Source organism: Aplidium turbinatum, chromosome 11 (assembly GCF_918807975.1).
Source record: "Aplidium turbinatum chromosome 11, kaAplTurb1.1, whole genome shotgun sequence".
Lineage (NCBI taxonomy): Eukaryota > Metazoa > Chordata > Ascidiacea > Aplousobranchia > Polyclinidae > Aplidium > Aplidium turbinatum.
The window spans coordinates 11,069,877-11,186,952 of NC_137482.1; the positions used below are offsets into that span (position 1 = coordinate 11,069,877).

General features: G+C 37.6%; 7 protein-coding genes and 1 pseudogene across 13 annotated transcripts; 5 read left to right on the plus strand and 3 right to left on the minus strand.

The window, feature by feature from the left end:
* The first annotated feature begins 6,445 nt into the window (after positions 1-6,445).
* On the plus strand, positions 6,446-40,570 carry LOC145779305 (calcium uptake protein 3, mitochondrial-like). 7 transcript variants are annotated; one of them, XM_082590855.1, is made up of 14 exons: positions 6,446-6,734; positions 15,190-15,331; positions 28,603-28,761; positions 28,913-28,995; positions 29,248-29,301; positions 32,184-32,240; positions 33,101-33,201; positions 33,992-34,031; positions 34,348-34,479; positions 35,153-35,261; positions 35,494-35,651; positions 36,614-36,628; positions 38,913-38,974; positions 40,391-40,570. In XM_082590855.1, exons 1-14 carry the CDS (start codon positions 6,513-6,515, stop codon positions 40,401-40,403), a joined length of 1,347 nt encoding a protein of 448 aa, XP_082446981.1. In that variant the 5' UTR covers positions 6,446-6,512; the 3' UTR covers positions 40,404-40,570. The 7 variants fall into 7 exon arrangements, with proteins under 7 accessions (XP_082446981.1, XP_082446983.1, XP_082446982.1 ...); XM_082590857.1 differs by lacking the exon at positions 36,614-36,628; XM_082590856.1 differs by lacking the exons at positions 36,614-36,628; positions 38,913-38,974.
* A 3,170-nt stretch (positions 40,571-43,740) lies between these two features.
* On the minus strand, positions 43,741-53,060 carry LOC145780199 (cyclic nucleotide-gated channel alpha-3-like). Its single transcript, XM_082591905.1, has 13 exons — positions 52,894-53,060; positions 52,679-52,786; positions 51,407-51,541; positions 50,772-50,998; positions 50,381-50,528; positions 49,951-50,115; positions 49,209-49,365; positions 47,054-47,185; positions 46,459-46,635; positions 46,114-46,234; positions 45,205-45,346; positions 44,347-44,485; positions 43,741-43,968 (listed from the first exon to the last, which is right to left on the minus strand). The coding sequence occupies exons 1-13, from the start codon at positions 53,058-53,060 to the stop codon at positions 43,741-43,743; spliced, it is 2,046 nt and encodes a 681-aa protein (XP_082448031.1).
* A 10,320-nt stretch (positions 53,061-63,380) lies between these two features.
* LOC145779913 (protein SYS1 homolog) lies at positions 63,381-64,929 on the plus strand. Its single transcript, XM_082591586.1, has one exon. The coding sequence runs from the start codon at positions 63,450-63,452 to the stop codon at positions 64,032-64,034; it is 585 nt and encodes a 194-aa protein (XP_082447712.1). The 5' UTR covers positions 63,381-63,449; the 3' UTR covers positions 64,035-64,929.
* Positions 64,930-65,100: 171 nt separating this feature from the next.
* Positions 65,101-75,118, plus strand: LOC145779447 (DNA excision repair protein ERCC-5-like). Its single transcript, XM_082591041.1, has 13 exons — positions 65,101-65,249; positions 65,673-65,766; positions 67,152-67,358; positions 67,538-67,593; positions 70,562-70,713; positions 70,900-71,074; positions 71,480-71,673; positions 71,845-72,476; positions 72,725-72,929; positions 73,077-73,305; positions 73,469-73,581; positions 73,704-73,903; positions 74,388-75,118. The coding sequence occupies exons 1-13, from the start codon at positions 65,162-65,164 to the stop codon at positions 74,695-74,697; spliced, it is 2,655 nt and encodes an 884-aa protein (XP_082447167.1). The 5' UTR covers positions 65,101-65,161; the 3' UTR covers positions 74,698-75,118.
* A 238-nt stretch (positions 75,119-75,356) lies between these two features.
* On the minus strand, positions 75,357-82,195 carry LOC145779449 (alternative oxidase, mitochondrial-like). Its single transcript, XM_082591042.1, has 6 exons — positions 82,001-82,195; positions 79,487-79,834; positions 78,850-79,003; positions 78,212-78,385; positions 77,591-77,781; positions 75,357-77,517 (listed from the first exon to the last, which is right to left on the minus strand). The coding sequence occupies exons 1-6, from the start codon at positions 82,106-82,108 to the stop codon at positions 77,392-77,394; spliced, it is 1,101 nt and encodes a 366-aa protein (XP_082447168.1). The 5' UTR covers positions 82,109-82,195; the 3' UTR covers positions 75,357-77,391.
* A 6,118-nt stretch (positions 82,196-88,313) lies between these two features.
* On the plus strand, positions 88,314-89,889 carry LOC145780096 (THAP domain-containing protein 2-like). The gene is made up of 2 exons (XM_082591811.1): positions 88,314-88,566; positions 88,855-89,889. The coding sequence occupies exons 1-2, from the start codon at positions 88,439-88,441 to the stop codon at positions 89,060-89,062; spliced, it is 336 nt and encodes a 111-aa protein (XP_082447937.1). The 5' UTR covers positions 88,314-88,438; the 3' UTR covers positions 89,063-89,889.
* A 5,392-nt stretch (positions 89,890-95,281) lies between these two features.
* On the minus strand, positions 95,282-109,742 carry LOC145779537 (uncharacterized). The gene is made up of 17 exons (XM_082591143.1): positions 109,569-109,742; positions 109,014-109,300; positions 108,245-108,361; positions 107,940-108,016; positions 106,714-106,862; positions 106,357-106,415; positions 106,027-106,116; positions 105,380-105,463; positions 104,422-104,616; positions 103,807-103,997; positions 103,275-103,413; positions 102,760-102,944; positions 101,501-101,603; positions 100,202-101,177; positions 96,730-99,501; positions 96,245-96,395; positions 95,282-95,761 (listed from the first exon to the last, which is right to left on the minus strand). Exons 1-17 carry the CDS (start codon positions 109,693-109,695, stop codon positions 95,584-95,586), a joined length of 5,880 nt encoding a protein of 1,959 aa, XP_082447269.1. The 5' UTR covers positions 109,696-109,742; the 3' UTR covers positions 95,282-95,583.
* Positions 109,743-110,790: 1,048 nt separating this feature from the next.
* LOC145780201 (general transcription factor II-I repeat domain-containing protein 2 pseudogene) lies at positions 110,791-112,581 on the plus strand (annotated as a pseudogene).
* Positions 112,582-117,076: the final 4,495 nt, after the last annotated feature.

Genomic DNA, 117,076 nt, shown 5'->3' on the forward strand with positions numbered 1-117,076 from the left:
AAATTAAGTTTGTAACAAACAAGCCGTAGTGTTTTTCTGTCTTTTTGTTTTGCAATGTGTGCTATAACCTTGGCTAATTAATTCAATTTAATTTAATCGGTTTGTGATGGCTATTAGCCTACTTTCCTTAGGTTAGCCTATGTAGCCTACTACTAGGAGGGGGAGAGGTTAATTTAAATTTCTACTTTAGCCATTTTAGGATACAACTGGAGTACTGGACATTCTAAGACCTCTGGGAATTTTTTTAAAAACCCCCCCTACCGTGAAAAACTTTTTGCGTCAAATTGCCATGTTGTGCATTGACGTCAATTTGTGTTTATGGCATTTAAAGTTGAAATACTATTTTCTACTGTACTAAAACACGTTAATAATTGTTGTAAAACAGCCGCAAACAGTTTTTCCGGTTTTGGTTTTATCTTAAAACACGAAAAAATGGTCATTTCAATTTGTGCGCATGACTACGCACATGCGCAAAAGCGTACCGAAAAAAACAAATATTCTGTATTGAAGAAATAGAGAATAGGCTACCACATTAAATTGATCTAATTCCAAGGGTATTGTAGGCTTGTAGCCTATAGCTTTTGCCACACAAGTATGATTTCTTACTAAGTAGCCTACACCTACCATTCTTGCAAAAACAAAACTTTAAATCTGCTTTGATAAGATAGGCTAGTCATTAACGAAGCCACACTTGTGTGGCGAAAGCTTCGCAATGCACTTGAATTTATCTATTTAGTGCTATTGTAAGTATAAGTTCGATATGTAAATTAAATTGCCACCAGCAATGATTTCAGCCAGTGGTGCCGAAGTAGGGGGGGATGGGGGGGATATATCCCCCCCCAATATTTTGGCAGCATCCCCCCCAATAATTCAGAAAAAAATTAGTTGCCATGAAGTTCTACTTCGATTTAGTTGTTTGCAAGCATCTCGAATTGCTGTTGTTTTTCTTTTATTGATGTTTGATCACAGTTCTAAATTGTCTTGGATTTGACGCTAGACAATTGGACCAGGCCACTAGCCACGGCACTGCAGTAATGAAGAAACTGCAGAAATGTATTTGGGACTTGTGCTGATTTTGAAGCCTTTGGCACTTATAGAGCAATTTAGTATCACGTTGCAAGGAGAAAAGCTTGACATTGACTCTTGTGAAGAGCTGTTTCAGACCCTGAAAATCACTCGAGAGAAAGATCGTGATTTGGAGTTTGAGAACAATTACAAAAATACAGTTTCACTTCCGGAAAAAATTGCTGCTAATTTTATCACGCCCTTGCAAGCACCACTGGCAAAGAAAAGTCCCTGAAATATTGGGTGGAGGCTCGATGGCAGCTACTGCAGACACTCAACTGCATTAAGTTATAAAACACTTTACAATCAGTTCATGGACAGAGTTATGTCTGAACTGACCGAACGGTTTGAAAGTAGTCTGAGTTCCGATTCGGCAAAGTATAAAGAACTTGCACGAATTTTCAAGACCGGCCTAGTTCCTGAAATGGTCAAAAATTATCCAGAGCTGAATAGACAATCGATGAGTTATCAAATTGATTCATTGAGAAAGGCAACAGGTGCAAAATCTCTGTACGATGCTAAAAGAACTTACCAGGCATTGTCCGAGTTGGAAAAACCTCTCTATTCTCAAATAGGCTACTATAGCTGATTAAGATCCTCTTTTTGCCCGGAAAGCTCTGTTGCTTGTGAGAGGTCGTTTTCCAATCTTCGTAGATTGAAAACCTGGCTGAGAAATACTTTGAGACAGGAAAGGTTAAATGCTAGTATTATTTGCAACATTCACCAAAATATTCTCAACGACATCAGCATAAATGACAGTGCTAATGTATTTTCAATGCGCACTACCGTAAGAGGCAATTCGGTTGTAACAAGTTCTTGTGATGTGTTTGAAAGTTATAATTTTTGTCATAAATTTGCAGATGTTCTTCTGTAGCTTCGATTGTTTTCAGTCTCCTGACTAGTGACTTTGTCCTATAGCGCAGGGTTTCCCAAACTGTGGTCCGCGGACCATTGGTGGTCCGCGACGACTGCACAAGTGGTCCGTGACGATATGACAAGAAATTAAAAAGTTACACATATACGTTGTACAGTACGTACCCTGTCAAAGATAATTGCCGCAGTTCTTAATTAATACAGAGTTGATTTTCTCTGACGTTACACAACATTTGGAATTGCTTTCTGCACATTTCAAGAAGTAGCCTACTTTTTAAAAGAGACATATGAGAATTTTGACTGGATTTTAAACCCTTTTGTTGTTACAAAGACTGATCTGTCAGGACGCGAAGAAGAAGAATTAGCCGAATTATCATCTGATCGAACTTTAATACTTAGTTTCAATCAAACAGCTATTGCATCTTTCTGGTTGAGTGTTGTGGAGGAATACCCATTGCTATCGCAAAAGGCAACTAACATTTTATTGCTTTTTGCCACGACCTACATGTGTGAGACAGCATTTTTAGGTCTTACCAACATGAAGACAAAATACAGGTCCAGACTTTCCGTGGACCCTGACTTACGAGTTTGCCTTTCACAAATAACTCTGTGAATTGATGACTTATGCAATAAGAAGCAATCCCATCCGTCCCATTGATGTTGTCAGTTTTTTAAATAAACAAAATTCGGTTTTATTCATTTTTACCTTTGTATTGGGGGTCCGCGAATAAACAGATTCACAAATAGTGGTCCGTAGCCCAAAAAAGTTTGGGAAACCCTGCTATAGCGCAGTAAGTGTAGTGATTCTAGTGAAGGAGAGGGCAAGAAGAAAAGTATAACTTCTGTTGTTTTTGGAAAAACTAAGTATTCATTGAAAGGTCATAGGTTCGAATCCCGCTGGAGGTACCAATTTTTCTTTGCTTGTTTTTTAATCTTGCAGCAGTCATTCACAAGAGCACTTGTAGCGCTTTTATCTCCACGATTTCTTGTCTGTATATTATGCTGTTAGCAGCTAATTTACCGAGGTCCGGTGATTGTTAAACTTAATACCAGAACCACTAAAATTGTGTATAAAAGTATATATCCCCCCCAATGTTCAAAATCGTCTAAAATTTGATAAAATTTTGATTTATCCCCCCAATCCTCAACTAACTTCGGCACCACTGATTCCAGCATATTATCACAAATACTTCAACATTAGCCTAAACATCATTAGCCTATGTTTTGATGACTTCAAAAAACTGTTACGACGAAAAATTGCTTCAACTTAATTTTGAAATAATTTTCAATAAGCAAGGCTTGGAGCACCACTGCTGCAAAACACCACGTTTTCTAAAAAGTTTGAACAGCATCTGGAAGCATTATAATAAATAGGCTACATCCTGTTCTTGGCTTTTAAGTGGACATTCCACACTTTTAAAAATCCCTGTGTTGTTGCATTACCATACAAGCAATGGACTGAATTTTGGCACTTGTTCTGAAAATTCACACTGGCAACAGAGAATGACTTGCTTTTTTAAACGTAGATTTAGGAGTTTTGCAGTGATTTAAGGTTCAGTGATCAAAGTTTAGCAATTTGGATTCTCAAAACTATCAGTTTAAAGGGATATAAAGTAAACTTAGGTTAGATTTCAAAATCGAAATTATATCGGCTTTCAGTCAGTCTTCCAGTTCGCATTTGGGTCATACTCATACCAGTTCGCATGGGATAACTCAGTAGGCTACCGGTAGCCTAAGTTGTTCAACTCAGAAAGTAGCTCACAGTCACAGAGCGAACAATTTTAAGAAAGCGTGTCTCAACAGCTGATGATACTTATGGTGGTCGGTGGAAACAGCAGTTGGACCAGGGGAGTTGAACAAGAACTTTGATTCGTTTTATTGTATTGGTGACTACTGCTTGCACTACACAAAACATGAAATAAATACAAAACACAAGCACTAGCCTACTTTGCTAGTAACGTTGCTTTGACACCAATCAGTCTGAAGGAGAACTAAAAAAATGATGTTTGCCTTCTGGTCAGCATTGAAAGTGATTTGCAGCCAATAGGCTTAGATTACAAATCAACTCATGGACAGAATGCGTGTGGGCAGATGGCAGCTCACATAGGCTACGTAAGTTAGTTGGTTACATGTGGGCAGCTCATATTTGGTACTCAAGAATAAGTGTAGGCAGCCCACACTAGTTTTATGCAAGTTTATGGGAAGAATGTGAGCAGCCCTCATACAAGCTGAATGTGATGTCCGCGGACAGAATGCACTGCCAGGGGCGCCGGAAGCGGGGGGCAGGGGGGGGCGGATGCCCCCCTTCCCTCAATTTTTCTGTGGATGAGTGGGCAGGGGGGCAATGGTGCCCTTTTAAGGTCATGTAAGCTACTGCACATTTTGCAATGCGGTATAACAATTTCAGCTATTAGCTTTTAGCCTAATTTATAATCTTTCATTTCTACCTCAAAATAATATTCACGACACAAAATTCTGTATCACATTAGGTTATTAACCTGCATCATCATAACATAGCATGATGCCCACCCGTGCCATTGTTCTTTATGTACCGGACACTTGTATCATTACTCGATAGTCGATATAATGAGCTGATGGATGAGCATTATTTTTATATCTTATCTTAAAACTTAAAAAAAAATTGGCCTTTCAGCAACAAAAGTGCCCTTTTTTCATAATCCTGCTCCCCCAGTCAAAAACCGTTCCGGCGCCCCTGTGTACTGCATGGGGCTCGTATGGATAGCTCACATGGGGGCCCGTATATCAGCCTATAGCCTATGTCATGTCCATATGGACTCGCCAGCTGGAAAGTCAGCAATTGAGACTTGCTTGCTGACTTCTGACTTGCTTGGTCATGCCAGGTGGCCATGGTCATGCCAAGCTTCGGCTTGCTCAGTTTCATTATTTGCCTGCTTCAACCACTTGCTACAATATTGCTAAGTCAGTTATTGTAACTTGCTCAATTGCCACTTACGCAGTTCTCAACTGCTGACTTGAAGAAGACTCGTAATGCAGACACAGTGAAGGAATTTGCATGCATGTGATTCGTCTGTTGTTGTGTTGAAGGAAATGAATAGGAAAATTCTGTTCTGAGTAAAATGAATCTAATAAGCGTTGACTGTTTGCTTGTGTTAACTGTGGTTGTATTACGTGATAACGTTCAAATAGGCTACATTTCCAAGGTAAATGTGTTAAGCTACTAACCAATCATGTCACAAGGCACATAGGGCCATCTGATGGTGGATATAGGCTACATTGCGTCAAAATTACAAAACATGAAAACACAAAACATCAGTGGCGTAGCCAGGAATTTATTTTGAAAGGGGGGGGGGGGTATTGACCGCGGGCGGGCGAAGCCCGACAGCGTGTTCGCCTAAGACGACGCCAGGCGGTGGGGGGTCTGGGGGGCCTCCCTTAGCAAATTTTGAAAAGTTACTTTGAATTTGGTGTATTAATTCTGAGAACATTTTCAACAAAAATGTGGGTATGAATATTCCTGTAAAATGGTGCTGTCCGGTGGCATAGCAAAAGGATAAGATCATGTTTTCATCGGCATTTTTCGGAAATAAAGCTAAGTCTCTAAGTTTTCTTGTTGCTAATTCCTGGCTGAGATATTTGAATGTTTGGTATTGGCAAAACTCGCTCTTATAATGCAGTTTCGTTTAAAATTAGGAAAACTTTGTTTTAGAAACATAAAGAGACTGAAAGCATTATTCTCATTATCGTGACGTCACACACGTGCCAAAGGGAGTTGAAACCATCAACCCCCGTTGGCTACGCCACTGCAAAACATTGATACTAAGTGGTTACGTGCTTGACGCAAGATCAAGCGGCGCTGGTTCTGCTCTCGGGGTGTGCGTTTAAGCAAAGCATGCAAGGACTGCTCTCCATTCAGCGACACCTGGTGGATGAAACAATTCTTTGGCCACAACACTTTAACAATCGGAAACTCCACTCTGTCAAACTAGGTGACCGGCATGCGTCAGTGGTTTAAAGGCTCTGCAAATATGTGAAACTGCCAGGATTAAGCTCTAAAAGAAACTTTTCCACTCCGAGGATAAGGATCAAATCAATCAGTCATAATACTTTACAACAATATATTCTAAACTAAAGTCAACAGCCAAACTTCAGGCCTCTATTAAAAAAATGTTCCGATTGACTGCGGAAGGTTTACTTATATTGTAGTAACTAGTAAATATCTGTCTCATCTGAAATTGTACCAACCCAAACCCAAGGCACTTTTGAAAAGTATGGGGTAAAGGAGTAAAGCACTTTATAAAAAGAGGCAAAGCTTTATTAGAGATCACCTTGAAAAGCCTTCAAGAACAAAAAGCTCTGGTGTAATGGAGTTGTTACTGAGGAATTTTTGAAGTGGTTGTGTAAAAATTAATTTGGGCAGCATTTGGCAACGCTAGTGTTGAAAATTTTGAATTTGGAACCGAGATAATGCATTGAATTTTCTGAAATGTTTGTTTTTGTTGTATTTGCTTGGAAAGTGGAACCTGGCAACTGATTGACTGAGTCAAAGAACTTCTTATCTTGTTGCATTGCTGAATTGCAAGAAAATAATCAAAATGGCCGGGACTGGACGTTGGAGAATGTTTTCTAAGTTTGTTCGTCATTATACAAACGAGATGAAAACCCAAAAAGTCTTTGTTTCTAGCCTTTGTGTTGCCTGTGGTTCAGGCTTGGCTATTTATAGTTTCAGAAGAAACTTTATGCAACCTCAAATGCAGTTTTCTTATCCCAAAATAAATTCAGTACTTGCAGCAGAATCACTATCACAAAAGCCCTTGGTAAGTAGAGCATAAACCTTAATTACATTTCACTCACTGTTACTGTGACAGTAGGCAAGGCAGTTAGGCTAGACCCATGTTTTACAATTTCTTCAAGAACTTAAGTTTTTCTAATTTCAAAACTGTAATGTTTGTTTTTTCTGTTTAAATCGGTGTTTCTCAAACTGGGGTCCTTAAAGCCGTTTATAGGGGTGTGCAAATGAAAATTTCATACTTTTCGATTGACAGTGAGTAGTCAAATTATCTTATAGCCCAACACAACCTACTATAATGTTCACACTTTTGTAATTTATGATTTTCAACAAACAATGTTCAACCAATACTAATCAACAATCTGAGCACCCTCAAGTTGTATAAGTTACTTTTAAGAGAGAATTACATTCAAGAATTGATTTTTTAATGGTGGCGGTGTAAAAAATTGCTATAAAATGTGCAGCAGTAACTTCTGGATAGAAATACTATGAAACTCCAGATCTTACGTTAATAATTATGGTATATAAGCCCATATTTTTAACAATCTACGAGTATAAGATACTTTTTACACCCAGCACATTAAAACACAAGTTCGAAAACAGACTGGAAATGATATCTTACGTCAGGTTTGTTAAATGTTCAAGTTTGTTTCTTGACTGTTGCGCATTGGAAATGTTAGGAGTTTAATGTAAAGAGGGACTATGCCACACAACATACTAGCACATTTAATAAGCTGTTAGAGCAGTGGTTCCCAACCTAGGGTTCGCGGACCCCTTGGGGGTCCGTGAGAAAGCATTTGGGGGTCCGTGATTACCTTGATGAAAACGAAAAGCGATCTTTTTACTTTCATTTCTCTCTTTAAATGCAAATGTGTCAAGCTCAAGCCCGCAAGAATAAATTGTACGGGTAAGCTATGCATTAAAATAAAGCTATGCTGCTGCCTACAGTGTGTACATTGACCTTAAACTACATCTACCACAATACATCTACTACCGTACATCTTACCTTTGCGAGGCAGGATTCTCAGCTCTTGTTACAATAAAAACTAAACATCGAAATCGCCTGGACGTTGAAGATGACATGCGTGTTGCATTGTCAAAAACTCAACCACAGTTCAGTCGTTTAGTTCAGGAAAGGCAACATCAGCCCCCTCATTAAATTTGCTTACGTTGAAAAAGTTTGTTTGTTTTTTGTATCTTTATCCTGCATTGTGTTGTGGGAAAGCGGACTTGAGCGCCATGCATCGGTGTACGCCTTCCGACGTAGGCTACACCTTACCCACGCTGCAGCCGACGGCAATGTCTGTTTCCGGTTGTCTATTCTTATGATGATTGACTATGACTTAAATTTGGTACTACCCATTACTCGAAATCGATCACTGGGTAGAGGCAATTATCGTAAAGTTTCTTGCCCAGAGAAACAACAGCAAGTGCGGGGGGCTGGAGTCGAACATGCAGGCTCTCGACTGCGAGCCCAACGCGCTAACCACTCGGCCACTGCATGACACTTTAGATCTCCTTAATATTCAAATACTGCTGACATGTCTTGAACAATTCATTCATTTTCTTATTTGAGCAACTGTTTAATCTTATATTTGCCGCAGGAGTCATAGCGGCAATGCAATATGACACAGTACAGTAGTTGAGTAGCATAATTATTAAAATAGTCAATAGTATGTTAATTGAGTTTCAGGCAAAATTTAGGTAGGGGCCCGCAGAATTAATAATTTGTCTAAAGGGGTCCGTGACAACAAAAAGGTTGGGAACCACTGTGTTAGAGCATAATACAGAGCAGAGTTAGGGTTTGCAGGAGTAAAACCGGTACCTGGGGTAATAATACTGTTTTAATGATTGCATCATTTGTTGTTATTAAAATGCAGAGCTGCTTTCAGTGATAGTTATTTATACCAACAGCTATAATTTAGTACAACAACAAAAAGTGAGAAGTGTTTAATTACGGTAATCTATTTATTGATTTCAAAGTGTTTTTTGTGCAAGACGCTTATTTGGGTATTGTTCCAAACTTTTATGCTGCTTGGAAAGTTGATATTTGATGTTAAATAACTTGTTACTGTATTATTTTGTATGCTTGTGTTTATGGTTCTTTTTCCATGGTCTAATACAATGATAAAACAGGTAATACTGAGTATTATACATGATATTCCCATTTTACCCCGAGGCCTGGGTGAAATGAGTACCAAAATGCAGGTTCAAAATGATAGGTCTACAAGATATATAAGTAAATATTTTTGAATATCTTAAATATGACATATTTTACACATATCAAAATTTTACGTTGTAAATTTTTTTTAAATATTACTTCATCTGTTAAGATTTTACAAGATTTTTAAATAAAAATTAACCAAAATCCTACACATATTACCCCAGTAGACCCTATATAACTGTGCAGAAAAAGTGAAGCTTCTGAGGACAGCATAGCTACCTAACAGTTGTGCTTTGAGCGAGCCCATGAGCCAAATAAAAGTATCACTAAAACTAGCTATATTGTGGCTATGCTGAATGCTAAACACAGTAGCCTAAACCATTTTCAGAAAGTAAATTTCTAAAACAATGATGCATAAAAGTGGAGTACAATTAGTGACATATATATAGAATTATATATATTAATTAACCTACATCTATTATTGTTTGATTTGGTTGGCATTTCCAAATTTGGTCCATTAATAAAAAAAAGTTAAGACACCCCTGTCTTACATGATATGAGAGTAATGTTATTTAAACCGTATCTCACATTAGATGAATTGATTATAACATAGTCCATGTCAACGTCTCAGTATTTCTGTTCTTTCTTCCACTGCATTATGAGTTTTTTTGGTTGGGGTTATTTGAATAGCATAGGCTACGATTTTCTTTTTTTTGTTCCTTACTTTTGATGATGAATATTCACATTGCTTACCCTGGTCATTCAAGATACTTTTCACGGCACACACATTTGAACATACAAAAAGTAACACAAAGACCTAAATTACAATTTTTATGCTGTGCCTATATGTAGTTGAGTTCATTGCATAAGTAGGCTAGTTGGCTGATATGATTCGTACAAAAAAATTGTGAAGGGTTTTGTCATGGAACGTTTTTTGAGAAGTTGTATAGGTAGCCACTGATGTAAACAAGCACTGTGTTCATATGCTACCAAAATATACTTCCAAAGGGGCTATTTAATTTTAAATTGTTTATTTACTTCTCAAAAGCATTGTCACAAAATGACAGATAAAAGGGAATTATTTGTCTTTTCATTTGAGATTCAGTAAGCATACTTTTGCAATTGGGTTTCTCAAAATAATCATTTCCAAAAGATGTAAGGCACATTTAGTATGGACTATAAGCCTATAGCTTCGCACATTGGCAAAGCCTGTGTAGGCCTAGAATACATCGCTATGATGTGTAACTCGAGACCTATTATCAAAACTGATATAAGATAAAAGAAACCAAGAAAGATCAGCACAAATTTCATGTGAAGGGTTTGATCCCTCACAAAGCACAGCCCAGAAGAACTGTGGCAGTTGGCTGAAAATTGCCCATTATGGAGACTAATAATAATTGATGCTATTTTGCTCTCAACTGGTGTGAAATAAATTATTAATATGATCCGTAGCAGTGTTTTTCAACCAACATTACAGTCGCACTCGAAAGCTTAAAGCCACTTGTCAAAATTTAGGATTTTTACAATGCCGGTATGTTTGAAAAATTATTCCAAATGCTACGTATGTCATATATTATTTTATGGTGTAGGCCTAACTATACTATTATTTAACACATGATTCTTTCCAAATGATTATAAATGAGCTATCTCTGTTGGAAACCAAACAATTTATTTATTTTTTAATTTGTTGCCTAAATAACCGATATCTTATGGGGGTCTGCCATTAACCGAGGTCTTATGGGGGTCTCAAAACCCTATCAGGCTGAAATGGCCCTTTGTTACCTCTATGTTTGGAATGGCACCACAACTCCCAAATTCAAGTTGGCAGAAGAAAAGTTTCCAAACATTACAAATAATTAAGTTTTAGAGAAATATTTTGATTGGTTTGGGTGGTAGAAGCATTTGAAAATTGAAAAAAACACTTATACGAGGGGAAAACAGGATTTTGATGACCCACCTAACACTTATGCATCAAAAGATTTTTTCTATTGAATTGTGTAGTATAGTTTATAATGAACTAGCACAGCAATTTTTAGTCTTCTACCACAATTACAATAAAAGTTATGGGGCTCTTAAGATGACTGAAGTTGCCATTCGCTAGTCGCTACCCCCCCCCCCCCCCCCAAGACAAAAACAAGTGTAGTACCCGAAATTCAAATGGCCGCCATGGGAATACTGTTTGAGATATTGATCTAAAACTTAGGATTCTTTCGTTTGGGAGCCTAAGGCATAGTATGACAACTTTTCAGCAAAATCTGAGAGGTACCACATACACGATATCTTCATATTGGCTGTTTTGATAAGGAATAACCCAATTATGAGAACATAAAAACACTGTGAGAGGTCACTAAATGTTGGTGGGTTCACCCAAATTTTGCCAGGAAGGTTTTTTCAGGCAAATGCAAAGATTAAAGGGATGTGAACAGGTAAAAAAAAATTTCGAAAAATTAAACGGTCTACTGTACATCATGAACACTTTTTGTCTTTTTGTAATGACAAATTTTGTGAAACAATAATTTCAGTTAGCGACATGTAGTGTTTACTGGTTTTCTGTTTGTTTTTTGGATTAATACCTAGGTACAATTTGGTTTACTGGAGGCTACAGTTCAAATTGTATTTGTCTATAATCGCGTTGAGGCTGGGTTTCAACAGAATAATCGCACTTAAAGCAACAAACATGCAAACTTCTTGTTGGAGTTTCAGGGATGTGGAGTTTGTTTCAAAAATTAATTATTGATCTTATTTTCTGTATTATACTGTTGATTTCCTGTGCAATTAGCTTCACCTTGTTTAAAAGTTAGTTTTATTTTTTTCTAAAATTTGTACAGGCATTTCATTAAAAGCTTTGCTTAAAAATTGTACAGTCATAGTGAGTTCATTGTTACCTGTACAATATTTCAATAAACATGTTAAATTCTGCTCATAATTTTATTTACTGCATAATGTCAATGTGACTGCTATTGCCAGCTTGAGCTACCAGTAACTGTACACTTATAGGCTTATTATTTTATAAGAGTTAAACTGACTGGTAAAGCGGTGGTCGAATAAATTTGTGGCTAGAATACGGTGCGATACTGATGAGCCCAGCCTCATGGGCGAAACACGTGTCTATCGCTGTCAATTCTTGCTACAAATCGGCTGCCGAGAAACAATTGTCTGAAATGTTTACATAATATTTTTCACTTTTGGCGATTGAAACCTCATTGAATCTTCTGAACGTGCTTGGTGTGTGTCATCAATTTGTCCCATTTTTTTACCATTGTATGGCATGATCTAAATCGTTTGTCAACAACATGACTTTTATCACTTTTGGGATGACTTTTAATATTATTATGGCTGCAAGATTGTATGTGTGTAGCGTATATCTTATGACTTATCACCATCTGGCTCATTCCTCTCTTCAGGGTTGTGGAGGCAATGAAGCGTCAAATGTTTTTGTTGTGAGATTCTTCAATTTCAGTTTTTTTGTCAAATTCTGTCCAGTTTTTAATATCACCAGTCCTAATCCTTTGTTGGTCTGTCCCTATTTTGTTTTCCATTTAGTTTTCCTTCTAGTAGTCGACTTTGAATAGAATTATTGCGAATCATGTAGTCAGAATAATTAAGTTGTCGTGTTTTAATTGTTTGTAGAATTCGGCTAGATAGGTAATGACTACAAAACTACTATTTCACAACAATATCTACGAATCCAATAAGGAATCAAAATTAATTTGTTTCTGAAAGTATAAAAGTGACCGTTCTTATGCTAACAGAAATGTATAAAAGTATACTGTAAATTAGTTTGCTTCATGTTTCTTTATTTCTTGTTTACTGTTGATGTGCATTTCAAAATTTTTCGAAATTTGCTCTGAGGTTTCTGGTGGCTCTGGTTTAGTTTGGTTTGGCCACCACCCGCCAATGGTAAAAGTCGCTTCAGCTGATTTCTCGCTTTGCATTTCTGAAAAAAAAAACAAGAAAACTATCGCAAAAATATAGATAATCTCTTCGTTTGTTGCACAGTGCTCGGTTGCTTGTTTTCGTTTTCAGATGTTGTAGCAATCGACTTATCATGTGTCTAAGCTTTAATTAAGATGTGCATATAGAACGTCTGCCGGTCTGCCCCAACCCACTTAACCCATTATACACATTAACAAGGTCGCTATTTAGAAAGAAATATGTGTTGTAAACTTGAGTAGCGTAAGTCGATGTTTGACCGTGTGAGTATATGACCACACCCTTTTAGTTAACCCTTATGCTGCGCAACACCAAACGCCATTTGTCCAGAGAATCAACACTTCAAAGCATGTACTTGATGTTTGAGACGATTTGATATGAAACTTCGTGTAATGTTATGCTGGTGTCATGGCATGGGCATTCAATTATCGAAACGTCGTTGCAGATTTCTCTAATATGTCGGGCGAAAGCTCAGGTGTAGATTACCAATATTGTCTATTTGACGTCAATTCAGTGTTTTAATGCGTACGAACAACGTAAAAATTATAAGGTTTCTCTTTTGACATTTGACTTAGAAATATTGTACGATTTTGCCGCCAACATTCTGAGCTTAAAGAGTTTATCTTGCTCATGTGTTATTTTTAGTTAAAATGTTTGGGTGATGTCTTATGTGTCGGCTGTAAAGTAAACCAGGGTTTATAAAGTTTGATTTCCCCACCCAGATAATCTTGTTTCCGCAATGAAACTGCTTTGTTCTTTTGTTTTGTGTTTCCCTTGTACAATACAATTGATACGAAGCTAGTGTTATGCCAACGTGCGTACCGGTATTGATTTCATAACTATTGCATTATTAGATTCATGGACAGTACAGTTATGCCTTCTTTATTCAAATACGTACTGCACTTCTACTTTTTTCCTTTTTCTTTTCGCAACCTGTGAAAAAAACATCTATTGCTATGATCGCGATGCCAATTATTTCATAAACTCGGGTAATTTGCGGTTTTCAATAGATATCACGTTGGCGAACTACGATCTTATCTCCTTTGCTTCTGTGTATGACCGCGTTTTCGAAACTGATGATCGTATCTAAATAAACTGGTTATTAAGCAGAAAATATCAATACAAAGATAGCTCTCACTGAAAGCCTTTTTCTTATTGAAAACCCGACAAATAGAATGTAGATATAACATCAAATTAGAATAAAATTTGCTTGCAACGTACTCAGAAAGTGCCGAATCTGTGCAGTTTGTTTCACCTTGAAGAATGCCACTAATGCTAAAATCACTTAGTATATAAACACACTTTGGTCATTCATCTTATGCTTACGACAAGATAACTATTTGTTTACTTTCAATAAGTTTTGGGATATATTGCTCTTTACAACTATTTGTACGCCGTCGTCACCAATTTGATAGATTGGTGAGAAAAGACGACGACGCTTCCAATAGCTGCTGCATCGTATGGACCGCCACTTGTTTGTTTCTGTTATCATGATTCTGTCTTTTTTATTATAACATTTGGCACCACTGGTGAACTGCAGTTATTTTTTCGTGAACAGTTTTATGTTGGAAGGTCGCAGTTTGTGGATACTGAATAAGGACCAACATCATTTCCAGACATAGTTGATGAGATTTTCTTAAATTATTTTAATTGAGTTTAATTAGCTGTCTGAATACCGCAAAATAGACGTCGTATATCCAGGTGTGATGTACAACATCTTAGTCAACTGGTGTATTAATTCAGCATTAATAGAAGTTATAATATTTTCATGATTACAGGTTGAAATTTGATGATAGGGTATACTCCGTCTGGAGCAGGTTCCATGAAGTGGAAAACATTAAATAAACACAACACTAACTTGTTATACGGAAAAATACAGACAATTTTGGCCGCACTGCACTTCATGTTCTGATGAGGTGCAGTCACTTGTAGCAATATTTGCATAATTATTTTTTCAGCTGGTCATTAGCGCATGCCATGCTTGTCGGCATGTTAAACAGCTTGTTAGCGTTTGTTGTGGTTAAGCCACCAAGCGGAGGTGCATTTTCTTGCGCGTGACCGCCTGCGGGTAAAAGTTTATTGGAGACAGAACTTGCAGCCCCTTGAGAAAGGCACTGCGCAAGGACGTTTTGACATCTTGTTCATGTTGCTTTTATTTCCACCAGGGGCTCTATCCACTTTTAGAATTCGAGGGGGGGGGGGTGATTTTTAGACAGTGGGCTAAAATCGTCTTAGTCATTCCAAACCACTCCAATAAGTGGGGGGTGACCACCCCCCCCCCCCCCCTTGGATACAGCTATAGAAGTCAAATAATTCTTAACGTTAGGCATTGTTTCTACTAATAATCTCATCCACTTTTTATCATGGGAAATTACGTTTTTTGTAGGATGAACAGACATCTCAAAGTGATACTCAGCTCAACACACGGGAAAAGCGATTTCACGATTTCGCATCTGTTGAAATTAACGGCGATCACTTTATGACCCCACAAGACTTTCTTGAGTCTGTCACTGAAGAAATACCAAGACGTAAGTAACCAATAGAAAACAGTTGCGGTAGTTTAGAGTAGCTAATTTATTTGAATTTGTCCCAACGTAGCCTAAAAAGGTTAAATTGATTCGATTAATTTTGACTTTATGGTGCAAACACATCAATAGCTAAACAAGAAGGTGCAATTCTTAAATTGGAAAGGAAAGTTATCAAAATCAACTTTATAACTTGTGGTATGCAAAACTATTAAAAGTCTTTGGTGTATCATCTCATTCCACGATGGTATTCTTCATCAGTGGAAGAGTCGGTCGAAAGTTTTGGGTGCTATGTTGTAAAGAGTAATTAAGAAAAGGTTGCATTGGACTTTTCTTGGCCTCTACGTACTACTAGCAGCTACAGTAGTTTGTCAGGCGAATGGCATCAAGTAGAAACAAGATATACTACGCATACACTTGTACAGTACAGTATTTCTGGTTTATGTGCTTTGCTAAACCAACTGACTCTTGGAACTACAGCATTTCTTGTTATGATAAAAGTAACAAGAATACGTTGTGTTACTGCCACCCCAGGTTTAAAATACAATTCTCTGAACTTCGAGTGATAAGAACCACAGGCGTTTTTGGGAGAACAAAACTTAGTTTGTGCGATAATCACGTCAAAACTAGTGGAGTATGATTTCTTGAAGCTATGTTTGCAATTTAAGGGTAAGAATTGCAATGATTATAGTGACAATCTGGTCAGAACTAAAATCATTCAACTAAAATGCACTTAAACTTTTTTTATCTCATTAATTTTACGTCAGGATATGTTTCACTATATCTCATTCAACGAAATTGCCATACTATATGTTGCGTGAACGAATCGAATGATAATTGCTGCCATTCCTAGCCACTCCCACTCCCTGGTTGAGTTTCATCAAGGACCAATGCAGATCTTATCGCGCCTAAACGCCATGTTTCAGAACAAGTTCCTTTGCTCACACTTTGAACTATGGTTGCATGCTCTTGTTGCGTTAGTCTATGAGTTCTCATTCTTCTCAGTGATATCCTTGCGTACCGGTAACATTATCGAAATGTTGGTAATCGTTGTGAGAATAATAAATCACATAAAACTTTTGGCTGCTTTACCCAGCAAGGTTTTAGGCTAAATCCGAAAGTCCGATCCATTGGAAAATCTTTTTGGTGTCATCAACACGTTTATCACCAATATTGTTCTCAACTGCTTATTCTCCATAAAAATATTTGAAAGAAGATATTTTCTTTCAAATGTTAAGCTGATTTTCTCATTCCTTCATCAACCTCTTCAATCTTGTGGTTTCATGTAACCTTTAATGTTAATTTTTATCTTCCCTTGTAATCTTGATAAGTCACAAGCTGTTTTGCGGTGAGTCGTTTACATACCTTACTCCACAAATTATATTTATTTAACAGTTAGCCATATCATTTGGTTGTCAAAAATGTGTGAAATTTTTTTGCAATGTCACAGTATGTTTGCGGTATGTACTGCTGTGATTTTCACTGCTGGCCTTTGTGTTCCACCATTTTTGGTCCAGATTTGGCGCAATAATTTGCATTAGTACACAGTAATACTGACTTATGCTAATTCGACTATATTGTTAGGCACTGATCAGTATAGTTTACTTTGTAGTTTGGTCATTGTAAGAAGTTACCATTAGTGAAGAAATGTGACATGCTGTGTAACTGCTTCAGTCGGTTTCACACTTAAGTCTAGTTTTACAAATTCGTATTGAGTGAACGTAAAGCGAGCTTTCCTCTTTACTAACAAACATCTCTTGAGGCGGCTGTTACTACAGTCTTGTGTTCCCGGAAGGATTTGAACAGACATTGTCTGGAATCAGGATTTTGAAAAACGATTTTTTTTCTACACATTTGTCTTTTTGAGTTAATTTTTTGTCCGAAAACGCTTTTTACATTGAGGTAATTTTATACCGGTGGCGTCTTGTCATTTGGTGGTTGTCATTTGGTTGTCATTTGGACCCTTGCACGCGAGATGGATATCACTTATGCTCTGGTTTGTGCCAGTGTGACATATCGATACAGCTTAACCATTCGTGCGAGCTAATAATCAACAACTATCTTTGAAAAGAAATTGAACACGGTATTTTGCACAACATGCCGCTTAACGTGCCTACATCTGCTCATATCAAGTTTCATTTTATTTTGTCGCGTGCAATGACTTGCTGCTCAATCTGCTGAGCTATAACAATTTTCGCCGTTAAAATGTTCGCGCATTGCCTTGCAACGAGAATATGCCATTTTATACTAAAATGCTCTTTTACGAAAACACATTACTGCACTTTTTTTTCGTTCTGGTATGTCTTTTGTTTGTTCTACTGCACGGTTCCTTTCTCTTGCTACTCTTCCAAAGATGCAGAGAAGTCATACCACTTTTAGGAATCAGGCTCTCTGTGTGCTTTGTGGATTATTTCATGCTAAACTCGCATGCGATTTTCTTCTACATAAAATCTTTTAGCGTCAATCACAACTTTTTTATTGCGATGATCATTTTTTTTTATTAAACTCTTAAACATTTCCAATTTCCTCCGGTAGTTTCTCTTTACTACCGGGAACGTTTATAGCTTAATTTGTTGAGGCCGATTGCTATTGACGTTACTTTTCATATCACTAATGCTATAGAAGAATCTCACTTATAAATGCACAAGCTGACAGAACAAAATCGATTGTTTCACATGCTTTTATTGCCAAATAATCTGCTCCATGCGAATATAAGTAAAACAATTTGCGATTTGTTGAACGTGGTTACGATTTATTAAGTGATGCCAAGGCGTGGTGAGAGCACTGTCAGGTTTCCTCGGCGGTAAGACTGAGGTTACTGGCAGTGGAGGTGTCGTTGACCGCCGCAGGTCTATGCCTGGAAGGTGACAGATGTTACTAAGTCTTCACCACCAATTTAGTTCTTTGCCGAGTTACGTCTCACTATAGAGCTTAATTACTTTAATTATTATTAATCCTCAATTGGGAAAAAACACTACCCACAATCATCCTTACATGTGCAAATTGCTGCTGATCAGACGAGATATTTTGAAATTTACAGGTCACATCCCGACCACAATCAAGGCTAATTACTACCCTTGTGATGGCTTTTACGCATAAGGTTTTGCAATTAACAATGACTTTCAAACATGCATGAGTTTCAAACTGATTTTTGTTGGGAACTAAGGTTTGTCATCCCGATTATAATTAGATGATATTGATGTTTAATAAACGGTTTGAGACGGGACTATAGGCCAACTTAAAAATTGCTTTACGTTGTCATAACTGTCGAGTAAATATTTTTTTGAATTCAAATAATAAGTGGTGATTAATATGAAAATTATGATATTAGGTGTTTCAGAAAGGCTATATGTCAAATACAACAATTATTCGACTTGTATGTCTTGTACTCTTAGTGGTCTCGATTTTGTACTTTAAAAATCTAAATAATTACGTGTCGGGAGATTTTATGTTGCTACACTGAAGAGGCCATCGCCGTTGTTGTAGACTGCATCTTAGAGCGAATTGAAAAGAACAAGCGTATTTCTATTTTTCAATCAACGCTACTTTCTAGCTAAGAAAAAATGGACAACTTTTGTTTACTGGTTATTTCTTTGTGTCAGCGGTTGCAAAAGATTCAAATTTTGATGCTCGTGAAAAAAGGGAAAATTAATTGTTAATTTCCCATGTTTTTCTTATTTGTCAGCGCGCAAATAAATCTGCCAAGCTCAAAGTTTAATTTCCTATACAGTCTTTCTAATTGACAACAAAAATATCCAGAGGTTTGCGACGATTAGTTTGTGTCGCTTTGTGGTAGAAAGGCTACGCCCCCATTTTTAAACATGATCTAAACAAGATTGTAACCTTTTGTATGAAATGAAAATCTGCCGTATCAAACTGTTTTCTGTTTCTACTTCGATTTCCGCGACAAATGTTATTTCGAAACTGTTGTGTGTCGAATTTTGCAAACATAAAATGCACATTATCACTGTAAACTTATTCAACATTAAAATTACCGCATAAGTCGTTTTTGACTTCAATCTACTGTTAATGACAAAAGGTCACTTGTACAAAAGTTGTGATGTAATTTGCTGAAGCAAGGGGAACATATCGCTTTATTACTCTTTCACTCTCTGACCTGTGGCTGGTGATGCTCCCGTTCTGAAACTTTCTAGATGGGCTGTGACCATGGCAGCCCACTTGCATGTGATTTTATGTTCGGTTTTAGTCTCAAGCAACACGATCCAATTTTGTTGTGAAGGTTTTCTGATCATTTTCTCTTCGATATTAGTTCTTCATTTTCGTGAAGCCGCTGTCACGGCTTGTCGTTGGAGCGTGCTTACAATTTACAGATCATAGGTTAACTGTATCTTGTGAGCCATAAATGCGTTTTCTTTTCTCGGTTTGTACTATTTTTAGCTTCGTTATATTTCTTCTACTTCCAAGTTATTTTTACAAGGCATTTTAGAAAGCTGATACGTCAAATAAATCCGGATTTTTAACTGATCGTGTACTTGAGCTTTTAAATCATCGAAATCCGGTTCTAACATCCGAAATTTGACTTCCGAAAGGGTAGTGTGTCGCTCGCCTGAATTGAATTCCTAATGAAATGGATCGTTACCACTCAATCGTGGTTGTCCTTTTTTCACAAAACACCAAAATCCTCAAGGGAAACTTTGTCAATAGATCACACAAAGCATTTTAATAGAGCCATTACTAAACGTTTTTCGTATCGGATGCCTGGTATTGTGTGGCAATCGTTGAGCGATGGGCTTCTTAGATAAATCTAACTTAATATATATTTGTCCACATCAGCAAGCATTTTGCCTCTCTTACATTGTCTTCGTCCCAGTTTCGGACGGATTTACCGTTTATGGTTTTGTCAAAAGTGTTTGATTACCGCTGGTGGAATGAGTCATTTTGTTATCAAAGATATACCGTTAATCTTTTTGTTTACGCAAGTTTGAAAACACACTTTTGGCTCATTGACATCAGTAAAAACACTAAATTGAAAGAGCGGGGTGCAAACGCTGAAAATCTTAGCAATGCATACGGCAATGCTATGCGATTGTTTCGACATGCACTTGTGTTGCCTTAATCCGTTACTTCACTGAATTCCCCTTGTTAGTCGCTGTTTTGAAGTTAGGTTTCCCAATTACTTCGAATTGTCGCTGATCATAAATTATAATTTACTTCAATTATATTGACTGGTTGCGGTCTAGTGCAGCACACACGTGATTTAAGAATAACGCCTCACCGCAGCGACATGATATTTACCATTGTCGAATGTCGAGTTATAATTACAGATAGAGTTTCTGATCCTTCTCGATCTTTCAAAGAATTGCGTTGATTTTAGTCTGGCAAAAGTGTAAACGAAATTATTTGTGTTGACGTGTTGCCAAGTACGTTTGCATTGCCGAGTAAGTTACAAAATTTACGAGGTATACTAGCCGCGTTCTTTTTCGTTTTCTTTTGGCGATCAGTTTCAATTTGCAAATGAGGTTTGAGATTTTTCAAAATCTTTTAACACACTATCAGTCTAAACAACAGCCAATGCTTTAAAACAGTTCTATTGGTACTTACTTATATGTTTACTATTTGTATTTGTGATTTATATCATCAAAACTTTCAATTAATGAACGAAAATAAGGCGAGACTTTCAGACAACAAATCCTGCCAATCCCGACTCTTCTCCCTGTAATCTTATTTTGACGCGAGCTTTTTCGTTGTTTGTTTTAATTTTAAATCAAGCCCAATTCAATAGCGCGGTATATTCTGTGTTTTTTCGTATTCTGATTGATGGTAATATATTGCGGAATGCGCTGTTGTTTTATTTTTATAAGCCTTGAACTTGTATGTCAGTTTTGCCCGTTGTACATACGTTAACAATATCAATTCTTAATCAGAGTGAATGAGTTAAACTTTGCACGCTTTAGTGGCGTATTAAAATTTCATCTTGTCAAACAATGCTTTGAAGAGTTGGATTCCATCACATTTACAAAGCATGCCAAAGCGTGTTTTATTTGCCCACAAACATATTTCTTTTTTCATCACATAAACATTTTGGTGTTCTCGGGTCACGTTTGTCTTCATTAGCTAAAGAAAAACAGCATAAACGATTAAAACTTCTCGTAAGTGTTCATCACCTTTGAAAACATCTTTAGCGTTATAGTAACTTTGGCTATTGTGTTGAACTACCAAGTCCTTGACCTTGATGGAACAAATGCTTTTTATGCACATGTGGCTATTTTTAGAATGGGAAACCGATGCAATAGTCGTTTTTAATCACAACTACCGTTGACTGACAATGGTCTTCAAACCTGGCTTAGTAGTGCAGCTTTGCCAAGGATACGTGAAACCGTTACTGATTTTTATGTCTTGTTTTTCCATCCACACGAAAGAATCGGAGCAAAACTGGTGTCTTAATTTACATCGCTTCATCTTTTTTAAATGTTGAATCAATCCCAGTAGGGCTTCGCTTAGGTATTTAAATAGATTAGCAGCTTCTCTGTCATCTAATACCGAACACATTTCAACTTGTTCGTTGAGTGCCAATTCCAAACCCGTCCATGCCAGCACAGGTGCTCAGTCTTTCATGCTTATGTCGCGTTAAGTAAGATGAAGGACATCACCTTCTGTTTAGACAGCAGGAATGTCCTTTCCGCGCCTTAGCTCACAACAAGATAGTGTTCAATTTTTCTCTAAGGTTTTAGTGTTAATTTCCGTTGTTTACCAACACTTCGGTCACAAAGTTCGGATGCAGCGAGCATTCCGGTTTCCCACGATCATGTACCGTCCGTCTTTGTTTAGTTTTTGCTTTAGATTCTTGTGACATTCATTTGAATAAACTAAATTGCGTCTAGAAATAATGGAATGCAGAAATCAATACTTTGTTTTAGCATTTGCTCGGCCGTGGCTGAGCCTACTTATAGTGAGATAATATTCTTGCATTTGGAGTCCAATTTTTTATTTAACACTTCTAATGTCAGTGTTCAGGTGCAGATAAAATGGCGATATGCCCCATTTGTTGCTGTGTTAAAAGTCTCGGTTAGCGTTCGCTGTCTCGTATTATGTTATTGAAGTAGTTACATCTCTGAAGCTCAATTGTGCCACCTCGAGACAGACTTATAGAAATATTACCGTTTTGCTTTTATTGTTGGCTGAGACTCCCAGCCAACTACACAGGCCTTTTTTACATTGATTCAGCATCTGCGAATGTTGTTAAAAATGTTGGGTTGTTTTTTATCTGGGCTTTTTATTTCTTTAAACGTTTGCAATGTTGGTTGTCAAGGTTGATGCATAAAGAAGGACAACATTCCTCTTTGTAATTTGTTTTAGAATGCAGTCGATCAAGTCAACTTTTCAGTAAACTTGCCAAACTGTTTATGGTCATCGTGATTGTGGAAATATGTTTTTTTCTAACTTTTTATCATTGTCATCGTATTGGTTTTGTCACATGCCTTGAAGTCTGTGAATTACAGTCATTTAAAGGGCGGGGAAACCCAAATTAACTTTGCGAGTTTTTTGTTTCAGCGTGATGTCATTGTGTACAACATGCGTTTTAGCAAAAAAAAAATCCAAATTTTGTTGCCCTCGTCTCGCTAAGGCCGCTTTTGTTTGATACCCGTTTGCGAGGTCTCGTTGCGCATCAAGCTGTGATGCTGTTCGCTGTGACGTCACAAGGTACATATTATAGTTGTGGCCAAAAGTTTAAGACCAGACTTGATTTATGACCATTTTTGCATTACTTCAAAATACTGCATCATATATTGTTTCAGTTGCATCATCTTTATGCATCATCTTATATCTGATGCAGTATTTTGAAGTAATGCAAAAATGGTCATAAATCAAGTCTGGTCTTAAACTTTTGGCCACAACTATAATATGTACCTTGTGACGTCACAGCGAACAGCATCACAGCTTGATGCGCAACGAGACCTCGCAAACGGGTATCAAACAAAAGCGGCCTTAGCGAGACAAGGGCAACAAAATTTGGATTTTTTTTCGCTAAAACGCATGTTGTACACAATGACAATATCACGCTGAAACAAAAAACTCGCAAAAAGTTAATTTGGGTTTCCCCGCCCTTTAAAAAAAAAAATGGATGGTATTACCTATCAGACTTTAATATCACCCAGTATGATGCTGATGCGTATTGGAAAAATGTGTCTGACACTTCACCGATATCTTGTTTTGTTGACATATTCCAATGTTAGTAAATTGAAGACTCTCGTTTATAGGAAATTGTATTTATAGCACTTTTGTTTAGAAATGCTGGCATTGTTTGTAAATAAGAAATCAGTTACATTGCATTTCAATAGAAAAACGTGCAAAATGAGAAGAACTGTACATAAGCTAAAATAACTTGCGACCCTAACTCAGAAACACTGATTTGATTGTCACAAAAAATTTAAAATTGGGCGTGCCGCGTCATGGGTTGACGAAAACATGGAAGCTTGTTTTAGACATGATGAAATGAAAGAATCAGTTTCAATCAAACACTGTTTTACTTATTTACCTTCGTGCTAAGTTATTTCAAGATCTTTCAACTGGTCTGTTGGCATCTTTTGAAGCGCTCATGGATTTGTCGCGTATCATTTATTAACGCGCAATTTCCTTCATTCTATTGGAAAAAATTTAGTATTCTTTGAAGAGCGGCGAGATTAAAAGAATTGTTTAAGGCTAACTTCATGCTATACGGGCTGATAAAAATCAATACGACTTGGAGCTTAGTTTTGGAGAATTTTTCTTTTTTCAATGGTAATTAGTATGTATTGAGTGATGTAATATGTAACAAGGAGCCTTGTTTTTCGTGTCGTGTCACGCAACGGAAACTGGGATGTTGCCTGACAAATGTTATTGCTGTTGGACAAATAGTGAGTATTTGAGACACGACTGATTTAAAGTTGTTTGCTTTTGACCAATTAAATTAGCAATTCTTAGACATTTAAATTTTTTGCGGCTACAGTGTAATTAATTTACGACGGTGATGAGTTCCTATTTTTTGGCTGAATCTCAATATTTTTTTTTGTAAATTTACTTGAAATCTCGATTATTACAAGACTTGATGTGATCATTTTGCTCAGTTTTCAGCCAAAATGCTTTGTGCTTCTGTGTGATTTATTGATCGTTTTAACAAACATTGGTCCGAAGCAAGTTCGACAAATGTTGGACTGGGAAGCCTTGACGTGTGATTCTATTGCAACATTTCCCGTTAGTTTAAGCACTCGAAGCGGCGACGGATATCACCGAGTGACCGTTAATTTCCTAATTTTAAAGCACTCAGTTACACGTTCCCAACTGACAAAATCCGTCTTTTTTACATTGATTCATTGCAGACGTTGAATCAACGCTAAAAGGACGGATTTTGCAAACTGGGTTGCCAGTGACTCCTGTTTTGGTACGTTTACGGTTCCTGGTAATTTTGTTTGCCCTCAACTCATTATGTCGCTATTAAGTGTTATGGAGGCAGTAGACGTGTTATCACGCAACGAGGATTGCCTCGCACGGTACTGCCAAATAAAGATGCATACAAAATGGAACACTTGTTTTGCATTCCATCGAACCGAATCACACTGCTTTTAGTAACAATTGAAAGTTTCTTATGTTATGGTCTTGATATGACACTGTTTTCCATTCCGTGGGTACACCACACCTCATAATGTTATTCTGTTTTTTTTTTGTTTTTTTTCATATCTTCACCCTGCATTGCGGGAAACCGGACTTGAGCGCTATGCATCGGTGTACGCCTTCCGACGTACACCTGACCCACGCTGCTGCCGACGCCAATGTCTGTTTCCGGTTATCTACTCTACTTATGACTTAAATTTGGTACTACCCATTACTCGAAATCGATCACTGGGTAGAGGCAATTATCGTAAAGTTTCTTGCCCAGAGAAACAACAGCAAGTGCGGGTGGCTGGAGTCGAACATGCAGGCTCTCGACTGCGAGCCCAACGCGCTAACCACTCGGCCAGTTATTCACTTATTTTTTTTCTAGCAATGCCATTGGTATATGAAATGTTGCACGAGTTATAGTGAAGTCTCGTGCAGTTATGAGCAAATAACCCCCTCCCCTCTTCTACTGGTTAAAAATGCCAGCACAGTTAGCACGACTCGCTTTAGTGCTTCAGTAGATTTTGCAAAAAGTTTCTCAAACCAATTGCATCTCTGTCCTATATAATACTTTTTGTTTACATGTTTATCTTTTCATCACTCTCTCAATGTAATTTCGCTTTTATGGGAGAGAATAGCATGGAAAGGAAATGGTTTTGTGCCCTCATAATGAGCGCCCACTCCACTCGGAACTGCTCCAATTCAATTCTTTGTTCACTTCTTGAACGCCGTGCTTCTCGTGCGCACTCTGGCGGTGAGATTGCTTCAAACATTACAATCAAACAAACAATCAAAGCTTGATTATGTCATGTTCTAATTAAACTTGCTCATGTAATCGTGTTTTTCGTGTAACATCAAGCTCGCTATCTTATATCAATGACCTTGTTTCCTTTGAGCATAGAAGTGGATACGTTCCGTCAAACATTAGGTGGTCTGCTTTGAAAACGCTTCATGCCAAACATGACCGTGTGAAGCTTGTCTCATGATTTTGTTTAGCTTTTTCCGCATTGTTGATTTTTCGATGAATCTTTTAAATCGAAGCTTCTCACTCACTGATATTTCTATCTACCAAAGTAACTTGTTGAATCACTGAATCTGTTTCCAGCCGTTTGATTTTCATTGTCAACCACAATATCATCCATAACATACTGTATACAGTTATACACGCATCTTTTGTTACACAGCGAAAAGTTGCCCATTTTGATCGCTAGACACTGAAACGATGTAAAAACGAAAAGTATAAACTTTTGCTGTATCGGTTTGTATTTTGGTTGTAGTATTTTCTTATTTTGAGTTATTTCATGTTAGCGCCTGCAAAGTTGAGAGACGTAGAATCAATGTTTAGATGATACGTTTGTCAAGCTAAATTAACTAACCAACCATTCATGAGTGAGAGGCCAGGTGCTAATAGTCCCATGTTTCAAAGAGAGGTTTGTTAAAGGTTAACTTGTTTCCTTAATTAAGCGAGCGCTATAATCACCCTCAGCGACATGTTTAGAACTGTATATTTAATATTTTGTTGACTGTGTTGCATGACACACTTACTAGGCATAGAGATCCTCTCTTGTATGCTTTGAACTTCCAATGTTTCTAAAATCGTAGTTGCAGCATGTGAATAACTTCTTGTGGTACGGTACTAAGGTAGCCCCCCATTTAATTCAACGTCAACGTTTTGTCAACGCCATTTGTGTACATTAATTTACATACAACTTTAGGAAAACAGACTCATCCTTAGCAAAGTGGCAATGATTTAAACTTGATTTCTCACAGCAACTGATTGGGAGAACGTGGAGCGAACAATAGGCCTACAGATGCAAAGTCAAAAGCTATGAAACGTACACAGAAGCAATGTCTCGGCTGAAAAATCTGTTTTTTTTACTTCGATTCAACGTCGGATGATGTTGAATCAATGTAAGAAGGACGAATTTCATCAACTGCGTTATTTGTTATTGATCTGGAGTTGCCTCAGCCAGTGCGTCACACTCGCTTCCCGCAGACAGACACATGACAAATCTATTCGCTTGCAACGTTGGAATCATATTTCACGATTAATTAATATAATGATTCAAAAACAATCTTTTGTTACCCTTCTTCAATGACGCATTGGGTAAATTTCAGCTCAATCGACTGATAGTAGAATGCTCCCAATAGTTCAAAAGAAGATGGTCTTCATAGACAGCGGTTAGCTATTTTTGTTTACTGAAATCACACTATTCATGTTTGCTTTTTATTGGTAATAATCGACGATGAAATGCTTGAAAATTTAGTAATGATTGATAAGCTATGGAGAATTGCTTCTGCTTCTAGTCACGTGAGTGCTTTAATCTCCCGTGAAGCAAATCTAAAACGTATACGTAACCGGCAAATTGTTTCTTACGAATAATTTCCAACTCGGTTACTATTTGTTTTGGGGGTTAATGGTGTACGTGCTAGTACCGCGATAGTAAAGCCTAGCCAGAAAAATCAGTCCTTCTTTTTCACATGGATTTGATCAGACGTCTATTGAGGTTCAGTCATTGTAAATCGCTGATATGCTGACTGGGAGTACATAGTGCCTTGTTTCCTCCGACAGCATAAAATTTTCGCAAATCATAATGTCTCGATTAGAAAATGTTCCTTATGAAAAAAGCTGACGGAGAAGAAAATAAAGCGACGTCTAGTTTAATGGAGACTTAGCTGGCTACAATCTTGAGCCTTTGGTTTAAGAAATTATGAAATCTTTATCCAAATAACTGTGATTAAAGGCCTAGGACGCGCCATTATCACTATCGTTGTTTGACAAACATGCTACTACAAGTAAAACCTATTAGCATTGTTTGACCGAGGGAAGCACTTGATATAAAATCAACATAATAAGATATGTGGACATACCCCTTGTTTTTCAACCATATTTATTTCTAAATTTTACCGAGAACTTACCAACTAGCTTGAAAAATTGACTTTTAATGAAGGATGACAAGTCGGTTTGTAGACGGAGGATTTTGCTTCTTTTTGTTTTTAATGTTTCAACTGCAACCCGAAAGACTTTTTTAACTTAATGAATATAACAAAGTTTTTCAAGAATAACTTTCGTGGGTATGTCAAAATATTTCTTTAATCATCAAAGGACGGGTAAATCACGCTTTGGTGAGTCTGTTTCATCACACTCCCAACACTGGCGCGTCAAATGACGTAAGTGCCATCTCGAAAGGTGACGCCGAATGTTTTTTACCATGTCGCGGTAAATTTTTTCTCGACCAAACTGTATCTTTTAACTTTGTATTTTGAAACTTAAAAACACTTTACGATTGGCTGGCTTTGTTGTGACGACAAAATGGTGGGTTGATGACCTCGACGGTTGTCACGCTTCTGGGGTCAGTTGTTGTCTCCAACATTGCAGCTATTCGTGTCATGTGTCAGAATTTTTATAGACAGCGACCCTAGACTTTTATATTTTCGTTTATTCATTGCACTTCACTTTTCACTCAAACGTCGAAAGAAGATTTATTGAAAGTTATTTGTTGTAACTTATAAACCCCCAGCCGGAATTTATTGGCAGAAATTTTGATCTTACCCCTTCATCAATGCACCCCGTTTCAAATCAAAGTTTGATTGTGGCGCCTAATGAGGTTTTTTGTCACCCCCAACTTGTTAGACAGACCTTATCTGGCAATTCCAAACAACAGACTTATCTTTTGCAGCTCGAATGGGTCGCTTGAGGTTGACCGAAAGTGAGGTGAAATCAATTCTGATGAAGACCCCGGACAGAAAGAAAAGTTCGTCTCGTTTCTTCCGATCTCTGCACAACAAGGGACTGATCTCGTACACAGAATATCTCTTCTTTCTCTGCATTCTAACAAGTACATTTACCATTTCTCAATTACTTTTAATGCGAGAAAGTATTGATGTTTTATTTCTAGGTTACTGCATGGTATTATTAATAATTAATCATTCATCATTGTCAAGTGTCGCCTGTAAACTAATAAAATTATTTTTTTTTTTACTTTTTAGAACCAAAATCCGGCTTCAACATCGCATTCAACATGTTTGATGCTGACGGGAACCAAAGAGTCGATAAGAAAGAGTTTATGGTGGTGAGCTTGTTTCCTTGTGGTCAACTAAATGCGACTAAACTGGTCGCGACGCTTTTATGTTTGAGTTGCTCTTTTGCGCCGTTTAGCGGTTTTATAATCATGGAAAACTCATTTTATAAAATGTTTTCATCAAACATTGTGTGATGCAGAGCTTTTAATTTCTTTACAACGGCACAGTAATTATGAGGTCTGCCTGACAAATAGTTTATTTTGCACTTGTTCGCCATTGTCTTTAACGAGATTTTGTTGCAGCTCGGCGAAATTTTTCGCAAGCGAACAGAAAGCGCCTTGCGTCGAGATGCCGCGGTAAGTCCTGACGAGGTTAAATGTGCTAGTAAAATTTAATTGCGCTTGGGTGGTCAAACTATATCTTACTTTGCTTCGACTTCATACGGCCTAAACGATAACATTTGTTTGGCAATGTAATAATTTTTATAGGCATCGTACTTTAACTAGATCAAGGGCTTTGTTGTTGTACAAACATATCAAACTCAGCAAATCTATGGAGTTTGCTCAAGTATTACAGTGCATTGTGAGCTAAGTCTTTGATAGTGACCCAACTAGCGAATCGGACCTTTTTCACATTGATTCAACGTCTGCAGACGTTTGAACCAATGTAAAAAGAAGATGGTTTGCTTGAGCTGGGTACTTTCTGTGGTGTTTTAATATGTTTGTGATATTATTATTGACAACTGACGTTGACAATCAATGCAACGTTCCAAACCCAAGTCACGTCTTTGCAAACCACAGCTTAGTTCTTATTCTCTACGGTGTCTAACATACTGTATGTGCTATAGCGAAACTACGAATACCATTGTAATCATCATCATCTTTGTTTCAAGTTCTGATCAGCTGGAGTATGGTTGTGTAACTTTTAGTTTATTGAGTGATTATTTGAGCTTATGGGCTTTACTATTCTGGTTAAGTGTGTTGCTGTGTTTTATGTTTGGTGACGTTTGTTATTATGGTGCTTTGTTGGATATTAATGTATAACAAGCTCCACTGCCGGAGTTATCCTAGTTAAGTGTTTCTTCAAATTGCTTTTAACAGTTGGGATTTTTTTAAAGATTCCAAGCAGTGGTGAGAAAAAAATCCAGGTTTCTACAACAGCTGAAAGTTTACTTTTCTCCACTTGGTATCTTTACGACTCACGGGAATGTTATTTCTAGAAAAGGCTGTTTGTTGTTGTTACAAACCGCCACCAGCGACATTGAAATAATATAAATAAGGCAACTTTTTGCGACCGGGATGTATTGCAATAACTTGACTTAGGTTGAAAATGGCGTGAAAATAATTTAGTGTCTGAGCATTTTTAAGTTTTATCTCCTAAAATAGTGTTTTCATATTTGTATTGAATTTTTCAACTACCACAACAGTTTGTCTACCAGCTATAGCGCAAATGTGGAAAACATTCTCATAAAAACTTTATCTGCACCATCTGGTATTTTTTACCGCGATTCCCCAATACCATGCAATTTCTCGTAAAAACTGAACTCACATCACATTGTTACCACATGGGAAGCTAGAAGTGGTGTTCGTTGGTGTGCCCGATAGTTGGTAAAAGGTAGCTCAATTTTATTCCCGTTTCGATTGCATCGGCTTTACTATACCTTCCTCAAGTGTATGCTCACACCTCACAGTTTATTAAGACAGACTTTCGGTTGGTTATTACGTTGAAAACATCATTCCCAAGTGCTTTCAGTACTAACTTTGTACTGTAACAAACTGTATAACGACGTGAATGCAATTTTAATGGAAGTTTTACCCTATGCGATATTTCTCTTCAAGAGCTTTATTTATTACCCTATGGCCTATGCCTATGCCAAATATTAGAAATATCGCGAACTTCTGTCTAACCACTTAGCATCATTTGTGATAGAAGATGTGGGGTAGTTGGTAGTAGATGTAATTTTGTCTTTCTATTAGGCATGATTTGTATCCTGGTGCTAGCCATTGATTAATTGTGTAGAAAATACGAGCATGGCAAATCCAAGAAAGCATTAACTCACTTTGTAATAGACAAATAAAACCTAACAACCAGACGGCATTTAACATAATAACATCAGAAATGAGAAAAAATAATAACATGACACTTTGTGATAGTTTATCATATAAAAAAAGAAGTTTTATGTTAATCTCGATTTAATGGTAGGCTATTTACTTTACAAGCATGGGCTTACTGTTGCGGGTATGGCTGATACAATGCATGAACCTTTTGTGTGCAGAACTATAAGTCTAGTCTAGTTGAAAGAAAACCGACGTCTAACAACAGGATTGTGGTATGGGGACTGAAGAATGATATCAATTAATCAAATAAATCAGTTATTTATTGGAACACATCTACGGGTTGTGCATCTATACCTATCTGGTTTATTTTTTAAACAGAATGCCTTCTAATTATCACTTGTGTGAACAAACCTCAACCACTGCATGGCATGTTTGTTTTTGATCTTTGAGTTGGTTTGAAAATAATCGAATATTGACTCAACACGGGAATGCCCCATCTTCAGCAATAAATCGTAGACGATTAGCTTAACCAAAGCGACCAAGGATCTACCGCAGTTGCCACAGCAACCAATACTGATTAGTCTTTCTTATCCAACAATCGTTGGTCCGTATTGCTTAGATCAGCTGGTGAAAACCTATCTTTTTAGGCTTTTTTCTGAAACTCATGTAGACCATCTTAGCCAAGCCGTCATTTGACGACCGAGACCACCAGGCACCAGTCTATGATATTTAAACCGTGGCAGTGAAATCTTACTTTGGACAGTGTGGAATTGTTTTCGGATTTTTAGTTAGCAATTAGCATGAAAAAGGAGTAAGGTACGAAAGTTTTCAATATAGTTTTAGCCAGCAAATCACTCCGTTTTGTTTTGATTAAACGTCTGCAAACGTTTACCTGCTGGTGTAAAAGAGATCTGGTTTGCTGGCTGGGATGCTGTTTTGCTGTTTTTCTACTTAGCAAGTTTCGAATTCAGTTAGGCCTAGGTGTAGTTCAATATTTTGAACGAGAGCTTCAGTATCAAGTGTTGTTTGAAGTTTCAAGTGAAAGTTAGTTTTCAGATAGGCGGTGAGGTTCATTGATTTTGCTTTGAAACTAATCCTGCACTAACGACTAGCGCTCACACAACCTTGCTTTAGTGGTTCATTTATCATGTCACAAATTATCGTATTTTGATGAAATTCAGTTGCCAAGATCTAGCTCCACGGAAAAACACGACCAGACACTTCCCCAGCTGAGAAGGGTAAATTTTTTAAAAATTAAATAGGAATAAGTTAAAATTTGAGTAAAAATGTATGGATGCAGTATAAGCATAAGTTGATGTAAGTCTTGGTACACACGCTAAGAAGAAGATCAGTAATTTTCAGTGCATCACAGTTTCAACATTTTGCTTTGTTTGTGGACCTTTGTTTTTGAATTGTCTTGTACGATTATCACTGGAGTTGCTATTTGTCTCAGAAAGCGAATTCTTTTTTTCACATTGCTTAATTGCAGCAACATTCCAATTTGTTTGTACATTTTGCGTTTGTTAGAGGCATGTTGCTTATCCGGGCAGCAAACTTTTTTTTTCGTATTCTTCAGATGTTAATTTCAAAATTGAAGATATTTTTTCGGATGATGGCAATTAACCAAATTTATAGTTGCATGTGAGATGCATTGAATTGAAGATGCTTGTAGGTATGAAGAAAAAGCAAAACATAAATTTAATTATTCATCAAATATCTCATAATGAAATAGTGAAGACTTTCTTTTGGAAAAGATGATCGAAGTGATTGGTAACATACAGTTTGCAATTAGTTTAGGTTTGAACAACTGTGTATCTGCCTGTATCTTTGAACTTATTGAGAGCAGATCAACACCTACAGTAATTGCTCGAAACGAAACCAAAACAATGCAATTTTGTAATGAAACAAAACAGTTAAAAATTTCAAATTGTTTTTATTTCGAACATATATACTTGCTTTTTGCATGCTCTTTCTATTGTGATGTTATGTGTGTGCCCCCTCTCTGAGTAGAATGCTGTAAAAGATCGAGTCGTAATTTGTTTGAAATGCCACGCTCGCCGCGATACTCTGTTTTTTTTAAAAACCTTCATAAACACAGGCCATCCAGGAGTCCGATGGTAAGCTCCAAGACACTACCCTGCTCATACATTTGTTTGGGAAGAAAGGAAACAACGACTTGCAATACGAAGATTTCCACAGGTAAACTACATGTCTGATCAGCGGTGTAAACCCGTCTTGTATTTCAGGTCCAAGTCTGGTTCAAACTGAAAAATGCGGATCCGAACCTGAAAGTTTATTTGAAGTCCAAAATAGGCGCAATCATTAAATTTTATAAAAAAACAAAATAAGCACATGCAAGCTGGCCTATGTAAAGATCTAAGAAACATAAGCTGTCGATTCCTAATTCTGCAGAGGGTGGCATTTTAGCGCGGACACGTAGCCTAGACGCATGTCAAGTAAGCGCCCACTTTAACACCATGCAATTTAAGTACTGGCTCACTGTGATGGCGCAGCGCATAAGGTGCTCACTTTCCAATCATACAATCCTGGTTCGACTCCCGGCTTAAACTGGTTGTTAAAAAGCACCGTTCACCTCTGGGTTAATAAAATATACCTTGCTGTCCGTAACGCATCACCGAGCACCCAATAAAATACAATTTACTAGGAATAGCGCCTAAACCGCTTGGCGTCACAATGAGGGTGCCTACGTGTCCACGCCTAAATGTTGTGGATCCCATTTCTGGCCCGATTTTTAATCACGAGAATCCCTGTTTAACATCAACTCTTCATTTGATTTCAAGAGATGCATTTCGTATGCATGAAAAGAGTGGGTTAAGCTTGCATTTCTTTACGGTGCAAAATGTTTTTCTTCGTGATTTTGGTCTGACGGTTGCGTGCTCCGCTAACTGCTTGGTATTAAATGAGAGCAGAGAGACGACAATTTCACAGGATTAGTGATAACTTCAATTAAGTTTGTTTTTTCTTCCAGTTTCATGGATAACTTGCAAACAGAAGTCTTGGAAATCGAGATATCTTTTACTAATATTCATGTTCTTATGGAAATCTTTATTTGTTGCTTTTATCCCTTGAAGACACATCTCAACTTGACAATTTCGAATTTTCACCAGTGATTTAACTTGTTCTAGTATTTCTTTCCCTGGTCTTTTTATTTGATAAATTTTTGCTTTTTAGTGCCTTTGGTGACAACGTAACAACTAAATATTGTGATCTTGTTTACTACTTTTGACTGACTCATGCTTTTTGAAAACACTTTTCATTAGGCCAAACATAATTTTTGTTGACATCTTCATTTTGAGTTGAATTTCCTTGACTCTCGCGTATCACTTCTTGACATATAGCCATGGCTTGGTTACTATATCTGAGGAAGACTTTGCTCGCATGCTGCTCAAATACACAGATATAGCAGATACCGAAGAAAGCATAAAGACACTGATGAAACGAATTCCCGAGGAAAAAGTATGATTAAAATCAGCTCAGAGTTTGCTTTTTTAATTTAATTTTTTGTTAATTGTACATTTAAATTTTGCCACAACTAATCTTATTTTAACAATTTCATTAAGTCACATTAATACTGTTGTATTTCTACATTTAGAGTTATATTGTAGCAATTAAAAGTATTTTTTGAGCGTTTATGCAGTGTGTATAAATATGTAAATGCACGTAGTAAAATTCTAGTATCTCTATACTGTGTTTGGTGCAAGACAATGGACTAATCTTGTTCATAGTTCATTGGCTGCACAGTGTACAACCCAGTGAGAGACTGACCCTGTGACGACACTCCGTAGCACGTTAGTTTGAACGTAACGAAAACGTTATCATCTGGTGTCGAACTTACATCTACTGAGACGAACCTTTTCATTGGCCAGGTTTTCAGCGTCTATACGGGAGACTAATTACTTTATATCGAACAAATAGGTGTCGACGTTTGTATTAATGTTTTACACCACCTGCCTTGAAATCTAACACACGTTTTTTGTGTGGACGTGATGTGGTTTTTCAAGTCACAACAAACCTATTTCACGTTTTATCGTCGCCTCCAAGATACTTCGTATAAATTGCAACCACCTTTGCTGGGCGACACCACAGCAAATTTGTTTTAGTATTTGATAAGGTGAACTTTTGTTTTTAGGGGATCAGCTTCGAAGAATTTCGCTCCTTTTTTCAGTTTCTCAACAATCTAGAAGATTTCGCCATTGCCATGCAAATGTACACGCTTGCCGGCCGTTCTATTGGCCAAGGTTAATTAAATATGTAGCTTCTTTTTATTATGATTTATAAAGGTAATACTCACCAACTGTACATTTTGGTTGAACGGTTGTTCCCTTGTTTCGTGGTAAAAAATTGTTTTTTAAACTGCTTCAAGTTTGAGCTTGGCGAAACATTTTACAACGGTGTAGTTTGAATTAACATAAAAACTTAATGTGGTTCATACGTAATCAAAATGTAACCGTCACATCCTTACACAACCAGCCGAATTCAAAAGAGCCGTTCAAATTTCCACTGGCCACGAGTTGTCAGAGCATCTTGTCAACACGCTCTTCCAACTCTTCGACAAAGATGGCGACAACCGACTAAGCCAAATCGAGTTCATCGGGGTTATGAAAGACAGAATCCACCGAGGTTTTCGGGTAAGTTTTCAAACGCTATGTTCCTGATATTATAGTACACAAACACGATAAAAATTTCTGTAAATTAATAAGTTCAAGTTTTTTTTATATATTTCTTAGTGTCTTTTGATATAGTAAACTGGAAAAACTACTTAGGTACTTAATGTTGATTGTAAACTAGCCTTCAGTGGCAATGGATTCAGAATGCTGTTTCGTTGCATTAACATGGCTTGTTTTGAGTTTATTAATTTTAACGTTATCGAGAATCAGTTGATGTTTGCTAAGTGGATTGTCAATGTAAGTGAAATAATTTGCACAACAATTAACAAATGGCAACAACACTATTCGGCTTACACGTTGATCATTATACAGCAGGGTCAGCGTTGTATTAGTTCAGTGTAAAAGAGGCATCAAGCCATTTTGACTTCTGTAGAAGCCTCATTTCCACGATCCAAACATGCAGCGTAAATTACAATAGAAAATATGTGTGTGAATGTATTTCCTTGTAGTATTGTTGCGCTGGTCAGTTTTAAAAACAATTAAAGCACTGTAGCCTACTCCAGTATCGCCACCATTTACAGCAACCAGCGTGGTTCCAAATATTTTTTAATCTACAAAACGCGCAAAAGATTACAACGTGACGACCCCCCCTAACACGACCCTTTGCTTATGGTCCCGTGGATGGTCGGGTTAGCGGGGTTCCACTGGGTTGGTTATTTCTTGTACAGTTGCGACAGATAATTCCAGTTGCGAAAATTTATGTTTCTTGTTTAAACAATGCTGAAGTCATATGACGTGTGTTGATTTGCCACGTTGTGGTGTACAGTAGGCTGCAATAAATAATTCGACCACCACTTCATTATTTGTATATATGTATAGACTAAGTATAGTTTTATTACACAAAGCTTTTTGAATATTGCTGTGCGTTGATAGCATAAGTGAACAGAAATGTAAACCGTTCTTATAATTCACGCTAACACCAGTTTGGACACGTCAAGGTAAGAAAGTTGACTCGGACATGTTAGTTTTGGCGTCGAGATGTAGTTGCTTGATCTGTTGTGATTTTGTGTTATGTGCGCAGGCAGGAAACACAAATCTGTAGTCAGTGACCGCGTGCACGTTGACATAATTTGCAAAATAGAAAAAGAAATGTTTTCTAGCTATAGAGTAATCAGTCTTCACACCAGCCAATGTTTTGCAAAACAATTATCGTGTCACGTGACCATGACAAGTCACGTGACACAATAATTGTCACATTGCAAACAATCACTTGATTGTTTGCAATGTGACAAATTCGTCGTGTAATGGCCACCGGTTTGTGATCAGCCGGACAATTTCACCTTTCGCGTTCTTCTCAAAGATTTTGTGTTTACGCAGCAGACTTCAACAGCAGCTTTTATTTAAGGATGGCAATTATTTTACATGATAGCTAAATGGGAGGCCGCTTGCAAGTATGCGATCACTCACTCTCGATTACCCTGTAACATTCCGTTTATCTGCGTCGAAAGCTTTTCTAGGTTATCTTTCTGTAAGGTTTTTCTGAGCCAACGTAAATTGGAAACGCTATAAGGGAACACATTTTTGCGTTTGTAGCTTAACGTTTGTAGCTTAACTATAACTTGTCTCTTCTTTACAACTTCTATAAAACTGTACTTGTCACCAAAGGAACAATTCAAAGCAATGTTCCACGTCGACTCTATTGACTCTGTTTCTGTTTGGTACGTCGTAATCTAATACATATACTGTTTGATCAAGCTATTAAAAGTTTTAAAACCCACATTATTATTCTGGTACGAATTCATTGATTCTTGTCGAACGGAATATTTCTTTGAGCTGTCTCAGCTTGCGAAGTGGCCCTTTTAAAAATTGATTCAGCGTTTGTAGACAGTGAATCAACGTAAAAATACCACTTCAGCTGACAGGCATGTCTGTGAAGTCTGTTTTACTTTAGAAAGAGGTTTCACTATTGAGTGACAATCTTCACATGTGACACAATACTTTCAGCACCTCAAAATGAGCTATCTTAAAATATCATTTTAAGATAACACCTAGCTGTCTAAGCTCTTGTTAGTACTGTACAATTGTACATGTGTACTTGTGTAATTGTGTAGCCTTCCAATCGGTTTAAGCGTTTTCCTTTTTTTATAACAAAGTGAAGACTTGCAAATGCATTTGGCTTACCTTTCTTCGATCTTTCAGCGACATGGGAACTTACGCGAATACACGGGTTTCAATGGATACTCAAAATGTGTCTCCCGCGAACTGCATCTCTACGTTCGCGATCTTGCTGCTCATTCACGCTCTAACAAGTTCTTCCTTTAGCTTTTACAACTATGACTTTTCATCCAAACTTTTTCAATCAAAACGCCATTACGTTGAACCTCAGTTCCTCTTGTGTAGAAAATTGCATTGTTGTCTCGCCAAAGTGCAAACAATGCAACTTTCTGACAAAAAATTATCCAAATCATATACGTCAGTCTATTTCAACCCTTGAATCGGTTTCTTTCATTGTAATCTTGAAAGCACTTTGCCGTGCTTAAATGTCGAATCAATGTCTTTATGTTGTCCGTACATTGCATGGTCAAATTATAACTTTGTACGAGCGCATGAAAGATAGAAATGGGCAAATGTAAATTATAAGCTTAACTTTCTCTTCTGAAATGTAAATTTATCAAATGAGTCGACTAACTGGCTTTTCAACACTTTTTATTCTGTTTAATACGTAGGCCTATTGAAATTGAGGACGCAACTGTATATTATAGCTCTGCGCTTGCAGTGACTGACAAACCGTTTCTGGTCCAAAGCAAAAATAAAAAGTATTTATTTGGATTGGAGACCTAAATTTGGACGAAGGATTTTTTCAAATTTAAGTCTGTTTCCTACTGGAAAAACCTGCCCTAGTTTTTATCTTTGTGGTGCTTTATAGCGTTATGTTTTGTTATTTATGTTGCACTGACTGAACCAGCAAACAGATACTGTAGTGCCAAGTTTGCAGTAACTTTTATGCATGCATATTTGTTTCTAGTTTTTTTGTTTGTTCGCTTTTATTTGAACGATAATTTACTCTCAATAGCCGAAGTGATTATTCTTTGCTTGGAGATTTTTAGTTCATAAACCCTATCCTTTTTTGAGAGTGTCTGCTGACGCAATAATACAAAATAACTGTAATAAACGAGTCCATTGTTACGGTTAGTCAGAGCGTTTTTATAAAGTACACTATACAAATGTCATCATTTTAATTAAAATGCTTTATCTATTACCTCTCTGTCGTCTACTCATCAGACATCATCCGTACCTGGTTACCTCAACAGATGGGAAGGATTCAAGCACTGCATCAAGCATAGGTTTATATATTGACTAAATGTTTCAGTTGAATTTGTGTTAGATCATCTAACACTGGTAGAAGGTGTGTTTGTGATTGTCTTAGCTTGATGAAGCCAGTTTGCGGTTCCTTTGCATTGAGTCAACGGCATTCAACGTTGAAATGATGCATCTCTCACTAGTAAGGAATTCGCTCACTGGGAACACTTGTGTGAGCAAAGTGATCTTTCTATCACTTACTAACGGAAATTTTTACTCTAACAAATTAAAGTCCCGCTTTTGTGTTTCTTATAATCGATTTGCTTTTTTAACTTGATTTCAAACAACTGTTATTAACTTTTTTGAAAAATGTTAGAAGTTTTCGTGATGTATGGAATCCATTTGTGTTCAACTTATAGAAAATCAAAGAACGAAATAATTGCGACTTAGTGATTTAGCAGGCCAATTTAGATCCTCTCCATAATGTTACATTGAAAGACAATATTTTGCCAAATCAGACCTCCAAAACTTGAGAGCAATCTGGGATTTCTTTTTACCTTGTCAATCAAATAAAAGTTTTTTCAGTTTTGTGTATTTTATTGTGAAGCTGTCAATCGGCAATGATTTGGCCGTCTATACGTCTTGAGTATACGCGGTCATGCTTGCAAGCATTGATCTGAACCAAGGGACGTAGATTAACAAGCTGATGATTTCCTTTAATCGTTTTCTCCGTAAATTTTAAGATTTCAATAAAATATCTATGATGCTGATAATTTTTGTAAATAATAATTTGACTTCGCGCACCATCTGACTGTAGCGTATTATAGTGATTCTACTTTTTGCACTGCAATTTGTTTGTAACGCCTTCAATAGTTTTCTTTGTTTTTGCAATCAGTCACTTAAGCAGTAGGGTTGTGTTTTGATAAACATGTTACTCAGATTTACTCGAAAAATTTCCTGTATGTTTTGTCATTGAAAAAATGCACCTTTATTTGCACGAGACGCTTGGTTTCTGTCGAGTTGCATTGTCAAAACAAATCCACGCCAAAGGACCTGGTGATTTAGCGCATGACTGCATAATTTCGTTGTTTTACTCCCGGTTTATTCATTTTTGTGTGTTTTTGTTAATTATTCTTGCATGAAGATCATTATAATTTTGCATGTTTTGTTCAACAGTATACAGTTTGTTGAGACTTTTTTTTTACAACCATTTGGTGATTTCTCTAAGCAGTCTTGCAACGTCTTCACGGTTTGCATGATTCAAAGTTTTCACCCACGAGCTATGTTTAATCTACAAGTCAAGTTTCCCATAGATGTTGACATTTATTGGAGTGATGCTTACATCTAGGTTTGGATTACCAATGTGCAACTTGTGTGACCTAATTATAACTTGATAATGTACAGCCAATTCATGGCATGGCTTACGTAGTATGAATGTTAATTGATGTATTTTTGTGTAGTCTCGATTCATGAAGCATGGATATGGATGGGCTGGATTTAAGAAGTGTGTGAGAAACTACATCAACAGCTCAAAGTCATCCTCTTAGCACAACAGAGTGTTTTGCACTGTGCATGTTTTTGATTTATTAAAGTCAGATTTAATTGTTGTGTGACTTCGTAATATGAACACCATCATTGCACATGTTTTCGCATTGATTCATCCTTGCTGGGGCTGAATGGTGTAGTTTGCCAAATTGTTCAATCACCAGCCAGTTTTTTAATATTTGTTCACCTAGTTTTAAACCGTCAAAACATTTAATTTCCTGCCACACTCCCCCTCGCCCGTTCCTTCAAGTGCTAGCTGCTGTAAGCAGTGGTTTAACCAGATTAATTTTACAGGGAGGGCGAATTTTCTATGAGGGGCAACATTTTCAGTGACGTCATTAACGAAGCCAATATAAATTGTTTTAAACTTGACGGTAACGTTAAATTTTAATTGACGATAAGAGCTCTGTTACAGCCTAATTGCAATTATAACAATCAAAAGCTCCAGGCCTACATAGCGTAGCTTGCAAAATGGAGGTTAAAGTTAGAACCCCATTCAAACGTGTGCATTGTGCAACGTCGTGATAACTGGGTTTAACAAGATCAGCCATTGAAATCCACTGCTTGATACTACGATGACTTGCGCTTTTGAAGCAACACTCCCATTGTTGCAACTTTGCTTTTCACTTTCAAGCCTATAGGCTAATGTTACTCTGCTGCCAGCTTATTCAAACTTTTTTTAATGTTTTGAAGCAAACCGCTAAAGAAATGCTTAAAAATGTTTAGACTTTATATTAAACTCATTCAAAACACGCACACACAATGACGGCTGCTTATAATTTTCCTTAAATTTGACAATTTCATTTGTTAAACCCAGTTATCACGACGTTGCACACGTTTGAATGGGGTTATAACTTTAATCTCCATTTTGCAAGCTTCGCTATGTAGGCCTGGAGCTATTGATAGTTGTAATTGAAATTAGGCTGTAATTAACAGAGTTTATGTATTTGAGATATGTATTACACTTGACAGTATAATAAAGTAGATGATTTTGTTGCTATATAGCTTATGTATGTTTGCTACGTAGCCTTGAGGCCTATTGTATTTTATAGCCAGGTAGGTAATCTAAAATCCAAAGATGTACGTATACGCCGCAAATTCTACGCCGCATACTTGCGGTGTAGACTTTTTGTTTACGCTAACGTTTGCGGCCACATGTTTTTGGATAGTTTGCGCTTGAGGCTACGCCGTAAAGTTTTCGCGGTTTTTTAGCGCAAAGCGTCAACGCATACTTTTTAATGTATTTTTTTCGTGGGCAAAGACATATTGGAACCAAAACACAGCAAAATGTCAGATGAACACTTTCAGATGCTTGCGTATCTTCGTGGAAATTCAAAATAAAACTTGTTTGTTTCGAGTGGTTTATACTGTGTGAATGTTTGGCACCTAGCAAACAAAATGAGTTTACGCTAGTGTATGCGCTGACGCCGCCAACTTTTTTACAAGTTACGTTGACGCATACGGCGTATGGTTTTTCGAACGTTTGCGTTTACGCTGACGGCGTCAATATTTTTTTGTATGCGCGTACATCACTGCTAAAATCTAAACGCCATATTTGGCCTGGTTATATGACTACAAAGTGCGACAAATGCATGCAGTGTAAGAACGTGGTTTGCTGGAAGTCTACAGCATCTGGCCGATGCGATAGACCTATGCACAATAGCCTACCACAAATAGGTCTATGAGTATTAAGAATTTTGGAAAAACTAAACAATTTTATTAGTCCGACAAAAATTTAATTTCGTTTTATATCGAATAAATGTCAATTTTCGATCCGCCTTTTGAAAAGGAATGAATTCGTACTGGTAGCCTACAGCTTTGGTAGTCGCCAGAACGAGACTGTTACTCCCATTGCTTAGATAGCCTAGTTAGTAAATTGTCAGTCTAGTTTCTTAGATTCGATGAAGTGGAGTCTAGTTCAGGGGTCACCAAACTATAGCTCGCCGCAAAAGATAACTCTGCGTGGAGTGTTAATTTCCCGTCTTAACATTTTATTGGAAATAGCTGTTTCTGATAAAGTATGTGTGACTTCGGGAGTATGTGATAAAGTAATGAGGTTTTTTTCCAACCCATTCACCCGCAGTGACCGAACGTGTTAATTTTTGAATACTAAATCATATCCGCTCTGTTGAATCCTCACCATAAGTTGCAGACTGTAGGCTACTGAACAAAATGATTATCCGGCCATTGAGCATCTCTCGTCACCTGGCCGTTTCTCAATAAAGTTTGATGGCACAAGACGATTGTGGTCGTTCTTATGCCAAAAGTGTTTACATGTTTTGGTAGCCTTGAGAAGATTCTTGTAGCTCTTGCGAAGATTTTTACAGCTGTAGTTGAAAGATTGTCAAACCAACGGCCCAACCTAGATGTGTTTTGTAAAGGGGAAAGAAACCGACAGATGTTGAAATTAGGGAACAGGATCGATCCTATAAAATAATATTAATATAGGTTACAAGATGCTTTATTCACGCCATCTTGAGCTACGCTAAGGCTTATATCCCTGTAAGTGTAATTGACAATACGCCATCAAACAAGTAGCTAAGGCTCAGTTGGAGAGTCTGACTCCATGAACGAAGAAAAATCGAGCGACTCTCGGCCTTAAGCAGTTGGTTAGCGCGTTACTTCGTAAACGAAGAAGCCTCAAAATCAAGCGGCGCTGGTTTGACTCTCGGGATGTGTGCTTGAGCAATGATTTTCAGGACTGATCTCCATTCAGCGGCACCTAATGGACGGAATAATTCCCCGCCAACAACACTTCAACAATCGGAAATTTCACTCTGTTAATCTCGGTGACCGGCCTGTGTCAGTGGTTCAAAGCCTCTACAAGCATGCAAAACTGCCACGATTAAGTTCACAAAGAAGTTTTTCCAGTCCGGGGATAAATATTCAATCAACGCGTTCCAAGGACTGATCTCCATTCAGCGGCATCTTGTAGATAGAATAATTCATAGACCTGAACAGTAAGTGGAAACTTCACTTTGTCAATCTCCATGACTAGGCTTGCCTCAGTGGTTCAAATGTTTTCAAGTATGTAAAACTGCTAAGATTAAGCTCTCAAAGAAGCTTTCTCACTCCGAGGAAAAAGATTCGATTAATCCACCTGTCAAACAAATTAGCTGCTGGGAAGGCTGCGGGATATCGTTTTCATGATTAAAATTGGCTATAGAAAAATACCAATCACTTTTCACGACAAAGCAAGGTCGTACCGTATCTAAAATAAAAACACCTGAAATGACAAAAGTGTTCACATTTTTTCTTGGCCATTTTACTCTTTAGTTGCTTCAGTGGTTTTTTCCGGAGAAGGAACAGAAGTGGCATCCAAACTGCGATTGAACTGTCTAACTTCTAAGTCATGAATTCTTTCTTTTAATCGCTGTTCGGACACCGAATATTCTGCTAAAAGACGGCAAAATCGTTTTTGAATTCTACTTATTTTCTTTTCCAAATTTTCTAATTTTTCTTTTGTTTCCGCTTCGTTCAGTGAGCTTCCGTCCTGAGTTATACCAACAAAAATATTATACGACCACTCGTTGTGAATTTTTAGCTATGAAACTTATAGCCTAAATATTTAACTCGATTGCAATGAAATCAAAAATCATTTGATTACTCTGTCAAGATTTTTTACACTAAAAAGTAAAAATAAATAGATTTTTGTAAATTGTTCTAAAGCCCTAAGCTGGTTGGTCGCCTACAGGCCTAACGAACAATTTGAATCTACGATACTTCCGTGATCGATGTTTTATTTCCATACGTTTCTTGGTGTTTATTGGCTACAAGTTATGAATTTATGTTGCAAAAAAGCCTGTTGAGTTGCCATACTCAAGAAAGTCTAGATAGTCTATAATGATTGACCGGTTGCAAACCCCTTTACCTCTTCCTCAGGACGCTCTACAAGACCGTCTTTCATTAACATCTTTTTGCCTTTTTCTTCAAGTATAGTTTTCGCTGCGGGATATTCCGAAAGCACCTCCAAAAGATCGTCTTTGGAAAGGCAGAACAAGTCAGAGTATCTGCACAATGCAATTTAATGCGTTAAACCTTTTCTCAGCTTCAGTATTATTGAGTAATGAGCATGTTGAAGTTATCATCGCAGATATAAACTTTCAAAGCTCCGAGAAAGTTAATTTTTTTACTGGGGTGTAAAAAGTTCAAGGCTGAGTGTTACGCGATTACGGTAAAACAAGCTGCCACGTTCACATACAGTCAATGGATCAATTTGCTTAGCAAGCTAAAATAGCTCTTTCTCTTTTTAGTCACAGTGCTATACACTCATGGGTATACACTCTAGGGCTAGGCTACTACATGCAAATGCACGTAGTCAGTAGGTTGACAGGGAGGTTCAAAGGGTACTTTTGGACCCGGCCCGCGATAATTTTAGGGGACTTGAAGCTTTTTAAGGAGCCCTTAAATTTGAACAAACCACCCCATATTATTTGAAAATAGTGCATTGTTCCAAGGTTTGTCTTGATTTTGGGCCCAAAGATCTCATTGTACCGGGCCAAAAATATCTTCTTTAACGGCCTTTCACGTAGTAGCTTGGGGAACCCAGCAAGTTGGCTGAAGGAAGAGGCGATTTTAATAAAACACAATGAAGTGTGCGTCTAAATTAATCCGACCTTGCACATAGGCTACACCATGAGAAAAGTTACTTTTTTGTATTTTAGAAAGGCGATTTTCCCAATTGCCCTCTTTCCCTGGATCCGCCATTGCTTAGTACCTAAAATCATACCCAATACTTCTGATGTTTGCAGTTCTTCTGTTGCCAGACTTTGTTCCAGAAATATTGAGAATACTAATTTCACCAAAGTACGCTCCATCTGCCAGCACAGCAAACTGAGTCACTCCATCATCAGCAACAACAGCAAGTTTTCCTGGAATAACATGACGAAGTAGGCTACATTTCAAGAAATTGATTGTAAAGCAAGCACTGAGCTATTGGCATTTGGCTGGATGATAAAGAGAACAATGACAGCTTGCAAATCAAACATAAAGATAAACTTTATTTGTCAGTAGGTGTTTTTAATTATTATTAAGCTGCGATGTCTTGTCCAAGTTGTCCTAGCCTTCATAAATGGATAAACACTTTCGCAACACGACGCTTTTGGTTGGTTTAGAATCTTTGTCTTCGGACTGACAAAGCCTCTGATAGGCTATTAAAGATAGTTTTGCATACTTGTAGAAGTTTTTAACGCAGAGCCAGTTACCGAGATTGACAGAGTAAAGTTTCCGATTGTTGAAATGTTGTTGTCGGAGAGCAGTCTTAAAATGCGTTACTCAAGCGCACACCCCGAGAGTAGAACCAGCGCCGTGTGACCTTGAGCCGGCGATTAACCACTGAGCTAACGAGGCGGATTCCATGGGCGCGATTGAAGTAAGCGTTGTTCTAGGTTTAAAGGACGTTGGTTCAACGTTCATATAAAACATGCAATTTGGTCTTGGTAAAAATTTTGACAAAATTAGGCTAACTTAAAGGTGAGATCGACTGTTGTCTTCCTTTCTCGTCTGCTGTGTAAACTCGGATATAAGAAAAGCAGTTCAGTCTGGAGCAGAGTCGCCAAAGATCATAGTGTTACTCCATCAGGTAAAACGACTTGATAACCGTATATCAAAGTGCAATTTAAATTGTTGGTAAACCCACCTTCTTTTACAATGTACATTTCTTTGCCAACATCACCCTTTCTGCAAATGTAATCACCGGGGCTGAATACTTGTGGACGCAGTTTTAGTACTAGTTCACTTAAAAACCCGGGTTCACAATCCTAGACAAAAAACGACTGGTGAAAAATTGAAGATTGAGGAAAAATTGAAGATATTTGATATGATTACTAGGCATTTATCCAAAAGTTAGAAGGCATGTCCTTTGATAAACTCCGGTTTTCTAAGACCGCTATAACAAAAAACGTTCGATAGTTTCAACTATTTAGCCTAATTCTTTGTCAAAATTGTGAGTTCTATTACTTTCAAAAAATATTTTGTTTCTTACTTGGAAAATGCTGACTCTTTTGATTGTTTCGAGATGAACACTAATGGCAATTTCAGCTCGTATCGTGTCCGGCAATAGACTCAAAACAGCCTGTTCATCTGTTGATTTCTTATTTGTCCAAAGATAATCAAACCACTTGATGACTCGCTTTTGTAACGTCTTGCTTACTGCTCGAAACTGTAATATTGCAATTAGGTTCATTATTTTTCACTCGTTACAATACAACATTGCAATCTAAAAAAGCCAATGCATTTTAGGACTGCTCTCCATTCAGCGGCACCTAGTGGATGGATTAATTTACACACAACACTTCAACAACAAGAGGAAGCTTCATTCTATCAATCTGTGTAACCGGTCCTGTGTCAGAATATTTCAAACCCTCTACAAGTATGCGAAACTACCAAAAATAACCTATCAGAGGCTTTGTCAGTCTCAGGATAAACATTTCAAACAAACCAACCAACGATCATAACGAAAGAAAAATCAGCCGAAAACTCACGAAATCTTGAAAGAAATCATCATGTAAGTAGACTCAACCACATTATACTCACTCGCAAAACATTAACAAAGCTTGTTTGCAATCACTTATACTCACTTGCATGTACTGCTTAATGGCGTCTATTTTGCTTTGAAATTCTGATCTTGCAGCATTCATGTTGCTGATCATTGAACCAACGTTTCCGACAATAGTGGCAAAAATCAACACACCCACCAAGAAGTCAAAAACCTACAAAGCCACAAGACATTAAACTTACTCCTGGGTGAGTTTTATTATGACAGGATGTTGCTATCACAAACTACACAAGCAGTATTATTATTGAATACCTTATACCAGTGGTTCCCAACTCATGGGTCGCGACCCAAAGTTGGGTCGCCTGATAATTTTTTTGGGTCGCTTATTTTTCAGGCATATTGTATCTTGGGCGAAAAAAATAACAATAAAAAAAAATTTAAAACGTGATGAGATCGATCACAAAACTGGAAAAAATAAACACAAGTCATGAAGCGTTTCATGTCGAGACATCGGAAAGCTTTGTAGCATGATCGTAGTGCAAGAAGTTTTAACAATTTTCGCTTTTATTATATTATTATTAAATGTAAACCCAACAAAAATTTCAGTCTCAAACATACATTAACTTGACAAAGTTACGGGATATATATTGTAACGTGCACTATTGTTATGTCACAAATGCCATGTCGGACAAACTATGACAAAGTTTTCCACACGTTGGACCACGCATAGTCTGGTGTGGTAAAACCCATCAAAGACAAAGCCCCAAGTGCTGTATGGACTTATTGCTTTTTCCACAGAGAGGCCTTTGCTGCAAAAAAGCTGTCTCAAGAGCTGCACGAAGTGTTGAATGATGTGAAGTATGTAAACTGTGTAATCAAAGCAAGTCCACTAAATCGGCATTTGTTTTCGTCTTTGTGGATTCTGATTATTATCAAGCATTACTGTTGCACACAGAAGTGCGATAGTTGTCACGAGGTCGCGTCCTGAAGCGAGTTTGTAATTTGCGAGAGGAGATTGCTATCTTCCTGAGGCAACAGAACTGCGTGAGATTAGCCGAGAAGTTTTTGCAAGAACATTTCAAGGCCAATGTTGCTTACCTTGCCGATATATTTGACTCTCTGAATTCTCTAAATTTATATACGGTATGCAAGGCAACGGTTTTACGGTGATTGATCACGTCGCAAAAGTTTCTGCTTACCACAAAAAACTCATATTCTGGAAAAGTTATGTCACCAGAGATGAGTACGATATATTTCCTCAGCTAACGCAATATTTGTGGCAATGAAGTTGATATTAAGCAAACGAATTAGACACCTGGAACAGTTTGCCAAAAAGTTTGTGCACTACTATGGAAAATCTCTAACACTTAATAACCAAAATGATTGGATAATTGATCCATTTGTTGGAAAAGATCTGCCTCAACTTTCCATCCATGTTCCAGAACAGTTATGGACATAACGACAGAAGTAGCAAACCGTATTTCTTTTGCGTCATTCAAAGACAAATACCCCAAAGATTCTGCAAACATCCACTTTTGGGCTTCCATGTACAAAGTGTATCCCACAGTTTCACAATTAGGGATTCAAAAACAGATTCCATTTGCAACAACTTGGCTTTGTAAGATTGGATTTAGCGCCATGTGTGCATTGAAAACTGACAGCAAGCCAGCACAGCTACCTCATTAGTGATTTGATAAACATATTATTTTCCGAAAAAGTTACTGCTTTTGTAGTGCTGTTTGTTTGCAACACAATCTTGTATGGCTTTTAAAATATTACGACAATTTGCTTGGGTCGCAAGATTTTACCGAACTGAATTTTTTTTTTAAATGGGTCGCCTTAAAAACGAGTTGGGAACCACTGCCTTATACTGTCTGCTGTGTGGAAAAAATGTTTTTGGTGTTCTCTTGATGTGAAACGTAGGCAGAGAATTTTTCAGTAGGCTAGTATATCTGTTGTAAAATTCTTAAGTCTCATCATTTCCACGAAGTGGTATTTTATGTTTTAAGTTTAGCCAGGTGTTGGTTAATTCAAATTGCATGGTGACGGCAAGAAAGTTTATGGCTACGGTATTATAAAAGTTTCTCCAAACAATGGCGCAAAGCCACAAACTAGCCCTGATCAGAGATCTTCACTCTTGAAATAACTTTCAGTGCACTGAACTTCCAGTCGCTTTTAACATTTCCAAACCAAAAACGAGCTTAAAAATTCACACGGTGTATAATGAAGCTTCTTACTTGAAACAAATATTCAATGTCATTTTCTGGCATTGGAGTTTCTCCGATTGTTGTCAACGTCAATGTCGACCAGTACAAGCTGTATACATATTTTCTCGAAAGTGTGTCAAATGGCGGCTCTGAAGTATTTGGGTAAACCCATTCATCTGAACCAAATCTAGAGGTAGAAATAAGTAGGCTAGTTTGTTTTTAACTTGGGCTAATTTGTACTCTTTGCTGTCCATCTTTTAAAGTGCCAGTCAACGAGTAGCGTTTTGGCCTAGCTTTTGGCAAGTTTTTTTTTTATCAGGGTGTGGGCTTAATTGGAAAAGTCAAACCTGCATTCCGATGATTTTGAAGATCTTAAATAAAGAAGTGGGTCTTTGAGGATATGATTCATTCAGAAAATTGAACTTTTCAATCCTAACCAAGACTTTTATTAAGCATGCGATCTTTGGTCGGTTTTGCGCTTGCATTGTTGGGTTTGATTTGAAATTGGGTCAAAATTACAGAGGTAGGTTCAGCCTAGTTAGGGCTTAAAGTAATAAAACCGTTGTTAGTTAAGACAAAGCGGTGTTGCAGGCTAAGTAGCCTAAGTGTTCGAAAATAAAGTTGAATCTTCTTAACGTTACAGAATCCGCTTATGAATATTATTTCTGATCCCAATGCTAGGTCATTGCAAGAAATAAACTTTCGAACTCGACTGTAAATTTGTGTGCGATGATTTGGTGAACTTAAACAACTTGTAGATTAAAAAACTCACCCAATTACTGACGATAGAGCATAGTAGATGCAAGCATTCCAGTGGATAGTGATGATGATGTAAAAAACAAGAATTGAAATGCGGAATAAGTTTGGGTAAGTTGTTCTAGTTTCGACCCTATCAAAGCATTCAAACATTCGAGGGAATCTCAATACTCGATTGAACCTGAACACATTTGTGCGTTAAGTCAACTTAACTCTCAACAACCATATCCCAGCAGGCATGCTATGGGCACATAAAAACCTACCGGAAGGTGGGCACGAAGATAGGCTTCCTTGCTTTCCGTTCACTTAATCTAAATTTGCAGCTACCGGGCGTAGCTAAGCAAAGATACGACAAAAAATCTTGATCAAAATCTCAAATCACTAGCTATAGGCACATGCCCAAATTGCCCATATATGACAAAAATAGTCGTATGAAGATGAACTACCTCAGTTCCAGTCGGTTCAGTCCAAAATAAAAGTATCCAAAGTCTGTTGGCAAAACAGAAATTGCATCTACAACGAATTGGTTGCTTGATACGTATGCTTTTCGCAATCGAGCTGGGTCTTTGACCAACAGCCCTTGCTCCAAAAATCCTAAATCAAATTAAAAATAAAACAGCAGTATGTCAGAGCATTGTGTTTCCCAGATAAAGTTTATTTTATAAATAGGCTACATCAATGAAATTAATATAGCAATCATTCTGCTACATTTGCTATAGCTTACTTGAATGCCAACCTCGTGTTTAAAATGGGCTAAATGTAGCTAGCCCATGAGCAAGTAATTATAATTCATACTTTATACACGATTATATACTTTCATAAAACGATGCATATTACCTGTTTTTTGTCGAACAATCATATCTAAAACGTATATGAGGTCACAAAAATAATCAAATGGCAACCACATGTAGGGGTTGTGATTTTGCAAAGAGGGAAAACAAGATCTCGCAATCACAAAGCATAAGTTGTAAAAGACAGCGCAGGTGATTATCATGAGCCACCAAAAGTAGAATCCTTCGGCTGGATCAATCACCCAATGCTTTTTTTTAGCCTTTTGTTTTGAGCTGATAAAATATTTGAAAAAAGAACGTCAGATATTTTTATAACATATACACCCGTCAAATCATGTAGCCTACAGTATTGTAAAGCGTGTTGCTATTTGAAAGCAGGAGAGCAGAGTGGGCTACTATAATATTTATGCGTCAAACATGTAGACCTACAACAACAAAATTATTACAATATTCTTAAACAGGCTACAAATTTTTATGCATTTTTGTAAATACATTCACTACATTCAGATACATTTTTTTCATTCTGCTACCGCAGTGACCTATTGTAAGAGTATATTTAGCAGCCTATCAACATTATAGTTTATGGGAAGATAAATGCCAAACATAACAAGTTTCCTTAAATAAAAACAAAGTAAGTTGGCTGTAATTAGTAAAATCATTCAAACTTGTTTGTTACCGTACCCTTTGTTTGCTGATTCTTTATCATTTTTCAAAACTGGCGATTGTAGAGCTTTCAACTCTGGTCCTTGAATCTTTGAAATAATTTCGTCAACTCTCTCCTCCTTTTTACCGGCTATTTTCAACCATTTTCTAATTCTATATATTGTGTTTTCATGATTTAATTGGTTGATTTGGCATTAGAAAATTAAAAATACAATAAATACAAAACACTAAGCTACAGGTAGGCAATAAATTAACATAAGCTCATCCATACTCTACCTACACTAATTTTCTCTAGAAAACGAAGCTGCAACTCCAGTCATGTGATGCACAAAACAAAAGTGACAAAAAACGTTAGCAAGAAGTTACATCAAGCAACTGTTGGTAAGGACGTGAAAACATATAAAACATTAAATCTGTTAGAGAGAAGTGAAAAAATCCGTTAGAAAATTGTTAACAATTATAATTATGCAAATTCACAAATCCCAAATATTACATGGCGCTTGAAAAAAAAGCATTAGGTTACCAGTGCTTGCTTAAATTTTTGCCTTGAGTGGTAAATGAACAGAAAGGTTTTTTACCACAACGAAAATATAGCGTAGTCCATATCTTACAAAATACTATGTATTTGGATATTAGAATTTCAATAATCTGGTTTGCAAAACTTGTAAAACGTTTGATTTTACGTGGATAACTCAATCGAGAAACACGCATCGTTGTGAGAAAATGTGGAAACTGCTACCAGTTATAGATCAACTCTCGGTGTGTACAACTGCGCAAATCCCATTGGGGTCTTAGTCATCAAAGTTAAATACTCTCCTCCAACTCAACAGCTCTTAAGAGCCACTCTGAATTCAAAAACACCAAAATCTTTTCTACTTTAAATCCAACTCTACCACTCTGTCTGTGAGAGTTCTGCTGTGAAAGCTCTTCTGTTTAACTGCATTTGGTAAATTAAACAATCTTGGCTAGGTTACGTGTAGGCAGGGTCGTTAAAAAGATACCTTGGGTCCGGTACCAATGAAATCCTCGGGCCCCAAATAAAAAAAAACATCCAAGAAAATAGGCCAATATCCATTGAGTACGCTAGCAAGGTTAATGGGCCCTTAAAATTACCCCTGGATCAAAAGTACCCCTGTCTGTAAACTCTATTACGTGCAGGTGCAGGCCGGCCGAAGGCAGCAACACTTAAGCTATTTACAGTATACCAAACAAAAAGTTAAATGTGGCCAAACCTGCATAAGTAGCCGAGCTTAACGCGTCTACAAGTTCGAAAAAGACCTATGACTTTACCGTATTATGGTAGTCAAAAATATCCCTATCACGGTTGTAGGTGTTGGTGTTGCAGTTGCATTTTCTGACAATGCTTCTGGATCAATTTGGCTGGAGGTACCGGCTGACCTGTAAAAAAATGAGATACAAAGCAAAAACATACCGACCACCCGAACCAATTTATGTCATTCAGATTGCCTTCCAAGCTACTGTAATATGTCAAACTGCTAACCAACCTGTTTTTGATTGGCGAGCTTACTGTACTTCTTCCTTTCGACGGTGGAGATACCTTGTGTTGGGAAGAGCTTGTCTTAGAAGAATACGATGTCTCTGTTGCTTTGTTAGCACTTGATATTTTATTGGCCCCAGTCCCAGAATTCATTGGTCGAATTTTGTTAGGCATGTTATTTGCTTTTGCTGATATGCTACACACTGCACATTTAAGCATCAGTGATTGGTCTACATTCTACAATACCACAGACAGATAACAGACAACAAATTAATGAAATTGAATATTAATATATGAATTCAAACGTTTTTGACAAAACTCTAAGCTCTCATCAGAAAAATAATTCAATATACCGCATCTAAACAAAAAACAAAGATCACTGTAAAAGTGTAAATAATATAAAAGTATGTCTGGTTATTGAAAATACTAAATATCAAATAGTGGTAGGCCTATTTGTTTGTGTATATGTAATATTTTTTTTTAATACTAAATCCGGGTTTTTTGTTATGTCTTGCCTGTCTATGGTAGTCCACACAAAAGCAAATTCTCTCGTAATTACATTTTAAATTTCATGAATAAAAGCAGGGTAGTTTGTAATACCATTTAACCATCAAAACTCACACTCCTTCAACCAGGCGCGAATCTAAGAGCTTTTTTCGGGGGGGGCCAGAAAATTTGAAAATCAATTAAAAAGAAAGAAAAAGCTAAACAGATATGAACAATGATACTACGACATATACGATATGCTAGAAAATAGACATTAAAACAACCATTTTCATCAATTGTGATGCCGAGGGACTAATATCAGCTGTTTAGAAGCATATCAAACCATTTCATGCGGAAACATACAATTTTGCACAAAATTTCGGGGGGGGGCCGGGCCCCCTGGGCCCCCCCATAAATCCGCGCCTGCCTTCAACATTAGAAACTGTGTTTCAGAATCAGCTTACAATCGTTAAAATAAGATTTTGTACCGTGAGAAGTAGGCTAGCTAATTGGGTAGGCTTATTAGACTTTGAAATAAAGAAAAACTGGCCTAACAATTAAGCTGCACTAGGCCTACACCAATGGGTCTTCGAAACGTGATTATTTCTGCAATAGGCTACCCATTGTTTCAAACTTTTCTATGAATGTTTTTATGCAAATGGTAACCGACTGATAAAACAGGTACGTTGAATAACGTGAAGGACTGCATAGGTCGATAGAGCTCACCAAATCAATAAATATGATGGTGAACATTCACTGCTGAGCCGGTCTCTGACAGTGGTGTTGCTTAATCTCAAGCAACGTAATCTTATTGGAATTGTTTTCATATTACAATCGAACAACATTGCTAAAACGTAATTAGAGAGTAAAAAATATGGAATTGCAAACAAAACAGCTGACGTAATGCTTTGACATAATGCTGTGATGTAAGACAATATAGGCTACAGTCAGAAATTTCTTTCACAGACCAACCACAATATTTTAAACTAGGGGTCACCAACTGGCGGCCCGCGGAAGGTATCAGCGCACAAGTATAACCAAAACTACTTTTCTTGAGGAGTTAAACAACATGAAAGCAAAAAATACTTTCGGGTAAGCATATTTTCACTTTGCATGCGATTCCACCGACCGACCAATCAGATTGTAGTTCTAGATAGGGGTTGTTTATAGTTATTCCATTGCGATGTCGAGCCACACTGTCCCAGTGGTTGATTAAAACGTCTGTTTTTGAATTTCGAAAATGTCTGTGAGCATAGGGTTGCTTATTTTAAGTTTGTAAATGTCCTGTAAACACTAGTGTGCGTTTCACCGTTATTGGGTTTAACGAGCAATGTTCCTTTATGCAAGTTTTTGTTGGTAAAATAGGTCGGTGTGCCAACTCAATTTATAATAAATTGGAAAAATATTATATATAAATTTAAAGACTTTTTCTGGTATTATCAAAATATTTAGCTTAGTACTGCAAAATGTTGTTAATCAACAATTCTTGCCATGCTAATAAGTACCCATAGGTGGGCAAAGTTACTTTCAAAAGTAACTGAGTTACAGTTACAGTTACTTGGCCAAAATAGTAACTGAGTTACCGTTACAGTTACCGATTTTAAAAAGTAACTAGTTACCGTTACTAGTTACTTTCAGTTACTCACAAATCTGAACACAAAATTCTGCACCTGGCCAGCTCTGCATGCACGTCCAGTTTAACCGCAATGTTCGATATATAGTGTTAGAGCCATCCATGCTAACATAACAGCACAAGTACAAAACCAACAAGGTTTTATTTAAAAAAAATACTCAGTGGCTTCTATGTTTAATTGTTTATTTCCTTTGAGAAATACGAGCATTTCAAAGTGCTCGTCACTCAGGCCTGCCCTTTGGGCTTTAAAATGTCCTTGCCCAATCGTCGTCGTCGTGTGAGCCTCTGGGGCCGAGAGTCTATTCTTTTACCGCCCCAGATTCACGATGTTCCCGGACTACACTGGAAGGCTACTAGAGAGCAGCCAGTCTTTGGTTTCATCATTCATGACACGCAGACCTTCCACTCCGTTAGGTGGCTTGAAGATGTTACAGTCATTGATGATGTCCGCCCCGATAGTTCAATTGGTTAGCGCGTCACTTCTGGAACGAAGAAGCTTCAAGATCAAGCGGCACTGGTTTGACTCTCAGGGCATGCGCTTGAGCAACGCATGTTAAGGACTGCTCTCCATTCAGCGGCATCTAATAGATGGAATAATTTCCCGGCAACGAGACTTCAACAATCGTAAACTTCACTGTCAATCTCGGTGACCGAGCTTGCGTCAATGATTTAAAGCCTTTAGTCTACAAGTATGCGAAACTGCCAGGATTAAGTTCTGCAAGAAGCTTTCCCAGTCCGAGGATAAAGATTTAATCAATCAATCAATCAATGATGTGGTCTGCGGTCTGTTCCTCGGCACCACATTCACAGGAGGAGGAGGCCATTTCCCATTGGTGCATGGTTGAGCGGAAAAGCCCGACGCCCACATGGAGACGGTTGAGGCGCATCCATGCCTGTCTTGGTAGTGTCAGGTCGATGGAGCGTGTGTCGGCGTCGGGGATGAACGAATGAAGTCTGGTGATGAACAAGTGATGCAATGAAAACAATATTTCTACTGCAGCACTTGACGGAATGGGAGTGTTATGTTTTTAAAACAGTTTTTTTATCGGTCCAGTTGTGAATTTGGATCCGCTTAACTTGTCCTCAGGGTCCGCTTCCAAATACTCCTGTAACAGATTCAACGCGCATTGCTTTCTTTTCTTAGTTTTTGCGTAAAGTGGTGCAAAACGTCCTCCGTGGCTCTACCTACCACCATCCACTTCAGTGTCGCTGCTACTCCCCTCTTCAGCAGAGCAGTTTGCTTCTTCAATTGCTTGAAGCATGTTCTGTTTTATTTTGGTCTTCAATTCAGCAGTGTCGCTTAATGATCAGGCATTAAACACAGATAAGTCTAAATTGTGGGTGGAATGCAGTCGCAAGCTGAAAGTCGCTGTCCTCGAACCAATGACCAAATCTGGTTTGTATTGCTTCCACAAGAACGTCCACCAACGGCAAGCAAACAGCAATGCTGTTGCTGGTTTTAATGTCAGACAATCTTTTTAGAGGCATTGCAAGCGTTACACTAAATTCAATAAACTTCAACTTCTTGAACGTAACTAACTAAATGACTATAAGCATCAACAAATTGCTTTTAATCGCTGTGTTTCTTGATGCTTATGGTCAGTTAGTTAGTTACCTTCAAGAAGTTGAAATTTACTGCATTTTTATAAATATTTTCAGGTTCCTGATGAGGGCTTAAGTTAAACCGAAAACGTTTGACTGTTAAACTCATTTGTAAATATGTAAAATATATTATTATAATGTTCAGCCCTGTTGTATTGTTGTGTCTTGCCTGTCTTCGGTACATATTGATTAATCGCCAAAAACAATTAATTTAGCCAAATCAGTTATCAAAAATCGCCAAAAAAGAGCCAAATCATAAATATGAAGCTAAACGTCTTAAAATATCGCCAGATTTCTGGACTTTGGCGATAAATTCCCTTCAACCCTTCTCTACCAGACCACAAAACAAAAGTAGAACCGCGCATGCGCAGTGCTGCACCGATACATCTGCGAGAAAAATGCATTATTGCGCAAAACGCAGCAAACACGCACTAAGCAAGACACAAACACGTGCAGAGAAATAAACGGCAATTAAAAACTGAAATTTCAATACAAAAGTGACTTGTAACTGTAACTGTTGAAAAAGTGCTTAAATAGGAACTAGTTAGGCTACCGCGTTTCGTTACTTTTGGAAAATAGTAACGAAGTTGCCGTTACAGTTACTCAAAAAGTAACTAGTTACTTTTGTAACTAGTTACTGCCCACCTCTGTAAGTACCGCAAGTGACAGTTTGTCTAATCTAATCAAGGAAAAACGGTTTTATAGACTCTCACAAAAAGGATGAGAAACCAACTCATTGCTTTTTTAGAGGGAACACTGTTTATGAGCTACGATAAAAACGTTTTTTTGGTGATTTCCACAAGGATTTGTTTCATGGAGCCTGGTTTCTTTCTCCCTGTTATTGGAGCCTATTTTTCGCTGATATGTTTGCAGGTCACTTATGTTGCCTGTATTGCGATGTGTCATACATTTCCATGTTTACTAAAACTGTCAATGGCAAGATATCTTTTGTGAAGCGAAGTGACAACACCACTCTTGCTTGGCGATTAATTAGCATTCATAGAAGTTAGCATTCATCAGAATGATGTAGACCAGTACCAGAGCAGTTCAAAGGAAAGTTCAAGTTTTTCTTCAATTTGCGGATTTGGTTCTGAAGATTGTAAAAAGATATAAAAATCGCAAGCAAAAAAAGAAGAAAAAAAATATTTCGTCTGTTGTAAGAATAATAGCATATCTTAAGGTATAAATTACAATCAATACAAAAAAACTAGCGCCATAAAAGAACCACTTAATTTTGCAACAGACAGGAAGCAACGTATCAGTCATCGAACACGAGAAGTAGGCTCATTGCCAATTGCAGATTTTGGAAGAATTTGTGACAGAGCGGCGAAAATTTCACCACCACTATCAGTGGGTAATTTACAGGAGCGCCAGAAGTAGGGGTGCCCAAGGGACTGCAGCCACCCCTAGAGCTAATTCAGCCCCCCTGGAATTTTCGATAATTGCTTCAGCCCCACCCTAGAAATTCCTGACAATTTAAGGTACACAACACAGATGTTGTTCAGAGTGTTGCAGTTGTAATCCGTAAATCGTCTAAACGTAAATCTTTATTCATGTCGTTTTTTGGTTTCTATAAAGTTGCCTGCAATTTTTTGGGTTTGTATCCTACTCGTTGGTGCGTTCATGCTTCTGCCCTCGCTCGCCCATGCTTCTGCCTACTCTGTTGCAATGCCTGACCGACATGACAGGAGAAAGTGCAATGAGAGGAGACGCACATGCAAAGATATTCGGCTTGTAAAACAAGCACGCACGATGCAGCTTTATTTTGCGATTAGCCTACCTGCAGCGGTGGAGTTTTTCAGCCTGCAGAAGCCGTCACAAGGCAGCTCCAAAACAAGATCTCTGCTTCTTCAGCTTTGGAATCCATCACCATTTTCCGTGAACAGATTAAAAATCTCAGAAAAGATGAATAAGTTTCCAAGCTTAGGCTATGGAAGCAGCGAACGTCTTTGCGTCTGCCAATAACCTAAAGACGCCAAAGGATCCCCGAATGAGCAAAACTCCAGAAAGATTTCGAAACACAGAGGAATCGGATGCCTTGTCGTCTGCGGGAGAAGGAGCGTGGAAACAGCAATAGGCCTACATCGAAGCCCTTAATTTGGTTCAAGCTGCATGAGAAGCTTGGGTCAAGCTTGATCGAAAATTCGACCAGGCTGATCTGCTTACAGCAGCCAACAGAGAGAAGGCCCTTATGAGCTGGGCAAACGGTAAGGAAAGATCTGATATTTAGATCAGCTTACCAGATGCCATCAGAAAAGATTGCCTAGAAACGGAACTTACCTTCCTCAGCGATGTTGTAGCCTAGCCTAGTGGAAAAACCGAAAACTCCGTTTAAAACGTTGCTGAGATAGGCTACTATCGCAACTAAACCCTTAAACATTAGTTCTTTTCAAAGAAACGCAAAAAGTCGTGGAGCTTTGCCTTCCGGTTTCCACTGTATCATCAGAACGTTTTTTTTTCTGCTCTAAGACGCCTGGGTCCGGTTTCCACTGTATCATCAGAACGTTTTTTTTTCTGCTCTAAGGCGCCTGAAAATGTGGTTGAGAAGCTCAATGACACAAAAAAGATTTACTCATCTTGCATGTCTACCAAAACATTTTGGACACTTTCGATGTCAAATTCATGATACAGTTCATTGAGAAAGCACCTGAGCAAAAAGCAATCTTCGGAAGCGTGTGAGAACTCATTTCCACATAGGCTACTGTCGTTTTCATGTCACTTTCTAATTTGCTTGTTTTCATTTTAATTTCCTGAACAGCTGCTTTGTTGTTGCCGTACTTTATTTGTTACAATTTGCAATGTGTGTGTCTTGGCGTTGTGTTTTTTTACACAGGAGAGGACCGTATGCCAACTACCAGTTTTAAATATTCTCCCACAAAAAGGGGGTCTGGGGGCTTCCCCCCCCCCGCAGAAGCTGACAACACTACGGCAGCTTCAGCCCCTCTTTCCCCTAGAGAAAAATAGTTCCCGCGCCACTGGTAATTTACGATATTTTTTCATCAAAAATAAAATTAAAACACTACCATCAACTCAAAAATTTCAGAACAGTCGCAAATTAAAAAGTTGTAATGTCATGATGATGATTTCTTGTTTCTGAAGAGCAAATGAATAACCTGGCAACTCTTTTCTTGATGGCAATGACGTCAAAAGTATCTTCATGTTCATGAAATTCACAAATTACAACAAGGTGGTGTAAGACTAAGCATCCCTGCAAGAAAAATAACATTTTAGAAAGTCAAGAAAATCAGAGAAAAGTGCAATATAGACAATGGCTTTACAAAAAGCCTATTTTCTTGGTCCTATTGATTTGTAAAAAATGCCTCAGGGCGCTTCTCAATAAACTCCTGGTGTTGAAAATGGCTCAGGCCAGGAATATCTAAAGAAGGGGATACAAAAGCGTTTATTACATCTGACAATAGAAGGGCCTATTTTTATCTTTAATAATCTATGTTCATTATAAATTGATGACAATTGGCACTGATAGTAATTTAATGTTGAGTTTTGTGGCCATGCTAACTACGGTACTGTACAGAGTATAGACATAGATATAGCCTACTACATGATTTACTATTCAGGCACGTTTTAAATGTTTCAAGGTTTTGGCACCTTTACCCGTTCATGTGCTGGTAGGCCTACATTGACTATTGTAGTTAGTAGTATCTTTTTCGTCCCGGACGTGTTAATGACAAAAAATAAATGAATGAATGAATACATCTTGTTACCATGATACCATGATACCGTAACCTGCATTGCACTACTAGCATCAAGCCTGGATATTCACTGCATGCTCATAGTTACTTGTTCAACTACCCGTATACTTTCTTTACATCTAGCCTACTGCAAAGGCTTTGTTAGGAAAAACAGGTTACTGGTAACTTATAACTGTCTTTCCAAACAAGTAGCCTATTCTTTAAATAAGCTCTACATAACATTTGTTAACTGTCTTTTGCAGCTGACTGTATCAGCTGCACTACAAGCCTTTCTGAAGTTTTAAAAAGAAAAGTGCATGTTTAACCTGCTAGAAACTACTGCCCAGGTAGTGTTGTGAGAATAAGGCAATCTCTGCGAGGTTTCATATCCTCCTTTTTAGATATCCTTGGACCCAAGCACTAAAAAGGTCAAGAATCACTGGTCAATTTTATTTTATCTTTTAGATATTATGTATATATGTAAGATAAGATATAATTTACAGGTCCTACCAGAAGTGACTGGATTGTTAATAGGCCTATGCACTGTAAATTTAGTATAGAACTTTAAAATCATAGGTAGGCCAGTGAAACTTGTGAACGGTAAAGCGACACAGAACTAGTATTGTGGCTGCTAAATTGTTTGCAATTGGCTATTATTGCCATGTGTGGTTGACATAGTCGTGAAGGCTATGATCCCTTAGTCCTGGGCTACTCAACTAATGTTAGCAAAGGTCTATTTTGACAAGTTGAATGTTTTTGCGGTCCGGTGAATATTTCATATGCAACCACGAAAATTAAACAACCAGTAGCCTACGAGCAGTGCGATTGCGATTACATAGGACCTTGGTTTGCTACGGCTCGAAAGCACTTTTTGTTTTTGGCAAATTTGAGTCAAATGTAAAGCAGCTCATTTGATAATACAGACGAAATCGGTTAATAATATACTGCTTAAACGTATCAATCGTTTATTTGAATCAAAACCTGAAATCCCAAACCAAATCCAATCTAATGTTAAGTAAAAATATCGGTTAAGCGTATACCGCTTAAACGAATAAGTCGGATAAAAGCATCAGGATTTGCTTCACATTTGCATACTTCATTCATTTAATCGTATAATTGTACCCGCATGCAAAAAGAGAATGTCTCTTTTTGTCTGCAATTTTCAAAGGCGAAATGAAGCAAAGGTGTGACAGACGCAAGTGATCAAAACAAAGACAAGTGTCTGTAATCCCAGGCCATAATCTTATGTGCTGGACATCGCACTGCAAACAACCAATTTTCGCACAGCTGGGTTTCATTAAAACAGAAGAGCAGACAAAAGGAATAATCACACTTCCTAATAAAGAAGTTTAAATGCTTTTGATGTCATCCGTCGGCGACTGGCCTTCCAAGGAATGGACGCCGACGAATTATTTCGGCTTGAGAGGGAAACATGTCCAAAAGTTTAAACCAGAAAACTTTGGAGAATTTTTTTAAAATTGCTGAATAAAAGTAGCCTACTGTTGTGAAATGCAGTGCGTAATTTCATTAGTGCAGTTTCGTTCAGTTGAAGAACACTGCAAATTAATTATTTTACCAGACAGCGCAAAAAACTTGAAAAAAAAATCTTTGTGATTTCAAAACAAACAATAAGTGTGAGCTGTGTTTTTCTACAATACCCCTATTTTTCTAGGCCACATTCCGTTCTCAAAACTACACAGCTGGTAGGCTAAAAATAGCACGCTTGAATCAAAAACTTCAACGGCCAAACTTCGCATTGTGACGTCACAGAGATCGGTGAGATGAAAACAAGTCCGATTGCCGCAGTTTGCAGAAAAATGCTTTGATCGCACAAGCTCTTCCCAGTCAGCAAAGCTGGTCTTTTTTACATTGATTCAACGTCTGCAGACAATAAATCAATGTAAAAAGAACCGGTTTTGCTGGCTGGAACATACCGCATAGTGTTATGTAACAGATAACTAGTAAACTCTTTAAAGTTTAACCAGAATTGTAAACAGTTGTAGCAAGTATCAGTTTGTAATGTGCGTTGCAGCCTAGTCAGCATAGACGTCTTCTCAACAATTACGCCATTCACCACGAACCTTTTTTTTTTAGCAAATTGGTTAAACGAATCAATCGTATAATCGTATCAAAACGTCTGGCAAATAGATGATACGATTAACCGATTTCGTCTGTAGTTTGTTTTTATATTGTGCTTTATGTACACAAGTTATTAGGCGATGAGCACCAAATAAAGTTATTATTATTTCATTTCTACATTTGGTAAGTGAATTATTTTTTTTATCTTTTTTCAATTGCGTTGGAAATTGAAAATTCTTTTAGTTGAATTTTTGTTTGCCACAAGGAAAAGTGACTGTGTTTGCCGAACAATATTGTATGCGTCTTTGTTATATATTATAAATCTTCACTCTAGTTACGATAATTCAGTCAAATTCTGTTTAATAGTGTTTTTATTTATTACCCTACTTTGGTGAAATGACTGATCATATGCACTACATTTTACTGTTAATGATGTATATATATATCTGTTCAAATTCAATGTATTAATTTATAAAATAAAATTCATCCATGTATATTTATAGCTTTTATGTTTACATATTAGGGTAATATTTACCTTATAAGGTCCGCTCCGATAGCTCAATTGGTTAGCGCTTGACATGTGGAACGAAGAACCTTCAAGATCAAACGGCGCTGGCTTGACTCTCGGGGTGTGCGTTTGAGCAACGCACGTCTTAGACTGCTCTCCATCAGCTGGCATCTAATGGATGGAATAATTTCCCGGCAACAAGACTTCTACAATCAGAATTTTTACTCTGTCAATCTTAGTGACCAGGCCTGCTTCATCAGTGGTTCAAAGCCTCTGCGAAACTGCCAGGATTAAGCTCTCAAAGAAGCTTTCCCAGTCTGATGATTAAGATTCAATCAGTCAATCAATCACATTTCACAAAAAATATGCTTGAATCATTGACTGACATATAGTGACCATAGGACTCTAAGGTCATAACTAAAACCTCTAGGCTACTTAAATTGTTAGATCTATTGGAATAAATAGAATGGTGTTACTACTTGCAGATAATTTCACAATAGTTTTTTGTTAAACTGAGTACTATATCTTATCTGATTGTTTAAAGAGCAGTTACCTTGCTAGCCTATATGGACCATATGGGCCTTTTTCAAAGAATTTGGTCGTCAGTTAATGGGATTATCACTAGAACTTTTCCTTCATTATTGCAATATCAAAAGCTAAAGACAAGTGCACCATCAGCCAGCATGAGCGGACGATTTAGAAGCTATGTATGGGATCCTGTTTTAATCATTGCTCAAATGGTGTCAATGCAATGTATATTTTACACTTCTCTTGGCATTATCACAACCTTTTGTCTATCGCTTGGAGGATATCCCCCATCTCTGCATAGTATATTTGACACTGGTGCTATTCACTACTCTGGACAGGCTAGCCGTTTATTAATGGTGGCACATGTTTTGAACTCTTTATTTAGTGCTTTTGCACTTTGGTATATCATTCAACGAGCTAAACAATGTCTTGACTTTACATGCACACTTCATTTTTTTCATTTCATTTTTTGCTGTATTTTTTCCCAATATTTTCCTTTGCAATTTACTTGGTGGTTGATTCAATTAGTTTGCATTATCTTAACTGTTGTAATTGGAGAGTATTTGTGTTTTCGAACTGATATGAAAGATATTCCTCTTGTTGGTAAGAAAGCTGATGTGTGAAAGTTCTTGCAATATTTAATTTTTTCTTAAGTTTAAAGTCAAGATCAGCAGTTTTGACAAAAGCAATAAAAGAATATTTCTGGTACCAAACTATACATCAGGAACTTGATGGATATTGCTTTATGTATTTACATATCATGTAAAACATTTGAAAATGTGTGAACATTTTAAAAGCAGTAAGAACAATTTAGAATTTGGTATTGCTGTTTGGAACCATCATTATATAGTATATATACATATACATGACTAATTGGGAATGCTATGGGAAATATATACATATATAATACAATAACCTACTAGGCTACTATAATCATTTTATGTACACAATTACATAAGTTGATCTATTTTTGAAGTAAAAATTTGTAAAACTAATTGAGAAATGCATTTTGTTAAACAGTACGTATGTTGTATACTACATTGTACTACATTTAGCTCAAATTTCTTTCTCTGATGGATTTTTAAGTCAAGTATTGAAAATTTTTCAACTTGAATTTCTCATCATTAGCCTATTTCTGAATGATTATATCAGTTTGCTAAATTTGTTGGTTTGTCATTGTTGGGTTAGTTTGGACCTGGTAATGATTTCTGTGTATTCCTGCAAAGTTTACACCACCTTGTAACTGCTATTGAAACTATGACTTTACGAAGTGTTCTTTACGAGACAGAAAACTATCTGTGTTAAGGTATTTTAGAGTGCAAGTTACTTTAATGAAGATTTCATACTATATATACTGTACTTGTTTACAACACAATCAAAATGTTTTGTTTAAGAGACAGACATATCTGATTGTTGTTTGATACGTCAACAATCAACATAATTTCTTAGTCATTTTGTCTATTGGTAGCCTATTGAATAACAGCTGCCAGTAAAAATTGCATTTATGAAATCCCTTTATTGTTTTATTGACTAAACGACTGATTTGTAATACAGTACTAATGTTTCAAGTTGTTTGACTTTAACACTAGTGAAAGTACTCAGTTAGAACAAGTATATTTGTTAACGTAATGTGAATTTTGTTTTGCTTGTACAAAAGCGCAGTATATATGCAATATGTTAGAGTTAAGCTGTACCTTATTTGTGATGATGATTTAAGTTGTTTGTTACATTCTTGATGTGTTGATGAAAGATGGGAGTAAAAGGGCTATGGAAACTTTTGGAAGGAACAGGTCAACCAGTGACACTGGAATCTTTGGAAGGAAAAGTTCTAGCAATAGGTAAAAAGTCTCAAAAAGTCTAAAAATTTTGGTATTATTATGTCAAAGAGTTTACAGATCAGGTATTGAGGTATTCATATGTGATAAAAGATAGTTACTTGGTTATAATGCCAGCTGGTTAACCGTGATCTGTGAGCGTCTTGTAATTGCTAGATACAAACTGTTAATTGTTTTAGAATAACTTGGGATAAACTTTCAAGGAATGTAGCCTACCTTGTTTATCTTTCATCAAATTTCACACTTTTTCAAGTGTTGTTGGCAATGTTTTGACTTGTAATCAATAGGCCTATGTTTGCAAAGTGCATGATAATGTTTTTATCAACGAGGTTCAAAATTTTTGAAAGGAGTGAGTATCACTGCCTTTGCAATACTGATCAGTCTGCTTCATGTTATCCTGTAATACAAACACTATACTACTTGCAGATGTGAGCTTGTGGCTGAACATGGCCATTAAAGGAATGAGAGATTTGCATGGTCATTCAGCCAGTGATGCTCATTTGATCACTTTATTTCATAGGTTAGTACAATCACTTGTTGTTTTTCTCTGTTATAAAGCAGTTGAATTGTTTGACAGATCTTAGTTGCCTAACCGGTAAAAGGTAAAAAACTTATTGGCAGTTTTATGTAAGTAAGTAACGTTTTATGTAACGCATCCACTTGTAACATCCAGGCTTGATTATTCAAATTCATTGTTAAATAACATTCCACATTGTACTATTTTGCGTCTTCAAAGAGTTCAGAATGCTGTCGCTTGGCTAATTACTTTAACACGTAAACGTGAGCATATCACTCCTATACTAAAATCCCTGCATTGGTTTTCAGTATTGTATTGTATTCGCTTCAAAATATGTCTATTAATTTATAAAGTTTTCCATGGTTTTGCTCCGAACTGTCTGGACACTTTGCTTGTTCATTATAAAGCTGCCAGAACTTTGCGTTCTCAACATCAATTGCTCTTGTGCAACCCTTCATGTAAGACACAATATTGAAATCGCACCTTCCCAGTTGTTGCTGCCAGTTGCTGGAATTGTTCGGTCCACGACATTAAGGCGTGAACAAAACGGCGCGAGACAAAACGACGCAGAAAAAACAGCGCAGAGACAAAATGGCGCAGAGGCAAAACGGCGCAGATACAAAATGGCGCAGAAGCAAAACGGCGCACACAAAACGGCGCCAAAGTCAACGTAACAAGCTCAGAACCTTTTCCTTATTTTGTTCACATGTTTTGGTCAATTCCTCTTTGTCATGAGTTGCCAAGGGTGGTGGGGGGGAGACTTGTATACCAGCTCCAAAAATCCTTATTCACACATAAACTTTCGTTATGGTTGCAGAGTATTATCGTTCTATACATTGACTTTGGCACCGTTTTGTCTGCGCCGTTTTGCCTCTGTGCCATTTTGTCTCTGCGTCGTTTTGTTCGCGCCTTAATGTCCTGCTTCGGGAATTGTTTGCCTATTTGTGTAAAAGAAGCTGAAAATTTAAATGAATTCAAAGCTCGCTTGAAAACGTTCTATTTCAATGAACATTATGACTGAAAGTACCGTATTATATTAACTATCACCATTGTCACGTACATTGTACAGCGCCCAGAAGCATAGTTTGACTGTGGATGTGGCGCTATATAAATATTGTTATTATTATTATTATTAAGTATCACATGCCAGAAATTGCACTCTACAGTACTTGGATAAACATTAATTTTTTTTTGTATTTTTAGTACAGTACTGTGTTTCAATGGCCTTGGATTTAAAAAAAAATATATTCATGATACAGTATATTGTTTATGCATTACATGAAATTTAATCAATTAAGCTGCACAATTAGGTTCATCTCCATAACAATTTGATATTATAATGTCAGATTCGTGTTGAAATCATTTGAAATTTGGCCTTGTTTTAACAGAATATGCAAGCTACTGTACTTCGGTGTGAAGCCAGTTTTTGTGTTTGATGGTAAAGCGCCGCTTTTGAAGCAAAAAACATTGCAGGAACGGCGGCAGAAAAAGCAGACGCATGTTAAGCAAAGCAAAGCTGCTTCAGAGAAGTTGTTGCAAAATTATTTGAAACGACAAGTGCTAAATACTGCAATCAAAGGAAAGAAAGAATCAGAGTGAGTTTTCTTATGTTAAAAAAATCCCGATAAGCTGTTTTCATATCAAGAAAGTTCCAATTTTTTGGAATTCTGGCTATACACTAGAAAGAAAATTATCAGTTCAGTTTAATTTTTGAATTGGAAAAAGGTTGGATTGTTGTTTGTAGTCTTAAATTGGCTTTTTTTTTTACTTTTAGGGCATCCAATTCTGAAACTCAACCTTCTCAAATTGATAGAAGCATCAAAGAAATTAGTAAGTACGATTGATATTTTCTGAGCACTGTGGAAGTCAGTTGACGATGTTTACGTTGTGGTAGATTTCGTATACGTTTTTTTGGAAAATGCCTACATAAACAGACTTTTGAAACCAGTTTCATGGCTTGTAACAAAAACAATTGTCTTATGGTGTCAGGTATAATGAAGCAGTGAAAGTAATAACCTTTAATAACAGATCTATATATTTGGAATATAGGTATTTCAAGTAGAGATGTACCGATACCAATATTTTGGCCGATACCGATATCACTTTTTTAGGCCGATACCGATACTGATATCAGTATTTTGGCCGATACTTTGGTGTTACAAAAAGAAGTAATTTTGGTATTTGCAAGGAAATATATCAAATGTTAAGTTTTACCTTATATGCATAAAACTATTAAAAAAAGATTTGAATTGGCATAATTTATTAAAGATTCAAGACCAATCTCAACCGCATTGTTGTGTCATAATAGTAGGTTTTAGTAATAAAAGGCCACCGTAATTGAGGATAGGGGTATAAGGGAAGAAACATTACATCATAATTTGAGTTTCTGAAAAATTAATAAAGTGTTTGCGTAAACTCTCCAAATAGGCTATCATAATTGATAATAAGATGTAAAATGTAAACCAAGTGATTTTTGTAGTCGTACAAAAACTATTCGACAAGTAATGTGCAACCTAAGGGCGCTTGTCGTTTGGTTGAAAAGCTTTTGCCAGGCCAAGACTACCCAGGTAGCAAAAATGTACAATTCTCCATCGCTCCCACCCCGCCAAACGCTCAAAAAACCCGTGCAACTCGGCTGCCCCCAGCAAGCCGGCTTCACCAGTCGGCGATTTAACTTTCACCCTTAGCCACAACAAACTCACCAAGCCCAAACAATGTCATGGCAGAATAAGTAGGCCCAAAAAGAAAGCAATGAGACCACAAATCCTCACCAAACCAATCAAAATGGTCTTGTTGCGCCCAAGATGACGACCTTATTGCGAAGAAAGGAGCGTCCCCCCCGGCCACCAGCACAAGGCTGAGCACTCACCAGCACAGCGAGCTGCCGCAACCCGCCCACCACAACGGTGCAGCTTCCACACTAGCCATTTCAATTCTTGTCGATGTCAATTCTTGCTACAAAACGGCTGCCGAGAAACATATAGTTGATTGGATGGTCTAAATGGCTAGCGTAGAAGCTACACCATTATGGCCAGCAAATCGCAACAGCCCGCCGCACCAGTGAGCACCCAGCCCCATGCCAACAGCAGGGAAGGACACTCCCACCCCCACAATGAGGCCGCCATCCCAGGCGCAACAAGACCACTTATTGATTAGTTCACTGAGGATTCCAGTCCCACCGCCCCCCACCCAATCCGCCACGACATTGTTCAAGCCTGGTGAGTCCACCATAATGAAAGGCGCAAACCAAATCACAAACTGACAGAACCAGCCCACCAAAAACAACCAAGCCACACGGGTCCCTCAAACGTCCAACAACGCAAAAACTAGGGATGTGCCGATTACAGAATTTTTGCCGATACCGATTCCGATGCCGATTCTTTGGTTAAATGATTAAAGCTGCTTTTAGTTGGCGCTTTACAAGTGGTTGCAATTTTGTTACAAGTTGCTGCCTTTGAAGTGTCTAAAAGCGTTCACTTTGTCGCCTACTCTAGACAGCGTGATTTTTTACGGTGGTTGTTTACTTTTTGCGCGCTACAAAGTGGTGATAGACACGCGTTTTATTTGTCGCGGAAATCAGTGAAAAGAGAAAAATCGCCATTGCTCACAGAGTGCAAAATAAACGTAGCTTAATGCAGTGTGCAAAATGTTATCTTGTGCGGTTTGCAGTATTTTTCTCGCAGAATTCAAGAATCAAGAAGGTGCCAGAAACAAGAAGAGAAAAAGACTTGAGTGTAAAAGAAAATGAACGCAGCGGTATTGAATATACAAAAACCTTTAAAAAAGTAACACACCAGCCTTGCATTCAAAGTGCATCAATAGGCGAAAAAAGAAAAACATCTTGTGAAGAAATTAGTATTGTTTTCGAACGCAGAGTTGCAGCCAATCTTGTTGCTTAGCAAACACGTGAAAAAAGATTATCGGGTAGCTGGTTTGATTACGTTTGCGCAATCACACGATTGTTTGTTGAACGCATTAAGCGCTTCTTTTGATTAGGAAACTTTGATAAAGAATGGGCAATTTTTTTCGATGCCGATTCCGATGCCGATTCTCCAAAAATTGCCGATACCTGCCGATTCCGATGCCGATTAATCGGCACATCCTTAGCAAAAACGATGCAAAACTACACATTTCCGCCACCTGGGTAGTCTTGGCCTGGTTTTATCCTCTGCTGAGAGTAAAAAAGAAACACAAATGATAAATATTGGAGAAATCGAGTCTCCTTCACAACTTAAGAATCAAACAACACAAAACTGCTGAAACAAAACGTTTTGTTTGAGTGAAAGAATTACTGTAAGCAAACAATGCCAAAAGATGCGCGCATGAAGTCATGGGAGTGTGAGGTATCAAAAATTTGAACAGGTTGTTATTTTTCTACTTCAATGTGACGTTAGTTACTACTTTAAAAAATCTATATCTTTGCTTCTGCAGAAAATCCGCAGCAAACGTCTTTTTTTTACATGTTTTGTATCGGTCACAGTATCGGCCAAATTTTGCCGATACCGATACTCAAAAAATGGCCGATATCACCGATGCCGATACCGATATATCGGTACATCTCTAATTTCAAGCAAGCCACCGCATCCACGTTACAGTTTCGATTTTCATGAATTTTAAATGTTCATTATTCATAAACAAAGATGTGTTTTTAAAGTCGCCAATTCTAAAGTACTGTACATTCCTCAGTCACTTTCCTTTTTTTCCAATGCCCGTACTTCAATATATAATTCATCTACATCCTGTTAATCCTTAGTCCATTTCTCTAAAAAGTCCAAGATAACGTAATTTCTCATGACAGAAAAAGTTAACTGCAATGAAGAGGAAGAGTTGTACAAGTTGCCAGAAAGCCAGAGAAGTCAAGATCTTTTGAATAGTTCCGATGAAGAAAAGGAAGACCAGTGGCACAAAAGGTCATCCACCCGGGAAGCTGTTTATGGCACTGCTATGGCGGTAATTACAAATTATGTGTTAAAGTTTTCATGGAAAGTTGCTACAATTTCGTTTAGCAAGATTTTTCTATTTAAATGAAAAAAAACAGCTGATAAGGTCGATTATTATTTCTATTGATTGATTCAGTGTGAAAACTGTACTTGTCAGCTAAGATAATGCTTGCTTTGTTGGTTGGCTCTTTTCCAGGGTGATTTTAAGCAAATGATGTCAGTCGATGTAAACTCAAGCGACTTCAAATCGCTCCCTTCAGACATACAGCACGAGCTGCTGCACGATATTAAGGAAATACGGAAGAGACGACGAACGCAAATCGAGGCTATGCCAGATCAATCGGAATCGTTTTCAAATTACCAGTTGCAAGGTAGATTACAGTCTTGTGTTAGTAATGCTCAAAAGTTCGGTTCGTTTGGCTGTTCAATGGCTCTTCCTTAAACTCAATGGAACTGACGATTTATGTTTGTCGATATCTGATTCTGGACTACAGAGGAACGGAACTAGGTTGTATTTGAGCTCTATTCTGCTTTCATTTGTGATTCGCCAGGCAGCTGCAGAGAATAGAGATGTCTTGTTTTCAGCTTTGTTAAGGACAAGTGGTTTACCTTGTTACCGGGAATTTGCTTTTGAAACGATGCAGTTCTTCCACAATTGTAAATAGTTGCGATGCAATTTTTGTCGGAGTAGTAAGTCAAGCATTAGTTTTTGAACTTTTTGTCTCTTTGGTTTTGATAAAACGGAATACAGTCAATAATATCAATACGATATTCAGGTATTTTGGCCAAACGTGAACTATCTGGCAGAATCGAAAAAATAGAAAAGCAAATGCAAGAAGAAAATGCGATCGCCATGTCAATGATGGGTGATGGTTACGACATGAGCAATGTGACAGCAAATCGATTGATTTCGGATGAGAAAACTCATTTTGTTCTCATCAGCAAACTTTCCAAGAAAGCTGATGCCAAGGTTAATCCGAATCTACTGAAACAGTTGACGAAGTTTGTAAAACACTATAGTTGTAGGTTCGACATTAGCATAACTTGTGACCTTGTTAAACGCTGTGTAGAGCTTTTGTTTAAAGTGTGATGGGATGTTTCTGCGTTGAAGGTTTTATCGCTTACTTCCTTACTTTTGCAGAAAGCTGAATCCGACGCAGATGTTGCTTACTTATCTAACATCGCTTCAACGTCAGGCGACGCTAAACCAACTGCCAATGAACAAATTTCGTTTGAGCCTCCTGTCGAATCTCTTCTGCTAAGTCGAGTGGAAACTTCTCAACCCAACTCAACAGTGAATTCACTGAGCTCGGCTGAAAAATCCAGTACGTTACTATTGAAACAAAATCTAAACGATGAACTAAACTCTGAAGCCATTTCTTCTTCATCAGAGGAAGAGCTTGATGCATTTCTCAGGAAACCTTCTTCAGTTGCCATTGCACAGAGCAATGTGAACAACCAAAGTTTACTGGTTAGTCCTGATGAGAATCCGGAGTTCGAGCTTCCATCTCAGCCCAAATCACCATCCAGCGAAGATAACGACAACCCAACTACCATTCAACAGGACAATGCTGATACGACTCAAATTAATAATCACGTTTCACAAATTCCCTTGGAATCTCCTATCCCACTGGCAGTGGATAGTGTTTCTGAAAAATGCAACGTCAGCGCAGATGAACTGGTGGATTTTGTTGAAGTCGAAGATAACGCTACAGAAAGTCAGGGAGACTTGACAAAGGTAAAATCACTCGCTGATGTGGACAGCGAAACCAGGTGAATACCTATATTTGTAACTGAAATAGAAGTAGATATATTTATAACTCTGTCTTTTTGTCATGTTTGCCTTTCGATTGATGCCAGGATCAGTTGTTTTCCGAACGATTGCTCGCTATATGACTAGCCTAAGGAAAAAAAAAACGTTGTACACTTGATCGAACAACTGGTTTATCACGATGTATTTTATGAATATCTTGCCTACAAAACATGTTTTTTAACGCTGTGTTTTAATAATATCTTTACAGTGGCGGCCTAAATGTGTCTGATCAGTGGCTAGAAGGTGAAGAAGACTTTGAAATGTTGACGGAGCAACTGGAAGCTGAAGATATTTTGCTAATAGAAAAAATGCGTTCCTCTGTCCGAGCAGCAAGGGATGTGTCGGATGCCGCTACCACGGAGAGTCAGCAATTGTTGCAGCTTTTTGGTGTTCCTTATTTAGTCAGTCCCCAGGTAAATCCGGCCGCAAAATCTGCCTTTTTGTATAAATTCAACGTTTGTAGACGTTTTTGAACGAATTTTGCTCGTTGGAAAATTGCTTAAGATTAGCCTGCTGCATCTAGACTGTGCATTTCACTCTACTAAAGTGTTCTTGCGCAGGAAGCCGAGTCCCAGTGTGCGTATCTCAACCACGCTGGTCTGACGATGGGAACGATTACTGACGATTCGGATGTTTGGCTGTTCGGTGGACGCGTCGTGTACAAGGATGTCTTTGCCAAGAAACGAGACCCAACTTTGTACTCCATCAATGACATCAAAGCTGAATTGGGCCTTGAAAGACATCACATGATCAGCATAGGCCTTTGCAGTGGAAGCGACTACACTGTAGGTTGGTAAATCAGGGAGCACTTAACGCTTAGAGGTTTTATTTTTCCAACTGATTTATATTTTTCAAAGAAATAACCATTGCCTTTAAACATTATAGGGAAAAATGGCATTGGAAACCTTATTTTAGCAATAAAAATGTCACTTATCATTTGTCTTCTGTCAAGGGATTGACGGGGTCGGTCCCGTTACAGCCTTGGAGATTATGCAGGAATTTCCAGGCAAAGGCATCGAGGGTTTGAAAGATTTCAAAGAGTGGTGGGATTCCGCGCATAAACAGGTAGTGTACAACTGCACACTCTTTTAGCTCTTTATTTTTGTTAAATTTTACTCTGATGAAGATCTTGCATAGCTGTTTATTGTACTTAACACGCAAGAATTTCATATATTTTGAATATGCAGGTTGGCTTCATTTCTAATAAAGAAACTAAAATACGAGCGAGTCTTCGCAAGTTAGTTTTGCCATCCGGCTTTCCCTCCGAGCTAGTAGCAGATGCCTACCTGAAGCCGACTGTGTGCGAATCAAAGGAGATTTTTTCCTGGGGGATGCCGGACCTTGATGCGATCAGAGATTTTTTGATCGGACGGCTTCATTGGACCAAGTATGTAACTCTTTAAAAGAATTGGGTACCGGTAATAAAAATCTGTGACCTGCTATGTGTAAATGATTGATTTCTACTGCTCCACAAGTTCACGCAGAGGAAACAGTTCCTAATCTTACCAAGACCGTTTAAAATTGAGTTGGTGTTCTTTTAGCCTTAAAGTACATTAGTGAAGGAATGAAACCACGTCGGCTTGACTTAATTTAGAAGTGTTTTTAGTCAATCGTCGATTATATGTATCTTGAATTGCAGTTTAATCTTAAAAAATTTAATCATTAGATGAATAAACATATTTTTAATGGATACAAACTCCTACAAAAGAATCTAAACCAATAATCTTTAAATGTGAGGTCAATGAAATATTGGAGGAAGTTCCAATTACTTTGTGCGACTCCTGCACTTGCGAGTGGGTATTTCAGAACTTATTAATATCATGGATACAGTGAAAAAGTCGCTCTGTTCCTCATATCCAATTACATTTCAGGGGAAAAGTCGACGAATCTCTACTGCCTGTGTTAAAGCGAGCTGCTGAGCGGAATTCACAAGCCCAGATAACAAGTTACTTTCCACGCTTGCTGCCAATGCAAAAATCGAAGAGAAGCAAAAGAGTCGTCAGAGCAATCACTGCCATGGCCAAGCCGCGTAGCTCGGAAACTGTTGATAAAAATATCAAAAATAAACCAACTCGTGGAAGAAAAAGAACTAAACAGTCGACAAGGAATGGAATTTTGTCAAAACGAGCTTCATCCTCAACTAAAGAACCGTGCTTGTCCGAATCCTCTAGTTCTGATTGAAATATCACTAGCCTACATCATATTGGATGAGTAATTGAGCACCGTACATTGAGTAATCCCTTCAATAATGATTGCTCATTTCGTTTGATTCGTGTGCCCGATTGCTTCTGCAAGCGCAAAGTAGATTAATACTTAGCATGCACCTTTGTTGCACCAAGCACAAACGGAAATTTGTCGTCGCAAGGCCATGTTTCTCTTTATGATAGTTTATTTATGTTATCGTTGAATTAAATCGATTTGCCTATTCGCGTGAGAAAGGCTTACGGAAGTTTTCAGTTGCAAATCAATCTAAATTCTAGACCTGCTGTTCTAGACCTAGTGTTTGGGCCTGCCAAAAAAAAGCTGAGATGCAATTTGTGTATTTGTGCTACAGCACTGTATTTCAACCAGTGGCGTAACTCAGGGGCTGTTTAAATATCCTAAGATGGCTTGGTGCTCAACCCTTATGTGGCCAGAACTGTCGTATTTGCGTTGTTGCAGCTAGCAATGGTCAAGCGATATTTGAACAGCCCCTCATTACAGGTAGTTCATTAAAGTACATTACGTAAGTGTTGGTACTACAAAGGCAAGCCATTTTATTAATAAGCATTGTATATTAATATTAGACACTCAAATCGCTAGTTTACGGATACAATATTTTGCAAACACAACAACGGCGCGAATGACAAATTATACTTTTACGTAACAGTGCAATAGAATTAAACTCGAAACACGCTTTCAATTTGTCAGCATATTCACAGGTGAAGAAAGCAGAGAAGCTTTTACACGGCTTTCAATTCATAATTACTTTGCAAACAAAATTTATTGATTCAAAAGAATTAATTCAACCGAATTACCAACTGCTGCTTCAGTCGGGCGACCCAGGGCGCCAAATTGGTTACCGCGCGCGTTAACTGTTTTTACCGATTCATTTTTTCGCGCGGTTTTTAAAGTCAGCAGCTAATTTTTGCCTTCCAGGTCCAAATCTAAACAATGCACTTGAAAAAAAAAAGCCTGGAGACACCTAGTTTAAAGAAATTGAGACAAGAACTTGATTCTGGTCACTCTTCAAAGTAAGATTTTCCGAAAGTGTTTTAGAGATTGGTTGATTCAGATTCCGAAATAACTATTTGCTAATGAAATTCTGCAATCATGATAAAAAATAAGCTTAACCCTCACCCTACTTTTTTTGAAAAGCTTTTGTGCACCGCAAAAATTAATTTAAAAAAAAGTTGACTTCGATTGGCGTCGAACCGTCGTTTTCACGAACAATAGGCACAAGATGAAACCACTGAACTGAATAAGCCAACGATAAAACGCTTGCATTCACACGGTATTAATACAAACTTTATGCCAAGAAACCGACAGAAACATTCACGCAGTAACCAGTATGACTACACCTACCGAAATATGTAAATAAGACAGAAAGTTTGAGGAAAAAAAATTCCGCACCCGGGGCCCGGCGACGATTGTAAAGAAATAAACTGTGATCAAATTGTTCGATTTCTGTACAGCACAGGTAATGCAAGCCATTATGTGCAAATTAGAACTCGTAGCATAGGCTGATGTGAACAAAATTACTGAGTTGTCTTGTATTTGAGTTACTGAGTTGTACTTGAGCGATAAATCGGCAACATGCTTTCCTTCTAACTCGAAAAATACCCGTATTGAAATGATTTCGCTTAACTTGCCTGAACTTAAGTAATCGACGGAAGCAGAGGACCCATTTGACTTAGCATGTAACAGAAGTTATGCTGATGAAAAACATTGGCTAATAAAATATCATATAAGCGCAAATCAAAGATCACACATCTCATACAACAAGCGAATAAACAATTAAACTTATAATGCGATCAATCACTGCTAAAAATACTATAAAGTGGCAAACAGTAATAACTACCCTACTAGAGAGAAACCAAGGGCCGAGAAGTGAAATGATGAGTTACTCATATTGCTATACTCGAATACATTACCAGGTCCTTTCCTTCAGAAACTACGCTTACCAAGCTTATCTTGAATAGATGTGAAAAATGTAGTAGCACGCATGCCTAAAACTGCAGTGCCTTTAAAAGTTAATTTTATAAAATAGCCCATTTTTGCAGAGAACATGATGTTCATACTCCATGTAGATTACGTGGTTAAACAATGGATTACGAAGCATGCGAGCTAACTAAATATTTATAAAATCTACAGCAAGACGTAGTGCAAACACGATGACAACATCTACTCAAGCGTGATTGCCACCCGAGATATGCAAATATGAGATGTGAACGAGTCACCTGATTTCGAAGGACAAACGCATTGTAGCCAACGGAAGGCATATTTGCAATCTGCAAGTCACTGCAGCATATGAGGTGTATTAACCAAACAGAATTTAGAAGGCAAGGTTTAATCAGCTGATTGCAGTCATGTGACTCACACACGTGAGGCTGAGTGCTAGGTCACAATCACTAGTCAGCTGGCTCATAAGGGAAAATTGTCAAATGTTAAAGAGTCAGCGGTCAAAACATCCCATCTGCAGCGAGCTTCAGATTATAAATACGCGTATAGTAGCCTAATTCACTTTGAACACATTCAGCGTGGAAGTTTAGAAAACGTGGAAATCGGCAATCAAGGCTGTGGAGTGGGTCAAGAAAATGGCGGTAGGGTGCATGGTGCAGACAATGTTCCATCAGAGTTTGCAGATAGAATGCTGACCACTAAACGACCATGCCATCATTCACCAGGAGGGTAAGGATTAGGATCATCTTCCTTCTGGCTGCTCAGTTGATGATTCACTGTTCGATGATGAGCTTCATCTGCTCGGATGGCGAGAATCACATCTCGCATCATTGCATCCGCCTGAAAAATAATGTGCTCGGTAACACCGTTGATCTCTAATTGCAACAAAATAGCATTATATTATGAAACTTACTGGAAGTTTCCAATATTCCACAGCGATCTCTGGAGCTTTCATTCGGCACCACATTTTCAATTTTCCTTCATCCAAATCCTTCAAACATTGCGTGTACGTTTTCACTGCTTCTTCCTCCAGGTATCCAACAAATCGATGACAGAATCGTGGTGAAAGCAAGTAAGCAAGGGAAAAGCTCATGACAAAAACACCTGAAACATACAGAGATATAACGTGTGGAGTTGGCTTAAAGTTCTTGAATGCTAACTCATTTCGTCTTTGTTATTGGTTGATTATATTTCCGATTATTTCCATCTAACATTTATCCACTGAAATACACAAAAAGTCTTTGTGAAGGCAAGGAAATCAAGAACGTATCGGAAAGCGCAACTTACGCCATCTTGTGCTAGTCAAATTGTTTCCTGTGCTCAGTAAGCCTTCTTCGGGTCATGATCAAAAAAATCATTCACAGCCTATTTTTAACTTGACAAACTGGTAAAAATTCCGAAAAGGAACGCAAAGGTGAACTTCCACTGTGAGGTAATTGTCAGACGTTAAGACAGCTGTGCTTAATTTCTTGCGTACCATAGCCATAAAAAATCAAATGATTGTGTTTCAAATACAATAAAATATTCTTATTACCTTGACCTAATACAACAGCGCTCTTCATTATCAGTCCTGGATTACCAACTCGCATTGCGGTCATCAAGTGCATTCGCTCGTTTTCGGCTTCTTCTAAAAGCGTGTGTATCCAACCGTGGTCACGCTTGAGCTTTCGCAGGGATATCAAATGACGGACCATGGCACCAACCATACCTTGGAAGATACAAGAGCATTCATTTAAACGTACGACACAGCAAGAAAAGTGCATGACCACCAAATTCACGGCAAATTGGTGACCTACCCCACAATCTACCTTGGCAAAGTTAGTAAAGGTTCAAACAAGCAGTAGCCTGCAATGTCGTTGTACGATTTGTCGTTTAGACGTGTTGACAGACTGCATGGCTAATTTGCTGAGCACGTCTCTTAAGTGCAGACAGTTAGGTGTCTGCACCTAAAAGACGTGGAGCCCTAATTTGTTGGTCAACGAGGTTTTCCTGGGGTGCAGATTTTGCCAACGCGTATTAAATAAACGGATATGTCATGGACCTGGTGCTGTTTACTATACACAGATTGCTCACTAATCCGTGATGTGTCTTAGTTTTTAGACTAAATATAAAAACGCTTCTCGCTGGTTGATTGACTAATACAGAAACAAGTGTGCAGAGATTTTCAATTACCTGGTACGCCGGCAACAGTTTCAAGAAAGATGATTCGCTTTATCCACTGCTTTTCGTCCAACCGACCTCTAATGGAAGCAAATTTGTAACCAGAAAAGATATCAAAGCAACCTCTCAAAGTTTGCACAGTGTAGTACGCTAGCTTATCCACTTTCTGAAAACAAACAAACATAAGTTTATCAATAAATTCCATTTTGGTTCAAAGCATACCCATGCAAGAGTATTAATATTCCAGTATTAGTAAGTGGTTACAAGAGTAGGAGCTTAATACTTGCCTACAGACCTTCCTTCTTGCTGTCACAACCCTAACTTGCAATCGTTTATTTGTTTTTGTTTATTGACTCTGAAGTACCAGTAGGGATAAAAACCTGATTTTTTGTACACACTTATGAACGTCAAAAAACGGTTAAACTCAAGTTTAACGTGGCCTACACATCTCGTAAAGACGTCCTGGCATCATCTCTCGCTTGTTTACTAATTTACTGAATTTGAACACAAGATAAATGGTCTCTCCACAGTCCACAGTCATACAACAGCTCCCGGCACGCGGCAGAAGCGACAATTGAGAGCGAAACATGTCGAACTTGTCGGTGTAGTAGTTTATCGATTATGCGAACAATAAAAATAAAACTCTTACCCCGTCTGGTGGCGTATGAGTAATTTGAACAGACTCGACCTCCTCAGACGACCATATCGGATGCGGAAGTCGATAGCCTCCATCATTCATAGACCTTGCTTCGAGTACATCAGGATGAACCTTATCATCAATGGGAGACACTCGGGACTCGGTTTGGACGGTTTCAGTAGATTTTTTAATAGTTTCTCGAAAATGCGGCAGTTCTTTAACGTTATTCAGTTTTGACTGAACGTCAATTTTCCGAGGATGGTGAGGAGGTGATGATGACGTGACGTTTTCAGTATTTGATTTTACGTCACTTAGAAGTCTTCCAAAAGAGCTCACCCATCTGGCTTGCATTGATTCTGTCTGTAACAAAAACCAATCAATGCTTTAGCTATCAATGTCAACTCATTGTGTTTAACTGATGTTTTTGTAAGTGTAAACGTTTCACATCACAACAGACAGCACTTCCACATCAACAAGAGAACCAAAACCATCAACTGAGATTTTACACAAACACACTGAAAAACAGAATAATTGCTTTTTTGTGGAGAACTATATGCAACATATATTTCTTTATTAAGAAAATGATACACGATACGACAAGCTGTTCATCTTAAACGAGACACAATGCAGACATCAGATTTCATAGACCAGAAGAGACTTAATGGACTCCTATACCAAGATATAAAACAAACTCTTCCTGGCGACACCTCTTGCAATCACAATCATTGCATATATTATATACTATAGCCTAGTTGCTGTTTTTAAGTTACAAAAAATAAGGTTCAAAGTACTATCCATGATGACTATTGACTATGCTAGTTGTTTTCTAGGCTTAAAAAACAAACACTAAAAAAGATAAATTTCAAATTTGTAACTGTTTGGAAACAATATCTTTACAAAAGCTAAATATATGTACCTAATTCAAAATCATGAGTAAAGCATAATAAAAAATACTAATTGATCAGCAATAATAATCCATCTTATGTTATCACAAGTGCACCAGTTACATTTAAAGAGTGAGCAATGAGCATTCTATGCAATGTAGTGTAAAGTAGTTTTTGAATAATTTAATGTAAATACACACTTTGCAGTGTCATTTCACACTGTTACTAGAAAAAATTCAAATTATTTTATCGTATAATTAAACCTACTAACACAACTCAATAAATGCATAAAAATTCACCAAAGATATGCCAATATTCGATCATACATTTTAAAGCAGACCTAAGCATGATCACAGTTTTGCCTGAATACAGGCTAAATAGCATGTTTCCTCACCAATAAAAGTACACTGTAAACAAACATAAAACTTGTTCATAAGAATGTGGAATTGTAAAATATTTAAATTAATCAAACAAGGTTCCATGCAAAAAAGTTTAGAGATTTCTACTGTAACCAGCAATCATACTTTAGTAGCTAAACATTTTTCGGCATAATTAACCAGGGTTGGTTGATTTAAATCATGATTTAAATTAAACAATAAAAATCAAAAAAATCAATTAAAAAAATCAAATGATTTTTTATTTGCTAAAATAAAAATAAAAACATCAACAAACGTTTCACTGCTTCTCTGTAATACAAAAGTTATATTTAAATACTAAAGGCTAATGGCTATAGGCTATACATGTTTTGAAAGGCAACTTAGTTTACTTGGCAGTTCACAAACAGAGTTGTTCACTAAACATAGTTTTTGAGCGAGTTTTTTCCACTTTTGGTCTGGTTCAATCAGAAGTTCGAAATCGATTGGGCACTGCAAAAGCTGGCGAGCTTGTATTTATGTACAAACTTCTCAATGCAAAATAAACTGCAATTTTGTGTCATCTGAACTTTTATTGTTTTGGTATGGTACGTCGGTAACATAATTAATATTACACAGTTAAACTTTCTTTGCAAAAAGTCTGGTTGTAGGCTATGCATCAGTTGAGCAAAAAAGCAAAGTGATGTGTGCTCAAACGTAAGGAAAGATCTTAGTGTAGTGAGATGACAGTCTGAGACGTACCTCAATCTCGATATGCACATTATGATTTAGTATAAAGCAACATATCACACCTACTTAAAAATATGTGCAATAGACAGGTTAGCCTACAATATGATAATAAAAATGATTAAACACTTGCAAAGCAATGCCTTTCAATCAATCAAGGGGTTAAAAATAATTCTGCTATCTTACTAAAATGATCTCTTCCCCCAAATAGACTCGACGCTTTTTTATATAAAAAAAAATCAAAAAAATCTGATTTAAATCAAAAAAATCCGATTTAAATCAAAAAAATCCGATTTTTTCCAACCCTGTAATTAACAAATGCCAATTTAGCATGTAAATTTTTACTGATTACCAGCAAAACTCCACTACATTTGGTTCTGAGAATTACCTATATAGGGCCCTAAAAATCACATGCAACAAAAGAACGTTGATAGGCATAGGCTACAAAACATATGTGTGAAGATTCCACTTAAACGTTTGAAGAGGATTCCAATTGTACACTGTGGTTTATTTTAACAAAAGGTGCTCACTGCTTAACTCACCTTCACTGGTAAAATCCAACTCTTGGTTAAATGCAAAAGTTGCAGTGTTTCATATTTTGCTTCACTTGAATGTATCAAACATTTTCCCAATACACGTTGCAATGCCATTTTTGGAGCGTTTTTTAGTGAAGTTGTATCTAAAGTTTGTACACCCAAATAAATGGGCACTTTAAAATAAAATTCATTAAACAATTTTACGCCTGGGAGATAATGTTGTTATAAGATAATATAGAGTAGTCCCGCTTATTAGGCCCACCTTGGGACAGGACAATTTTGGGCTAATTAAGCAGGTGGAGTTATTAGCCAGGGGACGATTCTCTGCCACTCATATACGTTAAGTAATTCCGGACTGGCCCGAAATGGGCCTATTAACCATGGGCTTAATAAGCGGGGACTACTGTATATCAGTACCGTAGCCAATTGGCTGTATGTTGGAGAATGGAGATGGTCATGGTTTGACTTCCATGACAAACGCCCCGTCGCCCCAAATTCATTGAAATCAACAACAATGTTAAAGTACCGGTACATCTAATAATTTCTAAACAAAAGTACCGGTAATTCAATACTATATTGGAAAATATTTGAAGAAATTTGACAAAGACATGATAAAATCTCTGATTCTGACTGGAAGTGGCCCAGGAAAATTGTTTAGTTTGATCAAAGTAGGCTACGCAAGCCAGACAATCTCACGAGACCAGTCGTTTCAATGATTAGCACTCCAGAACATCAACTGGCAAAATTTTTGGACAATATCATAAAACCATATATTCTCGACACTTATATACGGTACATATTAAATTTAACTAAACAATTCATGAAAAAGTTGAAAGATTTTAAATGTCCTCCCAATAATGTTATGGTAAGTTTTGATGTGACATCGCTTTTTTACCAACGTGCTGCTATGAAAAACCATCAATATTATTTCTAATCAACATGACACGTCGCAAAAGGGGATGAGAGCTCAGGGGTCAATCTTAACTTTTTTTTTCACTAGCCCACCGGACTAGTTGCTCCCCGTTTTCACTAGCCCGCACGATTTTTCACTAGTCTGACCAGTTTACTGACTTTTCACTTGTCTGATGACGTATTAAGATAAGTGCTTTGGCTTAGACTGAAACTAACTAAAGTAAAGGCTTTCAGATTTCAGTACGCACAAGAGAGCAACAATACGCACAAAAACACCTGCTCGTACTACAGACGCACCAATGCAATTTTAAAACATAAAAAATAAATGTGGCATGCGGTGTGTGCTTAATATTTATTTATGTTGTAATATTACATTGTGTGCATCTGTAGTACGAGATGACACGCCACTCGCCAGGGTGGTACAATACATAATATTCGTTCACTGTCAAAAGAAGTGGATTATTGGATGGATTGCGTTTGGTTAGGCCTCTACCGTCAGACCTGTCTGGCTTGTTGGGTCAGCATAACTCTTTAGGTCAAGGAGGCACACGAGCTCTTCAACTACGACAAGGTAGCAATCCAAAGAGGGAAAAAAACGAAAAAAGTAGTCACGTGCTCAGTTGACCGACTTTGCAGCCTTCTCCATGCAGCCTTCTCCGTGCAATTTCTGGCAAGCAAATTTTTGCAGTATTTCATAGTGACGTCGCCAATTGCCATTTTGTAAACCAAAACTTTTCACCGGCGAATATTTTCACTAGCCAATCGAACTAGTACTGCAACATTTCTACTAGTCCGTGCAAATTTTCACTAGCCATAGGCTAGCGGACTAGCGTTAAGATCGAACCCTGAGAGCTCCATCAATACCATCAGGACAGCATCATCTACCAGCTCATCCATTCCATCACCCACCAGGACAAGAAACAATAACTTAAACTGGATATCAAACCTCAATCGTCTTAGGCTACTGTGTGATGTGCAGTCTGACCATAGAAAGAGCTCAACACCTGCTCTCCTGGGCCACATCGAAACGAGCTTTTGCCTGAGAAGTGAGGATGGGTTTCTTTTATGTCCGGTTTTCTTTCTCCATCCTATTATTATTATTATGACTGCTCATCCACATCAATATTGGAACTGGCGAATTCAATTCACAACACTTTTCATTAGTCTGTCATTCATTACTACATGTGTGCTTCTCTCTGTTTTTGTTTTATTTTTTGCTATTTGTTTTTTGGGTTTTGTGGTTGTGCTAACTACTACTGATATATAGCCATCTACATAATTTTTCATTCAGGCATGTTTTAAACCTTTCAAGGTTTTGCCACCTTTTCCCATTCATTAACGTGCTGGTAGGTTTATATCGATTTTTGTAGTTAGTATCTTTTTCGTCCCGGACACGTTAATGACGAAAAATAAAATAATTGATTGACAAAAAGGATTTCATAAAATTATAAAACCTGGCAACCAAACATAATGTTCAATTATTCATGTATTGTATAATGATCACTTGTTTAAACAAATCGATGGCACCACCATGGGTTCTCCATTTGGTCCAACTTCTTTTTAGTACAATTTTGGTAAAGAGGTCACTTTCTTCAACCACAGACATATACAACCAAGCAACCACACGGCATTTAACATAATCGATTAAACTTGAACAAAACTATAAGCTACAAACGTTTTCGGCCATACACACTGTCACAATCAATGTGCAAGGCCTCGCGTCAGGCTGCTTTGCGTCTTGACAGAACGTGTTGTTTTGGTTGTAGAATTCTGGTGCGATGTGTTATTATCGGTTATGACCTGAAGTAACCTCTGATTACGAAATCTGTATTATGTAACGTGTTTTCTACAACCTTCGGCCCTACGTGACATTCTAGAGACTTCTGTTGTTTACATTTAAATGCTACGTGACCGACGATGAGTTCGTGTGATGCAACACTACGTAACCTTCTCGAAGTTACTGGACTGAACAACCAACTATAAATAGTGGTGTAGTTTGTGTAATGATTATTATGGTGATTATTATGAGTTGATTATGAGAGTTGTGCTATGAGTTGTGGATTGGTAGTTGATGCAGAAATTAGAGTTATTTGAGAAGCCGTTCGTTAAAGTTCTTCAAGAAGTCAGATTATCATTTCACTAGTAGAATTATTCGACATTTAATTGACTGCTTTTCGGTTTGACCCATTAAACTACGTCATTGAACCTTTCCAAGTCTTTTTCCTGGTAAGAGATAGAAAGAAATCGTGACACACACGTTAGCCCTTATCAAGTAACAAAAAATAACTGCTTATCGTATCTACAATGAAAATGAATAACTGATCTAAACACTGAATTGAAAGCGGACGAGCGTGAATGGAAAAACTGTCTTACAGTTCCCTTTGTGGGTAAAGCATCGAGACGCTTTGTCAGTAATATGTCAAGTTTTATCAAAATGAAGTTCAACATGGATATTGTTCCTGTGTATAAAACGTTCAAAGTTGGCTATTATTTTCAGCTTAAATGTAGGACTCCCTCCTACTTGTGTTCAAATGTCGTGTACAAGTTCACTTGTTCGCATGATGCGAATTGTACATACATCGGTATGTCTACGCGGCATTTGGCCACGAGAGTGAGGGAGCACTTAGATTTAACTAATTTGAACAAGCAAAGTGCCATTAAAGATCACATATTCGATTGTCAAACATGTTCAAATAACAAACCATCCTTGGAGTCCTTTAGAATTATGCGTAAATGTTTCACCGAATTCGACACTAAAATCCACGAGGCTTTGCTAATAAAATCATACAATCCTCGCCTCAATCCTCAATACACAGTTGTTTGCCTCAGGTGCTTCTTATTTACTCAACGTCTTTTCTTGATACGTCATATGATGCGTCTTTGCCTGGTGTAATTTAAACGCCATGTGATGTGCCTTTCTCCTATGTTCTGCCGTTTCATTTTGCGTTTCGTTTTTCAATTCAGTGTTTAGATCAGTTATTCATTTTCATTGTAGATACGATAAGCAGTTATTTTTTGTTACTTGATAAGGGCTAACGTGTGTATGGCCGAAAACGTTTGTAGCTTATAGTTTTGTTCAAGTTTAATCGATTATGTTAAATGCCGTGTGGTTACTTCTTTTTAGCGCACATAGAAACAAAAACATTTGAAGTGTTTTATGATTTTTATCCTAAAATATACACTGGTTTACTTTTAAATTATAATACAAAGCTCTTTGTCCAAAAAAGTGAAAATCTGGACTAATTTTATGTCTTCTATCTCGGACCCGTTAAATTTAGCTTTTCCAGAATGAAATGAATCAGTTGAAAAGTCTCCTCCATTTAAATGGATACCTATTTTTTCAATAAAATATTGACACCTATTTTGGATCCATTACAAATGATCTTATTAACACTTATTTTGTGGTGGCCCATAAAAATTCAATGATTAATTCAAGAGATAATTTTAAAATGTTTGCGGAAACTCCAATCAGCGACTTCGGCTTTGTTTTATTTTTTCTCTCAATCTCTTCAGGGGACGAAATCGGGGGATGAAGTGTTCAGGAGATGAATTAGGTTGCACCCAACCTGACATACATCGGTATGCCAACAAGGCATTTATCGACTAGAGCTGAGAAACACCTGAATTTGAATTCTATACAAAAAAGCACAGTCAAAGATCACATTTTCTCCCGTGCAACATGTCAAAGCAACGTTTCTATTAAGCAATTTGAGATCAGATCCAGGGGCAGGTCTGAATATCAAACCAAGATTTTGGAAGCCCTGCTAATAAAACACAATAATGCATGTTTAAACAAACACTTGTATGCTTATGGCTCATCTTTTTTGTTCTGTGTATTTTTAATTAGTTTTTCACACCTTGCCTATCTGTACATACCACATCATGTGATCTGTGTAATGCTGTTTAATGCAGTGACCTTTGAGGTTCTCATATTTATTGTTGAGCTAGTCAGAAGCACTGTGCAGTTTTTTTCTGTTGATAAATTTAATATTTAAGCATTGTATTTTGTTTAGATATAGATACAATTAATGTAATATACCTATATTATTTCTGAAGAGAACATCATGTGATGTTGAAAACATTCGAAAATTTTTTCAATGTAGTTTTTTTGTAAATGTTGTACAGTTACTATGTCAAATCTGATTATAGGTTGCTTGGCTTTGTACAGTATGTCTATGGTTCAACAAGACGAACTCTCTACCAAAGCTCTAATGAAAAACATGCAGATGTTGGCATAAGCTAATAGCATAAACTGGATGACTGTACCGGTACACTAGTCTTTCATAACTATCTGCCCTCTTTTATGTTGCATTTGTAATAATGATATGACATTCTACTGGAACCTAACAAATTATGAAAAAATAACTTAACTGAACCTAGCCTATGTATGTAACAACAACTCATCTAGCTGACATGAAATAGGTAGGCGACTAAATCAAGCTAAAGTAGACAATTATGTAGACCATAGACATCTTATTATAACTAGACCGCGCATCGTCACTTCTCTCGTTTACGATTTTTGAAGAAAGCGGGTTCAGACGTCAGCCATTGTTAGTGTACCTATTCCGCGCGTTTGCCAATGCTTTTGTAGGGACCCGTAATGAATTTTCATTGTTTTGAATTCAATTCAATTTATTTTTCCTTGTCAGAATGCAAAAGAAATGATATTGTGAAAAAGAAATACAGGAACAAAACCAACAAAAGGAAAAGGTGGCAAAACCATAATGGTTTAAGACGTGCATGAAAGGATTTAATATTGCGGTATATGAATCGATAAATATACAGTAGTTAAGCACGGCCACCAAACCTGATACTTTAAAGCAAGTAGAAGTAGATGAATTAATTAGTTAAGAATCAGTCGCCTCCTCGTTCCTGAAACAACTGGAGCGCCAATTCTTAAAGCAATGAGAACACGACTGAACACAACTTAACTTTCTACAAAATGTAATTCTCCCATAATATTTGCGTTTCTTAAAAAACTAAATTGTTGTGAACAAATAATTGACAAAACAAATAGTTTTCTATGCAACAACACAACCGCAGCTTTTACCAGGATTCTGTTCAATAGAGATTGATGGCTTTCGATTTTCTCCGTTGTAGCAAAACGTTGCATTATGACGTAAATTCGTGTGATTTCGTCAACAATAACTTTTAAAGAAATAGCTTCAGTTTCAAGTTGCTGTGAAATAACAACTAATAAATATCTCCGCAATTCACTTCTATGACGAAATGTTTGTATGATTTCACCTTTGCTGTTCTACAATCGCAAACATATTGTTGGAATTTGTTAATTTTAAATTACGTAATTGCTTGCTTTTTTTTTTATTTTGAAAGTGCTTTATATACCTCCGCACAAACAAGTTTTACATATAATATAGTAGGCCTATAGTATAGTATGACAATTACGATAATTCTTACGTTTCAAATTCAAAAATCTATTCATTCTAAAAAAACGCTAGTTCAAAAATTGGTGTTTCAAATTCTGGGGTTAATAAAATTTTAATAAAAACCTTAAACCCCTGGACTTTAGATATGGCGTGCTGTGCATATGGATGTAGCAAACGAAGAAAATACAATTCAGATGATAAAAGGAGTAGCAGTAAATGCAGCGAGGATGAAGAATCAATTGCGAAGAGAACATTTCCGCGTTCATTTCACAGGTATGAAAATATTGTGATACTTTTAGCGAGCTATGAGAAAATAGAAAATACTATTATTGTAACGATAACACTGGTTGGTTGGTTTTGAATCTTTATCCTCGGACTGACACTGACTAATTTCTTTTCCTTCTAGGCGGAGATTTTTGTGATTTTTTTGTTATATTTTGGACAAAAAGTGTGGCGCTTTTCTTATAAAAAAACAAAACAAATGTGAAATCGGGCTTTCAGTATATAGCCTATAGCTACTACATTAGCCTATAACGTATCATGCTATTTTACGTTGCTTAGATTTCCAACCAATGAAGAACGAAGAAAATTATGGATTGCGAACGTCAAGCGTGCCAATTGGACACCTTCTAAACACACATTTATTTGTTCTGATCATTTCAAGGAAGAGTTCATGTATCGCTGTGGTGAGCGAGTGACTTTACGAGACAACGCTGTCCCCACTCGTTTTAAGGCATTTCCAAAGCATTTGAACAAGGCAATCATTTGAAAGACGTACGAAAAGTTAACTGCCGCAATGAGCTTAAATAAAAACACGACTATTATTATTATGATTATGCGCACTGTTGGCCAATGATAGGCTATTTTTGAATTTAGTTCCAGTTTTCAAATAACCTTTAGCCTACCTTGTATTTTGTATCTGCTTAATGAAGGCAGACGCTTAGGCCTATGTGCATTGCGACTTGTAGGCTATGCAAGACGCATAAACATAACTCCGAATAAAGAAAATTATTTGTAGAGTGACATATTGTGAATTTTAATTGGGTATATAGGCTACTATGAGATCGCATAAGCTCTGTCGACTAGAGGGGTTTAAGCAGACATAATCCTAATCTGCCACCATTGAGACATGGAACATTGGGGGGCCGAGTAGTTAAAATATCAGACTTGTCTGGCTGTAGACACCAGGAGGTCTGGGTTCGAAACCTGAGTCTGTCTGATGTGCTCTAAGAAGAGCGAAACACCAATAAACCACTTCCTTTCGACATCACATCAGTATTGGTGAATATTTAATTTGTTTTGATTTTGTTGAGCTATAGGCCGACGTTATAGCCGCTATACTATAGCGTATCATTCGCTTAGGTTTGATGTAATAAACTGTTTGTTGCTATTTTTACAATAGGCTAATCATCAGCTCAGCTGTAACGCCAAATTGAATACGGTAAGAGTTCTGCTGAACTGCTGGAAATGATGCATTCAGTGTATCGTATACGTGCTCTCGCATCGCAGTGTTTTTGCTTTATATTATAGACTGTATGTATAATTCTGTGCAATTTAACACATGCTTTTATTCATTTCGTAGATGAATAAAACCTCTATTACACCAAAGTTCTAAATTATAGTTAACAAGTTAGTTTTCTGCAGAAGCGCAACCAGCTCAGAAATGTTATTGTTAACAGCGCAGCTTTCACGCGAGTTTGAGACACTAACAATGGCCGCCGCCTTTTTTCAATTTCTTCAATCGAAATACGAGAAGCGCAGTCTAGTTATAATAAGATGTCTGTGATGTAGACCGACTGAAATCTGTCACCAAAACCTCACTACGAGTGAATAGGCTTGCTTCGGTAACAGCAGTCACCGATGGGAAAGTGATGAAAAGCAGACGCGTAGCCCCTGTAATGCATTCGTGCAGCCAGCTTTCAATAAGCCAACTTGCCAGTCATGCCAAGGCCGGTCCTGTAAAGCAGCAGTGTAGCCCGCCATCAAATATTTGCCAATCATTGCAATCCAAGGAAGCTACAGCTAGACATTTATATATCAATGAGCTGAGTGAGTGTGATGATGCAATGATGGCGTAACGCACAAACGGATGTCACTCAATTGCGTCATTCATACGTCACACAGAATACCAATGGTTAATGACGTAATCTTTTCTACGTCACACACCAGAGTTGCCATATCATGTTCAAATTTTCTACGGCTAATGGTTCACTATATAGTCAATCAGAAGTATAGAGGTTTATGCAAACGCTTGTGGCTGCGGCAAACAAATCATTAGCTGCTTAAGTAAAAAAATAAACCCAGCCGTACTTCCTCTGTGTTCAAGGCAAGCAGAATTCTTGCATGTCAAAGATTTTTATAATCTCAAGATCGAGGAACACGATTTTGTCGTTCTTGCTTCTGTTTGTCGTCACGAGCCTGAAAATTTTTGGACTCCCATTTAATTTTGACACGTCAGGGGTATCAGGACCTGTTGCATATCAATGCTATGAAATAGAGTGAACACTCATTTTTGTTTCTCTATTCTCTTCTCACCGCAGGGGCGGATCCAGCAAGGAGTTTATGGGGGGCAATTTAAACAAAACACAATGATGTGGAGCAAGTGGAGGTCTATATCAATCCGACTTTGCAAATACACAGTACCGGTAAACAAAGCTACTTTTTTGTGTTTAAGCGGGGAAGCGTCCCCTTCGTCTCAATGCAATAATCAAATTCCGTAGCCTATGCAAGGTCATCAATAATAATTAACATTACAACTTCAAACAACTGTATTTATCATCAATATTTAGCGTTCCAATTTTAATAAATAGAATATTTCTTGATTTTATATTTTTTAGGCTTAAATTTTATAGGCCATGAATGAAAATTTGAATAATAGAATAGCTGTTGCAGAGCTCTTAAATCGGGCAAGTTAAGGAGTGATATTTGCAAGGACTTAAAAATTAACAGAATGTTGGTCTGGAAAACTCTCAAAAGGCACAAAGAAGGCGAACTTGGCCCATGTTCACAATTCTCAAAATGGATTTGAAGATGAGCCCATTCAAACACATGAAGAAACAGTTGTTAAATGCCAATACCATTGAGAAACGTCTCTCCAGAGCCAGAATTTTGCTCTTACGCAATGAAGGAGGCACGCTGTCAAATCTTGTCTTCAGCGATGAGAAGAAATTTGATGTCCAGCATCATTTAAACCGTCAGAATGATCGTATTTGGTCAATAGATGGTGACGTGGAACCCCGAGTAGTCATTCGGACACAAGGGGCGGCATCAGTGACGGTGTGGGCCGCAGTTAACGAATCAGGAAGGAGTTCATTGATTTTTGTGGACCAAGGAGTGAAACTGAACCAACAAAACTACCGAAATGATATTCTTGATGGTGTATTGTTGCCTTGGGCAATGAAACACTTCAAAAAACGTAATTGGTCATTCCAACAAGATTCTGTCCTTTCACATGAAGCTAAGAGAACGCAGAACATTTCAGTAAATGTGCTGTTCTTCATTTCCAAGGAAGAATGGCCTTCTTCATCCCCAGACTTTGGCATCTGGTCTTACCCCGGAGAGCATGGGCTAGGGGAAAGTGGTGTAACTTGGACCAGTGTGTAATTTGGACCAGTCCCCTATCTCAAAAAATAAAAATCGTTTTGTCAATATTTTTAAACAGCTTGAAGAAAAAAATAATAATAGCCCGGATGTGAAAAACTCAGCTCATTTGGTTTAGAAACGTGGACGGGAGATTAGAATATGTGGTTTTGGGTATGCTGATGTTATTTTGGGGAGATGGTTGCTAAGCGCTCAGACGTTATTGGCATGACGTTTGAGTCTGATATGATGTTGGTATTATCTTTAACCAGAGATGTACGTATACGCCGCTAATTCTACCCCGCATACATGCGGCGTATACTTTTTGTTTACGCTAACGCTTGCGGCCACATTTTTTTGGATAGTTTGCGCTTGAGGCTACGCCGTAAAGTTTTCGCGGTTTTTTAGCGCATAGCGTCAACGCATACTTTTTAATGTATTTTTTTCTCTACAACACGTCAATACCTTCCAGCGCTGCAGTTGAAAGAATGTTTTCAATGGGCAAAGCAAAACACAGCAAAGTGTCAGATGAACACATTCAGATGCTTGTGTTTCTTCGTGGAAATTCAAAATAAAACTCGTTTGTTTCAAATGGTTTATACCGTGTGAATGTTTGGCACCTAGCAAACAAAATGAGTTTACGCTAGTGTATGTGCTGACGCTGACGCCGCCAACTTTTTTCACAAGTTGCGTTGACGCATACGGCGTATGGTTTTTCGAACGTTTGCGTTAACGCTGACGGCGTCAATATTTTTTGTATGCGCGTACATCACTGTCTTTAACCTATAAGGAGATGTTGTGATCAATTACAAGACTTATAACCAAGTATGGAAGTCATAGTTGGTAATTTTTAATAGTGCATGACAGTGTGTTTTTTGGACCAGTCATCTCACCTATGCAGCATCGCGTCAGTTCAAAATTCCCAAAGCTATAGTGTTGAGACATGTCAATAACAGGCTACCAATAAATATGCTACACAAGGGTTAAAAACCATTGGTCGACAACTTGATCTTCCCGAAAGTATTGAAGATCAACTGGTCAAACATGTTTTGGAAATATAGTCAAGATTTTATGGTTTAAGGGCAATAGACTTAAGAAAGCTTGCATATGACATTGCGTCTACCAATAATATCAATACCCGCTTCAACAGTGAAAGGGGTCTGGCTGAAAAAGATTGGCTTAAGGGATTCTTGAACCGTCCAAAAATTTCATTGTGAAGACCTCAAGCAACTTCAGTTCAAATTACATACTCCAATGGTCCAAAATACACACCATATGTGTAATTTCGACCATTTTTGAACATTTTTTATTGCTTAATTATTCTGTATTTTTTTATTGTAAGTGATTTTTATTTTCTACACTGGTTTGCAAGTACCTAGACTGTATCTGGGTGAAAAATATTACACATTGACCGGAAGTTGGCTGAGTTGTGCTTATTTTTCTTTAAGGTGTTCAAAATACACACCTTTCCCCTATATCCAAGGGGGGGTGAGAAGGGTGATCACCCCCCACTCATTGAAGTGGGAGGTGAGCAATGCAAAATCACCCCCCCTCCTCCAACTCATTTGACTTTGCAAAGGTTTTGTGATATCATATTGATCGAATTTGAAAAAAAAGTATTTCGGCCGTTATCACTTTTTTGATTTGGTAACCCCGAACTACAAGACAGGTGTTTACACTGTGGACTTTTAAGTTAGTTTAATGCTTACTCAAAAATGACATTTCCGAACATACTATGTAAAACCATTTGGAAACCCTGTGCACGTTGATGATCAATGAAGCTGATGCTGCAATGGGGGGTCTGGGGGGCTACGCCCCCCAGAATTTGAAATGTCTATGATGATTTTAACCCACTGTCCAAAATCCTGGGTTGATCGGTTTAAACCGGGGCGGTTTAAAACCTGGTTTAAACCGGGCAGTTTTGACCACCTAGTAGGCTACTGGTCAAAACCCCTTTAGTGTATGAATCAAGTTGCTTTTCAATTAAATTAAAAATATTAGCCTCCATGTTTAGTAATGATGTTCAACTATATTTTGTTTTGATAAACAATAACCTCAATGCTGGATTTGGAACAAAAAATATTCAATTTCTCTGTTTATTTTTGATATTTCGATCAGTTGGTTATTTTAATTATTGAGAAAATTCAAATTCTAAAAATAAGTTTCTGATGAACCAAAAAATGCTTGGTAGACCGATGAACCATTTGCACAGCCAACTGAAGTACAAGAATTTATTCCAACAAAATTTTTTTTTTATGACAAACATTTGACATCATTTTTGCCATAAAATTTGCGCAACATTGGCTCTCCCGTTGCGTAGCACGACATGTAATTAAGGTAGTAGTCTTAAAGCTGTTTGATGTATTGCTTTTGGCAGCGCTGAAACAAGAGAAAAATCCAAGATAAATATAATCTTTTGTAGCCTACGAATTTTACAGGCAGCCATCTGTGGCTGCCTGACAGGTCGGTATTGGCAGCCATTAATCAAAGTTTAGGCGGTCATGGCCGCCAGCTATTTCGAGGCCTGCATATCAAAATGGTCACAACTGCTTTTATATTTCCTAAATAGCCCATAGCTCAGGTAGCCGATCATTCACTACATAAAAATATTTTTCTGGGTTTTGACCGGTTTAAACCGCTTAGTGGTCAAAACCAGTTTTGATCACTTAGAGATCAACCCTGCCAAAATCACCCCCCCCCCCCCCCAATTCTGAAAGAGGATAGAGCCCCTGCCGGAGAGCAAGGTTTCGATTAAACACCACCAACGTTTGGAAGCGCTGAAGGCTAATCTGAAAAAAGAATGGACCAAAATACCTCAAAGAATTATTCATGACTCTTGCAGGTCCTTTTCAGAGCGTCTTCGACTTATCGACGCAAGTGGCGGACACATTGAGTAAAACTTGTTTATTCCGAAATATTTATTTAACAATGTTATACAGTATGTTTATTACTCAAAAATTGTCTATCATTTGTTAAATAAAGTTGCTTGAAGTTGTAACGTTAATTATTGATGACCCTGTATTTCATGTGTATGATACGAAAATGTACTCACCATCCGGTTCAAACGACGGCCACGGCAAGTTTGTTGCTCTTACACATCCTTCTTCTCTGCTCTCTTTTCATTATAACAAACTTATAACACTACGACATCGGTTCTACAGCTTAATGCAATAAAATATAGCAAGCCTCTCCATGGACGCCATAGCGACGTCTACGATGTCCCCTTAGATCAGTCATTGCAGATGTGATAACTTTATAATCAGTTAGCTCATCAATGAGGACCGCACCATTCTTACCCAATGAGTTACACTGGATTTCCCTTTTACCTTGGAAATAAGTCATCAGATTTCACACAAGGAAAAAATGTTCAGAGTAAGTTAGGAACCAAGTTACAGGCTGCATGTACACAAACGAATTTTTTTATTAGAAGCATCTCGCATGAAAATAGATTGAAGTAAAACAAAATAGAGGCAGAACTGTACTCTAAGAGAAATTTCTAGTTTACAAGAAACGAAAATGCGCAATAACATTACACCTGAAAAAAGGAAATCAAAAATATCTTTCTCCGAACAAATGATTAATTATGTGGTTAATTAAAAATCGCGCATGATGACAGCGGCAGTGATTGTCCACAACATTTCCCTTATTACAGGATTAAAATTTTCTCATAAAAATCATTTCAGAATTAGTCAATGTCAGGAAAAACGTTTTTCAACTCCCGAAGTCGGCAAACTCATAAGGATCTGGCAGCTTTGCAACTTCTTTCGGTTGCCCGCCAATTTGCTGCTTTTTCTTCGTGAAAACTTTGTTTAAAGTTTTCGATTTGTCTTCAGTGATGATGGACGATCCGGCGGCCATCTTCTTCTGGTGAGTGTTTGAAATAGTGAACCTTGGTAGCAAAACACAATGCAGGTTGTAAATACAACCTTCTCAACTTATTTTTTTTTTGTAATTTCATCAAAAATCTATAAAAGTACAGTTAAGAAACATAGCTCTTTCAAATCAAATCAGGCGATGGCTCAAAGCGGTAAGCTTCACCACATAAAGCTCATCCGGGATACAAGACGGGATTTCCGACTCTGCCACGTTTGACAAAAAGTAATCTGAGCTATCAATAGTTCAACAAAATATTTGTGTCCAGCTCATATCGTCTTAGTAGCAGCTTTTTTAAGTAAATGCTACATAAATGAGATGGATAATTCGGCTTTGTCGAACTATTAATAAGTCCCGGTCACACTTTTTTATTCAAGCCCGACGAAATCAAGCATTGCATAGCCTGGTATTCCGGATACCAGGGACTGCACTTTGACAACAATAAACTGCTGTATGAAAAAAAGAAATCGAGCAGATAAAGCCAAATTCAACAACGTACTTGTATGGAGATACGGGAGGTAAACCGTCTTGAAGTACCGAGCGATACTTCTGTGCAGTGTTGGATTTTCCGCCGTCTGGGGTCATCTTTTTCTGTCGTGGTGATTTACTGACAATAGGTTTGCTTGGCGACTGGGCGCTTGTTGCGGTTTCTACACAACAAAGGTTGAACGTTTTTCACAGGGATTCATAGAATAACTCAGTTACAGTACTTCTATGAAACTTTTTCTATATTGAAGTACAATCGGTATTCCTGCAGACGATATGCACTAGCATGAATACGATGTCATTTGATGGCAAACAAACATCGATGTTAATGGTAACACTTACAAAACAAAGTTAACGCATACAAGGATACACTTGCATGACAAAATAAATAAGAAACATCGGACAAAACCAACCTGTAACGCATCAATAAGTGGTACAAAATAAATAATGACAGCGTTGTAACACAGAATCTAGTGAGTGAAGCAATGTCACACTCACCAGGCTTAGAAACCGATGTGATGGTGCCACTTCCAGTACCAATTTTAGTTGAGAATGGTGAATGTGAAGTAGAAGTCTTCGATGCTTGTTTGTGTTTAGAAGTTGAACACGCTACGTTTGTTGCATCATCTTTAGATGAGGTTGGTAGCGCGTCATTAGTTGCCTTAAGATCTTTTGTTGCGTTTAAACTTTTGAAATCAGCAATTCGCACAACAGGTTGTTGTATTGACTTGGCCGTCAAGTCTGTTGTTACGGATGCTTCGTGAACATGAAGTTTTCTTTTTTTCCAATGACGCTCTGGCTGGAGGATGGAGTTGGATGAAACTGGGGGATTAAATTTTTCAGCAACAGACAGTGGTGCGTTAGCCAAAACAGGCCCCAAGGTTGGAACCGTAATTGAGGCCTCATCGCTAACCAAAGTGGTTGCTGGGACAATAGACTTCTTGAAACGAATCCTTTTCTTGCTGTCAGTAGTTTTGGCTTTTAGGTCTTTAGCAGGTAATTTCTTTCCGAGCTTATCCTTTGAGCTGCTGGAAAGAACGTGCATTGGTTGTGAAGTTGAATTGTCGGGTTTGGAAGGCTGTTTCCTTTCACGTAATGATCTTTTCTCATTAACATCTGGACTATTCTCCAACTGCAAACCAAGGCGACGTAAGACCACTTCTGCGCGGTTCGCTTTGAACGGGCTCGATACTTCACGCATTTCAACTTCGTCCTCTTTTTGTTCACTCTGAAGAACTTCGCCGTCTTTTTCTCCACTCTCAGAACCTTCACTCAATTCTAATATTTGGTATTCACGAGCTACTAATCCGCCTCTTAAGGTGCGATCGCTCTTTTGACCGCATAGTTTTAGTTTCAGTGGAGAAATGAACGCTTTTGTTTTGTGATCAGGCAAAGGAGACATCTGCTCTATGGCAACCTCAGATGATGCATCGCTGGAATCATCATTGGTATGACTGAGAACAAGTCTTTTCTTATCAATTTTCAACAACAACCTTGAGCTGCCGTGAACTTCTGGAGAAGTAAGTAAATTAGGTTCAGATGATGTCGGATGTTTTGCTGATTCCACAGCAGGTTCACCAACATCTGTAGGACTAAGAGCTGGACTGTCTATGGATGGCAAAGGAGCTTCATTCTGTGCCGGGGAAACACTTCCTGATCGTGGAACTGGATTATCAGGTAGCGTGGAACAGTACTCTACACAGTACTCCCCGTAGCCACTACTGGCAGCACTGTACACTTCACTGTCAGATGTGTTGTAGTTCGAATCTAAGGTTGAAGGATATTCTGACTGTGAACGCATTCTTTTCCGTTTCTTTTTCTTCTTCTTTTTCTTGGATTTTTTCTTCTTCTTTTTCACGGCTCTTTCACTGACAGTAGGATCTTGCTCTTTGTCGTTAAGTTTGTTGCTTGTACCCATCTGGTTTGAGTCGATAGTTTCAACTTTTGGCATCCAAACGATCTGGTTTGCGTCTGAAAGAGAAGTTGAAACTTGTGGAAAATGTGAAATATCAAGTTGTTCAGTTGAACCTTGCGCGGCATTGTGAGGTTCAGTTTTTTGTTGAGTTTCCGGTGACAGCGTCGAGTCCGGCAAGGCATGAGCAGGAGACTGGCCGGTTGCGCAATCATCCACAGTGGAGGGGAAGGACACGTCGAGATGACTCTCTTCTTCTGGTGGCGGAGGAGGAGGCGGCGGTGGTGGAGGCCACAAATGGAATGGATACTGAGACAGCGATGGATAAAAAAGATTATGCGGAGAAACAAATGGCATAGTCATCACATTTGAAGATAGAACTGCTTGATTGTGCATGTAATTGTGATAATCTTGCATCGACGCAGTATACTGCGAACTTGACTGAGACAAGTCACTGCCTCCATCTAAGTTAGAAGGAAACTGGGTGGTAACTGGAAAACACTCATCTGTGACAGTCAGGCCGCCGGCGACAGGAGAAATAACTTTTTCCTTAAGTTCAACATCTTCATCGCAAACATCGCCGGCGGCTAGCTCGTTTTTTGACAAGCTTTGATTTGTTACCTGTGGTGGTAAAGGTGAGGTACTGTCTCGGCCCAATCTACTGGGCAATCGATCTTGTAATTCAATAGATTCGTCTTCGATGTCTTTATATCCTTTGAAAGTTACTAATGATGCTTCTACTCTTCTGCGTGTGCGAATCGCTTTTAACCGGTGTTTTTTGGAAACAAACTTTCTTTGGTGGTCACTGTGACTCGAATCGCCTGTCGCAGAAAATTTACTGGAAATTTTTTCACGATAAGGCATTCGATGGTGAGAGTGTGTGTTTTTTTGTCGTGGCAAGCCTGGTGTCTCGGTCTCTGACTCGTCCATGTCACCCCTGTACCCAACATCCTCATCAGGTAGGTTGTCAATACTTGACATGACCCTACTGCTTTTCGCGTGTTCACTTTGGCTCACAGAATTACTCAAACTCGTTTGCTGTCGCTTCCGTTTGGAAGCGGTTGGTTGAGTAAGTGCATGTTTTCTTTGGAGCCCTTGCTCAGATGACGCCGCTTGGATCTGAGCGTCACATGAGCCGCTTTCACATGAGCGAGCAAGAGCTCCTGACACGTTTTTTGCTTTCGTGGCGGCAAGACGACGAGGAGGACGCAGTGATGTGGAGTGATCCGATGACTCTTCATCTCCTGGAGGTGACTTACTGACGCTTCCATTCGACCTTGTTGCCGGTCGCGTTGATGATGATAGGTTTGCAGGACTCTCCACCGAAAACTGAATGTCAGGTGACTTCTTAGAAGTTCCTGAACAACATGAATTGTAATAACACCTCGTCTAACTTTACTAATCACAAGATGATTGAAATATGAAAACGAATAGACGAGGGCTGCACTCTAAGGGTTGGATGCACCAACAGTGGATCATTTACACAATTAAGCAGACCGACCGATTAATGAGTTTAATTAGAAGACTATTTTCTCCTTATACACCAACTGTAATCCACATATTAGCAAATTTTCCGATTACTGATCCACCGATAAACTTTGCACAAACTTATTCTCCATTCACTTGTCAGACGTAATCGGTCGCAAAAACTATCCATTGTAAGTTCATCCATGCCTAAATCACACTTTATCGCTCCGAAAATCTTGATACACAAAAAATTGAGTGTAGTTTACAATAAATATGTACTACTGCTTGTTTTAACTTTTATTTCCTTGAAAGCATTGGTTATTCGCCATTGATTCTATCGTAGGCTTTGGTAAAAAAACCTCACTGACTTTTTTTTATCAAAGTGTGAAAGTTTGATTAACAAAAACCTTCATCTTCATGCCTCATGAGAAACTCCGTTGGGCCTTTAGATTGTGTGATATTGCATTAAATGCTCTAATTAAGTCATTGCATACCTAAAATAGACACTGAAATACATATCATGCAAGATCGAAATAAAACTACGGAGATGTCCAATCCAATATATTACAAAAGTAATATTTTCAAATTTACCTGGTTTAATTTTTTGAGATTGAACGCTTCGTTCTTGAGTGGACGACCTTCGATTAGAAACCACAGTGGACTTTTCGGTAATGTTGGGACTGTCACTTTTGTCAGAATCCCATTTCACAATGAGGTGGCTATTCCTTTTGGTTGGGGAGAGTGTAACTTCACTTAGTGCTGTCGGATACAAGGAGGTGCCAGGGTCTATTTTATCACGACTCTTAGTGTCTTTCGTGACATCATCCTGGTCATTGTCAGCAGAGGTTTGCAAATGTGAAGAGCGCGTTCTACGGTGACTTGCAGCGTTTGATTGGACCGACTGCTTGCCTGTCTCTGTTTCAAATTTTGCAGCTTCAGTTTTCACAGTAAACGAAGAAGGTGAGGCAGAAGCACCAGAAGTCCTTCGAGCGATCCACGATAATTTCGATTTTTTGTTTGCTGCCGCTTTGCGAAGTGGAGCTTGGTTTTCATTTTCTAATCCCGACTCAGAGCTACCTTTGTATGATCGTTTCCTAGGAGATAAATTATTGAATACTTCCTTAATTGGAAGAGGCTGCTCCTCCGGAGCCGGTTTAACGCCTTTTTTGAGTAAAGCTTCCCGTTTACGACAGGCCGAGACAAACGCCTTTCGATGAAGTCCATTTTTCGGCCTACTGGATCTACGCAGCAGACCATCTTTACCCTGGTCTGCTTTGACATCAGAATCAGGAGTTTTATGCTTGGTTACATGTTGATTTAAGGAAAGGTCCGCTGACTTGTTGTCATTCTTTTGCTCCTCATTGTCAAGCATTTCTGTCGGGCTACCAGTTCTACTTGCATTGTTCTCTTTGCTAGGTTGAGTCCATTCTTTAGTTTTGGTCAGCATTGCAGATTCCTTCCGTGCCAATTCACAAATGTGAGGTTTACCGAACTTCTGCAAAGTGGACACCATTCGAACGGAATCGTAGTTAGGCTCGTGACACATGCGACGTTCCAACAGCTTCATCTATAAATATAAATTATCACCATGTAGCTTTATGACACAAGCCACATATTTGAAGTAAACACTTTTATATGTGCCTTACAAATTAGAAATTTTTGATAAAAATGGCTCAATCACCTGGTTTTCTTTTAAACGTTTTCGTTTACCAAACTTTAAACAACACAGAAAGAAAGCTGTTTAATATTTATGGCAGAGCAATATGAAAAAAACACAAAGTAAATATCGTAATATAAAATTTTTACGCAGAAAATGTTGGAACACTTTTGCAGAGGCAACTGGAAGTACAGAATATGTTTCAGGTATAAAAACAATACCCATGTTTTTACCTGGGTTAAAAACACACTTTCCATATTTTTTACTGTTGCTCGTTTAGTTTTCTCTCGACGACTGATCATGTAGCACAAATTGCGAACCCTTTCCAGGTCTTGTCTAAAAAAAAAGAATGTTATTTTCTACTATCCTGTGGTAGGTCAAAACACATTTACCTTTTTTTTCCATTAAAAAAAGCCCGAATACTGTTTTAGGGGAATACACTTGTCTTTCGATGTACTGATAGTGCAAATTTAAACTACCAAGTAGGCTACCAAGTAGCGTGTAATCCACAACATAGGTGGTAAGATAAATTGAACCATGACCTACTAGAACACGGCCAAATATGTTGCTATTTGAGGAAATTTCTAAGAGTCTGAATTGTTACAATCATAGCTATGACAAACCTGTCATTTTCAAATTTCCAGAAGTAAGTTAAATAAGCAATATTTGCATCTAGACATATGTTTGGCTTGTTTAACCGGAGATTAGGTATGTACGCTGAGCACAGTTTACACAATAATAATGTAATATCAAAGACTTTCCAACTGCACTCTGGAGGTAGTATCGTTTGGTGCAATTGCATGTTTCATTTAAAATATCACGGATTTTTTGTGGATTCTATGTTGTAAGTTGTTCATTTGATGTGCCAATTTCAATTTTAGTTCGTTTTATTTTTCGCCAAGTTTAATTTTGCAAGTAAAATATGGCTTTTGGCGAAAGATCCTGCTAAACAAAAACCTAACGACTGTGTGATGAGACTACTTCCAGGATGCAGTTGGAAAGTCTTACATATTTTACATTATTATTGCATAAATTGTGCTTAACATACATATCTAAATCTCCGGCAAAACAAGCCAAAAAGTTTCTAGATGCAAATATTGCTTATTTATCATACTTCTGGGAATGGAAAGATGACAGGTTTGTCATAGCTATGATTGCAACAATTCAGACTCTTAGAAATTTCCTCAAATAGCAACATATTTGGCCGTGTTCTAGTAGGCCGTGATTGAACCCAGAAAAGCTTGTTACTTGGTGTGTAGTATACAGCTAACGATCATCTCATCATAATACGTTGTTGGCTCAGTCAATTCCTTTGCTAAAAAAAAAAATTTTCTACGGGTTGCGTCAGGTTTGGGGCAATAAGACATGCTGTACTTTTCACATAGCCATCGAAGAAATAAATCATGCAAGCACGAAACGTCGGTGAAACCATTTTTTGTATCAAAATATCAATACACTGTTTGAAAAGATCGCGCTCTCAAATTTGACGAACCGTAGATGTGTGAACATGCGTAGTCGCCGTTGAAGGTTGGTCTCCGCTGCTTCGGCTAAGGCCGTGTCTTCTTCGTGTTTTGGTGTAATCAACGGTTTGTTGAAATTTGCCTTTCTTTTTAACTTCCAATATAGCAACACCTGTTCTGCTGTTTCCAGTGGGACACTCAGTGTATTTTCCACGGCCTACATTACAACATATAAAAACTAATGATCAACTAACATCACATCAAAGCAGCTTTTTACGGTTTTACTCGGACTGACAGTTGAATTTTTATCTCCCAGAAAACAGTAAGTGTAGGAATATAACACTAAATACTTGGTAACAATACGATTTTTACAACTTAACATATGGAACTCCTGTTAACAAGTTATCGCACACGAGAAATAAGGTAGCTGCCAGCCACAGCGTTGAAGACGAAGATTTTAAACCGCAAAGACAAGACGTATATATTTGATAGATTTGTATCAAAGTTTGATAGATCAGTATCAAAGCACGAAAGTTTGATATTTTACCGTTGCTTTTACAAAAGTAAAAAACTCCTCTTCCAACTCCATGATACGATGATGTCTCTGGCTCCTCTTTTCCTCTGCGCTCGTCTCTTCTTCGGTATCGCTGTCTTTGCGATTTTTACTATGTTTCTTACAATAAGATCTAAACATATATGTGCAGGAATAAATCAAGGAAGTTTCAACTACAATAAAAGACAACGAACATGTAACAAATATACACAGAGAGTAAATGTTTAAATGGCGCAGCAAAATTTAGGGTAGCTGGAGGCAACACATTGTCGCAAGAGTGAATCACGAATTGAAAACGTGACAGTCATAAGTGAATGAAGCAAGTTGGTTGAGAAAAACGTTTCGTTTTAATTAGCAAAGTGTTAGAACTAAGATGAGATTTAACTTGAGGCCATAAATTGGTTTACCTTTGTAAGGCAACAAGCATCCAACAGGGGGCGTTAAAATTTCACTTCTGCATTAAAAATGTTTGGCAAGAGGTACTGCCAGCCAGTCAGTGACAGCTCACCTGAATATGACAGCTCACCTGAATATGACAGCATCATCGTCGACAGAACTGCCAGAACAATCAGCGATCATGTCAAGCTTAACTTCCACTGCGCAGGTGACGTGGTACGCAGTGACGCAATGCTTCACGCTGCATTGTATGCAAGCGCCGACTCTTTCTTTGCACAAACAACACAACAAAGCCCAACGGGAGGCAGGGACATGTGAAACCTGCAAAGGACCAAACAATGATCCAGATAGAAAATCCCGTCATTTTTACATTGATTCAACGCCTGGTGGCATTGTCTGACAACGATTGCTGGCATTGAATGAATGTGCAAATGGCTTATTTGCCGCCTGAGACGACGCAGACAAGTCGGAATCACAGGTGATTGTTTTAAACATTACAAAGCAGGTTTTCAAGACAATCATCGCACAACGCAAATCTTATCTTCATTTGGTACAGCTTGAATAATCAGAATAACCAAACGTTTGTCTCAAAATAAAGGAAAAATATGCAGAAAATTTTGGTCTTACCTCAATCAAAGGTCAAGCTTCTTTTTACAAAGCATAGGTCTATTCAAAGTTAGATATTTCATTAACAACTTTTGCGTTGGGTCAAAAAAAAGATAAAGCATATTGGATCACAACCAACCTTTGTTATTGGCTCCATCCTGTCAGGGTCACCAATCGATATTTCTGGAATCCACAAAGCGCAGACCACATGGGCCCACTTGTTCCCCGACCTAGTGCTCTTCATAGCACCACCTTTCCTATTGCATAGGATGCAAACAGCTGAACCCCGGATGCCAAGAGCACATGGTTTGCATAGCCAGCTTCCTTCAGGAACCTTGGTGTAAAAAAGACGATCAGTGTAGTGTTGATGTTGCAAAAACATTCAAACTGACCTTTCTTCGTGTTACATATACTCCTATAGCTATCGTTGGCAGTACTGCAAGCAAGGCCTTGGAACAGCCATAACAAGACACTGCTCCGGAGCTCTTCCATGGTACTGTGCTAACTCAACTGCAACCGTCCAAAAGTGACAGAGACCACACACTTAATTTAACTTGAAAAAATAACATCGGTTTGTACCGGGGTAGATATGATGCCAAATGCCATTCATTCATCCATCGATTTTCTTGTAAGCGCTAAGTTTATAATAATAATAATGCTAGTTTTTATACAGCACTGTATCCATCGCAGAATGTGTTGCTTTTCAGCGCTTTACAAAGAAGACAGTATCAATGCAGCATTGCAGCCGTACTGAGTACATTATTTCCCGAATTTTTTCCATTACTCAGTGCCAAGCAGGAATTAGATTCAGTGCCATTTTTAAAAAGTCTTTGGTATGACCCGACAAGGTATCAAACCCATGCCTAATTGCCTGCCAATTCAGAGGCGGACGCACTAACCACTAAGCCGTCATTAGGAAGTTCAACTAAATAAGTAGAATACTTGAAAAACAAAATTGACAATTGCTAGCCATAGAAAATCTACATTCTTTTTGGTGGGTAATTACGTGGGATATTACTTTACAACCCAGAAAACTATGGCGACTTTCAAGCAGAAGTCAAGCAAACAATTTTTTATGACTAGATTAGGCACAATACCTTCAAAATGCCATAGCAAGCTTGATGAACACAGAGGTTGCAGCCATCACAGAATACCATTTCATTTCCTTCTTCACAGTCAGGCTGAAAAAAAGTATACTTGACAAATACGTGATGGATATATGTAATGATGGCTATTCCTCGTCTTCGAGGATGATGGCCTTCGCAATAAAATAAAAGCTAACAACGAGGATGTTGTTAGCTTTTATTTGTTAACTAACAGTGAGTTCTTAAATGGCTAATGAAAGATGGATATATGATGATAATATGATGATGATGATATATGATGGGTAATGATGGATATATTTAATACACAACGATACAAGGTGCATGAAAACAAATGATCACAAATGCAGCTGTTGTGTTCAATTACAAGTTTAAAACATAACTTGCGCTTAGCTCAACACAATGTGCGAGATACACGACTTTATGCCGCAGTCCGAATGACGCAAATATGAATAACGTGATCGCGCGAAATAACAATGCGAGCATCTGCAGTCTTGTGGGAACATAGCAAATTGGCAGGTGGTGTTTCGCCTTCGAGAGCCTCATCAGCACCATGCTTATTCCGGCAACATGGAGCTCAGTCATGATGAACAGTACAGCAAGTAGACGTATACAAATTAATAATATAAACTATGTCTCACCAGTCTACAAACATCACATACAACATCCTCGTCGTATTCTATTCCGAGTCCTTCTTTAGTTTGAATAGCAAGTTGCATATTTTCGTGGCACTGAAATACACAATGTTATGTCCGCGGATCTTTAAGACACAAAAAAATGATGAAGAAACATGGAACAGCATCACCGTAGATTTTATGGAATAAAATCTTTACAAAGCCTTCACATTTACTACGTGTTATCACACGGTCAAAGCCCAAGCTTCAAACTACATATATACTGTAAGAATAAGATAAAAGCGATCTTCAACAGCAAGGAAAAACGATCAGCCAAGTGTTGGTCACATAAAATACCTGTGTCTCTAATTCTTCCATAATTTGTTCCATAGAAAACTCGTCCAGAACTTGAATACCTGAAAATGATCAGAACACACGTTTGCTTTGACATCCGAGCTAGATATTTAATACCTTTTGGATGAATTATAACTTACTTATGGGCGTCCAACCTTCGCAATACGAGGAACAAGAAACGTTAAATCGTATAGATAGAGAAATAGATACAAGACTACATCTATATACTTCTCTTGGTGTCATACAAATAGGCAGCACATAAAATCAGTAAAATAAATTATACAATACATAAATACTGAAATATTAGTCTCTTTTTGGGATCGCTTACAAAATACATTGAAATACATCAGCAATCCATACCCATCAACTTTCGTTCTTCATTAGTTACTTTCAACCATTGCACATCCAACTCGTCCAAATCGTATCGACATGTCGAATCGGCTAACACATTCAAATCAATCATATCTTTGTCTCCAGGTTCAGGACTTGACTTCACCATTTTACGTGGCCTTCAAATGGCAACGCAATATCTTAATAGTTTCCAACAAAACTTGTTTCTTAAATTTAGCAGCCAAAAAGCATGAACCAGACTTGACTTGCAAAAAGTCTTCTTGATGGAATATATATACTGATCATTAGGGCGATTTTTTTTGTAACCTAAAAAACTCAAAAAGATGACTTTAATTTTGCGAAAAAGTAACCAAAAAGTAACTTTATTCAACCAAAACAAAAAAGCGAAAGAAATAGCAGCAATTCAACATAAAAAAAACATCTAAATTAGTTTCAATTTATGCTCAATTTAGATTTACACATTCAAATTACACATATGTAATGTTTTACATTCTCTGGCAGGAATCTTCTGTCAATCAAACACTTTAGCTGTTGCAGGGAAAATAAGTGGTTAAATATAGTTAACACAATTTGTTTCATCGAAAAAATTACTTTACAAGTTTTAGGGAATACACACGATACGAACAAGCATGGGCTTGTAAAAACCTAAAATTTGTACCATAGTACTTATATATATATTAAAAATCTTGGCATTAGAACATAGAATGTAAAATTGTAAATTCATCTCTCCAGTAGCAATGAAAGATAAATAAATAGGGGAATTAGGCAAAAAAAGTATGCAGAATAAAGTGAAGTAACAAATGAAAAGTACCCTAAAAACACAAAAAGTAACTTTTGGTAACTTTATAACTTCTTTTACATTGACCCCACAACTATGAAATTTTGGTTCTACATTTCTTTTGTTAATTGGTACAAATAAAAAAAAGTAATATTAGTAAAAAAAACATCGCCCTTCTGATCATTGATGGTTATGTCTTAAATCAATTTATCCAGTAAAATTATTTAATGACAACTACAATCATGTGTATACAAACTATTCAACAGAACACAATGCCAAAAAATGGTTTGCTGCATGGGTGGTTACGAAGACAAGTTGTGAGATGATGGCTATCGTTCAACTTTCATCCCAAAACATTATATATATGCAGTTATGCACGTATTATATATATATTGTCTTTTATGAATAATCCACATCAAATGTTGCAATAGCCTAGCAAAATTGCAACCCAACTTACATTCTAAAATCTCCATGGGTTTCTTTTGAAAGAGCTCGGGTATTTTTTTGAGGTAGAGACTTTTGGTTAACAGGAACCTGTAATACGATGTTTTTAAACTCATTATTAATGTAATAATGTATGTTAATTGAATCTTGAGTAAATTCTTATCAAGCGAGATTTTAATACCAAAAATTGAAAACTGTTCACCAAGAGATTTAATTTTTAAGTGGTAATATAATCTGTATTTATTCTGACTAGCACAACACTTCGTCTACTCCCGGTTTTATGCCACAGCAGTCAGCAGATAAAAACTTTATAAATACCTGAACTCCTTTTTCCCATTCGTTTCTCCATTGGTCTTGCATGACCCAATATTCTTCATGCAGCAACTGAGAAGTGTCAGGGATCTTCATTGCACTGATCAGATCTTTACGAAAGACCTAAAATAAGCCAGTTGTATCAACAGTTGGAATAAGGAGGCAAAAACCTTTGGACCAAAGCCAGTAGCACAAAATTAAGTCATTCAGACATTTCCAGATAAGTAAGTTGAGTTTAGAACCTGAATGCTGTTCTTTTGGCTAAAAACAATAATAATGGAAATTAGATTGGCACTATAATAATGTGTTCACGAATATCACGTTGATAAATGAGTATAAATAATTAATCACTAAAAAACATTCATGAAACTTCAAATTTTGTGACAGTAACTTTACAGAGATAAGGCCTTGGACTTAAAATTTGACTATAAAGTGACATAAAAGGTAATTGTACAACTCAGATCTTCAATTGGTAAAAAACAATGATCTAAAATAGAATAGACTAATAAACCTTTTCTGTTTTTGTAAACCAACCCAGCAAACTGTCCACTTGATGCGGTTGACTGTCTCAAATCATTATTATAACCCTTGTTACTCAAGGCTCTTGACATGATCATACTGAGGATGCTGTGATAGCGAAATCGATCTATGATTAAAGAATGAAGCTGGTACACACTGTTTGTTGCATTGACCCATTGAGTAACAAGGCTTATACTAAAATAGAATACTACTACTTGACAGTGATTATACATTCAACAATCAACAGCTTAGTTACCTCAGCTGGCTTATGACGATGTGATTGTGAAGAACGACTTGTTTTCTTTTGTGTAGAATTGACTTTAGATGCTGATCTTGTATTTGGCCCTGAATTCGATTTCATAGACACATAGGAAAAGTTGTTTTGATCAGAATCATTGAATGTAGATGGAGAAGCTTCCAAATCATTCGAAAGATCTTTTGAATCCAAGAGTTTCAAGAGATAAGCCGAAGCACTTCGATTATTGTTATTATTGTCATCTCCATCACTTTTCTTTGCATCAGGCTTTAATGTGGTGTTCAAATCTGCAATAACAAAAACTGTTTGAAAATGACATGAAATGTAAGTAACCTATTTTGTTAATATAAACTTTTATCATATGTTTTGACCAAGCTTTCTTTTAAGTCATGCACCATACGTCTAAAAACACAAACAACTAATTTTACTATCTATGTATTTGTATGTACAGCATGCAAAACCTTATTATGCACACTAATGCATTTCATTGACATTATTTTGACAAAAAAAAAACTGAGGTGAATGTTAAAAGAAACTTCAAACAAGGCATATTACCAGCATCAGATGAATGAAAAAGAGGAGATCCAGAATAGCCAGTAGAAATTGATTCACAAGCAGTCAGGCTTGGGAACCTTGTCTGAGAGCTCTTTTGCCCAGAAGCCATTGCTAAAGCACTAGACATATTCCATGAGAAAAACAGTAAAAGCAGTGTTGCACTTTTTGAATAGGTATTCAATTTTTAGCATTATGTTTTTAACTTATCACATTTTAATAACTCAACAACTATTTTTATATCACAGTTTAAAAGGTATACAATAGAACATGTAGCCTGAAAAGAAACCTAATGAAGATGATAATGTATTTACAAAAGAAGAGAAATAAGCTAAAAGCAAAATTGTTAAGTTTGATAATAACTGTAGATTATCTGATATTGCTCAGCCGATTATATTCTTGCTTTCTTTCAGTTTGTATATTTTCATCGGTACACAACATCTGGGCAAGCCCATCTGGACGAAACCGTCGTGGGCAAGATCATGTGGGCGACGGCCAAAATGGGCAATGGTAGCAAAAGTTTAGCCATTTGAAACGATGGTGACCTATACAATTTATATAGTTGCTTTGTAGCGTCACAGTTTATCGTCAAGCTTAAGAGTAAGTAGTAGTACCGTATCTGTTTAATTTAAAAAAAGGATTTTCAGAGGTCCTTGAAAAAAATTGTTGCAAATACGCAAATAGACTCTATAACAGACATGGGCAAACTACGGCCCGCGGGCCAAATCCGGCCCGCCGGCTCTTGTATTCTGGCCCGCCGGATGTTATCGACATGTTGCAAGTTTTATTATTGTGAAGTTTCAATAGGAGGATTAGATACCTCTTGTCTCTAAATAGCGATACAATGTAGAATGTAGAGCATTATGATGTCACAGGTACATTTGTGCGTCGCTTGACGCAACAGTGCTTTCTGCTTTTAACCAGTAATGTCTCGTTCTGTTGCTCAACACAACAAACAGTTTACCAGCCTCATTTTTTTAAAAAAATGAGGCTGGTAAACTGTTTGTTGTGTTGAGCAACAGAACGAGACTATAGATAAGAGACAGTCAACCGCTTCAAGTGGACAGTTTGCTGGGAGGTTCACTAAAAACAGAAAGTTTTATTAGTCAATTTAACCAGTAATGTACCATATTTCTTAGTTTAGTGTTTTTATCAACAGTTTCGTCAGTGTGGAATGCTAAGCGAAATAGACATTGCTAAGTTGTTAATAAATTATATTGTTAAAATGAGTGCAGCGAAGAAGCGTAAAGTCGATAGTGAGCGCAGAGTGTTCAAAAAGGAGTGGACGACGAAATACTTTTTTACCGAAGTGGGATCAACTGCGGTATGCCTTATTTGCCAAAAAAACGTTGCTGTTTTGAAAGAATACAACATCCGCCGCCATTTTGACACCAATCATGCAAACCATCATAGCAGCCTGTCAACTCAGCAAAGAAAGGACGTTTCTCAGAGATTAGTGGCAAATTTTCGGATTCAGCAAAGCACTCTTTTTCAGCAGAGTGCAGTTTCTGAGTCAATCACCAAGGCAAGTTTTTTACTGGCTTTCAAAATAGCACAAGCAAGCAAACCATTTTCCGATGGAGAATTTATCAAGCAGTGCATGGTAGAGACAGCAAGTCTCTTGTGTCCAGATGCAAAAAGCAAATATGAACAAATCAGTTTATCACGCAGAACTGTAACTCGCCGTATAGAACAAATTGATGAGCACTTAGCTAACGAGTTGAAAGGAAAAGCAGATTCTTTTGTATTTTATTCGTTAGCGCTGGACGAAAGTAATGACGTAAGAGACACGGCACAGCTTTTGATTTTCGTCAGAGGAATTAATGACAAGTTTGAGATAATAGAAGAACTTTTAGCAATGGAGTCGTTAAAAGGGACTACTCGAGGAGAGGACCTTTTTCTTAAAGTCACTAGTGTGATCGACAGGTTTAAATTACCATGGAACAAACTTACGAATGTCACCACTGATGGATCACCAAATTTGACAGGAAAAAATGTTGGACTGCTAAAAAGACTTCAAGATAAGATGAATGAGGAAAATGCTGGGGTGGATATAACTTTTTTGCACTGCATTATCCATCAGGAAGCCCTGTGTAAATCTGTACTGCAGCTCAATCATGTAGTGAAGGCAGTAGTAAAACTGATCAACTACATAAAAGGGAGAGGACTTCACCATCGCCAATTTATCAAGTTTCTTGAGGAAATTGATTCTGATCACCAGGACTTGCTTTATCATTCTCATGTGCGCTGGTTAAGCTTGGGTAAAGCATGTAAACGAGTCTGGAACCTTAAAGAGGCAATTACCTCATTTTTGAAGTCAATCGGGAAAGCTGATGAATTTCCTGAGCTGGAGGACAGAGATTGGCTCTGTGATTTTGCTTTTTCTGTCGATATATTAACACATATGAATGAGCTGAATGCAAAGCTGCAAGGGAAAGAACTCTTCGCTCACGATATGTACACAAGCGTTACGGCTTTCAAATCAAAATTGGCTTTATTCTCAGCACAAATGTCCAACAATTCTTTTGTTCATTTCCCCACATTACTGACGATGAAAGAAGCCCCTAAACATGCAAATAAATACAGCAAATCACTAAATGATTTGCACCACGAATTTTGCCGTAGATTTCTTGATTTCGAAAAACTCCAAAAACCATTTCAGATTATTTCGGCTCCACTTTCACAAGTCGCTGCAACAGCACCACAAGAACTGCAGTTGGAATTGATCGATCTTCAGAGTGACTACGTTTTAAAGGAGAAATTCGAAGCCCTGAAGCTAAATGAGTTTTACGCATCGCTAAGCAACACCAGATTTCCAGAAATTCGAAAGGTGGCACAAAAAATGCTGGTATTGTTTGGTTCCACATATATTTGTGAACAGACGTTCAGCTTGATGAATTTTAACAAATCTAGCCACAGGTCTCAGCTGAGTGATGCGCACCTCAAATCTATCCTGACTATCGCCACAACCAAAATGATGCCAAATTTCGATGCTTTGGCAAAAAATAAAGCTTGACAATCCTGTCAGACGTCGTATTTAAATTCGATTTTGTTTTTTGGTTGTATTTTTCAGTTATTTGTTAATTTAATCTTCCGTTTTTTTTGTCCCTTTGTTATTCGTGTGACAAACTATATGTAAGTGGCGGCTCGATCACTTGGCCCGCCAGTCTAAGAACAAAATAATTTTGGCCCCTAATTCAAAAAGTGTGCCCACCCCTGCTCTATAACAATAACAATTCAGTAAGCAGAAACTTCACTCTGCCAATCTTAGTAACCAGGCTTAGATCAGTGGTTTAATGCGTTTACATCGTCAATAGTTTAGGTATAAACTTTCCAAGGCCTTTTCAGTCTAAGAAGGAAGACCCAGGCCCAGTGGCGTAGCTAGGGAATGTGCCGCCCGGGGCGGATTCAGATTTTGTCGCCTCTTCAAAAAAAACATGTGAAAATGAAATTTTTTAAATTGACTTAAAGCGAAATTATTGTATGTTTTGAACCAGTAGCGTAGCCAGTAATTTGGAAAGGGGGGGGCGTCTTTGCCAAAGACAGCACCCAGCGGCAGGGGGTCTGGGGGGCCTCCCCCAGAAAATTTTGAAAAATTACTTTGGATTTGGTGCATTCTGAGAGCATTTTTAACAAAAATGTGGGTATAAATCCCCTAGTATAAATATTCCTGTAAAATGGTGCTGTCCGGTGGCATAGCAAAAGGATAAGATCATGTTTTCTTGGGAATTTTTTGGTAACTTAATAAAGCTTAATCTCTATGTTTTCTTGTTGCTAATTCCTGGCTGAGATATTTGAATGTTTGGTATTGGCAAAACTCGCTCTTTTAATGGAGTTTCGCTTAAAATTAGGCAAATTTTGTTTTAGAGACGTACGGTAGAAACTGAAAACATCATTCTCAATATTGTGACGTCACATTCGTGCCAAAGGGGGGTTGTAACCCCCAAACCCCTCCTCCCCTTTGGCTACGTCACTGTTTTGAACGTTGCCATTCTGTTTGCTTTTATTTTCTGTGTAGGCCTACTTCTGCATTATCAACAAAAAAAACAAAACGTGCTTTCTGAAAGTGCCGCCTCCCAGACGTGCCGCCCGGGGCGGTCCGCCCCCCCGCCTCCCCTTAGCTACGCCACTGCCCAGGCCAACCAACCATGCTTGGTGCATGAAATTAACTTTTACTGCACAACTGTTTCAGCTACGGTAGTTCACTTAGTAAAATTTAAGTTTTATCTACTTACTTAATTACTAGCCTAGTTTGAGAAAATAACTGATGGTATGGTATACGTAATCAGTTCATAAGGCCTATCACAATTAATTATACTGTACATAGGTAGCCTGCTCTAGACTAGCCTGTGACATTCTTAGACTACGGTACGCTTGCAAATATCACAAAAAGTAAAAATAGTCTTCACTCAAACAAACACACCTATCCTTAAAATGGATTTGAACTTGGAGTACTATTAAGCATCAACATAAGTATGAAACAATTTTTCCATCTTATCTGAATTTCCTCATAACGCAAAGCCTAGTAAACTTTCACCAGACCTGTCAATCATTTTCTCAGGAGCTGCAATCCCACCATTAGTCTCAAATCTAAAACAGCAGACCCAGTCGTTCCACTCGAACTGTTTTCAGAAAGACAAAAAAGATTCGTTGAATCAACACAACAAAAATTAAATCAACAAAAAAGAATTCATATTTAACATTTTCGCGGTGTAAAGTAACTTTCAGTCTTTTTCTATTCCATAAAACATTTTTTTCCAAACCAGTTTGATTTAATTTTCTAATTTTATTTCAACTTTGTTTGTCAGTAAGTTACTTCAAGTTAGGCTATACAGGCTTGTGTCTAATTACTTAGGCTACTGTAGACTAGTTCTAGTTATGTTCTAGTTATGTTCTAGTTATGTATTTATGTTCTATTTATGTAGGCTGTTTGACGTTTTGTTAGATTAGTGTTTACGCTGGTTTGAAAAAATGCGTAAATCAACTCAATAACACTACATCTCTTACTAGCATTACTAAAGACACTTTATCCATCACCAGCAGCACTATCAAAGACACTCCACTTCTCATTACCCTTTAGCGATAACAAAGACATTCTGCTATGCTATCATGGTTTGTTATACTCCTAAATGCGCAGAAAACTTTTTTTAGTGATTTATTTGCTATTTAATCTTGGTAGCGAGCGGCTATGTTAATTGTGTATTATCCTAGAGCTGCAATTTGTAGACTATGGGCTATGTCGTTGCGGCAAACACTTTATTTCTGTATGAAATCTGTAAATAGTCCTTACGTTATAAGCCGGTTTCTTAACTTCAATGAATGTGTATGTTGTAGTTTTTTTTTGTGATTGTTGTTAGATTCAGTCGTGTTTTCATTGTTTCAACAATTGGCACGTTAGTTGTTTTAGAAACGTGGAGACGACTGATTCTTTCAACTAATTTATCTAAGCTACTTGTTTCAACTATCAGGTTTGGTAGCCGTGCCTAATTACATTCATCGATACATATAAGCTACCATAAAAGATTTTGTAGGCTACATGCACGTCTTAAACCATTAAGATTTTGCCAACTTTTCCCTTTGTTGGTTTGTTGCTGCACTATATTTCCACAGTAGTCTATCGCTTCTTTTAGGTTTCCACAAAGAAAAATAAATTGAATTAAATTAATTCCTTATTTCGGTCTTATGTAGTTTTAACATTCGCGTTTTGTCGCTTCTACTTTTTTTTAGAACTTTGCTGTGTTGACATGTGTTGTTTTCGCTGTGATGGTGAGAAATAAAAACAACTGAACTGAACTAAGATGCTGTAAATATTTACCATAACAGAGCAAAACGCAAACGTATCCGCAAACCAAAGTTCAATGCTGTCGCAAAACCTCAAGACAATTCAAAAATAATACGATGTATGGCCTACGGTAAATAAATTTAAACAAGCACCTTATAAAAACTACCGTACACAAAAGAATTCATATTTAATAATGCCCAAATACTCTTTGAAACAAACGATTTACGATGTTGTTTGACCATAGTTTGACCTCTGGTTTGACAGTGGTCGAGACGAGGGCACTTAATTCTTTTCGCTTTAAGGCCTACATGTGTAAAAAATTTGTTTGTAGCCTAGTTAGCCTATCATTTCCATCGTGATTGAAATGCTTGATGAGATACAGAGGAGATACATCTTCTATTTATGCTTACTTTAACCAATAATACAGCTTGCGAATTCAATTTACTTTCCAAACTGTTATAATTTTTGCTTTTCCGTTTACTATCATCCATTTTATATTCACATATCTGAAATTTTTAATTAAATATGTTAACCATAACAACAGTGACAAACCGTACGCAAATACAGTGACAAACCGCATTCTAAGGACTGCTCTCCATTTGCGACATCTAATGGATGGAATAATTCCCCGGCAATAGCACTTCAACCTGTATCAACATCAACATCAACCTGCATCTCTCTCTCTCAACGATCAGAAACTTCACTCTGTCAATCTCGGTAACCGGCCCTGCGTCAAAAAAGCCTCTACAAGTAGGCTATACGAAACTACCTATAATAACTACGGATATAACCTATCAAGGTTTACAGTGACGTTCGGTGGCTTAAACCGTTGGGAAAGCAACTTGGAAATATGCTGCAGCAAGGTAGTAGGCACGAAGGGCGTAACCGTCGGGCGAAGCCCGAAGGCAACACTTCCAGCGGGGGGTCTGGGGGGCCTCCCCCAGAAATTTTTGAAAAACACTTCCAATTTGGTGCGCTCTGAGAGCATTTCCAAAACAAATCAAAAATAAAAATCTGTCAAATTGTGCTTCGCCTATGTGGTGATCATACATCCATTTAATGTTTAGAAGTCATGAACAATCTTAATTTTAACGTTGCAGGACTAAAATCCTGTGTTAGACATGGAATAATAGTTGTCTAAATGTTTAATTCGTCATGAATGTTCATTCTCAGATATTCAGTTAGGCCTACACTACAAAAATTAACACTTAGGCCTAAACATTACAACCGCAAGCAATTTGTACAAAAAGCTGGATAAGTTTGCCTCCTGCTTATAGAAGCTTAACGAACTAAATATTGCATCCGCACCTGAACGTTCATTGGCGAAGTAACGTTATATCAACGCTGTAAAAAGGGCAAAGGCATGACTAGGAAAGCTAGTAGGCTAAAGTACATGGCGAGGAGACATCAAAAAACAGCAATTATGATGCTGTGCGTGTACCGTGACGAGAGATCATTCTGACGAGTTAGTCTAGTCGCTCTAGCAAATGTATGCATTGACGTCACTGGGAAAGCAAGACTAACCTTAAGCAAGTCTAACCTATCTGATTGGCTAAGCAGCTGGTGACGTTTTGCAATACGAGTAAGGATTGGTTAAAACGAAGGCGTTTTTTGACATTTTTTGAACTTGGGTAAGCAATTTTGATAGTTGCTTACCTGGAGCCTCAGTGGTTGTTTCTGACAGAAGCGTTTGCGTTAATTGGCATTTATAGGCAAGACATGCGGTTTG

Excerpts from the sequence above, each read along its gene's own strand:
- LOC145779305 (XM_082590853.1), top strand. The coding sequence starts at position 6,513 with ATGGCCGGGACTGGACGTTGGAGAATGTTTTCTAAGTTTGTTCGTCAT. Across the intron at positions 28,996-29,247 it reads ATAAGAAAGAGTTTATGGTG|CTCGGCGAAATTTTTCGCAA; the intron begins GTGAGCTTGTTT and ends ATTTTGTTGCAG. Across the intron at positions 34,480-35,152 it reads AACGAATTCCCGAGGAAAAA|GGGATCAGCTTCGAAGAATT; the intron begins GTATGATTAAAA and ends TTTTGTTTTTAG.
- LOC145780199 (XM_082591905.1), bottom strand. The coding sequence starts at position 53,060 with ATGCCTAACAAAATTCGACCAATGAATTCTGGGACTGGGGCCAATAAA. Across the intron at positions 52,787-52,893 it reads AGCTCGCCAATCAAAAACAG|GTCAGCCGGTACCTCCAGCC; the intron begins GTTGGTTAGCAG and ends ATTTTTTTACAG. Across the intron at positions 46,235-46,458 it reads AAAGAGTCAGCATTTTCCAA|GATTGTGAACCCGGGTTTTT; the intron begins GTAAGAAACAAA and ends TTTTTTGTCTAG.
- LOC145779913 (XM_082591586.1), top strand. The coding sequence starts at position 63,450 with ATGGACCATATGGGCCTTTTTCAAAGAATTTGGTCGTCAGTTAATGGG.
- LOC145779447 (XM_082591041.1), top strand. The coding sequence starts at position 65,162 with ATGGGAGTAAAAGGGCTATGGAAACTTTTGGAAGGAACAGGTCAACCA. Across the intron at positions 67,594-70,561 it reads TAGAAGCATCAAAGAAATTA|AAAAAGTTAACTGCAATGAA; the intron begins GTAAGTACGATT and ends TTCTCATGACAG. Across the intron at positions 73,306-73,468 it reads TGGAAGCGACTACACTGTAG|GGATTGACGGGGTCGGTCCC; the intron begins GTTGGTAAATCA and ends TCTTCTGTCAAG.
- LOC145779449 (XM_082591042.1), bottom strand. The coding sequence starts at position 82,108 with ATGGCATTGCAACGTGTATTGGGAAAATGTTTGATACATTCAAGTGAA. Across the intron at positions 78,386-78,849 it reads AACTGTTGCCGGCGTACCAG|GTATGGTTGGTGCCATGGTC; the intron begins GTAATTGAAAAT and ends GTATCTTCCAAG. Across the intron at positions 77,782-78,211 it reads CGCTGTTGTATTAGGTCAAG|GTGTTTTTGTCATGAGCTTT; the intron begins GTAATAAGAATA and ends TGTATGTTTCAG.
- LOC145780096 (XM_082591811.1), top strand. The coding sequence starts at position 88,439 with ATGGCGTGCTGTGCATATGGATGTAGCAAACGAAGAAAATACAATTCA. Across the intron at positions 88,567-88,854 it reads TTTCCGCGTTCATTTCACAG|ATTTCCAACCAATGAAGAAC; the intron begins GTATGAAAATAT and ends TACGTTGCTTAG.
- LOC145779537 (XM_082591143.1), bottom strand. The coding sequence starts at position 109,695 with ATGTCTAGTGCTTTAGCAATGGCTTCTGGGCAAAAGAGCTCTCAGACA. Across the intron at positions 103,414-103,806 it reads GATGATGCTGTCATATTCAG|ATCTTATTGTAAGAAACATA; the intron begins GTGAGCTGTCAT and ends ATATATGTTTAG. Across the intron at positions 101,178-101,500 it reads AAAGTGTGTTTTTAACCCAG|ATGAAGCTGTTGGAACGTCG; the intron begins GTAAAAACATGG and ends TTATATTTATAG.